General features: G+C 38.6%; 1 protein-coding gene across 3 annotated transcripts; it reads right to left on the bottom strand.

The window, feature by feature from the left end:
• Positions 1-10,403: 10,403 nt before the first annotated feature.
• Slc25a12 (solute carrier family 25 member 12) lies at positions 10,404-107,945 on the bottom strand. 3 transcript variants are annotated; one of them, XM_090342637.1, is made up of 19 exons: positions 107,847-107,863; positions 106,892-106,945; positions 100,563-100,636; positions 81,156-81,298; positions 73,933-74,048; positions 61,337-61,476; positions 55,703-55,849; positions 53,086-53,224; positions 52,330-52,423; positions 50,390-50,474; positions 38,708-38,789; positions 37,109-37,267; positions 33,651-33,703; positions 32,767-32,847; positions 19,211-19,351; positions 16,338-16,476; positions 13,054-13,212; positions 12,841-12,931; positions 10,404-11,176 (listed from the first exon to the last, which is right to left on the bottom strand). In XM_090342637.1, exons 4-19 carry the CDS (start codon positions 81,263-81,265, stop codon positions 10,975-10,977), a joined length of 1,938 nt encoding a protein of 645 aa, XP_090198763.1. In that variant the 5' UTR covers positions 81,266-81,298; positions 100,563-100,636; positions 106,892-106,945; positions 107,847-107,863; the 3' UTR covers positions 10,404-10,974. The 3 variants fall into 3 exon arrangements, with proteins under 3 accessions (XP_090198763.1, XP_090198762.1, XP_090198764.1); XM_090342636.1 differs by lacking the exon at positions 100,563-100,636 and having other exon boundaries at positions 107,847-107,945; XM_090342638.1 differs by lacking the exons at positions 81,156-81,298; positions 100,563-100,636; positions 106,892-106,945; positions 107,847-107,863 and adding an exon at positions 67,502-67,605 and having other exon boundaries at positions 73,933-74,009.
• Between the last annotated feature and the right edge of the window lie 13,492 nt (positions 107,946-121,437).

Here is a 121,437-nt window from a genome sequence, read left to right as displayed (position 1 = left end):
CATACCCTGTGTCCAAGCCCCAAGACTGTTGCAAAAAAAAAAAAAAGGTACATATAGTCTTGTTACAATAATAATATTCTCCCTGACTATAGTATATAAGCACACTGTAGTTAGTCACAGCATGCATACACTTAACTTCCAGTCCAATGTCCTTTTTCTGCTTTATAGTTCCTGTGATACTACCTATAAATAAAGACAAAGATGTTAACTTTTCAAATTTCATTTTTACTCCTTGCAATTTGAATTTTCTGTCTCTTATTTAAAAATTCCTCCTTTTTTTGTCTTCATGCCTTTTCTTATGTGTATGTGTGCATGTGTGCCTATACTGGGACTTGAACTCAGGGCCTGAGCACTGTCCCTGAGCTTCTTATGCTCAAGGCTAGCATTCTACCACTTGAGCCACAGCACTACTTCTGGTTTTTTCTGGTACTAAGGAATCGAACCCAGGCTTCATGCATGCTAGGTCAGCACTCTACCACTAAGACAATTTCCCAGTGCCATATCTTTCTTTTTTTTTTCCGCCAGTCCTGGGCTTGAGCTCAGGGCCTGAGCACTGTCATTGGACGTTCTCAAGGCTAGAGCTCTACCACTTGAGCCTTAGCACCACTTCCGACTTTTTTTCTATGTATATGGTACTGAGGAATCAAACCCAGGCCTGCATGCATGCTAGGCAAGCACTCTACCACTAGGCCAAACTCCCAGCCCTCCCATACCTTTCTTTAAGATCCTATTTTGAGCAGCCTCAGAACCCTAAAGCTTTGTGCCTTAAATATACCCTACAGAATATTCTGTAGTTCTCCTTAGGCATTATGAACTGGAGTTTGGATCATCCATCCGTGAAAATTTACCATAAGTTAATTTTTACTTCACTAAATTGTTTTCTTATATGCTGTTATAATTTTTTAATGATTAAGTCTACCATACATGGAAGCTCTTTGTCAATTAAACCACCTCTGAAATTTAGTTTGTGGTTATAATAGCTATGAAGGAAAAGTGTTCACATGACCCAAACTTAGACATTGAATTAATTCCCGCACTTTGAGAACAAGTTTCTACAAGTCTTAAAAGGTAGGTGACAAATACCTAAGACTTAGAGTTGAAATCAGCCTAATTCAGGATTCAAAGAAAAGAATTATGACCAGATCTTGATTTTTATCCATTTTAAGTTATCCATTTCCATAAACCTCTTTTTGTCCATCTAAAATTCAAAAAACTTGAACTAGACAGAGTACAAAACAGAATTTGAACATACTTGTTCTTTTTTTAATACGTTCTAATATTTATTGGGAGATAATTCTAAATAAAACACAGCTTTTAGCTGTAAGTATTCCGTAGTAATAATTGGCCATAAATATTAGACTGAGTTTAGTTCTTACACCTACAAGAAGAGTGACTCTAGCAAAGTCTTCCTTCTTTTATCTAGAAAATAGATTTGGATTAGACTATCTCTCCATTTCCTTTCGGCTCTAAAATTATTACTTATAATTATATGAGACTTCTCAAGTTTGGTATTTCAGTTGGTATAAATTGGTCACTCATATTATATACCAAAGATAACAGCTCAAGCTACCTCACAGTCTATGGGCCAGAAATTCTATTTTCAGCGATTATACTTCCTTCATATAGAAAAATGCATGTACTCACTGTAATAGTTGCTCTATTTTTGCCCTGTTTGTAAAATTAACTAGAAAAAAAAGGGAACATATTCATGTTAAAGCACAATGGAATATCAAGGGGTATGGCTCATTGGACTCAAATTATTATGTTCTATTTTTAAAAAATAAAATTGGTATTTGTAAAATACTTGTCAACAAAGAGCTTTTAGGAACAATTCTTCATCTCCTAGTATCCTTACCCCCAAAAAAATTAGTGTAGCCCTGTATCTATTCAACTTTAGTATGTATTTTTTAGGAACACAAAACTTTACTCAAAGTTACTATATAATAACAGAGAATACTGAGTCAATGGTAATTGACATAGAATCTTCTGACACTATTAAGTAGTATAGGAGTATATCACAGCTCTATAGTTAGAAATGAAAGAATTTTTAAAGATCATTTACAAAGATTATATTTCATTACCAGTTTTAATTTTTTTTTTGATTGATTATTGGACTTGACTTAGGATGCTGTTTCTGAGCTTTTTTCCTTTTTCTTTCCCCCTTAAGGAGAGCACTCTACCACTTGAGTCACAACTCCACATTTGGAGTTAAGTTCTCAGGGGCTTTCCTGCCAGGCTGTCTTTAAATCAAAATAGCCAGATCTTAGTCTCCTGAGTAGCTAGACAAGCCATCAGCACCCTGAAGTTTTTACTATTTTTCTGAGTAGAAAACAAAATATAGCTAATTTCTTATTTGATTTTCCTCTTGAAGTGAGAATTTAGAGATTAATACACTTGCTTGTGTTGAGGAAACATCCTTAGTTTTGTATAATAATAACTGCGATAAAATTTGAAGTAATTATTATTTACACCATGTAAGTTATTGATAAGACACTATTGTCCTTTAAAGGTAATGTTCCCTACAAAGTTTAGGAAACTCTTTGTATAGAGTAAGTTTGCAATAAGGCTGAAGTATTGTAAAGGATTGCATGATTTAAAGATTAGGAGGAGAACCTGTTTTCTGCATGTCAGATATTGTAGCCTCCACCATGAACCATGATGTAGAAAGGAAGGACCTGAATGAATATCTGTGGTGATGGTATCAATTTTCATTTTTCTTGAGCAACTTTAATCTTTTCCATAGCCCCAATTTTTCAGTGTTGTCATTTTAATGTTTCCTAAATAGAAAAGGCTGCATAATTAGTGAAAATGGAGCTCCAGTTACTGCCCTACTACAAGTGGGCATTCAAGATTACATGCCTGGGCTTAGAGTTTGGCCTAGTGGTAGAGTGCTTGCCTAGCATGCACGAGGACCCGGGTTCAATTCCTCAGTACCACATACATAGAAAAAAAAAGCCAGAAGTAATGCTGAGGCTCAAGTGGTAGAGCTCTAGCCTTGAGAAAGTCCAAGGACAGTGCTCAGGCTGTGAGTTCATGGCCCAGGACTGGCAAAAAAAAAAAAAAAATATATATATATATATATATATATATATATTGCATGCCTGACTCTTGGGCATAAATCCAGATTAGAAAGCCAACAGATTTGCTTCTTTTGATGAACTTCATGAGGTTTTGATTATTTTACTTTGTTTTGTTATTTTAGTCCAAGGTAGTAATAGCAAAAATAATTCTTGTTTTTACTGCTGTCATCTTGCTTTCCAGCTAGGGACTTTCACAGGTTTGACTTGCTATATAGTGTAAATAGCTGCGAAATTATTTACTTAGAAATGTGGCTTTCTAGGTCTTGGGGAATTACACTTTTTTTTTTGTCAGTCCTGGGCTTGAACTCAGGGCATCAGCACTGTCCTTGGACTTTCTCAAGGCTAGAGCTCTACCACTTGAGCCTCAGCACCACTTCCAACTTTTTTCTATGTATGTGGTACCGAGGAATCAAACCTGGGTCTTTGTGCTTGCTAAGCAAGCACTCTACCACTAGGCTAAATTCCTGGCCCTGAGAATTATACTTTTACCAAAGAATTACAAAGTAAGTTGTCTCAAAGGTAATAGTAAAAAAAAAAAAAATCCATGTTCAATATTTTCAAGTGGAGAGTTGTAATTAGGAGCATTTTTAAACACAATCTTTAGTCTTATTGCCCCAAAATGTTAATATTTTCTTACTGTTATAATTTTTAAAAATCCTTTTCATATATATATAGAAACATTATAGAGTCAATTTTAGAAAAAGATCCCAGTCCTAACAAAAAATCATCCACAAGACTGAATAGTCACTGAATTGTAGTGCTTTTCACAGTAAGCCAGCGTTCTCATATCTTTTGTCGGATGTAGGTATTTAAATTCTTATTCTGCCTGCCATGTTCACAATTCCTCAACTTCTTAAAGTTTGAATGGATATCAGGTATTTAAGTTTTCAGTACATAGCTTCTAGCCACAGATAGTTTCAACATAGCCAATCAACGATCTTTTACAAACTTTTATAAAATTACAGTATTTTGTGTTGTTAGTTTCATAGCAGGAATCTCAGTTTGGGCTTCTTAATATTCCATTACCAGTTCCCAGTCTGAGGATGGAACAGCTTGCACTCAGGTAAGCTTTCTGAAAGGTCTATTTCACTTTGTGAGGTCACTTATTCAGATCTTTGATAATGTATTATCCTACCTCTCTCCTAATGTACTTGATTTGTCCAGAAAGCTGTGGGGCAGTGATTGTGTGGGGTGTAGAACACATCTGCATTGCACTGAACATGCAGAGACCTAACCTTGTGACTGGAAATCAGGAATACCACTGGTAAGTCTCTGATAGCAAGTAATTTTTCTTTTGTGAATTTTTGTACTAAATTTTTCAGTACATTTTTTCCTGAATAATGTAATGGAAATGCTTTGAAACAAAATTTCCTTTTTTGTAAGGGTGGCTTGGTATATGCAAGAAAGAACATTGGACTCAAAGACCCAAGTTCCGGGCCAGACATGGTAGTACATGTGCATAATCCCAGGATTTGGAAAGCTGAGGCAGGAGGATCATGAATTCATAGAGTTAAAGTGTGTTGCAATTCAGGCTAACATGACATGCCTTAGGGAAAATGTTTTGCCCTCCTAAACCTGTTTCCTCACCTACCACTTCTCAGGGCAGTTATGAGGACTAAACCCAAACATATATAAAAATGTAGAGTGCCATACAAATATAAGGTTATTGTTGTGGCAGCTGATGAATTAATAACCTTCAGGTGTTCACACAGACGCATCTAGAAGTTATTGTCTCTTCATTCTTGGCTACTAAGAGTTCAAAAGCAAGCTCTTAGAAATTTGGAGATCTCTACTGCAAGGTTTCCTTTGTAATCTTTATCATAGCCTTTGTATTCTGCTTCCTCTACTCCAAGAGACCACAAAGTAAGTAGAATATAAGCTTCTTCCATATAGGGTTGGAAAAAATAGAAGTTTTTACTCAAAGGTTTTACACCAACAAATTTCTACCCAATGGAACTATGACTTATTTTCCAAAGTTATTTGTTCTGTTCTGTAAAGAAGTGGTCTCTATACATGCTGATCATGTAACAATCATTGCTAGTAGTTATTGAGCACTGCTAAGTGATTTGTACATATATGTAGTCTCCTTTATTCTAACTCCTTTAGATTTGGGAACTATTACAACTACTAGTTTACAAAAGAAATTTATTTGAACCAATTTCTTTGAGCCTGATTTTTATCTAGTTTCCATGGAATAAATTCTCTTATGTCCATTGTAAACTGGGTATGATGTCCTTGAACAAGGAACTAGGAAGATATACATGTAATGGGCTTTCAAACAGGGTACAAGCCAGGTCTGACTTATCACTGGGCACAGGAACCTTAAGTGAGTGACTTATCATGAAGGACTAACCCAGGCAGTCTTGATTTTAGAGCCATGTGCTTCATTACTTTACACTGTCTTTATGATCTTAGTTAAGCAAAAATTCCACTTTATTGGTTTTATTCATTTGCTGTTTGTTCTTTGTGAAATGGGGATCTCACAGCTTAGGCTGGCCTCAGACTCACAGTCTTCCTGTCCCAGCATCCTGGATATCCAGGATTACAGAGACACATCATCAGGCCTGGTGAATTGTATGTTTTTTTACTACATAAGCCTGTCTACATCAACACATGCTTAAAAGATGAGCATCTCTATAAGATCTAGAAGACAAGAATTACTGTTAGTCTTGTGGCTTACAGAAATGTTACTCTGGAACTCTTTACTGCTCTTCTGGTCAGCTCAAACTACTGAAAGAATTAGGTTAGATAAAGGAATACAAGTTTTCACTGGTTGAAGATGGCAGATTAGTGACTTACCTGCAAACAAGCAGGACTCCCTTCTGGACTCTGTCTTAGCAAATACATTGCCTTAAGCCAATAGGAAATGACTTTCTCCTGTCTGGACTCTTGAGACAGTAAGCATTTCAGTGTTTTAAATGGTTGGGGCCAGAGAGACATGGAAGATGCCACAGGTTAAGTTGAGTGTCTTGTATTTGGGAGATTAGGAGCCTGTGCCAGGAATCAGCATAGAAATTTACAATTAGAACTTTTAAGTCTACTGCTAGTCTTCGAACTTCAACTCAGAATTCTGAGCAGTCATTGCTGTAATGAACTAAATCTCCAAATCAGACAACCCATGCTGGCCTAACCAGATCACAAGTTTAACCAAAAAAAAAAAAAAAAAAGAGGGCCGGGAGTGCAACCTAGTGGTAGAGTGCTTGCCTAACATGCATGAAGCCCTTGGTACCACATACACAGAAAAAGCAGGAAGTGGTGCTATGGCTCAAGTGTCAGAGCTCTAGCCTTGAGAATGCCCAAGGATAGTGGTCAGGCCAATACAAAAAAAAAGATCTGTTTTAGAGAACAAAGGAAATGTTGACTGCTTTTGTCTTTTTATTTTTTGAATATTTTTCTTTCATGTTTTAATGTTCTATTTCTCCTCATTTTTTTTGTAGCCATTATTTGTGAGCTACAAAATCCAGCTTTTTAATAACAGTCAGGCAGTGAGTACATTTCTTTCTGTCACCATGTCACCCTTGCTCTCTCCCAATTTTTCCCTCCTGTCCCAACCCACAAGTTACACAGTTCCTTTTCCACATAGTGTCTAGTATCACTGCTGTATTTGTTCACCTATTGTCCCACCTTTTCTGTGTCTCCTCCCACTCCTGTTGCCCTCCCAAAGACAACAAAAAATAGTAACAACCACCACAAAGAATCTGTTTCCATTTCTTGGAGTTCATTTTGAAAAATAATGCTTTACATGATCATATGCGCCTATTGAGCCTTTGTGATCTACTCCTATAAATATCTTCCTTTGGTCTAGAGATTTGTATAGTTTATTATGTTCCAGTGTATATGTATTTTTTTCTATCCAGTATGTTTTCCTGTAGGTTTATAAGGACATTCTAGTTACCACAAATGAGGGAAACCATGCAATCTATGTTTCTTTGGCCCTGGCTTACTTTGCTTAATGTAATTTTTTCCAAGTCTGTTTCCTTATGTTCAAGCCCCATGACTGGCAAAAAAAAAAAAAAAAAAAAAAAAAAAAGATTAAAAACAATGCATGAGCCAGATGCTGGTGGCTCACGTCTGAAATCCTAGCTACTCAGGAGACTGAGATCTGAGGTTCACAGTTCCAAGCTAGCCCAGGCATGAAAGACTGTGAGACTTTAATTTCCAATTAACCACTAGAAAACCAGAAGTGGCGCTATGGCTTAAAAGGGTAGAACACTAGCCTTGAGCTGGAATGCTCAAGAACAGCACCCAGGCCCAGAGTTCAAGCTTCATGACCGACCAAAAATATATAAGAAGTGAACCTAGGTTAAATGTGTTAGTCCAGTTTAACTTTTTCAAATTTCTCTATTGGCTTGAAATGTTAAATAATAAAAAGTAAGGCAAAACTATATTCCTAGAAACATTTCTTAAATATTATCATTTAGAGTATCAGATATGTTAGCACATATCAATAAGCCCAGCACTCTGGAGATAGTGGAGAATTGAAAGTTTGAAAGCCAGCCTAGGTGACATAGAAAGATCTTAGCTTAAAAAAAAAGAAAAGAACTGGAAATTTAGACTAGTGGTAGTAAATTTGCCTAGTAACAAGGCCCTGGACTCAGTTCCTAGTACTGTAAAAAGGAGGAAGAGGAGGAGGAGGAGGAGAAGAAGGAGGAGGAGGAGGAGGAAGAGGAGGAGAAATAATGGCATTCAAATATATACTATAGCTAGGACTGTACATAACAAAAGGTGTGTAAGACCATGTTGATGTAAATTTTATTAAACCTTTACAAGAAATAATATGCTTATGCTTATGGATTGAAGACCCAAATTTCTCTAAACTAGCTAATTAGATTCATTACAGTGAAATATCAAAATTTCAAATTTTTTGTGTGCCAGTCCTAGGTCTTGAACTCAGGGCCTGGGCACTGTCCTTGAACACTTTTTGCTCAAGACTAGCGCTCTGCCACTTGAGCCACAGCACCACTTTTGGCTTTTTTTTTTTTTTTTTGCCAGTCCTGGACTTGAGCTCAGGGCCTGAGCACTGTCCTTGGACTTTCTCAAGGCTAGAGCTCTACCACTTGAGCCTCAGCACCACTTCTGGCTTTTTTCTATGATTGTGGTACTGAGGAATCGAACCTGGGTCTTTGTGCATGCTAAGCAAGCACTCTACCACTAGGCCAAACTCCTGGCCCCACTTTTGGCTTTTTCTGTGTATATGGTACTGAAGAGTCAAACCTAGGGCTTTGTGCATGCTAGGTGAGCACTCTACAATTAGGCTATGTTCTCAGCCCTCAATGTTTGTTTTTTTTTTAAATAGGAATTGACAATGCTTCTAAAATGTATACAAAACAGAATTAAGGAAATGGCACTGTGGCTGAACATAGTAGAACACTAGCCTTGAGCTGAAGAGCTCAGAGACAGTGCCCAGGCTCAGAGTTCAAGTTCCATGACCGAAAAAAAAAAATAATATAAATAAAACGTGTTTCTGTGTATATGAATGAATACATGCATGAATGTTTTACGTATCTGCTGTAGAGTTGACAAAATACTCAAATGACCAGTAAATATAAAAAGGCATTCAGTTCCACCAGTAATTAGAAAAATGAACATTAAAGCAACAGTGATCACTTGTCATAACTTCAGAAGAAATAGTTGTTCTCATATGTTGCCTGTAGGAACATAAAATAGTAAGATCCTTTTGGAGACCAATGTGACAATATGAAAAACATAAAACATTTATTTTGTAAATATTCTATTCTAGTCCTACAATTGTATCCTTATGAGATACTAGGACAGGTACTTAATGTACATGCAAAGATGTTTTTCTCTATTCACTACAAAACTGTAGTAGTGAAAAGAGTAAATGAACATCACTAAGGGAATAGTCAAAAAGGATTCATAATTCATGCATGCATGCATGAAGCCCTGGGTTTGATTCCTTGGTACCACATACACAAAAAAAGCCAGAAGTGGCATTATGACTCAAGTGGTAGTGCTAGCCTTGAGGAAAGCCCCAGGATAGTGCTCAGGCCCTGAGTTCATGCTCCTGGACTGGCAAAAAAAAAAAAAAAGCTGTAAGTGGTGTTTTGGCTCAAGTGGTAGAGGCGCTAGCCTTGAACAAAAGCAGCTCAGGGACAGAACCCAGGCCCTGAGTTCAAGCCCCCGATCCCACAAAAAGAGAAAGAAATACAATGCAGGTATTAAAAAATAAGAGACATTTATATGAACTGACATAGAAAACTCAGAGGCATACTAAGTAAATGCAAGTAAACAGAACCATACAGATTCATACATACAGCATAATCCTGCCTTTTAAAATGCAAACAATAACATACGTGTTTATAGAGATGTATGAAAAACAGATCATACCTTTATACTCTAACGATTAACATGAAATCACTTCATTAAGCTGACGGTGGGAGGAGGGAGGAACAGGAAGACAGCACTTTCCATCTTCCTCCAATATGTAATTGCATATCCATGAGCTAGTTGTATGGATTTAACAAATATACTACAAAATAAATGTTATTTGTGTCATTCTAAGAAGATAGATCCGTTTTGGAAGTAACTTGCTCCTGCAGGGCCTTAATAGTGCTTCCAGTTGTGAATCATGGGCTGTCAGCCATCAGCTGTGGAGAGCTGGGTAGAGTGCTAAGGGACTTGGGCTGTCTCCAAGTGCAGCCCTTGGAAACATCTGTGTACATTCTAGACCCCAGTTCACTGGCAAGAGCAGTATCTTCTCAGCATACTTCAGTAAAGTAAGTAAATTCTGATGCTACACATTGAAAAATGCCTATAGCAAAAGTGTAGCCGTGACTGTCAAGATGCATGGTTAGGATTGAAATTAGTAATCATATCCTTGAATGACTTTCGGAAGAGTTTCCATTTGGATTCCTGAGTAAAGCTGACCCTACTAAATCACTAATTAAAAGCTTTGTTCCCTTTTTTTCACTCCACCTAAGGCCCTTCCAAACCAAACTATAAAGGTGGGAGGGAACACCTCACCCTAAGTGACTTGAATCAGCATTTGTGAAGAAAAATCCAACTAAAGGCATACATTTTAGTGTGCTTTTATTTTCTTAATGGACTCATACCGTATGAGATGTAATTGCCAACATACCCTTTACTCTTTCAAAAGTCTGGCCTTTGCCTTGGTGTGTCAGAGAAGAGCAAGCCTAAGCAAACAATGCTAGAGCACCCGGTGTCCATGGCACACTGACAGGAGAGGAGCTGTCTCCAAAATTCTATGAATGGAAAGGGAAACACACCAGCACATGCAAGTCCTTAGCCTGATGCTCTAGCATCCACTGGCATGCACCTTTACCAAGGATCACAGGTCCAATGGTCTTCAACATGAGGTCTTCTTATACCTGTTACCAGCAAGTATCTTCTTATTCAAAAACAAACCAAATTTAGAAATTAAATACATCCAATATCAATGCTGTATTTCCACAAGTCACCAATGAGAGAATGAATTTAATTTTAATACATTTATTCTCATGATTCTTAAACACTTTCAAAACATTCTGTACATTTCAAGCCACTCAGAACTGCATTACATTTCTATAAATGTGGTTTGTTGGGATGAGGTGCCAAGATGTCTCTGTACAAAGATGTACAATATGTACAGTCACTGTAAGTACAAGCTGTGCAAAGCAGAGTCTAGAACACTACTTCATGCCAGGCTTAGAAAACATTTCAACACGTAAGACTAAAGCTTGAAACTGCGTTGTGATTTTTCCCCCCCTGGGCAAATGATTACTTTATAAACAAACGTTATATATATGTCATGTAGAAAGTTAGACTCCCCAGCTCAGTCAGCAGCATGCAGCTGACTAGATACATTACAGGCTGCTCTGCTCTCCTCCACCTCTTTCTTCAGGGTGCCATTTTGCTACTCTCAACAGTTGTCTCATCACTGAGCTGCTGCCGCTCCTGCCTTTGGCTGAACCACAGCAACACTAGGTGTCTTAAATTTGGGAAGATAAAGGCCAAACTTGTTTTCAATGCCAGCAAAAGTGGCAGTGGCAAGTCTGTATCCTCCAATGTGATCAGGGTTGACAGGAGGAAGGTCTGCAATGCGGGATTTAGGTGTCGGTTCTGAGCCCGAGGGTTTGCTGTTGACAGGAAAAAACAATGGTTAGTGTGCTCAAGACCAACAAGCACAACTTACAACTGAACATTTTCACTCTGACCCATGTGCCACAAAGAAGACTGTCTCAACCATTTCCATATCCTCAATGCTGTACTAGATGTGGCATACAGCTACTTTATAGCACCACCTTTAAATATTTGATTTAAACGAACATTAATTTCAGTGTGTATACACATAAATAGGTACATGGAAAAAATACACCCAGAAATGTTCTTTGGAAAATGTGGTCATGGATTTTGTTTTTCTTTTTTACTTTTATATTTTCCAAATGTTCTGCAGTAAGCATAGATAGAATTAGCCATAGTGGGGCTGGGAGTTTGGCCTAGTGGTAGAGTGCTTACCTAGCATGCACAAAGACCCAGGTTCAATTCCTCGGTACCACATACATAGAAAAAAGCCAGAAGTAGTGCTGAGGCTCAAGTAGTAGGGCTCTAGCCTTGAGAAAGTTCAAGGACAGTGCTCAGGCCCTGAGTTTAAGCCAGGACTGGCAAAAAAAAAAAAAAAAAAGAATTAGCCATAGTGTATGTGGGGGTGTTGAGGGGAGATATGTGTACACATGCATGCTCATGTTGGTCCTAGGGCTTGAACTTGGGGCCTAGGTGTTGTCCTTGAGCCTTTTTTTGTTCAAAGCCAAGTGTTCTATCACTTGAGCCACAATTCCATTTCTGGTTTTTTAGTAGTTAACTGGAGGGAAGTGTCTCAGGGACTTTCCTCCCCAGGTTGGCTTCAAATGATGATCTTCAGATCTCAGCTTCCTGAGTAACTAGGATTACAGGCATGAGCCATGGTGCCTAGCAAAAATACATTAGACTTATAAAAGTTATCACTAAAATTAAAGAGAAATACTTTTCAATCTTACTATTATAGGATATGAAAACAAAATGCTGAATCTTAGTAGTTATACAATAGAATAATAAGAATGCTGCTCTTATTTGGGGGTGAGTTGGGAAGTGGTAATACCAGGAATTGAATTCAGGGCTTTGCACTTGCTAGACCAGTACACTGCCACTTTAGCCAGCCTCTAAAATCACTTTGCTTTATTTTTCAGATAGGTTTTTGCATTTTTGCCCAGGATGGCCTCTGACCAGAATCTTAATTCCTTCCACTTATTGACTCAATAACTATTTTTCATGTTAGCCTTTCAGTAGGTGAGCAGTTCACAAGTGTATGATATGAAGATTCAGAAAAGGCATTTGGTCCTCTGTAAAACTTTGGGTACAACTTCCTCACCAAGCAAATTCGACAAGTAATTCCTCTTCTCCTGGCCTGGACCATTGTACAGAAATTTGCAAAAATGTTACTAGTGCATATTCAGATTATTTCTGGTAAAAAGATTATATAACAAAGCCCACCTAAGAACAGCCTAATTTCATAAAGTTCAGTAAATACTTACCTTAACAAAGACCATTATTCACATAGCATGTTAACTTGCTATCCCTTAAAGCATCCTCAAATGGCCATTTATTCCTGTGCATTGTATCATGCTGCCTTAACAGTGAAGTTTTAGGCCCACTATTTTAAATGCAGTAGTCTTAAGGAATTGTCTCTTCATGCCAAAAATATCTTTGGAAACAGAACTTAAGTTTTAGCCACTTCCTTGTAAAGTTGTTGAGCAGCTCTACTTACAGGCCTCCGAAATCAATGTAAAACCACCGCTGCAGCAGCTCATAGGTAACCAGAGTGACACCAAACTGGGGAGAAGACCGGAACACTCGGGCTGGAACAGAGGGGTGGGAATTAGGTCGACTCAAAATGGGACGACTGGCAAACACAACCACTGAGCACCAGCAAGCAGGCCATTCAAGCCAGATGGCCATTTTGCATGTCTCTGCCCCCTACCTGCAGTCCCCTTCCAAAATGCGGACGGCCCTTCTTCCCTGAGTATCTTTCTGAAACAGTCAATCACACCACTGTATGTTGTCTGGCCAGCTCGGGCAGCCACTTGCAGTCTTGTCTTGATGACATCAGCAGGGGTTACCAGAGAAGCCGCAGGCACACCTACCAGGAGAAAGCCACATTTGATTCATCCATAGCACTTTATACAGCTAGAAGTACAGCCATCGTCCAGCAACACAACATGCAGCTTTAACCACTTGAGAGCAACGTCCAACTCCTTGCATAGATTTCTAGGTTCTAAAGAGGATAAGGGCATTTAGGAGCCTATTACCCGCTTCAGTATGAACAAGGCAAAATTATTTTGTTTTCCTATCTGATTTTTAAAAAATTACACAGTACCAAAAGAGCTGAGAAAGGGGGAACAAAAAGTACAGGAGTGTTAATAGGACAATTCCCAAATGTTCCTGGTCAGCTTCAATAATTGTCACTTTTTTTCTTCTTAAACAGAAGAATTTCCATGTGTACTTAAATAGAAGAATTTTCTTAAATAGAATTTTTCATAATGGCATTACCAAATTATGTGGTCCCATACTGAAGTGTTTATGCAGATTCTTGCCAAGCATTCCATCCCATGCAAAGTGAGTCATACCACCACCAGTCACCTATCAAGGCTAACCAGAGAGCTGCCTGGAAGTCCTTTCACACATGCTTACATGTCATTACAACTGAGCGAAAGAAAGCCAGACAAGTGGTTAAGGAACAATGCGGAGTTGATCATCAAAAGGCCTTTCATCCATTCCTGTGCCTGAGCTGCCTGGGGTCAGGTTGAGATTGAGCAGCAGCAGGACACAGAGATAGATTTTTACAACCACACCTTTTACTTATAAAACAAAACGGGACACAAAGCAGCAACATAACCTTCCCCGTGGGGAAGAAATTCAATTTGACCTAAATATCACTGTATCATCACTAGACAGATGGAACTGATGGCTTTGTGGGGGGCTCAGTTAGAAAATGATGCAAATACCTCCCTTCCAACCAGTGCTGCACCCTATTCAGATGAAACCAGTAAATTGCCTGCCTTCGGAGGTAACATGCAGAATGGTCTCAGTGCCTGCCAGTAAAGTGTCAGTCACTAGCAAATGCCTGTCTCTGATTACACAGACTTCCCTGACTGCTTTTTGCTGCTGGCTAGAAGACACAAGGAAAAGCTGGCAGGGAAAACTCAGGCTCTCCCCTAAAAGAAATACTGAATCCACAACCTGTGCTGGCACTGAGCAGGCCACTATACTGGCTTTCAATGTTTGTCTAACCAAAACTGCAAATGCCACAGGACAAGGGATTTGCTAGAACCCAAATAAGGACTGAACATTTTTGCTTTAAAAAAAAAGCCTGGGCTATGTAGTGTAGGCAGAGCTCTGTCTTGTGCCTCTCTGTGCAGTCCCCTGAAAGCTGGGATCACATCTGGGCACACTACTACTGGCTGCTTTTTATTTTATTTTTTCCTGGTGTTTTGAATCAGAATCTCATTGTGTTGCCTTAAAATCAACATATATCCCAGGCTGGCCTCAAATGTATAGTTTTCCTGCTTCATTCCCTGAGTGCTGCAATTTTGAGCCTAAAGGTTTTATTGTTTGTTTTTTTCTTTTTTAGGGAGTGGGAGGGCTTGAACTCACAGCATGGGTGTTGTCCATGAGCTTTTGTGCTCCAGGTTAGCACTCTACCACCTTAAGCAACAGCTCCACTTCTGGCTTTTTTGGTAGTTAATTGGATATGAGAACTGGCTTTGAAAACTCCTGAGGGGTTTCCAATCATCCCTTACCACTGGACATAAGAATAACAACACTCATCCATCTTAACACCCTCAGAAACCCAGGGCTCGTAACATACTAAGCACACCACACTTCTAGCTATGATCAGGCTGTCCTACCTGCTTATCCAGGCTACTACAGCATATGAGAGCTAAATAGGGACCATAAGCCCAGCTGATCAGAGCCATACTGGGCTTTTTAACAGCAAATTACAGGCTGTATGGAAAGCAAACACACACTATTTGCTTCCTCTTTCTATTCCAAGCCAGCAACTTCACAAATCAAGAGTAAGTCTAAGCCGGGCACAGTGGCTCACACCTGTAATCCTGGCTACTCAGGAGGCTGAGATCTGTGGATTGCATTCAAAGCCAGTCTGGCACTACAGACCGAGAGACTCTTATCTGCAGTTAAGCATTAGAAAACAGGAAGTTGGGCTGTGGCTCCAGGCTGTGGCTCCAGCCTTGAGCTGAAGAGCTCAGAGACAGAGCCCAGGCCCAGAGTTCAAGCCCCATGATCAATCACAAAAAAGAGTAAGTCTAGCCCTAGGAGATCAGCAGTAAGTGCTTTAGTACCTTCCAGCATTTGTGAGATGCCATTTTCAGATGGAATCTTTTCTGTACCTAATTTGGTAGACTAGATGACAATTTTCATTCAGTTCATGAACGTTTGTTGAACTCTATGATTACACTGGCCACAGAGAGAAGGGAAGAGTGAGAATGGAATTCCAGCCCTCAAGTAGCTCTCAGCCTAGTGCAGAGGATAAAACTTATACAAGCAACTATTAGCAAAAGACAAATGTGTAGGATCACAAAAAGAGAGGATCATATATGATGTAAAAATCAACGTTAATAAAGAAAAAAATTTAAAAAAAGAGGATCATAAAATTCTAGTTCAGGGGGTTTGCTGAGGTGCATCACTCTGGTATGGTGAGGGTTATGGTAGGAAGGGAGACAATTTTATGAAGCTCTATTTTGAGAGAATCCATGTAGATTCCCATACACAGAGAAAAAAGGGCATGCTGGACTCACGCATCAGCATGAGGTGTAACAAAGCAACTGATTTGATGAGAACTTCTACCTTAATGCTTTGCTGGGCTGCACCCAAGGTTTCAGGGGCACAGGAGGCTAAGAAGCATGTTAATGATGAAAGCCCAATTTAGATGGGCAGATCTAATTTGGCTCCAAGTTGCTAAGCTGCATTAAGTTGTTTATCCACATTATGCAAATGTAATTAACTCTCATCAGAATTACTGCACATCCCACAAAGGAGAAAAAGCAATCATATTTAACTAAGCCAGATACAAACAATAACTCTTCCAGAAGTAAAGGAAAAAGTGCATACAGATCTTATTCTTTTTTGGGGGGGAGAGGGAGAAGGGCATGCTAGGAATTAAATCAAGGTCATCACTTGAGTTTCCTCCCCAGTTTCTAGAGAGAATGGGAAGATTCTTTGGATTAAAAAATATTCTCTAGTTACCTGCCATGGCTCCAGCTGCAAGGAGATTTACACCTCCCACATGTCCATTTTCATCAGCCAGAAGAAGTTTGCAGTGAGCATAAACAGGAAAATAGATCGCAGAGAAGGGAATGTCTCGGAGGAAACACGCTTTGGCACCCTGTCATATGGTGAGGAAATAGTGTAAAACAGTGTATAAACAAGGTGTGAATAACCGCCAAGATCCAGAGGGCGGCTAGTGACAAGCCTGAGATGTCCTTCAAACAATATTAGAATTGATGTGGACGGGAAAAGGGGGCAGGGAGGTGGGCCAGTGGGACACAAACAACATATGTGGCTCAAAGCTTGCAAAAGTAAGTGGATCTTGGAGTCCCAGACTTACTAATTGGGCAACAGCAGTATTCTCACAATCAATAATTTTCTGGCATTTCCAGTTAGATTCAGGATTTGGGGGGAGAGGGGGTGGTTGTGGAGCTTGAGCTTGGCCTGGGCGCCGTCCCTGAGCTCTTCAGCACAAGGCTACCACCCTACCCTTGAGCCAAGCCCTACTTCCTATTTTCTAGAGGTTAATTGGAGATAAGAGTCTCAGGTCCTTTTGTGCCTGGGCTGGCTTTGAACCTTGATACTTAGATCTCAGCCTCCTGAGTAGCTAGGGTTACAGGGGTGAGCCACAGTGCCCATCCAGGATTTTTTTAAATTATTCCATTTATCTTTTGTTTTGGAAAAACCTAACATGAGATCTACCCTCTTTTTATTGCTGTTAATTTTTTTGTAAAGACATAGACTTACTATATAGCTTTGAACTTGCTATGAAATCCAGGCTGGCCACAAATTTGTGATCATCCTGCCTCAGCTTCCCAAATGCTGAGATTATAAGCATGTACCACTATGCTCAGCTTCAAAATCTTAAATATGTCATATTACCTACCAGCACTGTGCTCTATAGGTCTCTTCAACTTGTTATTGTTGCAAAACAAACTTTAAATGCATTGAACTAGGTTAGTTTCTTAAGGGGAATAAAAAACCAATTCCTAGGCCAGGAGTTTAGCCTAGTGGTAGAGTGCTTTCCTAGCATGCACAAAGACCTAGGTTCGATTCCTCAGTACCACATATATAGAAAAAAGCTGGAAGTGGTGCTGAGGCTTAGGTGGTAGAGCTCTAGCCTTGAGAAAGTCCAAGGACAGTGCCAGGCCCAGAACTGGCCAAAAAAAAAAAAAAAACTGGCCAAAAAAAAAAAGTTTCCCAAACTTGAATGCTCTTGTTTGGCTTTGATATGGGAAAGAAATTTGGGGTGATAAAATACTTTTCCTAAGCAATCAGAAAAGGCAGCTAGACTGCTATGTGTGGTAGCTCATGCCTGTAATCTTAGCTACTCAGGGTGCTGAGAAATGAGGATCGAGGTTCAAAGCCAGCCCAGGTACTAAAGTCTGTGAAATTCTTATCAAAAAATCGGAAGTGGCGCTGTGATTCAAAGGGTAGGGTGGGAGCCTTGAACTAAAGAGCTCAAGGACAACACCCAGGCCAAGAGTTCAAGTCCCATGACCGACAAAAAAAAAAAGGCAGCTAGAAAAAAACTAGCAAATTAATATATTCATTCAACATGTATTTATTTAGAGCCTTAGAAGTGTCAGGTAAAAATCTAGAAGCAGTGACTGAACGACAGTAAGTATTATGGGAATGCAGAAAAAGAAATTCCAGGTCTTTCCTTTTCATCCCCCCATGTCCTAAATAGCAGAGGGCTGGGGAGAACACAAATAATTTTGCAGACGTTTTGCACAGGAGTAGTACACAACATGGGGACAGTTTGTCACAGTGCCCAAGACTGCAATGAACAAGTTCCTCAACTTTGTCAGTGGCTCATGCCAGTCCACTGCTGGGGGGATTGTACAACAGGCAGGTATGAGACCCTGACACCGGTTTTCTTATCAGCTCTGTTTTGAAGAGAGAAAGAGGGGGGGGGAGGGGGGTAGCCAAAGGCTCCAAAGAAAAGAGAAAATATAAATTTGTCTCTCAAAGGTAATTCCAAAAGGAATAGAAATTGGTGGTGGACAGGAAGGAGTAAAGTGGGCACAAAACATTGTCAAGATAGGCACCGCTGCTTGCTGTATTGACCAGGAGCCCTGTGGCTGGGTGAGTCTAATCTAGAGAATTTCTAAATTCTAATTTGCAGCTACAGAAGCAAATTGACACGTTTCTGCAGCAGTGGATCTATAAATAAATGAGATGCTGTGAAACACAGTTGCCTATTAAGACTAAATTTAAGTATTCCCCCTTACACCAGGCAAAGAAATACTCTTCCTTGTTTAAGAAAAGTAATAGCTTCTGCTCCATTACACCTGATGTGTAATGATGGGAACAGTATACCTGCAGGGAAAGAGTCTGTTGACTGGCATCTTGTTAAAGTACAGTACACTTTGGTTTTGGTTTGTTTTTTTTTAAAGGAATTCATTATTGACAAATCCTACCACTTAACTTCTCAAAAGAACTGAATCTTACCAAACTCTACTACTGTTTTACTGTGGTCAAATGTTAAGACAAAGAGAAAAAGAAAAGCTCCTCCTGAGGAGATATAAATAAAGATAACTTGACTGAAAATAAACAGGACTATTTTGAAATGTTAAACACAATCAAAAGGAACATTAAAGAAACCTTTCCCAGACCCTTCCCTCCCCTTCCACCTAAGGAAAGGGTGTGATGTGAGGCCAGCAGTTGAGGAGGCCGGCCTCCCTGGGGCAGCTTCTCAAAAGCTGGTGATAACAGGCCTCTGAGCTCCGGTATCCCACTGCATTGCTGAGCGCAATTGCTTCTCAAAGTGTGTGTGTGGTGGGGGTGGTGGAGCTTGGTTTCTATACCCTTTCAAAAACGTTTATAGTGAGGACATTACAATCTCTCACCTTATATAGACCAAAAAGTCCCAAGTCCCGGAGCACATTCAGGGCACTGACTCTGGGTCCAGTAGTGATCTCTCCCGCTACCTGCAGGCGAATCTTCACAATCTCCAGTGGGTTAGTAAAGATGACCTGAGAGCCTCCAGCCTACAGACAAGGGAGAAGAGACCCGTTTCTCCATCAGAGCTAGACTGCCAGAGAAAACGCAGGGAAAACCAACAACAACAACAACGAAAACATAGGAGCAAGCTCCAATTGCAATTTTGACAATCTTTGTATTTTCCTTTCTGATGAAGGAAGAAAAGCTCCATAGGATCATGCCTGATGTTCAGGGAGGTTAACAGAGATGGTCCCAAAGTCTGCTTTGGGTCAGTCTATGATTGGGTTTGTTTCTACTTGAAATATCAAGATTATGTCTCAGAAGAGACTTTCAATGATCACCCCAAGTACATTCAAAGTAGAATAACCCCAATGGAAAAGTGAATCCAGATGTAGCTGTGGGGCCCTCAGTGAGAGGGAAAGCCACGTTAGAAGACCTTTTACATGCTTGAGCTAAAATACCAATCTAGAGTTGTCCCTTTGCTCTTCTTAGAAAAGCACTTTTTAGCCTAGTCACTTGCTCAGTTAACACAACTGAACAACCTTCAGTCAGAGAGAGATAAGTCTCCTTTGGCTCAAACTCTCAAAAGGGAAAAATTTAGAAGACAAATTTCAGCATCATTATAAGACAAAAACCAGAAAACTCTTCATGGCAGAGCTAGGAAATGGGACATTAAGTTTCCCTGAGCACAACACCCTCAGATGAAAGCCACATCCCACAATGTAATGGTGAGTGACAGATCTGAATCTTGGTAATAAATTTATTTGCTTCTGAAATCTGATAACTAGTAAAAGGAAGAATACTTAACTTCACCGCTACTTTTTGGTAGTAGTTTTTTTTAATTGTTTCTATAACAAATGAGATGTGTGCACGTGTGTGTGTGTGAGAGAGAGAGAGAGAGAGACAGAGAGAGAGAGAGAGAGAGAGAGAGAGAGCACGGGAGGGAAGGAGGGAGGGAGGGAGGGAAAGGAGGGAGGGAGAACAAGGATATATAAAAAAAATTTTAACCTATGACTCTATAGACATGTTTTATTTCGTAAGTATGTATCTATGATATACAAACCCTTAGCCTAATTTTGATTATGTTCTAAAAAACTAAGTGCCAGTGATTGTATATAGAGATTCCCTACTTGAATATTCGTTTGTTAAACATGTCATTTGAAATATGATGTAAAAATCAATGTTAATAAATTCTTTAATAAAAAAATTTTTTTTAAAGAGTCTAAAAAGGGACTGGTAGGGCCAGGAGTTTGGCCTAATGGTAGAGTGCTTGCCTAGCAAGTGCAAAGACCCAGATTTGATTCCTCAGTACCACATACATAGAAAGAGCTGGAAATGGTGCTGTGTCTCAAGTGGTAGAGCTCTAGCCTTAAGACAGTCCAAGGACAGTGCTTAGGCCCTCCATTCAAGGGCCAGAACTGCCAAAAAAAAAAAAAAAAAGGGCAGGGAAGGGGTTGGAGTTTGGCCTAGAGGTAGAGTGCTTCCCTAGCATGCATGAAGACTGCGGTTCGATTCCTCAGTACCACATACTTAGAAAAAGCCAGAAATGGTGCTGTGGCTGAAGTGGCAGAGCCCTAGCCTTGAGAAGCTCAAGGACAGTGCCCAGGCCCTGAGTTCAAGCCCCAGGAATGGCAAAAAACAAAATCTTAATATATATATATCAACATCTTTTTTTTTTTCCCCTGGTCCTGGAGGTTGGACTCAGTGGCCTAGACACTGTTTCTAGGTTTGTGTCCATTTTTTGTTGTTGTTGCTTTTGTTTTGCTCTAGGCTATTGCTCTACCAGAGTAACTCCACTTCTGGCTTTTTGGTGGTTAATTGGAGATAATCTCAGGCCTTTCCTGCCCAGGCTAGCATTGAAGTACAATCCTCAGATCTCAGTTACTTAGTAGTTGGGATTACAAGAGCCACTGTTGCCCAATAACACCTTTTTTTTTTTTTTTTGGCCAGTCCTAGGGCTTGAATTCAGGGCCTGAACACTGTCCTTTGGCTTTTTCAAGGCTAGAACTCTACCACTTGAGCCACAGCACCACTTCCAGCTTTCTATGTATGTGGTCCTGAGGAATCAACCCGGGTCTTCGTGCATGCTAGGCTAGCACTCTACCAGTAGGCCAAACTCCCAGCCCTAATATCATCTTTTTTTTGAAATGAAGAAATCACACCTGTACATCTTCATTTTAAAATGTGGCTGTTGATTATGATAGTATATAATCATAACTATTATTTATACAATATTCATAATCACATTAATATAGTCTCAATTATATTGTATAATCATAACTCAATTGTAATGCACAGCCCATAGAAAATAAGAAATAGATACCTCACTGGGGCATTAGAATTCCAAAGGCATCAAAACGCTATCGCATGTAAAATACACATACAACCTTCAATGGCACTTCAGCACTCCACCTTCACCTACATCCTAGTTCAGGTATCTAAATCCTACAACTCTGACCAGACTCTCTTGCAAAGGACAGCCTATTTTCCTGACCACTTTGGAACTTAAACACCCCTCAAATACTTGAATTTTAGTCTTGACCTTATTTCTTTCAACATCCACAATTGCCCACACTGACACTAGATGCCTGTCCTCAGAGAGCAGCTTGTTTATCCACCAAACATGGAGGGAGGCACAGCAGTTTGCTCTGTTTCTGCCTCCAGTAACTCCCCAATTTGACACTCTAAACCACTGACACACAGGCCCCCAACAATACAGTGATGCAATTTTACACAGTGATTTCTCTGTGAAATCATGAGACTTCTCTCCAATAAACCACTCAAAAAAGCTGAAAGTGGCACCTTGGTTCAGGTGGTATCATGCTAGCCTTGACCACAAAAGCTCAAGGGATAGAGTACAGGCCCTGAGTTCAAGCCCTAGGATCAGCACAAGAAAACCAATAAGCATTTATATTAATTGTTGTACTCTTTGAAAGTTAGTTACCTAGTACGCAATAAATTCCAACAATGAGTGGACATACCACAAACATAATCTGGGAAGGGACCATGTAAATAAGGACATAATGAAACAGCACGCAGAACATGTCAATGAGTATGTTTCACATTTTATGTACTCTACTGTACGTTAAGGAGTAAAATTTCTTGCAATTTAGAGTTTATATATGCTTTTAAAATTACAAAAATGTTTTCAATTTTATGAAAGGTCTAGAAACATGCAGGCAAAGGCTATTCATAAATACTAAATGATTGTTAAAAGGGTAAAGATTGTTATCTAATTTGCCTAAAATTTTGGATGTCCACAGATCTTAGAAACATATATGGTAAATACATACTGTCCTTTTAAAAATTTCTGGTTGGCCACTATATCATATGTATGGAAGGAGAGGGAGGCAAGTCAGAAAGTAGTTAAGTTTCACTGGTAAGAAATACACCCCTGGGCTGGAGTGTAGCTCAGTGGCAAAGTGCTTGCCTAGCAAGTACAATGTCCTGGGTTCAATCCCCAAAAATGACAAAGAAAGAAACAAAGAGAAAAGAAATACAGCACCATGCAATGATTATGATATTCCCTTTTGAGAAACAAATGGTTTCTTTGTTCTAAGATTTTGATTTCAATGAAAAAATTATGCATATCAGCATAAATATGCTATTTGCAAAAATAATATTGGAGGGGGGAGTCTTGAGGCTTGAACCTGAGTTCAGCACCTGGGTGCTGTCCCGCCTTTGTACTCAGAGCTAGCACTCCATGACTTGAGCCATGTCTCCACTTCTAGATTTTCGATGGTTAATTGACAATGAGAGTCTCACGACTTTCCTGCCTGGCTGGTCATGCTCAGATCTCAGCCACGGGAGTAGCTAGGGTTATAGGTGTGGGCCACCAGTGCCCAGCTGTTTACAGATTTTAACAACAAAAAACATTAAGCAAATAATTCAAATACTCCAAATTCAAATGTTTAAGGTTCTACTTCAGTACTTTGTTAATTTTTAAGTACCAAAATAAAAACACATGGTTTAACAAATGAATACAATTTAATGGAATCATGCCACATTACATCTAACATAAAATATCAGCTTCAAGCTGGGTATGGTGACTCATGCCTAGCTACTCAAGAGCCTGAGATCTGAGGATCGTGGTTCAAAGCCAGCCCAAGCACTAAAAAGTCCATGAGACTCTTAGCTCCAATTAATCACCAGAAAACTGGAAGTGGTGCTGTGGCTCAAGACAGGTAAGGCCTTGAGCTGAAGATCTCAGGGACAACACCCAAACATGTAAAAAATTATCTACACTGACCAAAGCCAAAATAGCTTAAAGATGAAAACTTTATCTCCATCCTAGAAAGAGAAACTAAGAAGCTGGAACAATTTTTATAGCATACCCTAGTGTACATTTTAAATTTCTATTCATGGGAATGTAATAAAGCTACTCCAAATAAGAAACATGGATTTAAATGGACTGGACATTGCAAAATTTGACAGCTTGTTACTTTGGGTAATGATGCAACTTTACCATTCCATACAATATATAGTTGGTAATTTTCTTAACTCAACAAATCACCAAAATTAGCTTCTAATCCCTCAAATAGCTAAATTTCCCTCATCAAATATGCTGCTTATTTTTCTTAATGAAATGCATCCATTTACATTAAAACAGGTTCAGATTCTTTAATTTTTCAATGATTAGTTGTTTTTGTTATTGTCATAGAATTGAACTTAAAACATATAAAAGAGAATTAATCCTCTTAGAATGAGGGTTCTCTATGTAACAGAAATGAAAGAATGCAAAAACCGTATATTTTTTTTTATTAAGAAAATAAGCCAACTTAAGCTGGAAGCAAAAAATGATGGGAAAGGGATGTTAGCACAGAGAAATCACAGGTCCTTCAATGTGCCTGAGGCAGAGGAGATGCATACAGGATTAGGCCTGTCCAACCTCTGCCCTCACAATCCTACCCCAGGGACAAGCGCTAGGGAAGGTTGGGAACTAGGGCCATGTGTGTCAATGACATATTTTTTTTCCTTCCTTCTTTCCTTCCTTCCTTCCTTCCTTATTTCTCTTTTTCTTTCTTTTCTGAACTGCTGTCTTCTATTGTTTGGAATTATTTCTCTTCAATCACAAAATGCCCAATCAGAATAACTCATTATAAAGTCTTCCCTTACTGATGAAAACCCAACTTCAATTCCTTTATAACCATACCAGTAACTTAAGCAATATATAAAACACATGCATTTAAAATACCCGTATAGGGTTGGGAATATGACTTAGTAGTAGAGTGCTTGCATAGCATAGTGTGCTTGCATAGCTCTAGGTACAATTCCTCAGTGTCACATAAACAGAAAAAGCAGAAAATGGCGCTGTGGCTCAAGGCAGAGTACTAGCCTTGAGCAAAATAAGCTCAAGGACAGTGCCCAGGACCTGAGTTCAAGCCTCAGGACCGGCAAAAAATAAAAATAAAATAAATTTTAAAAAACACCCATACAAACCAATATAAATCACAGAATTAGCTGTCACTAGAACTGGCTCAACAGGAATTGGGACAGTGTATTAAAGACCATCAACCAAACATCTTAGGATACTTTTGTGTTAGTACCTCCAATGTACTAGTTCCTGCTAAAAAGAGAAGCAGATATTAAAATAAACTAAAATATGTGTATTGCAGAATGCTAAATGCAGGATATAAACAAGAAAACTACAGCTATAACAAGGGTAAGGGAAGTACTATAATGTCGATGTTGGTGTCTTCCCAAATTTGTTCAATTCTACTGACCAATACGACAGTTTTAAGAAGGTGTAGCCTGTGGAGATTACGTCAGAAATGTCTACCTTTGTGTCACATCTAGAAAAGCTTGAAAGGAGATGTTTTGACACTTTCTCCCTGTGAGGATGTAGTGACAAAGTGCCATCTTGGAATCAGAGAGCAGCTTTTAGTATTCTGCATCTGTATCAGATATATAAATAATAATTTAGTGTGTGTGTGTCTATGTGTGTGTGTGAGAGAGAGGGGGGGGGGCTGACTGTCCTGGGACTTGAACTTGGGGCCTGGGTGCTGTTTCTGAGCTTTTGTGCTCCAAGCTAGTGCGCTCTACTACTTGAGCCATGACTTCACTTTGGCTTTTTTGGTACTTTATTAGAGCTAAGAGTCGCACGGACTTATCCTGCCCTGCTGGCTATGAATATTGCTCCTCAGGTTTCAGCCTGAATAGCAAAGATTACAGGCATGAGCCACAGATGCCCAGCTCTGTTGTTTATTAACTACCCAACCTAAGGTATTTTGTTAGAGCAGAGAGAATAGGCTAAGATAGGAAGACTGAGTTTTTAAGCATGAACGTGAGAACACAGTCTGAATATGCAGTCTAAATATAAGACACAAAGGAAAGAAAATGTTTTCAGAAAGTCTGTTCACTTGGAGGAAAATCACCTACAATTGAGAGGATTACATTAACTACTACTGAAAAACTGCAATTCTAAATTCATAAAACAAGCAAGCACACTCAAAGAGACGACAAGGGTCATCAGGTAAGTGGCAAATGGCCTGTGCTTGAAGTTTAATAGAAATAATATACTCATGCTGGGCACAGTGGCTCACACCTGGAATCCTAGCTACTCAGGAGGCTGAGATCTGAGGATGAAGGTTCAAAGCCAGCAAGGACACAAAAGGACCTGAGACTTTATCTACAAAAGGGAAGTGGGGCTTGGCTCAAGGATAGGGTTGAGCTCAGGGACAGCACCCTGCCCAAGTTCAAGCCCCTTCACACTCGCACTCACACTCACACTCACACACACACACACACACACACACACACACAAAATAATAATATACTCACTAGAGAAACTTTTAAAAATACATACAGGTTAATCCAATCTGGTTTTTAAACATTCTGCTTTGTGAATTTAAAAAGATACTTAGGTTTCTGTTTTTGTGTTTTATGGTTTCTTGGGTTTTGGTTGTTGCTGTTGTTGTTGTTGTTTTTTGCCAGTCCTGGGCTTGAGCTCAGGGCCTGAGCACTGTCCTTGGACTTTCTCAAGGTTAGAGCTCTACCACTTGAGCCTCAGCACCATTTCTGGCTTTTTTCTATGTATGTGGTACCGAGGAATCGAACCCGGGTCTTCATGCATGCTAGGCAAGCACTTTAACCACTAGGCCAAACTCCCGGCCCTGTTGTAGTTTTTTTTTTTGCACTTATTAGGAAGGTACTTTACCACTTGAGCCATGCCTTCAGCTCTTTGTATTTTTTCAGATAGGGTCTCTCCAGTATGAAGAAAATGAATAGGTAATTCATCAACTGAGAAAAATATTAACATATATCTCATAAAGGACCATAAGCATGTTGTATAAAGAATTTCAAATTGATACTAAATAGCAATGACCTAGTAAATTAGGTTAAAAAGAAAGAACAGATAATTCATTAACAGTCAGTCAATATATGAACTGTCAATAAACACATAAAAAGATATTCAATATTATAGACAACAGGGAATTGAAAAGTAAAATCACTATACACATGGGCACAGTGGCAGCTTAAGGCAGGATGACTGTGAGTTTTCAGGCCAGTCTGTGCTACACAATGAGTCCCAGGCTAGCCTAGGTTGCAATGGTAAGACCCTTTCTCAAAAAATAAATAAAAATAAATCTGATGCTCACACAGGAAGGACAAATCTGAAAATATTACATCAAGCAAAAAAAGCTGGTCATGAACGAATGTAATTTTGCATATTTTACTCATATGAAATCCACAAACAAAATGTATGGTAGACATAATGAAGCTCATTTGGTACAATAACTAATAACACAATAACACTAATAAACACTGAAGCCAAGTGCAGTGACTCATGCCTGTAAGAGATCTGAGGATCTCCATTCAAAGCCAGCCCCAGCGCTACAAAGCCTACAAAGCCCAGAGACTCTTATCTTGAATTAATCACAGAAAATGGGAAGTGGAGCTGTGTCTACAGGGGTAGGGCCGTAGCCTTGAGCTCAAGAGCTCAGGGACAGCACCCAGTTCAAGTCCCTTGACCCACCCCTTTCCCCCCCCCCAAAAAAAAACTGAAGTCAAGAAAACAGGGGAAAGGAAAGGAGAGAAGAGGAGAGGGAGGCAGGAGAGGGGGGAAGAGGATAGAAAAGAGAAAAAAACTGGGGGGGGGGAGGAAAAGAAAAGAAATAAAAAAGCAGGGGAAGTCCCTCCCAGACTGGCTAGGAGAAGGCATGAATGAATTTTCTAAGTGAAATGTTGCCTTATGGTGAGTAAAAGAACAGCTTCTTTGTCTAAGCGCAAAGGTTACATCCTCTCTCTGAGGTAAGGGGTTTCACTGTGACTCTATGCTTCCCTCTGTACCACCAGCTTGCACTTCCAATCAGGAAGTCAAAATCAATAAAACCTTCATCTCACTTAAAAAAGAAACAGTAAGTTCATGTTCACACATGTGTGATGCATAAAAGCATATGTTCATGTATAATACATGGCATTACATGGAAATTTACCCGAGTGCTAGCTATGAATAAAAAAACTCTCTTTCCATAATATCTTTGTTCATGGCAAAGTATCTTAGAAAATTACATTTTAAATTGGGTGTGGAGGTCCGGGAATGTGGTAGTGTGCTTGTCTAGCATGTACGAAGCCCTGGGTTTGACTCCTCAGTACCACATATATTAAAAAAAAAAAAAAAGCTGGAGGTGGTGCTGTGGCTCAAATGGTAGGATGCTGGCCTTGAGCAAAAGAAGCTCATGGAGGGGCAAGGGGTTTGGCCTAGTGGTAGTGCTTGCCTAGCATGCACGAAGACCAGGGTTCAATTCTTCAGTAAAACCCAGAAGTGGTATTATGGCTCAAGTGGCAGAGCTCTAGCCTTGGGAAAGCCCAAGGACAGTACCCAGGCCCTGAGTTCAAGTGCCAGGACTGGCAAAAAAAAAATGCCATAGGATCTACCAACAATTCTACTAATAGGTATACACTCAGGAGAAATGAAAACCTATGTCCTTGCAAAAATCTAATATAGCAATGTTCACAGCAGCATTATAAGTAGTAGACAAAAGGTAGAAACAATTCAATTTCTATCAACTGATGAATAAATAAATAATATGTGGATATCTATATACTGTCTAATAAAAAGGAATAAAGTAAGACTAAATATGGAAACATATGCCTTTAATCTTAGCTTTTAAAAAAGCTTTTAAAAGGCCAAGAAAATCATTTGTTCAAGGTTGGCCTGGCTTTATAGCAAGAACTTGTCAAAAAATAGATAGAAGAACAGAGGGAGAAAGAGAGGGAAAGAAGGAAGAAAGGAAGGGTAGGCCACAACATAGATGAACCTTAAAGATATAGTAAACAAAAGATACTAGGAAGCCAGGAACAAAAGCTACCTCTCACATAATTCCATTTATACAAGATGCTCAAAATATTCAAATCCACAGAAAAAGAATATATGTTAATAGTTTTTTAGGCCTTGTGGGTACAATGGAAAGACAGGAGTTTGACAGCAAACAGGTACTGGGTTTCTGTTTTATTGATAAAATTGTTCTACAATTGATGGGAGTAACGGTTGTACAACTCTGTGAATATACTAAATCCATTGGAGAACTACATATGAACTATAACTAAACTATAAATAAACAATAAAGCTGTTAGTTTTTAATCTTCAGTGGTAGAAGTCTGTTTAGCATGTACAAAGCCTGCTTTCGACTGCCAGCACCAACCACAATGAGAAAGAAACATTTTTTAAAAAAATTTTCCAGAAAGACATAGCAGGTACTCGAAGAAAGAATGGAAAAAGCAAGAAAGAATGGACACATATACTAAATGTGACCAAACAAAGTGGCTTGAATTTCAACTCTGCCATTTACTAACCAGGAAAAGTCTATTACATTAAAAACAAAATTCATGTTAATTCATGAATCTCTCTCCTAAAGAGAGTAAGAAGAGAAATGAAAAAGGGGAGAAAGGGAGAAGGGGGAGATGGGAGAGAGGAGAGAGATGGGAGAAGGGGAGAAGGAGGAGGAGGAGAAGGAGAGGGAGAAGGAGAGAGAGGGGGAGAGAGGGGGGAGAGAGGGGGAGAGAGGGGCGGGGAGGGGGAGGGAGGGGGAGGGAGAGAGGAAGGGAGAAGAGGAGAGGGGGAGATTAGTACTGTTTGGGTAGGGAAGAAAATGGCGCCAGTGGGGAAAAGAGGATGAAAAGGATAGAAGTAAATTACATGCATTATGAAAATAGAATGAAGCCCATTAGAAATTATAAAACAAAATAGGGGGAAGTGTAGGAATAAAAGAATAACACAATAATGATCAAAACACATAGAATGTATGCACAGAAATACTACAATGAAATCCCTTTAAAAATTAATATATGCCAAAAATCACTGTCAATGATAGTACTAATATTTTAGTTAAGTTGGATACATGCATGCTCATTTTATTATTACTCTTTGTATCTTTTGTAGGTATCAAAACTATCAAAATTAATAATAGGTGTAGGGATGCAGCTCAGTAGTAGAATGCATGCTTATCATGTGTCAGGTCCTAGGCTTGATCCCTTACCACACACACACACACACACACACACACACTCATCATGAAATAAACATAATTCTGAAAGACCAGAGTTTTTACCTCTCATAATAATCTAGGAAATGCATATTATTTTCCAAAAGGGCAATTTAGTCATTTCATGACAACAGAATTGCTTGCTTTCTATCTACAAGAAGCTAGACTCAGGTTCTAATTATGCTGGGCAAAGACTAACACTCATTTATTTCTTTTCTTTTCCCTTCCTTTCCTTCTCCTTCCTGCCTCCGTTTCTTTCTTATATATAAAATTGTTTTGTTTCTTTGCCAGTCCTGGGGCTTGAATTCAGAATCTGGGCACTGTCCTTAGGCTTTCTCAAGGCTAGCGCTCTACCACTTGAGCCAGCACCACTTCTGTTTTTTTCTATGTATGTGGTACCAAGGAATTGAACCAGGGCTTCATGCATGTTAGGCAAGCACTCTTTTATTTCTATTATTAGATCCTGTACAGAGGGGTTGCCATTTCATTAGTTATGTAATAGGTACATTTCTTTTTGAACAATGTCGCTCTTTCCTTTACTTTTCCCCATTTCCCTCTTCCCTCCCTGCCTAGAAGTTCCACAGTTTATTTTACACATAGTGTATACTAAGTACAATGATTGCATTTGTTTACCCTTCTTCCCTCCCTTTCTGTGCTCCCCCTAAAAAGACTAAAAAACAAACAACAACAACAACAAAAAACACCATGTTTCCATTTCCCAGACTTCATTTCAGTAAATAGTATTTTAAGTGTCCAGATCTAATTCAGCTTTTTGATGGTTAACTGGAGATGAAATCTTCATCTGCTGGGACTGGTAGAAAAAAACGACTCAGACTCTAGATCTCAGCCTCCTAAGTAGCTAGAGGGCTATTTCTTTCATCTGAGTTAGGTGCAGCTTTAAAATTGGGTATGTTTTGGAAGAGCAGCAGCATACTTCTCACTGAGGGCACTGACAGCACTGAGCTGAATGCCCTACTGCACATTTACCATCACCATTACCTCCCTTGCTGGGGAGCTACTTTTCCCAGTGTTTATCCATTCTCATTCAGGGAGGAGAATATCCTGCATCGCACAGTGCCTACTATTCTATAAAAGACTATCTGCTCTGTTGAAATTTATATAATTTGGGGAGAATTAGAGAACTATGCTTTTATACTGTGGGATGACAAATTCATTGGTAGAAGTTCAAGAAGGACATGGTGTGCACACACTTACAATACTTGGGAGACCAAGGCAAGAGGCATGTTTATGTTTGAAACCAGCCTGGGCTACTTAGTGAGTTCCAGGCCAGCCTGTCTACAAACCCTGTCAAAATTTAAAAATAAAATAAAACAGCAGCAGCAACAACAACAAATAAACAATTACACATTCTCTTCTCTCTTTGCCTAGAGTCTAGCCCCGTTTTCATGTTGTCAATTTCTAGTTATTTAACCCATCAAAAACCCATCATGATTAAGGAAGAAATTTAGGGAATTGGCACAATTCTCCAGGATCCTTAACTTCAACAGAAATTCCTGAAGTTCAAGTCTATAAGCAGAGTGTACACTTGAAAAGAAAAAAAGAACCATATTGCTGATTATAATTTAATGACTTAGGTCACATGTGAGACCTGGGACAGAATCTGTTTTACAGCCAAAATCTTCTGGATATCACAAATGGCAGCAAATAACTAGTTATATGCAAGATGAAAAGCATGACTTGCAAGTTTCTGACAAAATTATACATGTGCTGTGGTAAAAATGTGTTGGGAAGCTTGTCCACCAGATAGAAACTAAAACCACTGAGAAAAATGTTTATGATTCACAATTGTTCTGTCATTAGATGAGAAATAATTACAGTATTCATCATTGGAATAAAGAAATGAAAATATACTTTTGGTGAGCTACTTAGATGAGGGTCTTATTCTTATAATTGTTTATCCTTCATGAAGAAAAGAAATTCCACCAAAGAAATGTACTCCTTGAGAATGCATTCTAATTTATGCATGCAGAGCAACATGCAAATGTGATTGCTCACTGCTCCCAACCCACCCCCAGCAACCAATCCACCTCCTCCATAAGAACTTTGATCTCAGAAAGGTGAGGACTTGTGTCTGTGCCAAGCTGACAAATCTCATCAAGGAGGACCTGGGAGCAACTTCTCTCTGACCCCAGGGACATGGTCTCTGAATTAAAAGTTTGAAGGTCACTGACCTCACCACCTCAGGCTCCAAAAGCAACTGGGAAAGAAAGCTTTAGCACAACCACCAGTCAGTCCAACCATGAGGTATTTACATTTTCAAAAACAACGTGGATGAAATAAGTCTCAAGCAAATCACATGTTATCAAATGTAAAACAAATACCATAAATAGGACAATTGGGCTATAAACTTAAATGTATGAATTGGTCTAAAATCTAGTGTAAATTCTTATACTTTAAATACACATGAGTTTTGCTTTGAGTAAATGAATCTCTGGTTTCAGAAATTTTCAATATAGTTGCAGTTGTTTAATCATACCATCCAGTCCCGAAAGAGATAATATTAGAAAACTAAACCTCCATGGTTTACTCCGTTTTTACTTGTAATTTAACTCACAAATGAATTATAATTTAGGCACTTACATTACCTAAAATATAAAAACCCAATTAATAGTCATTTCACACTTAAAGTTCTAGTTACCCAAAACACATGATTACTCTACTTATATTTTCTGTGATGGTTAAAAATAAGAATTAGGACTTTTTTATAGTCTGTAAATTAATACTTTAGGAGCTTCTAAAACAGAGCTAATGAAAACAAAGCTAATGATAACAGTATCTTTTTTTTCTGTCCTAATCACCAGTAATATTATATAATAAAATTTAAAGTCTTTCTATATGAGAATATTTGCTTAGAACTCATTTGAGTTTAAGTAAAATATCATTTGACTATTTTATCTAATGTGCAAAAAGTTTAAAGAACCTATTTGTTACGAGAAGCAACCAGGATTAATACTTACACAACCTCCAGCAAGGATTTCTGCTGGAAGTGGAATGGAGCCATCTCTTCTGGTAAATTTATCTCGGACAAAATCATTAACCTAATTAGGAGGACAACATCAGTTAACCAGAATTCCCAACTAGTTCTTCTATAGGCACATTGCTGCCTTTCAAGTAAATATCTGTCTCAGAATAAAATTAAAAATCATTAAATGTGTACAAATAAATGTAAAGTTTCACAAGCACTTTAATAGTATGCCAGCATCAGCATGCTGGTAATCCTAGCTACTTGGGAAGTAGAGAATGAGAAAATCATGGCTCAAGGCCAGTCTAGAGAAAAGTTTGTGAGACTCACCTCTCAAAATAACTGGGCATAGTGTCATGCAACTAGCATCTGACTCCATGTGAAGTATAAATAGATAGATCATGTTCTAGACAGCCCAGGCATACCACTGAGACCCTACTTAAGAAATAACCAAGTCAAAAAGAACTGGAGGTGTGACTTAAGTCATAGAGCACCTAATTAGCGAGTTTAAGAAAAAGTACCCCCAAAGCCAGGCACAGTGGCTCACGACTGTAATCCTAGCTACTCAGGAGGCTGAGATCTGAAGATCAAGGTTCAAATCCAGCCTGGGCACTAAAGACCAAGAGACTCTTATCTCCAATTAACCATAAGAAAACCAGAAGTGGGACTGTGGCTTTAGGGGTAGGGGTAGCCTTGAGCCAAGAGCTCAGATACAGCACCCAGACACAGAAAGAGTTCAAGCCCCACAACTGACAAAAAAAGTACCCCCCCAAAATGTGCCAATCTTAGCATGATTTTTGATTTTATTAATCTCGATTTAAATTTTATGCATATAGTAATTTAAACAAATGACATCAATTCAGTAAGAAAAAAACTTACAGTCAGCTTAATAGCCTTTTCTGGGGCAACTCCTATTAGCTGTGGTATCAGACCTAGATAAATAGAAACATTAGTAAATTAGATTTGAAAGAGAAAAATATACAAATAAAATAAAGAAGTATTTCCTTCATATTATTCATGCATCAACTATTTCTGTACTTCCATTAAAATGGGAAACATGGTTACCGTAAAAACTGTATATGTATGTAATAATTATTTACAAGTATAATGTCACGTGTCTTGAGGCTATAAATCCTTTCCTTACTCATGAATTAAAAAAAAAAACTTTCAAACTAGGCTTTTTATCCAAAAAGCACTGAGGAAAAAAATAGAGCCTATGGGTTTTCTAGATTCTGGAAACATTACTAACAACAGTGTAACCAAATTTCCTCTCTTATTTGACCAACAACATTCAAACATACACAGAACTTGAGAGAAGCGAATACCTTATACTTGGAAAAACTCTACTAGGTTTGTGACAAATAATGCTGTTTACATAACAGCACACTGTAGCTCAGTTATAACAGAATACTAACTCCCACAATTTTCTCCTCAGAGAAGCCTAGCATTCAATATTCATTTATTTAAGGGAAAACCACAACTACAGAGAAAAGTGCAGTTTTTAGTATCAGCTAATAAATATCTGCAATAAGCAAAAAACACATGTCAACTGTATTTTTATTTACTAGTATATACCAATCTTAAGACATTTTAAAAGAATCCCCTCAAAACAAAACATTATTTTAAGAGAAGTTAAAATTTTCCAGTCTGGCAAACTACAAGGAGAAAAATATACAAATAATTCAACATCTGTAGATATTCATAGAGCTCACTTTTTTAAGACACACAGCTTATCCAAACTGTTAGCTTGTATAATTTTGCATACATTTAGAAAAGATGCTAACGATAAACATTTTATATCCTTTAAATCATCTTGCCAAGGAGGAGTGCATGCATGTCTGCTCACTGCTGGTCTGAAGCCTACTTTGAGGATGCTGCTGAGTGATTTTCCATGAGTTGAGAGCCAACAAGTAATCATGCACAGAGGCTACTGCCAGTCAAACTGAATTATCAGCGACAAACACAAATCTACACACACCTTCCCTGGTTAGCAGGCTGACTTAAAAGAATAAATCAGCAGATGGCAGTCTTAACTTTCTAACCCTCGTGATTATCAGGCATGATTACTTTTCATCTTACTCATACAACTATGTCAGAATGTGTATTTGTTTTACAACTTGCCTTAGTAAAGCTCGTGGAATTTTAATAAAGTACTGATTTATGTCATTTTACCATTGTTGCCTACAAAGAAACTTAGCTAATCTGTCAACAATTTTGTCAATCATCTGACAGAATAATGGACCAGTTCTAAGCACTATATGACAATCTCAATAATCACAGTACTCACATACAGGACTCCTACAATCTTCTCCGTAGTACAAATCTCCCATTTAAAGGATTGATTTTACCATCTCACACCCTGCATAAAGCCAGTGTTTCCTTTGCACCTACTTATTATACTGCACACAATTAATATAACACCTAACCCAAATGAAATCTCTAAACATCTGTTCACTGAGAAGGCTAAACTGTATATTGTATAATATCCAAGCTTTGTCATTTTTTTTCTTTCCGCTTTTTATTTTTTGCTTTTTAAAAAAATATTAATTTTCCTTTATTCAAATATCAATTAATAGGAAAAAGCATAGCTTTTGATAAATATTTTAGTCCCTTCACAGTGATGTATATTTTCACAAACTCAACATATGAGTAACTTACTGCAAAATAAATGTAAATATACTAAACCCTGTAAAAATCCAGACACTACTTTTTTTTTAATTGTGTTTTTTTTTTTTTTTGGTCAGTCCTGGGCTTGAGCTCAGGGCCTGAGCACTGTCCTTGGACTTTCTCAAGGCTAGAGCTCTATCACTTGAATCTCAGTACCACTTCTGGTTTTTTTCTATGTATGTGGTACTGAGAAATTGAACCGGGTCTTCATGTATGCTAGGTAAGCACTCTACCACTAGGCCAAACTCCCGGGCCCTGTGTTAAATTTTTGTAAAGATGATGTACAGAGGTGTTATAGTTACATAAGCTAGGTTTCTTCTTACAATATAAACTCTACCAAGGAAAAAAGTCATTATTTGATCAAAAAGATTGGAGATATCAAAGAAATAAACAATTTAGTGCCACTGAACACTGATTCCATTAAGTATGAAGGCCTTAAGTCCGCTTTAAACAAGCCTTCACTAGTGAGTCAACTCTATGCTGACAACAATGCACCCCTCTTCACATGGTGTGCAAGCCGCACAGCTGCAAGTTAGATTTGTGAACATTTGAGCATTACTTACACTTATTCTCAGGAGTATTTGAGACTAGCTTGAATTCAAAATTATTCTCTTATTCTACACATAATGCCAAACTATGACCATCCTCATGACCCTCTCTTTCAACTATCAATAACTCACAATGACATTTTTCACTTGACTTTTTGAATATTATGCCAGGTGGAGGTGTTGATTTTCTCTTGCTCATGAACATAAAGCTTTGTTCAGGCCCAGTGTTTCTAAGGAAGAGGTTCTAAGCCAAACAGTTGAATACAACTCAGAATGAGCTAGGGATTAATGATCCAAGGTGTGTAAACAAACAAGTACAGTAAATTACATAAATGCCCTGGACTTGAGCATGTTGGGAACATTTTCAAAGAATTCCAAGTGGCGCCCAAAGGGATTAAAAAATTAATCTCCACCCTCCAAAGAAATGCTAAATTCTAACATAGATGAAAGCCATTCTCTTTCCAAGAAGAGCAAGTTCCTACAAAGCCAAAGGGTGGGGGAAGCTGGGGAGGAACTGGGTTGAGAAAATGGGGGGGGGGGTTCTGTAGGGAGCTGCAGTCTCTGATGCTGACAGCAGTCTCTGCACCCAGTTTGTTTAGAGTTGGTAGAGACATTCCCTTCGCTTTGACTGTCTCTGAGTTAAGTGAAGAAAGGGCAAGAACAAGACTTGGAGCCACAGTTGTCTTTTCTTTCCTTTTTCTAATTCAAATGGTTCACTGGGAAAGACTTACATCTGGCCTCCCCAGAAGTGACAAAAAATGTTATTTCTTTCAGTTGAACCAAGTATATAAATTCACTTTCAAGTAGCAGCCTGACTGCTATGGCTCCTCTCTAACATTTTGGGAAAAGAAACTTTTGGCTGCAAGACATGTGTCTTAGCTTGTAAGAGTATGGTAGCACAGACTCATATGGGGAAAAACACAGAATTTGGAATCCTAGCAGGAAGAAGAAATACTTGGCAGACTAATACTACTAATCACCAAGAAGAATATAATAAAGGAAAATAAGCAGAGAAAATAGAAAGCTCCTGAATCTGAGTAGGTTTCCATAATCCATGAGTTAAAAGCAGCTGGTAGTTGAGATAAAAATCACTAAAGTTAGCTGTGAAACTAGCTTACTTACCCCGGTAGAGTCCAAAGAAGCCCTCATAACGTAAGACCTTCTTAAAACAGTCAAAACTGTTTTTGTACATCAGCTCCCCAACAACAGAGCCAGTGCCACGCTGGTTTTGCATCCGAGTCTTCACTAGATCTATGGGATACACGGCAGTGGCTCCCACAGCTACAAACAGAACAATTTTCAAACTTAAAAAGAACAAAATTAAACGAGAGTTCATAAAGAAAACATATCTTCACCTCAAGGGCAAAAATATGAAACACAATATTTATTGTCATAAAAGACAAATAGATTACATTTCCTTCTTTTATACACAAAGGATGTGAGACCAACAACCTATAAATACAATTGCTTCATGAAATAACAGTCAGGCTGGAGATCTAGCTGGGGATAAAGTACTTGCCTAGCACAAGAAAGGCCCTGGATTTGATCCCCAGCACCACAAAAAACAAAAACAAAAAACCTGCCATAAGTGCTGTTTGATATCTTAGATTTGTGATTTACAAAGTGGATTATCCAGTCATCACCAACATTAAAGAATCAACGCTCATTTACCCATAATCTCAATTTTAAACTATTACATTTTTATAACATTCTTTTACATTTTTGCATTAAATGCCTAAATACTATACCAGTTACCTCTGAATAACTATGAAATGACTATATATATGTGTGTGTATATAAACACACACACACACACATATATAAGTGGTTGTAATTTTATAATTTAGTCCACTAAAGAAGTTTGGTAAATTAATCACTGTTATAACTATAATATTGGAAACACATTTCAATATGATCCCTATTCCTATATATAGAATTTGCTTAAGGAAGAAAACTATGCTTTAGAATTTTTCAGGGACTGAAATAATTATTACCTGAGCTACAGTATTCTATTTTTTGAATGTTGAAAACCAAAACAAGCTTTGTAATTTCTAAAACTGAGATTGGAAAAAAAAATACTAGTCTCATCAGTTCAGGCTTGTTTTGAAAAAATGTGTAGCATTTTAATCACACCTCCTAGGTTCTTCTCAACAAAACAACTTCAGATTGTACTACATACTTTCCTTGTAGAGTACTTAAATAAAAACAGCCCCTCAAATTTCTGCTGTGAGCAGGGAGCAGAAGGGAAGTTCATATATTCTTAAGCCAGGGAAAGAGAAGAAAAAAAAAATAAACCAAAACAAAAGTGAATCTCTTTGACAGGTTGTTTTATTTGATCAGATTCTAGGATTTGTAATATAAATCTAGAAAACCAAAGTCTTCATTTTCTACCTGCTCCTATGCCTGACCCCATAAACTTAGTCTTATTTTCCATGTTTTCATAATGGTGTTAACCAATGTAATTAAGGTAAGTGTAGCACTGTGTCTCAGACTTTTCACATCATTACAGAGGTTTTATCCTGGAGACAGACTGGAGCCAGAGGGGCCACAGCCATGCTATGACATGTCCTCAGATCACAGGTAAAAATAAAGAATACTTCAGAAAGCTCTGCAGTCGTGACCCCCAAAACAATGAACTGCAACTCTGCTGATCTATCCAGGTCTAGTGAGATAATATTACATTAACACCCACCTCAAACAGCACACAGACATGTCACTCACCTCCAGCAACTGAGCCCAGAGTGAATCTGTAAGCAGACTCGGCAATCTGGAGCCAGACAGGCCTGCCTAACCCAGGAGATTGCTGTGGGAAAGAAGAAACATGGAAATGCATATAGCAAATGAAAATGAAAAAATAGCTACAATATAGCTATCCCAAAATAAGAAAAAAAAACAAAACCTAAAAGTAACATTGTTCATGATATAACCTCTTCTCTGAAAGAATAAAGATATTCAATTAGTTAAAATTAAAAGCGCTTAGAGGGGCTGGGAGTTTGGCCTAGTGGTAGAGTGCTTGCCTAGCATGCACAAAGACCCGGGTTCGATCCTTGGTACCCCACATACATAGCAAAAAGCCGGAAGTGGTGCTGAGGCTCAAGTGGTAGAGTGCTAGCCTTGAGAAAGTCCAAGGACAGTACTCAAGCCCTGAGCTCAAGCCCAGGACTGGCAAAAAAAAAAAAAAAAGCACTTAAAATCAGGGCTTTTTGTTTTTATTTGTCCTGAGAGTACCTTTATTATTAGAATATATGCCTCTATTATTAGAATATACAGTAATTCTTTTGGGTTTGTCTTATTTTTTTTCCCAGTCCTGGAGTTTGAACTCAGGACCTGAGCACTGTCCTTGGGCTTTTTCCTCAAAGCTAGCACTCTGCCACTTGAATCACAGCATCATTTCTGGCTTTTTCTATGTATGTGGTACTGATTGAACCCAGGTCTTCGTGCATGCCAGGCAGGCACTCTACCAGTAGGCCAAACTCCTGGCCCCAGGAGTTCTTTTAACAAGCCTATTAATGCATCCATTATTGGCTACTATTTTGGAACAAACCAGTATTTTCCAGAAGTATAGCTTTCAGGTAAACAAGTATTTCAGATATAAAACATTTTTCCCTTTTTAACTTAAAACCTTTGTAAATATTATTTAAAATATCTTGATACTAAATTGGACAATACTGATGATAACCTAGTATCTCTACTGACCACTGATGTTGTCCTCTACATTAACAATTCTAGCAAAATTTGTGTAAGAAAAAATTAAACAAAGAATAAAATTCTAGTATGATTCAGAACATACTCCACAGGCATTCTATTAACCACCAGAAATATTTTGTATAGGTCAATGTATCAGTCTTGCTCTTAAGTATTTTCATGATCACAATAGCTGCTTTATTATGTAAGCAAGTTGAAACAAAAAAAATATTAGATTGAAATGTATTTAAAGAAAATAAAAGAACCCTAGAGTGTGGCTCAAGCAGTACAGCATATACAACACAAGTGTAAAGTCCTGACTTCTAATACTAGCAATAACAAAAGAGAGAGAAAAAAAACAATGAAAAGAAAAATGAGGAAGGAAGGAAGGAAGGAAGGAAGGAAGGAAGGAAGGAAGGAAGGAAGGGAGGGAGGGAGGGAGGGAGGGAGGGAGGGAGGGAGGGAGGGAGGGAGGGAACAAAACATCAGTAGACAGTCAGGCCTGATATTTCAGCACTGGCAAGGAGATCCTAAGTTCAAGACTAGGCTGGATTGCACAAGATAGTGCCTCAAGGGGAAAAAAAGGTAAACTAAAATAATAAGAGGCCGGAGATGTATATATATATAGCTCAAACCTAGCACACTTGACTAGCATGTTTAAGTACTTAGGGATAATTTCTAATACCAGCAACACAATAAAAAAAAAAGAAAGCACATTAAAAGGTTCAGATAGCTGATACTGGTGGCTCATGCCTATCATTCTAGCTACTCAGGAGACTGAGATCTTGGGATCATGGTTCAAAGCCAGTCAAGGCAGGAAAGTCTGTAACACTTTTAATTTCAGTTAACCACCACAAAGTTGGTGCTGTGGCTCAAAATGGTAGATTGCTAGCCTTGAGCAAAAAGAGCTCTGGTACAGAACTCAAACTCCATGTTCAAGCCCCACGATCAGTAGAACAACAACAAAAAGAGTATGTTGGCTGGGTACCAGTGGCTCGTACCTATAATCTTAGCTACTCAGGAGGCTGAGATTGGAGGATCGTGGTCTGAAGCTGCCTGGACAAAAAAAGTCCATGAAACTCTTTTAGAAAAAGACAAAAGTAGCACTGCAGCTCAAGTGGTAGAATGTTATCCTTGAGCAAAAGAAGCTCAGGGAAAGGACCAAGATCCTGTGTTCAAGCCCCAGGATGGGAGAGGGCAGAGAGGGAAGAATTAAAATGTATAGTCAAGTCAGGTGTGAGAGAGTACTCATTTGTAATCAAGTTACTCAGGAAACTGAAGCAAGAGTTTGAGAACACAGGTTGGACACTCTGGAAAACACTCATAATCCTAGCTAGGAGATAGAAATTAGGGGATCCTAATCTAGGCAAAAAGGTTAGGAGTGGTAGAGAGCTTGCCTAGCAAGCACAAGGCCTGAGTTTAAACACCAATACTGCTACACAAACACACAAAGTTCAAAGCCAGCCTGTGCTACATTGCTCTATTTTGCTCTTTGTTTCCTCTCTCCCCCTCTCTCCCTCTCTCCCTCTCTCTCTCTCTCTCTCTCTCTCTCTCTCTCTCTCTCTCTCTCTCTCTCTCTCTCTCTCTCTCTCACACACACACACACACACACACACACACACACACAGGTTTTTTCATAATATGGAAAAATTATGATCCCAAGTAAATTTCACATAGTACATCTTACCTTATTCATCTAAAAGGTTTCTTCTGTGCCTAACCACATATATTTTTCTTTCTACTCCTTTCCTTCAAATGGCTATAAGCCGTACAAATTCCTATGAAAACTAAGGATTATAGGATGCTTTAATTCTAAGCTAAAACATCTTAAAAGTATAAATACTCAAATAACTTTTGACAGAAATGTCACCTCCATTCCTATTAAGTAGCATTCGTAAGAAAACATACAATATATGGTTACCAAGACCTTCCCCCCTAAGGCTTAGTTATCGCTGTAACTTATTGTTCATTTCTTGTAGGTATGTAAATTAACTTAATTAATGCTATATATTTCATATTATGAATATTCATAAATGGATTGCTACTGTAACTATCATCTCTATTAATGACTGTGTATTGAATTTTTAACATTTAGACTGAAAGAAAACACTCAGTACTAAGCAGATCCCCTACCGCGAACAAATAGGCCAAAGGAAAAGACACTCTTTTGCTTAAGGTTATGATTGTGATCATGAAGCTTGATATTTAACAAGGTTAATTAAGTGTTTTTCAAAGCAAAACAAGAGGTAAGACTATTAAGTGATTTTTTTACTGGCTTCTGAAGCATTATGTATATGACAAGAAGTGAGTTGAGACCTCATTTGAAGATTTCCTTTTTAAAAGTTAAGGGGTGGGGCCGGGAGTTTGGCCTAGTGGTAGAGTGCTTTCCTAGCATACACAAAGACCCAGGTTCAATTCCTCGGTACCACATACATAGAAAAAAGCCAGAAGTGGTGCTGAGGCTCAAGTGGTAGAGCTCTAGCCTTGAGAAAGTCCAAGGACAGTGCTCAGGCCCTGAACCCAAGCCCAGGACTGGCAAAAAAAATAAAAATTAAATTAAAATTAAAGTTTATGATTGGGAATGTGGCTCAGTGATAGGGTATTTGTCTAGGATTCATAAAGCTCTGGGTTCAATTCCTCAGTACCACATACACAAAAAAAGCTCAAAGTGGCGCTGTGGCTGAAGTGGTAGAGTACTAGCCTTGAGCAAAAGAAGCTCAAGGACAGTGCCAAGGCTCTGAGTTCAAGCCCCAAAACAGAAAAAAAAAAGTTAAATGTCCCTCATCTTATGAGATTTATGAGATTTAAACAGCAGATCATGTCAGTGAACAAGTCAAGCAACCTGCCTAGATCAAGTTGTTTCATATAGCATGTTGAACCAATAAAAGGAATGCTTTTTCCAAATGACAGACTACTAGTAGGTATAAGCCAAGGAAAGACAAAATTAAATTTTATATTGAGCACTAACGGCTGGATTCAAAATTAAATATATGGCTAGAATGGCCACAGCAAAACAAAATTCTATCTGCAAAGCACATCTAGGATTTCAATACTCCTCCAATAGTCTCTGGGACTTACAAAGTAAGATTAATACCTAAAAGCGTATCAGTATAGGAGAGGATCATCATCCTTCGTCAAGGAAAAATTAAGCATGGATATCTATATATGATACAGAAAAATGCAGATATGGACATTTTCCTGAAAGCTAAATCACATATATACTTTATTCTAAGAAGGAGTTAATGCGTTTCAAAGACATACCTAATAAACTAGGTAAATGACTAATAAGTAAATAATCCCCCCCACCTTGAGAACAGATTTCCATTTATAGTAACAAGTACTACAGTTAATGAGTAGAAAGATCTGGGACAGATCTTCTTCTGGAGAAGAATGTGTCAGTGGACTATAAAGTTTTCCTCTGTGTACTTATGAATCTAAAATTCAATGAATATAAAGCCCACTAGAAAGCACACTACCCAAAGAACCAAAGTCCAATAATTAAGGAACATAATATACAAAGGTAAAAATCATTTTTAGTAATAATTTGGAAAAATACAGCCCAGCTCACTTGAATAGCCTATAGTTTTATTACCAGAGAAACAAAACTTTAAAAAACAATAAAAAAAGTTCATCATAGATCATTTACTTGCTCCTACAGTTGAAAAGTAATTGTGTAAGACAAAAAAGTAAAAGACAAAGTTCATTTACCCAATCTCATATAGGATCAAATCAAGTCTTTAACTTTGCTCTTAACTTCCAAGCCATTAGAAGCTCCAAAAATGTTCATATCCTTTTCTCTGCACCCTACAACCCCCTCCCAACCTGCTTTTTAAACTCACTTCCCTTCAATTAAAATTTCTGCTTTTTGGTGCTGTTGGCTCATGCCTGTAATCATAGCCAGACCAGGAAGAAAATGTCCATGAGATCCTTATTTCCAATTAACCACCAAGAAGTCAAAAGTGGGTGTGTGTGACTCAAATGTGAGAGCACCAAACTTAAGTGGAAAGGCCAAGTGAAAGCAATAGGCTTTGATTTCAAGTCCCAGTACTGGTAACAACAAAAAAATATGTTTTCTCACCACAAGTCATTTCTTATTCTACACATAATTATCCAGGAGTTTCTAATTTTTGGTTACTGAAAATACTGCTATTACAAACAATTCTGAATATATATATATATATTTTTTTTTTTTTTTTGCCACATCTAGAGCTTTAACTCTGGGCCTAGATGCTATCTGTAAGCCTTTTTGTGCATAAGACTAACACTCTATCACTTAAAGCCATCGCACCACTTCTGGGTTTTTCTGAGTAGTTTATTGAAGATGAGCACCTCAGGAACTTTTCTTCCCTGGCTGACATTGAATGGTCATCCTCAGATCTCAGCTTCCTGAGTATCAGTCACAAATGCCCAGTATACTTTTCTCACTTTAAGGTCTTTTACCCACTGTCAACTGGATTATCCCTTTTTGTTTATGAATTTGTAGGATTTCATTTCATTGTCTTGAGTGTGTAGCTAAGACTAGCCTAGAATTCATGATCCTCCAACCTCCGCATTAAGCCTGGGACTTCTGAGTATTAGGATGACAGACAAATTACAGCCCTGAGCTAGTACTGCCTGCTCATTATATATTCTGGATACAAATCCTCTAACACTTAAATGCTAAATGTATTTCAAATATCTCCCGACTGTGTAGCATGTCCTTTAGCTGTCTTAGTGGTATATTTTGATGAATAAAACTTCTTAAATTTAATGAAGTTCAATATATTAATCTTTTCATTGGATGGCTGGTGTTTTGTAGTCAGTTTATAAAATCCCTGCTTATCCATAGATCAGGAATGTAATCTTCTATGTTATCATCTATTATCTTTAACATTCAAAATAGCCCAACCGAGATGTACAGAGTGAGGATTTAATATCCATCATTAATTAAATTTAAAAAAATAACTGAATCTTAGCCAGCACAAAAAATTAAAAAACAAAATGTGGGGCTGGGAGTTTGGCCTAGTAGTAGAGTGCTTGCCTAGCATGCATGAAGACCCGGGTTCGATTCCTCAGTACCATATACATAGAAAAAAGCTAGAAGTGGTTCTGTGGCTCAAGTGGTAGAGCTCTAGCCTTGAGAAAGTCCAAGGACAGTGCTCAGACCTTGAGCTGAAGCCCAGGACTGGCAAAAAAAAAAAAGCAAAACGTGGGGGCCGGGAGTTTGGCCTAGTGGTAGAGTGCTTGCCTAGCATGCACGAAGACCCGGGTTCGATTCCTCGGTACCACATACATAGAAAAAAGCCGGAAGTGGTGCTGAGGCTCAAGTGGTAGAGCTCTAGCCTTGAGAAAGTCCAAGGACAGTGCTCAGACCCTGAGCTCAAGTCCAGGACTGGCAAAAAAAAAAAAAAAAAAGCAAAACGTTTCAGGCAATAAAAAGGAAAATGCAAAATCACTCTCCTTAATAAAAGAATTGAGGGCTGGGAGTTTGGCCTAGTGGTTAAAGTGCTTGCCTAGCATGCACGAAGACCCAAGTTCGATTCCTTGGTACCACATATATAGAAAAAGCCGAAAGTGGTGCTGAGGCTCAAGTGGTAGAGTTCTAGCCTTGAGAAAGTCCAAGGACAGTGCTCACGCTCTGAGCTCAAGCCCAGGACTGGCATCAAAAAATAAATAAATAAATAAAAGAGTCACATACTTATTTCAGTTAATCTTGAAATTGGCTAACGTCACCTAAATTCAATAGTAAAAACAAAACAAAAAAAAGCAGCTATCATTTGTTGTGTGAGTAGTAGGCGACAAGTATAAGTACATTGTCTCACATAATTTTCACAGTAATCCTGTCAAATGGATAAAACTGCATCAACTTAGTGAGGAAACAGAAGGATGTTACATAATCAGTTACAACACTTCATCATTGCCTCCTTCCTAACTTTTATTTCAGAACTCCCAGAAACCTCTCAGTCCAGAAGTGTTTTCTTAATAACTTTCATAGGCTGAGATAACAATAATACATATTTCTTTCTTCCTTTAATATTTAAAATATTCAGTCAGCTCCTATAGGGAAATACTACATACTAATTATAAATAACCATGTATAATTGGTCTTCTGTATCTATGAGTTTTTCCATGGAGTCAACAGCCATGAATCATATATGTGGGGAATACACTGCATAGTACAGCCAGGTGTGGTGACTTATGCCTGTAATCCCACCATTTTAGAGGCTGAGGTAAGGGAATTATGAGTTCAAGGGAAACCTGGGCTACAGAAGGAGTTTGAGGACAGCCTGGGTTACATAGTAAGTCTGTCTCAAAATTTCTTTAAAAAATTTTTATTTAGGGGCTGGGAGTTTGGCCTAGTGGTAGAGTGCTGACCTAGCATGCATGAAGACCTGGGTTCAATTCCTTAGTACCACATACATAGAAAAAGCCGGAAGTGTGCTGAGGCTCAAGTGGTAGAGCTCTAGCCTTGAGAAAGTCCAAGGACAGTGCTCAGGCCCTGAGCTCAAGCCCCGGACTGGCAAAAAAAATAAAAATAAATAAATAAAATAAAATAAAATAATTTATTTAGCTATCTCTGTACTGAACATTCATATGCTTTTTGTGTATGAATAAAAACTACTGACCCAGCATTTACACTGTCATTAGATATTATGAATAACCTAGGAATGATCTGAAATACATAGGAGGATGCATGTGCTATGTTAGATAAGGGACATTGAGTATCCACAGACTTTATTATCTATTAAGGTCTGGGAACCAATCTCTGAATACCAAGGAATAGCCAGCCATACTCCTAGTTTGACAATACAGGAAAAATTAAAGTGGCACAGGAATAGCTGTAGTTAGCATAACTATATAAATTCATGAACTAAAGAATTCAAAAAATAGAAGTAGTATATTATCTTCAAATTGTTGGATACTGTGGACTATGTGACTTTCTCATAAATCTGAAATAGGTTAAATGAAGAAAATGTTTTCAAGAACTGAAGAACATTTATTCTACTACTTTGTTTGCTTTAAGAGCTAGGCATATTGCCTAGCGTGGTGGCTCATGCCTGTAATCCTAGCTACTCAGGAGGCTGAGATCTAAGGATAAAGGTTTGAAGCCAGCCTGGGCTTTCAAAAGGACCTGAGACTCTTATCTCCAATAAACCTCTAGAAAATGGGAAGTGGGGCTTGGCTCAAGGGTAGGGCAGTAGCCTTGAGCTGAAGAGCTCAGGGACAACGCCCAGACCCAGGGGTAGGGTGGTAGCCTTCAGCTGAAGAGCTTAGGGACAGAGCCTAGGCCTAGTTCAAGTCCCATGACCCCCCCCCCCACACACACACACTCACAAAAAGACAAAGAAGGAAATTAGCTGGAAGTGGTGCTGTGGCTCAAGTGGTAGAGTGCTGGCCTTGAGCAAAAAGAAGCTCAGAGACAGTGCTTAAGTCCAGAGTTCAAGCCTTAGGATCACACACACACACACACACACACACACACACACACACACACACACACACAAAAGGAAGGAAATTAGGTTAAATTCTTTACATTTTTACTAAGCTAAATAATAAACTATTGTCCAATTACAAATATATATATTTTGGGGGAGGGTCAGTTGTAGAGCTTGAACTCTGGTCCTGGGCATTGTCTCTGAGTTCTTCAGCTCAAGCATACTGACCTACCTCTTGAGCCACTTTGATTCTCTTGTGGTTAATCGGAGGTAAGACTCTCACTGCCTTTACTTAAGTGCCTGGTCCGGCTTTGAACCATGATCTTCAGATCTCAGCCTCCTGAGTAGCTAGTATTATAGGCTTGAGCCATCCCACACCTGGCCAATTACAAATATTTTATTCCAGATTTTTTTTTACTTTTTGCTTTCTTTTTGTACTAAGGTTTGAACTCTGGGCCTGGGTACTGTCCCTGAACTACTTTTGCTCAAGGCTAGCATTCTACAACTTGAGCTACAATTCCACTTCCAGCTTTTCCTGTGATTTAATTGGAGATGAGAATCTCCCATTTCCCTTCCTGGACTAGCTTTGAACTGTGATTCTCAGCTCTCTGTCACTTGAGTAGCTAGGATTACAGGATTGAATAACCAGCATCCGTCTAGTTCCAGTTTTTTTTTTTATTTAATTTTATAGTGCTGGGGATTGAACCTAGGGTTCCATAAATGCTAATCAAGAACTCTACCAGAGCTATACCCCAATCCCTGAATTATAAATATAATTAACTTCAAGAATATCAATTATATATATAATTAACTTCAAGAACTGGGCATCATGGCTCAATCCTAGCTACTCAGGAGGCTGAGATCTGAGGATCAAAGTTCAAAGCCATCCCAGTCACAAAAAAAACTGAGACTCTTATCTCCAATTAATCTCCAGAAAACAGGAAGTGGGGCTTGGCTCAAGGGTAGGGCAGTAGGCTTGAGCTGAAGAGCTCAGGGACAACACCTAGGCCCAGGGGTAGGGTGGTAGCCTTGAGCTGAAGAGCTGAGGAACAGGGCCCAGATCGAGTTCAAGCGCCATGACCCACCAAAAAAAAAAAAAGAATAGTAATAATGATAGAACTATTAACCATGTAAAGTGACTCTTTTGAAATGAAAAAATTCAAAATGCAATAACAAATTATACTAAAAATATAAAGATAAAGCCAGGTGCCTAGTGGTTCAAACCCTACAATCCAAGTTACTAAGGAAGCTGAGATCCAGAGGACAGAGGTTTAAAGCTATCCCTGGTAGAAAATTGTACAAGATTCCATCTCCAAAATAACAAGGAAAAAAGCAGGGCTGGAGGTATGATTCAAGTGCTAGAGTACCAACTAACCAAGTACAGGGCCCTGAGTTCAACCCTCAAAATTCTCCCCCCCCAAAAAAAACTTATAACTACAGCTATACAAGCATATGTAAATATTTCTGTTCAATAAAAAGTCTTTAAATATTTGAGTATCTCCAGATTTTTTTTGGAATTTCACAAATTTTTACTTTAAAAAAAATCACGGGACTGGGAGTTTGGCCTAGTGGTAGATTGCTTGCCTAGCATGCACGAAGACCCAGGTTCAATTCCTCAGTACCACATACATAGAAAAAAGCCGGAAGTGGTATTGAGGCTCAAGTGGTAGAGCTCTAGCCTTGAGAAAGTCCAAGGACAGTGCTCAGGCCCTGAGCTCAAGCCCAGGACTGGCAAAAAAAAAAAAAAAAATCACTAAATTTGAATTTAGTTTTAAAAGATCTGAAAACTTACAATGGAAATAAACTTTGATAGTATCACATAGTTTTTTGGGCACAAAAGAAGCTACATTGCAGTAAGTTACAGGCTCATTTAATCGGCAGGAAGCTCTATTACACACTAAGCAAACAATTAAAGTATTACTATAAATGCAGACATAAAAGCTCTCTTTTCCATTTTTGGCTTGCTTCAACTGTGCACAAAAGTTCTTATTCATTATGCAAAATGAGCCTGGGAATTTCAATTAATTTCAGAAGCAGAATGGAGCTCAAATAAAAAAGAATTTCTTATCAAACTTTCCCAAAGTGAATCACATTCAAGTGCCTTGTGATTTCTCACCAACCCATCTGGTAAAGGAAAATAATACAAGCTCATAGGCCCTTCCAGAGGTAGAGCAGGGAACATGAAGGGGACATAGACCAGGCCCTCTTCACCTCACCCACACACTAAGTTGTGTGACCGTCTGCTACAATTGAAGCGCCCTAAAAACTGCTAAGGCTCAAACTATAAGTTCTATAAGAAACCAAGTTTCTATCTAAAGCAAGACTCGTTAAAATCATTGTATTCCACTCAATAAGGTAATTCTATGGGATTTGCTTTTGTCCACAATATATACAATCAGAAACAGAACAGTTATTACACATCTAAAGATGATTATCCTTAGAGGAAGGTCTAACTTCTGTGAACATTTCAAGTATTATTTATTAGTTATTCAAAACAGAGCAGCCCTCTTCTATTTTCAAGGATATCCTGGACACAACAATATCCAGTTTTGTTTTTCCCTACTGTTAATGGAGATTTTTTTAAATGCTGCTTTAAAAATAAATAATTGGGCTAGGAGTTTGGACTAGTGATAGAGTGCTTGCCTAGCATGCACAAAGACCTGGGTTTGATTCCTTGGTACCACATACATAGAAAAGCCAGAAGTGGTGCTGTGGCTCAAGTGGTAGAGGTCTAGTCTTGAAAAAGTCCAAGGACAGTGCTCAAGCCCTGAGATCAAGCCCAGGACTGCCAGAAATTTTTTTTAAATGTACTCACTACCTGACTTATGTACTTGTAACACCTCTGAAAAAAATGCAAACAAAAATGTAGTAAGTCAAAGTTTTCTAAGTAAACACGCTTCCTTTTCTCTTGTTTTAATCTATAAGGCACCATCTCAGTGAAATGTACTGTTAAGACATTATAAACCTTAGCTTCATGATACAAGGAATTTAATATTAACCTTTAAAAATGAATGGAAAAATACATTATTTCCAGTGGAAAGGTATTCAAGGCCATGCATATTTCAACTCCTATTTCCTTACCTTAATTAGTTAAAAGAACACTAACATAAATCTAGGAATCCCATAAAAATATTCTTAAGGATGAGGATGACTCATATAGGTAAACTTGGAATTTAAGTCTTTCTCAGAAAAGTTTCTTTTTTTCATAGCCATCAGAAGCTTTAGGCTTGTATATATTTTATATATATATATATATATAATTTCAGCATTTTTAAGGTGATTATTTTTATAAGACTGTTTTTACCTGTCTCTGAAGTTCTGCTAGGTTGTAAGGTAAGGCCCCCTCAGCCAATGGAGCGATTCTCTCAATATCTGCCAATGTCAAGCGCCTTAAGGGAATAATATAGAAAAAAGTAACTGTTACACACTGATCAGTTCCTCACATAAAGAACATCTTTCCTTTAAAAAAAGTTAACTATAATTTAAAATGTGTCATTTCTTTAGCCACACAAATCATTTTAGTGAGAAAAATAATCATCAGGCCTATTTACAACAACACTCTAGAGAAATAATGTTAGAATGCACAGAATTAATAAGACTAGTGATAGATATTAAAAGCAAAAGAATAATCCTTTCCAGAAGCAAAGTACAGATATGGACAGTCCACATATGCTCAATGTATCTCCCACCGAATATGTATTTGCAGAATATCTAATGCATAAGGTAGAAGGTATCCTAGAAAAGAGGAAGACACAAGAATGACAGGATTTTTTTTTTTTTACCAGTCCTGTGGCTTGAACTCAGGGCCTGAGCATTGTCCTTGAGCTTTCTCAAGGCTAGTGTTCTACTACTTGAGCTACAACAACCCTTTCAGGTTTTTTCTGTGTATGTGGTACTGAGGAATTGAGCCCAGGGCTTCCCGCATGTTAGGCAAGCACTCTACCACTATGCCACACTCTTGGCTCCAAGTGTTGAATTTTTTTTTCTTTTCTTTTAGTTTATAAGATAAAGTCATTTAAAAATAATCTGAAGGCATTTGATCCTCACAACAATCCTACAAGAAAGGTATTATGTATATCATTACTGTAGACTGAAGAATGTAGAATGGAAATTTGTATGTTGATGCTCTAACCCCCAAGTGGTAGTGGTTTGTGATGGAGCCTTTGAGAAGGGTTAGGTTTACATGCAGTGATGATGATGGGCTAATCACTGCGGTATTGGGACTGTTACAAAGAGAATTCAGACAACTCTCTCCCCTCCTGACCCCCAAGAGAGACTTAAAGAAGACAAAGGAGAAGATGGCTGCCTAAAACTGAGGACGACAGTCCCACACTGGGGAATCTGCCAAAGCCTTGAATTTGGACTCCTAGCATCCAGAACTGTTAGACATAATTGTTCCTTATACTACATTATCTATGTCATAATCTGTTGTAATAACATGAGTGATTACTATAATCACTATCATCCAGAGGAAGAAACTGAGAACTAAAGAAGTTAAATAACTTACTTGATAAGAAAGATAATAATAATAATCTGAAGGGCTGGGAATGTGGCCAAGTGGTAGAGTACCTCCCTAGCATGCACAAAGCTCTGGATTCGATTCCAGAGCTTTTTCTGTGTACCATATACACAGAAAACACCAGAAGTAGGGCTATGGCTCAAGTGATAGACACTAGCCTTGAAAAAGCCCAAGGACAGCATTTAGGTCTTGAGTTCAAGCCCCAGGACCGGCACACATATATACACATACACACACAAATCTGAGCTTGTCTGTGATAATCCCTATGAGGATGTCAGAAGCACAGTTCAAGAAAATAATACCAGAAATCCATAACACCTCTAGAGAGCCCAGATTAAAGCAACCTTTTCCTTTTCTTCTCAGTTTCCCCTTTTCTTCTGTTTCCCCTTCCTTTTCTTATCTCCCACTATGCCCTAACCATTATTACTCCTTTCTCTTACCCATCCAGTTCTAATTCCTTCCTTCTCTTTTCATCCCCCCTTCTCTTTCTTCTCCTCCCTTGTCCTCTCCCTTCCCCTCTTTTCACCTTCACCCACCCTTTGCCTTCTTTTTCCCCTCTTGTACTTCTCTTATTTGCCCATTTCTTTCTTAGAATTCACATGCTAACTGAAATACTACTAAAATTAACTGATGGCACACTAATGTTTCACATTTTAAAAGAACTGCCTATATTAAGCATCATAAAAAACACTGAGGGAATTAAATATGATTATTGTAAAAGTTACCCTGAAGCATTATATAAGTCTGCAAGCTGGTATAGGATATCAATTTCTAGTGGAGTGACTTGTCCATAGCGTATGGCGTTCTGGGCAAATTCCTCTGGAATATAAAGGAAAAAAATGTCAAAACCTTGAAAGATTCTTAGTAAACAGTATACTTCTACCTAAACCAACTAAAACATGATATGAAATCTAAAGGCATTTTAGTTGTGTTTTAGAACCTAGAATTGGATTTAAGTATTTAAGTTCAACAATATAAGAATAACTGCAGTTCTCAAAGCTAATAAAAAATACAATACTAAGATGAAAAAGAAAAAATCAGGTAAATTAACTTCAGCTACACTATAATTATCTCTGTAGACCCCTCCCTCTCTCTTAGCTTGCTTGTTCATGTTATTTTCCAGAGTCACAAAGGAAAAGTAGTGGCTGTTACCTATACCAATAGGTATAGTTACCTATATCTCCTGTTACAACTCAGTAAATGTAGTAGTAGGCATAATCATCCTTCTGTGGCAATTCCTTCCTAGCACAAACAAGTTGCTAACACACTACCAATGACCTATTTGACAGACTGGGCCAAGGTTCTTTTCAAATTGTCAAAGCTCTTTTTCCATTCCTGGCCTCAGCATCCCATGAAATCCATGTGGATTTCTGGAGCACATATGCACATGATGCATACTTCAGTGGTGAACTTAGATCAACCTCAGGCTTAGTTGATGAAAAGTGAAAATGTGGATATTTGAACAGATTTTTAAACCTTACCCTTTGTGACTTCGATATCTTTCCTTGTACCAGCTAAAGTGCTATATATTTTACGAACAAGCTCCATGTTGTTCAATAAGGAGTTAAATGCATTGAAGTAGGAGAAACTAACTTGATGTGAGATACTTCCTCCAGCAGCCTAAGAAAAAACAACACAATGCAATTAAAGTCTTTTTTTAAAGAAATACACTTTGGACACCATATTCCACTCAAAAAGAACCTAAAGGAGTTTTCATCATTAAAATGATTAACAGCCAGTGCATAAATACAAGGAAGGTATCCTACTAAAACACTCAGTGCATTACATGCCCTCAGAGAACTTTATGTAATTTAGGTTTGAAGAAAGAAAGCAACATCTGGAAGTTGGACTTCATGGATCATCTACCTATAAGGTCAGAAACAACAAATATAATTATTATAGATCAAAAACTGGTATTTAAACAAGATTTTCAAGTCCCTCAACTATGGAACTCCTGCCAGTTCGAGATAAATGAAACACCAATGCACAAGATAAGGAACATTCTTTCTTGCCCACACACATATACAAAACTAAGTTGCAATTTTATTTTTTGTGCTAGAAATGAAACTCAGGGATTCTTGTATACTAAGCTTACATTCTGCAACTGAGCTGCATACCCCTGATCGAGAAGCTTTAAATTTTAAGACTATTTTATTATATCAACTTTTTTTTTTTTTTGCCAGTTCTGAAGCTTGAACTCAGGGCCTGGGCATTGTTCCTGGACACTTTTTGCTCCAGGCTAGTGCTCTGTCACTTGAGTTACAGTACCACTTCTGGCTTTTTGGTGTTTAATTGGAGGTAAGAGTATCACTTTTCTGCCTGGGCTGGCTTCGAACTGAGTTCCTCAGCTCTCAGCCTGCTGAGTAGCTAGGATTACAAGCATGAGCAACCAGCTACTTGTCTAAATTTTTAGCTATTTCAATCATTAATACATTTAGTCTTAGAGTTTGCATTATAAGAGATACAACTACCAAACTCCAAAAATATATATGGACATGGTGATGAGGATTTCTTTGCTATGATGTCTTCAGTAAAACAGCACAAACAAAGCAATCATACTGGAATGGTAAGCAACATGACCCTCACTCATCCTGTCTACAGGGTAAGAAAGTTCTTCTTGCTACCACTTGGTCATAAACACAAAAAAGAACAGATTTGTTTCCAAAAGCCTAATTTCTAAGTCAGAAGTCAGAGGAATCCACATGATTGAAAACTGCTATTGAAATTTCAAAAAGATGCTTGTAGAAATGTGATACAACCTCAGTTATAAAAGTCTATTGTAAATAATATAGATAATGATAGGCAAATGTGTGCACCATTCACCTTTATATATATATCTTAACCCAAATATAGATTACATATTTTAAAATTTAATTTTAATTAGTTTTTGTTTATATGGTACTGAGGAATTGAACCCATGGCCTCATGCATCCTAGGCAAGCACTCTACCACTAAGTCACATTCCCAGCCTCAGATTACATTTTTATTAGCGTGAATGTAGGTACCATACACAAAAGTAGAATTCAAATTACTTAAGATATTCTTCTGAAGACTAAAAACATCATTTGGTAAACTAAGGCTGTCATAGATCTGTCTAAGCTACTTAGAAAAATTAAATAGGTTTCATCAACCTAATTTACATTAAGAAAACCCTTTCTTTACTTTTTCTCTGTCCTTCCTAGCTTCCTTCTCTCTTTTCTTCTCTCATTTTTTAGTCTGGATATGAGGTGAGGGTAGGAAAGTGGAGGGTGGTGTCAGGGAGGTGAAATGTGTAGGAGAAAGTGACATGCTCCATGTTCAAATTCACTGAAGAAAAAGAACAGAAGTTGATCTTCTACCCCAGTCTAAATCAGGGATAATGATCTTCAGCTGAAACAACAAAGGCACTCATTGGCTTTCTTCCATTCAAAACAAGCAGTAATCAAAAACGTACACATAAGTACAGTGAATGAACAAGAAATTGAGTGAGAAAAATTTCACCACTCCATGTGAGGAAGTGGATGACATGAACTTGCTATGGGATGCAGTTTGACATATCAACAGCAAACAAACAAACAAAACCTTTTGTCTGATACATAGAGACTGAATGCACAGATAGAGGAGCAGAAGAGTGAACCACAAAGGCTAATGGCCACATATTTCCTCCATACCTCCTGCCATGAGCATGAATATTAAAATTGTGCAGAAACCAGTGACAATTCTTTCAGCAGACAAAGAAAGAGTCATCCACATAACAAGATCAAAGAGGTAATGTCTAGGAAAAGGTTCTGCCTACTGAAAAAAGTAATTGCTTACTCTTGGCTGTAAGCCCTCTTTTCCCTTAAACTGGACTCTGTAAATGGAAACAACTATCTTAGAAATGTGAGAGAGCATGAAGATGACTCTATAAAAAGCTATACAATCTGAGGAACCATTATCTCTACCTCCTTTATACAAACACACACACACACACACACACACACACACACGTGTACTAACTTCTAAACAAGCACACAGTTTGAATAGCTGAGGGTTTTATGGGCCCAAGGAAGCCACTTTGGTCCCAAATAATTCAAAATGTCTCTGGAAAGAGAAACAAAGCACTTGCTTTTTACTTACTGAAACCAAGTTCTCCTCCACAAAAGGAGTGAGCATGTGTGACCGAATGGTAACCATGATATCACTGAAGTCCAGACCAGAAATCATGCCACTTTTGCTTTTGTCTTTTAGTGCAAAGGCTTGCCTTGCATGTTCCAATTGCAGTTCCTGGGAGGAAAATGAAAAGTGAAGTATTAAACTGGTTAAAGCACATCCAAAGTACATGTTTTGGATATGAAGTAAATATATCTTTCCCTCATATGGACTTTTTTTTTTTGCCATCCCTGGGCTTGAGCTCAAGGCCTGAGCACTATCCTTGGGCTTTCTCAAGATTCCAACTCTACCACTTAAGCCACAGCACCACTTTTGGCTTTTTTTCCCCTTATGTATGTAGTACAGAGGAATTGAACCTGGGTCTTCATGCATGCTAGGCAAGCACTCTACCACTAGGCCAAACTCCCAGGCCCCTCATGTGTATATTTTACAGAAAGAAATAATGTACAGCTCCAAAATCACAACAAAGCTTTTAATTTAGAAGGCATATGCTTTCCTGGAAATGTACTATACACAACACTCGTTAAAAAAAATAATTACAGGGCCGGGAGCTTGGCCTAGTGGTAGAGAGCTTGCCTACCATGCACAAAGACCTTGGTTCAATTCCTCAGTACCACATACATATAAAAAAGCCAGAAGTGGTGCTGAGGCTCAAGTGGTAGAGCTCTAGCCTTGAGAAAGTCCAAGGACAGTGCTAAGGCCCTGAGCTCAAGCCCAGGACTGGCAAAAAAAAATAATTACAACACTCCTTAAAAAAATAATTAATCAGGCCAGAAATTTGGCCTAGTGATAGAGTGCTTGCTTAGCATGCATAAAAACGCAGGTTCAATTACTCAATACCACATACATAAAAAAGTCAGAAATGGTGCTGTAGCTCAAGTGATAGAGCACTAGCCTTGAGTAAAGTCTAAGGACAGCACTCTGAGCTCAAGCCCAGGAGTGGTAAAAAAAAAAAAAAAAAAGTGTTTCAACTTTAAATTATATAATCAAAATTGGACTTTCTCTTATCTTTGAATTAAACATCAGTTTTTCAAATTATTTTTTAAATGAACTCAATGTTCAACTCTACCAACTATGTGACATTTCATAATGCTAAAGGAAAAATGGTAAATTAAAAAAACTGCATAAGCCAAGTTTGGTTAACACTGTAGGTCTTTGGGCACAGTTACTCTGAAACCATAGAAAAAAAACTAAGAAAAACTGGACAGACAAAGCTTGTAACAAGTGATAGGTGTCAACAAAAATAACAAATTATACCAGTAACCCCAAGGGACTATACAAAAGCCAAAATCAGATAATTTCTTCCCTGGGGACCTATGACATGATCCAAATAGATCCATTAGCACAACATAATAAAGGTGTAATCAGATGCCATCTTCATCTCTGGAAATTATATTCAAATATAGAAATATTATTCACATATTAAATATTTTAACTTTTTTGCCAGTCCTGGGCCTTGAACTCAGGGCCTTGGCACTGTCCTTGTGCTTTCTCAAGGCTAGAGGTTTACCACTTGAGCCACAGCACATTTCTAACTTTTTTTATATGTATGTGGTACCGAGGAATTGAACTCGAGTTTTTGTGCATGCTAGGTAGGCACTCTACCACTAGGCTAAACTCCCAGCCCATAAATTATGTAACTTTTATTGTCATTCATTTATCAAAACCTTCAAAGCAATGTTGTTTTCCCTTTTAAACAATTTTCCTGGGACTGTCTCTCAGTGGTAGAATGCTTATACAACATGTGCAAGGCCCTGGAATATATTCCTATTATTACAGGTAGGTAGGTAGGTAGGTAGGTAGGTAGACAGACAGACAGACAGACAGACAGACTGATATTGGTTGATTTTGGTAGGAATCTCACCCCTTTTAACTACATTCTATACTCACAAGAGGGATTTATGACCTCTCAATGATAATTCAAAGTCATTAAAAGTTACTTCAGCAGATGTTTATAATTCTTAAGTTATACATTTGTGTATGTAATTTTCAGAATTTTTTTGAATCTTAGGGTAATGAGCTATAAACAAACATACTGAATCTACTAAACCATTTAATCCTTTTTTGGAGGGAGGTCTGTTGTGAGCTCTTTTGCTCAAGGCTAGCACTCTATCACTTTGAGCTATAGTTCCACTTACGGTTTTCTGGGGATTCATTGGAGGTAAGAGTCACAGACTGTCCTGCCTGGGCTGGCTTTGAACTGCAATCCTCAGATCTCACCCTTCTGAGTCGATAGGATTACAGGTGTGAACCACCAGCACCCAGCTCAATAGTTTTAAGTTTAAAACACTAAATGGAGACACTGAGTGTGTGTGTGTATGATGTGTATGTGTGTATTTGTATTGGTTTGAAAAGAGCAATCTATATGGAGAAATAAATTTAACCAGTAGCCGGGCCTGGTGGCTCATGCCTATAATCCTAGCTACACAGGAGGCTGAGATCTGAGGATCCTGGTTCAAAACCAGTGGGGGCACTAAAGAATATGAGACTCTAATCTCCATTTAATCACTAGAAAACCAGAAGTGGGGCTGTGGCTCAGAGGTAAGGCAGTTGCCTTGAACTGAAGAGCTCAAAGAGAGCACCCAGGCCCAGAGTTCAAGTCCCATGACCCACCAAAAAAAAAAAATTAACTGGTAAATGTGTGTGGTAAAGAGGAGTCATTCATCTCAACTTCAACCTGCATCCTTCAACTGAAGGAAGGATATTTTTTGCATTATCAAATTGGATGAAGTGGTTTTGCAACAAGAATAACCGTAAGACAAGCAGCCTCAGAAGCAGAAAAAGGTCTACTCTATCTTACTGCATTTTTCCCTTCTTCACTCCTTCCCTTCTTTTTCAAGCCTGGTATTATGTCTTTGTCTTCTCTATGCATGTGTCTTATTCTTCCAGAAACAGTCAGTGGCAGCCACAAATAAATTTAGCCCCAATGATATCAAAGACAATGTGGACTTTTAACAAAGAAGCAGAATGTGCATTGAAAAACGTTATTAGATAGGCCAGGAGTTTGGCCTAGTGGTAGAGTGCTTGCCTAGCATGCACAAAGACGTGGGTTTGATTCCTTAGTACCACACACATACAAAAAAAAAAAAAAACAGAAATGGTGCTGTGGCTAAAATGGTAGAGCTCTAGCCTTGAGAAAACCCAAGGACAGTGCTCAGGCCCTGAGCCTAAGCCCAGGACTGGCCAAAATCCAAAGAGAACGAAAGAAAAGAAAGAAAGAAAGAAAGAAAGAGAGAGAGAGAGAGAGAGAGAGAGAGAGAGAGAGAGAGAGAGAGAGAAAGAGAGAAAGAAAGAGAGAAAGAGAGAAAGAGAAAGAGAGAGAGAGAGAAAGAGAGAGAAAGAGAGAAAGAGAGAAAGAGAAAGAGAGAAAGAGAGAAAGAGAGAAAGAAGAAAGAGAGAAAGAGAGAAAGAGAAAGAAAGAAAGAAAGAAAGAAAGAAAGAAAGAAAGAAAGAAAGAAAGAAAGAAAGGAAGGAAGGAAGGAAGGAAGGAAGGAAGGAAGGAAGGAAAGAAAGATGTTAGAAGAAATTTTATACTTTCTATACGATCAACCATTAAAGGAATCTTACCTGTTTTTTAAAGATACATATTTTAAGTACTATAAATAAAACCAGTATGGGGGAATTGACATATGAGAAAAGCCATGAAGAACAGAGATCCAAACAGACACACAAGAGGGTCAGTGCTCAGGCCCTGAGTTCAAGCCCCATGACTGAAAAAAGCAAGCAAGCAAGCAAGCATAAACTTGTGAGTGATAAAGAGTTAGGGGGGAGGAAGGGGGAGGGGGAGAGAGGGAGGGGGGAGAGGGGGACAGAGAGAGAGAGGGAGAAAGGGAGAGGGAGAGAGAGGGAGAGAGAAGGGGAGAGAGAGAGAGAGAGAACAAAAACAAGAATTTTTTAAATTGAAAACAAAAACAGAAGAGATAAGAAGCCAGAGATAGGCTGAAGTGTTGTCTTCCGGTGGCATATCTATACCACATGCTTTTCTTCTCTACCATACTTCTTTTCAATTAAATTTTCCTATCACTTAAAAATGAAAGGTCTTTAATACCCTTGGACAGGTGATAGAAGGCAGAACACCTATGAAATAAGAACACTGCTATTTTTTTAAAGGATTTGCAGAGAATCAAAAGATCTCCTGAAAACTCAAAATATAACAAAAAATTTTAATAACAGAAGCCACAGAAGAAAATAGGAAAGCAACTAAAATATTTATATTTAGTACATCTAAAAAAGCATAAAGCTGAAGAAATATAAAAAGAAAACTTTGCAATTTTAAGTTCAAGGACAGCATCTAGACCCCTAGACCCTTAGTTCAAACCGCATGACCCAACCCCGCTACAAAAAAAAGTGACAATGGAGCCTGGTAGTAACTCTGGATGCTGAGATCAATATGGATCCTGTTTCAAAGCCAGCCTGAACAGAAAAATCCAAAAGATTCCATCTCCAAAATAACCAGCAAAAAAAACGGGGCTGGAAATGTGGCTTAAGTGGTAGAGTGCTCCCTGAACAAACAAATAAAGCGGGCTCAAGGCCTTAAATTCAAACTAGATTTCTTGGTAATTACACCACCAATTAGAGAAATGAAAAAGGTTTTCAAAATAATGAAAAACTAAATTCCTACTACAATTTAATGCCCAGTCATATTATTTAATGATAAAGAGGTTTACAGATATGAAAAAAGCCTCAGTATTTTTTTATTTTTTTTATTGTCGGGATAATGTAAAGAGGGGTCACAGTTACATTCCTCCGTTAGCAGGTGCATTACTTCTCCCACAATGATATCCCTTCTCATGTTTTTGTCTCGTTTCCCTCTCCCTAAGCCTTAGTATTTTTAAAATGTACTTTCCTTAGAAAGTCAATAACAGGAAATAGCCCACCAAAATAAAAACCATGATAAAGGGAAAGATAAAATCCACCAAATAGGAAATTCAATAAGGCAAAGGAAAAGAGATTCTCCAGGATGAAGGTAAAAGGAGATCATAAAACAGCTGTGCAGCAGGCTTATAAAGTTCACTTTCTGAACTGGGCGCCTGTGGCTCACGCCTGTAAACCTAGCTACTCAGGAGGCTGAGATGAGGATTGCAGTTCTAAGCAAATCCACAAAAAAGGCCAAATGTAGAGCTGTGGCTCAAGTGGCTCAAGCCTTGAACAAAGAAGTTTAGCATCCAGGCCCTGAATTTAAGCCCTAAGACAACACACAATTGGGGAGGGGTGAGGGAGGGAAAAGGGAACAAAAACATGAGAAGGCTATCAAAGTTCGAGAAGTAATGCACCCATTACCTGATGAATGTAACTGTAACCCCTCTATTCATTACCCCAACAATAAAATACAATAAAAAAGTAAAAACAATTTTTAAAATATCCTAGGTGAAATACTAAGAGCCCAAAATGACTTTGCAAAGTAAACGAAGACAAATACTGAAAGAAATAGCTACCAGCAATTAAACATTAAGCATTTAAATTAGCTTCTAGTAAGTGGAAAATTTTTAAATGGGGGCAAAATAAAGACTCTATTTCTGTATTAAACTTAACAAAAATTAAAGGGAAGGAGATAGAGGAAGAATAGCATATAGTTATGCCACTCATTAAAACTAAGCTTACCTGGAGAAATTGTGTGAATTCTGTATAGTTAAGATGCTTCTTTCGATTATGCCCAAAATGCAGTCGGATAAATTCACAGTCCCAGTTAAAAGGGATATGATGATGAATAATAGTCTGTCCAAAAATTTCTTTGACATTTTCTTAAAAGGGAAAACAAGAATAAATCAATTATACCTATAATAAGCAATTCAACCCACTGCAACGTTCCTACAGAAAAAAAGAAAAGTTTTTAAAGTCAATATCATCTGCTTCTATTAAGATTAACTGCAAAAAAATTTTTGTGCTCAGAAACCCATGCACAGGAACACATTGATACAAAATATAATTTTACACTTAAGATTGTGTACTATTTCATAGAAGGCCACGGAATTCTTAATTTCTCTTGATTTAATTTTAATTAGAAAGTGATTTATGTCTTCATTGTAAATGGCTGCTACTTTACATTCCAGTGTAAAATCAATAGTGTTTTCCTGGTTCCTCAAGGAGTCGAATTAAACCCTTTATCAGAATCATGAATACCTAAATTACAGTATAATGCAATATTTGTCATAGTAAGTATGTTTGATTGAGGCTTGATTATTACATTCACTTTTCCTTGAATATGTCTATTGAAGATAGGTATAAAAAATACTACCAAAAGCATATCATTAGCTCAGCAGCAAGCACCTTATTAAAAGCTTCTGATATTGTCAAAAATATGGTCTTGACACAAAGCTTCAAAATCCCTATAAAATCCATGATTAGTAGCAGAACTATTATAACATTTTAAGTGAAATTAGTGAATCATTTTTACGTAAAGAACCAAACATGGTGCACTAACTTTTAAATAGGAACCAGTCATGCTACATAATATACAACAAAAACTCTATAGCTTGTCTTCATGCACTAGCAACATCATTCGCTTTTTTAGTTTTACATTTATTAGAAAAGTCAGTTCACAAATGACTGGTACTTTAACAAGCATAGACTGACTATGCTAATTTAGAAGCTCATGCCAAAAGACAAAAAGTAACATAAGCAAGGTTAAGAAAGTAGGCCTTTTTTACTGATATCTTAAGAACAAAATTATTTTCAAATTTAAGTCAATTTTATCAGTGAAAGAATTTACTATTAACAGCTATAAATTATATATTATATTAATGTTTTAAAGTCTCTATACGTCTTTTCTATCTATACATTCTTTGCACAAGACACTGATCTCATACTGTAAATAATTTAATGGATTCCCTGTTTTATACACCTTCCTTCCTAATAAAAGCATTACTACTGGGTTGGGAGTACTCTAATTTGGGAATCCTATGTATCTAGACTCAATATGATAGCTAAGCAGTTTATAGAAATGAGCAAAGTTGAAAGAAGGCATTGGATGTCATTGGGAAGATGGGATTCTCATCTTTTCTCTCAAGTGGAACACAGGATTCATTTGTTGACTAAGTCACAGCATATTTCAGAGTTTTCAAATTAATTCAAGTATTTTCACCTTGCATAAATACAAATTAAATAGCATATGCATCTTTGTTTCTAAAAGCCAAGAACTCAATGGCAATTCAGGGGATCCTAGTTTTTTTTTCCTTTTTCACTGTAATAATTCATTAAAGGAAAGTGAGGATTCTATATTCCAGGTCTGTGCTGGTAGCTGACCAGAGTGAGAGCTCAAATAAAATGTCATTTTGTCTTTCATTAAATAATCTTTTAGTCATATGATAGTAATGTTGGTTTCTAATCAATATAAAAGGACTGGCCATAGAATAAGAGTATGGGAAAGTAACTCAGTAGTAGAATGCTTGCCTATTATGTACAAGGTTCTGGATAACAATAAAAGTTACAAAAAATACTTGCAACTAAAAATATTACAGATCAGTACAGATTTTTTAAGTATCTAATTTAATTAGTTAGATGCTTTTATTCTGAAATTAACTGAATAGTCTACTTTTAATCAAAGTAAGTGTTCAACTAATAGTAAAAAATGGGAAACAAGGGCTGGGAGTGGCCTAGTGGTAGAGCGCTTGCCTAGCATGCACCAAGACCCAGGTTCAATTCCTCACATACCACATACATTAAAAAAAAGCCGGAAGTGGTGCTGTGGCTCAAATAGTAGAAAGCTAGCCTTGAGGAAAAATCCTAACGACAGTGCTCAGGCCCTGAGTTCAAGGCCCAGGACTGGCAAAATAAATAAATAAATAGGAAACAAAATAGGATAACAAATTAGTTACGTAATTAATTTTAACACCAAACATGGCACACATATTAGAAACCACTAATACTGTGTAATATATAAGCAAAACTCTATCATATGTTAACACATTAGCAATGTCATGTACTTTCCTCCATTGTTTTATACTAGGTTTGGATCCAAACATTACATCTGAAGAGTTAGAATTAAAATGTATTACTTACATTATATAACTACATAATATTATGATTATGAGCCACCAGGTACCAGTGGCTCATGCTGGAGCTACTCTTAGAGCTACTCAGGAGGCTGAGATCTGAAGATTGTAGTTCAAAGCCAGGCCATGCAGAAAGTCTGTAAGACTCCTATTTCAATTAAGCACCAGTTAAGCTGTGTAGAGTGCTAGGCTTGTGGGGGGGAAAAAAGCTTAAATATAGGGCCCAGTCCCTTAATTCAAGCCTCAGAACTGACACCAAAAAAAATTATCATTAAAGTAAGATATTTCACAGTACTCTATTATTTTATTTGTTATTTGTGGTACTAGGGTTAAAACTCCAGGCATCAAGCTTGCTAGGCAAGTGAGCTACATATATCCACTTTACCACTTGAGCCATCACCCCGGTTCTTTTGTTTTTAGGATCTCAATTTTTTGCCAGTCCTGGGACTTGAACTCAGGGCCTGAAGACTGTACTTGGGCTTTCCTCAAGGCTAGCATTCTACCAGTTGAGCCACAGCACCACTTCTGGCTTTTTCTATATATGTGGTGCCAAGGAATCAAACCTGGGTCTTCATGCATGCTAGGCAAGCATTCCACTAGGACAAATTCCCACAGGTTTTTTTTTGTGTGTTTGTTTGGGTTTGGGGGGGGGGGTCCTGGGCCTTGAACTTGGCCTGGGCATGGACTCTGAGCTCTTCAGTTCAAGGCTACCACCCTATCCATGGGCCTGGGCATTGTCCCTGAGCTCTCTTCAGCACAAGGCGCCCTATCCTTGATCAAAGACCCACTTTCTGTTTTCTAGAGATTAACTGGAGATAAGAGTCTCGGGTTCTTTTGTTTGGTCTGGCTTTGAACCTTGATTCTCAAATCTTAGCCTCCTGAATAGCTAGGATTACAGGCATGAGCCAGGGCACCACCAGGATCTCTAATTTTATCTAGGGATTCCAACATAATCCTCCTAACTCCACTTCTAGGTAGCCAAGACCTTGGATGTACACTACATAACCAGCTGTTTCTCAGATAGGGTCTTGTGCTAATTTTTGTTTGGGCTGGCTCTGAATTCTCAACTTCTTTTTTCCGCCTCCCAAACAGCTAGCCTTATAGGCACATACCACCACACCAAGCCATGAAGCTTTATTTTAAAGACTATAACTCCTAAAACTCAACCATTTGAAGAACTATACAACCTGCTAGACAGTGAGTTTGAAGCCAGCTTGGTTAGCTTAGCAAGATCCTATCCAAAAAAAAAAAAAAGTTCAGCTAGTCCTGTGGCTCATGCCTGTAATCCTAGTTACTCAGGAGGCTGAGATCTAAGGATCAAGGTTCAAAGCCGGCCCGGGCATAAAAGGACCTACCTGAGATTCTTATCTCCAATTAACCTCTAGAAAAAGTGGGGCTTGGCTCAAGGGTAGGGTGGTAGCCTTGAGCTGAAGAGCTCAGGGATAGCACCCAGGTTGAGTTCAAGCCCTATGACACCCCCCCCTCCCGCAAAAAAAAAAAAAAAACAACAGTTAAGCTGGGTATGGTGACTCATGCCTATAATCCCAGCTACTCAGGAGGCTATGATCTAAGGATCACCATTCAGAGCTAGCCTGAGGAACTAAAGACTGTGAGACTCTTATCTCCAGTTAACCCACTAGAAAACTGAAGTGGTGTTCTGGCTCAAGAGGGTAGGGTGGTAGCCCGAGCTGAAGAATTCAGGGACAACGCCCATTCTCAGAGTTCAAGCCCCATGACCAACCAAAAAAAAATTTTTTTTTAAGAAAAAGGAAATACATATTGCTATGTAACGTGGATAAATGTGAACCCCTTTTAAGTAATCAAAAAAGATCAGAAAATTAAATGTGACTGGAGATGTGGTAGGTACAAGCCAGGGGTGAGAAAGGTGAGTGAGAATATGTGAAGCCCTTAATTCAATCCCCATCACCACAACCAAAGAAAATTTAAAAATAAAAATAATTAAATGTGAGGCCGGAGCATACTAGTGGCACAGTGTTGACTAGCATGCACAAAGTCCTAGGTTAAATTCCTTGGTACCACATACTCAGTAAAAAGGCTGGAAGTGGCACTGTGGCCAAATGGCAGAACACCAGCCTTCAGCAAAACGTGTCCAAGGATAGTGCCCAGGTCCTGAGTTCAAGCCCCAGGACTGGCAAAAAAAATTAAATGTGAAACTATTATCAAGCAAGTGAAAGGCTCAAAAGCCTTCAAAATTAAGAAATTTTAATAATATATATTTTTATGTTATCACATGTATATTCATAAGCTAAATTTACAATGTACCACACCGATACCTAGAAAAACATCTCTAATAAAGCCTTTTTTTTTTTTTCTGTAGTGAGGAGGATCAAACCCAGGTCCTCACATACGTTAGGCAAGCACTCTCCCACTAAGCCACACTCCTCTGCTAAACTCCCTGGCAATCCCTAATAAGATCTCAGAATGTCTTTGAGGTCAATAAAATAATGGCCTAAATAACTTATAGTAATCTCTCCCAGTACAGAAGTGGCATTTCCAGTGAGCATCTGTTTGGATATTTACTACTTCTCCTAAAGTGGTCTCTAGACAGCTTTGTATATGGTTTTATAATGACTATGTATTATACATTGTCATTTATTAACTACCCACCAGTTATTTTTTATTATTTTAGTAATGTCACAGGCTGTGCCTGTCATTATTAGAACTAATTCAATTTTAAACCCACTCAGGAAGCTCTTGAAATATATTCTTTTCTGGTACTATTTCTACACCAAATGCCTCAGGCTTGTTCAGGAATATCCCCAAAATAAAAGGCTAGTTATTTTGGCTAGTTCATAATCACTTTTTTAAAAAAACTACTATATATAATCTCTCTCTCTCTCTCTCTTTCTCTCTCTCTCTCTATATATATGGCTGGAGCATGGCCCAAACAGTAGAACATCCACCTAGCAAATGAAAAGCCCTGATTTTGAACCCCAGTAATGCCAGGAAAAAAAAAATCTCTAGAATTGGAGAGTTTATAATTGTATTAGGCAAAAGCTCAAATAGTTGATGTTCTGATCTTGCTTGGTTTCAACAGGTCCTGCATGACATGAAAGGGAATATCAATAATATCAACCATATCTCACAGAAACTGCATAGCATGTTTCCCACCCAGAGAGAATCCCATCTTTCCAATGGCAAACAAGGATCTTTAGCTCTAAATGGCACTCCTTAACAGTGCTATTTCAAGGGCCAGAGTTCTGGCCTGGATGAAAGGGATATGACAGTCACATCTTATTGGCAGAAAAATCATGATCTAGTATTTTATAGTAGGCTGGCATTGCTAAAAGGAACAGGAATCCATTGGTTTTCTGACATATAGAAAACAACAGACCACTTTCTCACTTCCTGCAGAGACTGAGTTTATGAAAGGGATGGTTTATAATTTCACTGGAAAGCAAATTGAGGCCAGATACAAAAGTAGCCTGTCATTATGTTCTCTTTGCTCAAGGGAGAGAAGCACAATGATTTGACAGGAAGGCAAGTAATGGTAAAACTGTGATTAAGTAATAATGCTCACACAGACATTTAACATTAGTAAGTTTAGCTGTATCAGTCACTTATAAATGATCGGACTAAATGAAATATACATCGAAACATATATATTATAGATATTGTATACGTTCTCTTAACAGAGGTTTCAATTGCCCCAACTGCCCACACTGCCTTCCCATCTCATCCACCCTCATCCCTCCCCTGGTTATTAAGGGTGCTTCCTGCTGGTCTTGTTCATCTTTCTGCAGTACAAAATTACCTCTGACCGGGGCTGGCACTCTTCTCCAAGACTGCCACCATGCCTGTTCCATGAATGAGCCTGGAAGGAGCTGCTGTACCAACGGTGTGGCCAGAGAACTCCTCCTGTAGGTATACAAGCCATCAGCCCTGAGTCACAGCCCACCTACCATCAGCCCAGCTTGACATCCTGAGCCCAAGGATTCCAGCCCAGCAGCAGCTACTGCTTCCAACTTACAGGCTTGAGAACCAAAGCTCTTATTGTCAGAGGGGATGAGGAGGGAATTCCTCAATAGCTGAGTTTGACGCACAAATTTCTTAAAGTTAGAGGGACTATCCTTGTGCATAACTGAACAGACCCAATGTGAAGATGCTTTTCAGTGAAGGAAAAATTGAGGGGAAAGAGTAGGAACAACTGGGAAATCAAAAAAGAAAAGAAAACAACAACAAAAAAAGACCAACAATGATCCAGGAGTGCTGGCTCACACCTGTGATCTTAGCTACTCAGGAGGCTTAGATCTAAAAATTGAGGTTCAAAGCCACCCCAGCACTAATGTCTGTAAGACTCTTATCTTCAATTAATTACCAGAAAACCGGAAGTGGAGCTAAGGCTCCAGGGGTTGGGTGGTAGCATAGAGCTGAAGAGCTCAGGGACAGGGCCCAGGCTCGGAGTTCAAGCCCCACAACAAAAAAATGCCCAACATCAAGTAGTTATGAAGTCTCAATCAACATAGCATGCAGACTCAGCCCCAGCTGATGGGTTTTGCTCCCAGGTAGGCCATTAGAAATCTGGGTGAACACCCTCCCTGTTTCTCCAGAAGGAAGTATTTCTGGTAGCCCTTTACCTACCTCCAGAGGGGATTATTGTATGATCAATCAATAGAATGGTCTGTGGCCAAATATATGTAAAGACTTCATTTCTCAACAAAGATGAGTTCACATTTAAGGGGCATCTACTAGTACAGAAGCTTCCAATAGTCTACCATCAAACAGCAGAGAAACTAGCATTTAAGTCCTTTTCCCCTTTAAACTCAAAGTGTAAGTTAGTCTAATAGCCTAGAGTACTTAAAAAATGGTCCTCTTTATGATGTTTGAAAGCAATATAAAGAAAAAAATTCATGATTTAATTGACTACTTCATTGAAACTTTGTGCTACATGATATTAGTTACTTATTACCAGTAAACTTTCTTGTCTATAAACCATTATAATTTCATAGTATTCCATTTTTATAGCTTTGTTTCTAGTTGAGGAAGAACACATTTTTCATATCTATACTACCATCTCCCAATCCTTCAAATAACAGTAATGCTTACACTTAAACCACTCCAATCTATTCTTCCATTTAGGGGGGAAAATGTCTTATAGGCACAAATAAAACATAGTCAACAAAATCAAAAGTTCTTTCTTCTTTTGGGATGATCTACAGTCAGGAGTAAGGATGTATGCTTGAAAAAAATGAAACAGATCCTCAGATCTCAACCTCCTTAGTAGCTAGATTACAGGCATGCTACCAGGTACCTGGTCTCATCTACTTAAAAAAAAAATCACCTTTGACAAAGCAACACACTTTTCTGTGCTTAATTTGGGATAAATAGATAGTAACTTCTGTCAGCACAATGTAGGATTACTTTACTAGGTTAACTCAGCCTAATTCTATCAAGCAGAATATTCAAGACATCATGGAAAATAGTAAGATCAAGGCAAATTTACACACCAATCATGCAATGGCCTCGACAAGGCTCATGCCAACCAGAAGTAACATACATACAAGCCATTAAATATTTATCCATAGCATGCATTAGGAATTTTATTAAAAAGAATTGAAGCTGAAACAATTAACTAATGGCTTATTTATTTTAAAAAAGAAAAATAAAAAACTCCAGAATTTGTTCCTGAACTTTTATAATGTGAAATGCTTAATGAAGGTCTCAATGAAAGTCCTGACTCTCAAAATTGAGATATCTCTAACAAGAACAAAAAAAACACAACTTTGTCCAGCAGTCAAGTAAATGTTGTTCAGTACTGCTATATATGATCATTTCAAAGATTACACAATTTGAATATATAATTTTATGTGTATATAAAGCATATCTGAAGAAAAAAGCATAGATGAGAACAATACACACAAGTATACAGATAATATTATCTTCACAGTCTACTAGAGATAATGATGGCCTACTAGTTTGCCCTATTACAGCTTGCATCCAATATGCTCTCCTAACTTTGTGTGCACAAGAGAAATGTACACCCTAAATTAATCCAAAGTAGAAAACATAGGTCATTTGATGAAAAGGATTTAATTCTAGTTATAATGAAACTCAAAATTTCCTTCTATCTAAACATGTATCTATAAATATATAAGCACAATTTATTTTATTAAATTGGTACAAACATGAAAACTGACCTTCATCATAGATCCAAAAAGCCTATTAAAAAATAAAGTCCAAGTGAATTATTTCCTCATGCAGAGATTCTGTAGTCTTGAATACAACCTGAAATAAGTGGGTCTCAGAAATTTTATTAAATGGCATTCATTGTAAGTAACTATTTTAATGCTTTTCTTGTTTTTCTCCTTTATTATGATTATTTTCAGCTTAAGTGGAACAATTTGTCTAAAAATTGGGTTGGAAATGTAGCTCAGTGGTAGAATGATTACCAAGCATGTATGAGGCCTTGGGTTCAAAAGTTTGAAAATTGATCCTCAAAACTAAGGATCCAGCCTAGACTAGACAGTAAAGCTGTCTGAACTAAATAAAAACAAAACCAGGACCGAATGGGGAAATGTTCAATGTCCTTAACAAAATTCTTAATTAAGACAACCATCCAAAGTAGGCATGCTTGAAATTTCAGCACTTTGAGAGGCTAAAGTAGAAGGATCATGAATTCAAAGCCAGCATGGGTTGCATAAAGAGAGCCAATCTTTAAAATGCAGGGTGAAGGGACTTTTCTCCCCAGGACTGGAAAATCTAATCTAATCTACTCATTCTTCTTTCATGGCTTCCCCTTCCCTTTCAACTTAAGTTACTCTATTTACTGGGAGGGGGAGGGGAGGAGGGAGAGGAGGAGGAAGGAGAGGGAGAGTTGGCTGGATAGGACCCTGGGAACTTTCCCCTATTTCATAACAATCTTGTCATTAGATTATGGAACTAGATTCTGGAAAGCAAGCTTCTGGAAAGTTCATAAACTGTTATTCAGTTTATACCAAGTGCTATAAAAACTAAAACTTGGGGCCAGGAGTTTAGTCTAGTGGTAGAGGGCTTGCCTAGCATGCAAGAAGACATGGGTTTAATTCCTCAGTACCACATACATAGAAAAAGCCAGAAGTGGTGCTATGGCTCAGGTGGTAGAGCTCTAACCTTGAGGAAACCCAAGGACAGTGCTAGGCCCTGAACTCAAGACCAGGACTGGGGAGAAAAAAAAAACAACTTATTTTTAACCTAATTATATTTCTTGAATTCCCAACTCATAAGCTGTAATGTAAGAGAGAAAAAGTAGCTATAAAATCATAAGAGAGGCTGGGAATGTGGCTTAGTGATAAAATGCTTGCTCTAGGTTTGATTCCTCAGTACCACATAAAGAGAAAAAGCTAGAAGTAGTGCTGTGACTCGAGTGGTAGCACACTAGCACTTAAAGTGAGGCTCAGAGATAGAGCCCAGGCCCTGACCTCAAGCCCCAAGACCAGTCACCCCCCCTCAAAAAAAATCATAAATGATCAATTAACTGTATACTATCATTCATATGAAGATATATATAAACCAGCTTCTTCCTTCACTCATTTCAATTGTCTTGTCAACAAGCATCTCTGTTGCTAGTCTACTGGATGAAGTGTCTTAAACAACTTGTTGGGAAAAGCAACCAAGGCTGGTATTAAAGTTTGATTTTTGAAAAATTCATATTGTACACATCATACAAGCACAAGTTTACATCCTCAACTCAGACATTTGTATCACATTATTTCCCAAGCACTTCTGTACCATATTTAGAAGACATGAGTATGTGTGATACTTACTCAAAATAAAAAGTACAGCAGTAGGGCTGGGAGTTTAGCCTAGTGGTAGAGTGTTTGTCTATCATGCGTGAAGACCCAGGTTCAATTCCTCGGTAACACATATATAGAAAAATGCCTGAAGTGGTGTTGTGGCTCAAGTGGCAGAGCTCTCCGGCCTTGAGAAAGCCCAATGACAGTGCTTAGACCCTGAGTTCAAGCCCCAGGACTGCCAAAATAAAAAAAAAAGTACAGCACTAACAACAGTATAATATTGATGTTAAATGATGAGATGATAGCCATTTTGTTCTTCAGACTATGGACTGTATGTGTTTAAGAGGAAGGTCAACATTTTTCAGGAGGCAAAATGGTCTGAGCTAGCTCCAAAGCAGAGGGATTACCAAGATATATGCAGAAATATAAAAAGTACTACATAGTATTTATTTTGGAAAGTATTTTCACACAAAGGATACTATTGGATCAGTGAGCATAAGAAGGAAATCAATGCCAAGCTAGTGAATATGCCCACCAAAGTTACAGCTAAGGCTCACTGTTACTTTTGATTCATTTGGACTACCTCACCAGTATTGTGATACTTCTTCTTTCAGGTTGAAGGACATCTTCACATCTATCTACTTTATAATACAGATATCACAACAAATTTACATTTAGTGCTATAATGCTAATGCACTTGGGAAAAGCCTTGATTCAGGGCTTCAACATGAGTCAGCAGTAGAATTTCCTGCCTAGTGAGTAAAAGACTCTTGAGTTCTAACTCAAGAACTGCCAAAAATAAAAGGGGGAGAGGGTAACAGAAAAAAGCCTGACTTTTATTTTTTAAAAACATGTATTGGGGCGGGGAGTTTGGCCTAGTGGTAAAAGTGCTTGCCTAGCTAGCATGCACGAAGACCTAGGTTCGATTCCTCGGTATCACATACATAGAAAAAGCTGGAAGTGGTGCTGTGGCTCAAGTGGCAGAGTGCTAGCCTCGAGAAAAGCTCAAGGATTGTGCTCAGGCCCTGATTTCAAGCCCCAAGACTAGTAAAAACAAACAAACAAAAAACCATACATTCATGCTTAATTCACACCATAAAAGGAGTTCAGGTTCAATTTAGTAAATTGAAAAGGTTCTGTAGATATATTTTACAACAATATAAACACACTTAACCATACTAAACTGTATACTTAATATGGCTAAGCATAATTTGATATTTTTAAGTATTAAAAGAAAAAAATAGTACAAAGGGCACTCAAAATTTTTGAAAGCACATTGTTTTCATTAGATTATTCCATTTGCAGGAATAGTCAACTCTTACTGCTAATTAACTAATTTCTGCAAATAGGTATCTTTGAAACTTAACAGAGGTGCCACTGCCTCATGTCTATAATCCTACTTATTCAAGAGGCTGAGATCTGAGGAGCACAGTTCAAAGCCAGTCCCAGTAAGAAATTCTGTGAGGTTTTTAATCTCCAGATAACCACCAAGGAGCCAGAAATGGAGCTGTGGCTTCAGTGGTGGAGTGCTAGCTTTCTGTACAAAAGCTAAGGGACAATGCTCAGGTCCTCATTTCAAACCCTAGAATCCTCCTAAAACAAATCAAAAAAACCTAATATAGACCTACAAATAAGAGTCTTAACTTGTATAGCTATGAGACATCACAATCTATTAGATGATGTGTCCACCAAAGGATTTACATCAATTTCTACATACAATTCAGATGGTTATTTTAATATTCTAGCCAAAAACCTAAAATGCAGGGAGGGAAATTCAGAGAACACTAATCAGTTTTATCTTAATTCTCCTTTAATTCCATTGTTGCCATAAAGCAATTTTCCAAAGACGCTACACAAAATATCTGAACTCCCTACCCCAAAATTCCTTGAAGAATGACAAGACTAGCCAGGCTCGGTGGCTCAGACCTGTAATCCTAGCTACTCAAAAGGCTGAGATCTGAGGATCACAGTTCAAAGCGAGCCTGAACACTAAAGACTGAGAGACTCGTATCTCCATTAAATCACTAAAAATGGAAGGTGGGGCTCTGGCTCTCAGGATAGCTTCGAGTTAAAGAGCTCAGGGATTGCACCCAGGCCTAGAGTTTAAGCCTCATGACACCCCCCCCCCCAAAAAAAGACTGCTTCATGCTGTTCACAGTCTACTTTATGAAGAATTTTGCCTTGGCTGGCCTAGATCAAGACAATTTTGAACCACATATTTTAGAAATGTCAAAGTATTAATGAGCTGAAATAACAGCATTCCTAGATTCCTTAGTCTTTTGCAAGAGCCTGACACTTTGGAGAAAATAAAACCACTTTTATCTCTGTAAATTATTTTGGGAAATAAATACTTGACCTAGTGACTAGGTCCTAAATACTCAGTTGTCTATATTCAGTTGTTAGATTTGGCAATCAAAGGCAGCACCAGCATCATTAACTTTATTTATCACTTATAACCTTTTTCCCCCCTTACCAAATGTCACTTCTCCATTTCCACTCTTGTCAAACAATTGGAAAGCCACAATGAACATAGAATCTGGAGCACACAAAACAGATTCAAATGCCAAGAACTCTTGATAGGAGATCAACCTGCAACAAAATGTAAACTATTACTAGCTAATAAATGAAGGAAAAATATTAGGGTTTTCATCTGCCACTACAGTATGAATGTAACTCAAGGTGACCAAGTAACAAAGGAAAGGTAGATATATTACAAGAAAGAAGATAGTAAAGAAATATTACTCTTTCATAAGCCCCTAAAAAAGATCCCAAAGCAATCTTCCTGCTACTTTCAAGTGACTAGTGTCCAAGTAGAATTATAAAGGTTTATTTTATATGCACAAAATATGCATAATGATAAGTCTACTTTTCTTTTTCAAACTAAGTTTCAGAAGGATAATCTATAGAATGTTCCTGTGGTAATTAACACATTTGAAAATATATGGATTAACAAAGATTAATTTTCTTATGAAAAACACAGCACTGACATTAAAAAAAAATACCTGAAAAAGAAAAGAAGCCAATTTTGAAAATAGTAAATTGGCAAATAGTAATAACATTAAAATTCATTCTAGCTACTCTGCAGGCTGAGATCTGAGAATCACAGTTCAAAGCCAGCCCAGCCAAAGTCTTTCAAAATGCAAATATGATCAAATCATTTTTCTGTCTTAACCTCTATAATTATTCAGTGGTAATACTTAAAGTAGAGAGATCAGATGTCCTATAAAACTATCAGGAGCACTCTCAAAGTGACCTGGTTTGGACAACACATATACACAGTTATAACGTAAAGGAACAGGCCCAATCTTTCATGTGGTTTGTATGCCCACACAACTGATTAATGCATATCTTCCCTTTGTTCTCTACACTGCAACCCACTCACTCATGCAACCAGAACAACCCATGCTCCTACCACTCAGGGTCATCACTCAGCGATTCATGCTCCTTTGAATAACCCCACAAACTCCAGTGTTTTGCTCATGTAATTTGCACCACTCAGTGGAGTATCATTTCCTCAAAGAAACATCCCAGATTCCCAGCAGTGCTCAAGAGACTTGTGAATGCTTGAAGGAAAAATTCCCTAACCAAAATTATTTATCCATTATGATTGGCACTGATGCACTGCCAAAAACACATAGTTATCACTCAGGACACAAATTTTAGGGAAAAGCTAGATGCTAGTAGCACATGCCAGCTACTCAAGAGGCTGAGTTCTGAGAATCACGGTTCAAAGTCAGTCCAGGCAGGACAGTCCATAGACTTTTTATCTCGAATAAACTACTCAGAAAATGTTAGAAGAGTTGCTGTGGCTCAAGTGGTAGAGCGTTAGGCTTGAGCACAGAGAGGCTCAGGGACAGAGATCAGGACCTGAGTTCAACCCCAGCAAAAGAACCAGCAAAAATAAATAAATTTAGGGAAGGAAAACCAAATAAAATTTCAACATATCAGATATTATCATTACCATCCACACATTCCTAAAAACAATGGATGGACTTGGGTATAGATCAATGGTAGGCCATACGCTAAGCATGAATGCAGTCATGGATTGCATTCCCAGTAACAAAAACAAAGAAAAGGAGAGATGAGGAGAGGGTGAGAAATGAAGGAAAATAAAGAAAGAAAAAGAGGAAGAAAGAAAAAGACAGGAAGGAAAGAAGAAGAGAAGGGGGGAAGAAAAGCAATGAGTAACATGGTTTTAGCTTTGAATTAAATCTGAACATATGGTCTTTCAGAGGTGTGAGAATATATAATACAAACAGTGCCACTTCCTACCTATTTTTTAGATGTTTGATATTTTTATAATGATGAGTTACTAGCATTATTCATTTTGATTATAAAAGGAATTGTAAAACCATTTTTTAAAAGACCTGTTCTGGGACCGGGAGTTTGGCCTAGTGGTACAGTGCTTGCCTACCATACATGAAGACACAGGTTCGATTCCTCTGTACCATATACATAGAAAAAGTGGGAAGGGGTGATCTGGCTCAAGTGGTAGAGCTAAAGCCTTGAGAAAGCCCAAGGACAGTGTCCAGGCCCTGAGTTCAAGCCCCAGGACTGGCACAAAAAAATAAAGTAAATGGGAAAAGATATTCACCAACAACACATCTGACATGCTTAATATCCAGTAGCTACAAGGAACTCAAGAAACTAGTCCCCCCAAAACCCAATAAACCATTCCCTAAAAGGGCAAGGGAACTAAAGAGAGATTTATCAGAAGAAGAGATTAAAATGACAGAAAATCATATGAGAAAATGTTCATCATCTATGGTCGTAAAGGAAATGCAAATAAAAACAACTCTACGATACCACCTTTCCCCAACAAGAATGGCCAAGATTTTGAACTCAGACAATGACAGTTGCTGGCAGATTGTGGAGAAAAAGGAACCCTACTACATTGCTGGTGGGAATGCAGACTAGTTCAGCCACTCTGGAAAGCAGTGTGGAGGTTTCTTAAAGAACTGAAAATAGACCTTCCCTACGATCCCGCCATACCACTTCTGGGCATCTATCCTGAACATCATGACCCAAGATATTATAAGGACACCTGCTCAGCTATGTTCATGTCTGCACTATTCACAATAGCCAGGCGATGGAAAAATCCAGATGGCCTACTGCAGATGAATGGATACAGAAAATGTGGTATATATACACAATGGAATTCTACATAGCCAACAGACAAGATAAAATAATGGCATTCAGGGCCGGGAGTTTGGCCTGGTGGTAGAGTGCTTGCCTAGCATGCACAAAGACCCGGGTTCAATTCCTCGGTACCACATACATAGAAAAAATGCCAGAAGTGGTGCTGAGGCTCAGGTGATAGAGCTCTCACCTTGAGAAAGTCCAAGGACAATGCTCAGGCCCTGAGCTCAAGCCTAGGACTGGCACAAAAAAAATAAAAATAAAATACTGGCATTCACAGGGAAGTGGATGAATCTAGAGCAAATCATGTTGAGTGAGACAAGTCAAGACCTAAGGATCAAAAAGCGCATGGTATCCTTAATATGTGGCTATTAAATCCAAAGAGTACAAGAGCAAGGACTCAATAACTACATACCCAAAGCTATGGACATGGTAATGGAAATATAAACATAACTATATAGACATAAAAACCTATGACTCTATAGACATAGTGTTTTATTTCATAAATTGATATGTTTCTATGACATACAAACCCTTAGCCTAATTGTGATTAAGTTCTAAATACTAAGTCCCAGTGATTGTAAATAGAGATTCCCTCCTTGAACACTTGTATGTTAAACTTGTCATTTAAAATATGATGTAAAAATCGTTAATAAATTCTTTTAAAAAATAAATAAAAAATAAAGTAAAATTTAGGGAGAGTTTGGCCTAGTGGTAGGGTGCTTGCCTAGCACGCATGAAGACTCAGGTTCGATTCCTTGGTACCACATACATAGAAAAAAGCTGGAAGTGGTGCTTGGCTCAAGTGGTAGAGCTCTAGCCTTGAGAAAGTCCAAGGCCAGTGCTCAGGCCCTGAGCTCAAGCCCAGGACTGGCAAATAAATAAATAAATAAATAAATAAATAAATAAAATTTAAAAATAAAATAAAATACCTGTGGTGACTATAGGTAGAAAACAAACCTATAACATTTGTGTTTTTTCCAAAACACTCCCCAAAATTAGATATTATAACTAAAGCTACTCTAAAATGCCAATATATAGCCTTAAAACATGTTTCCTACTCAAGTAATAAAACCTGCATTTATAAGAAAAGGCTGGTTCCTTAATGAGCAGAGATCATAAACTGTTGACAGACTGAAGTTGGCTCACTATGTTCTGGTATGTGTTGGTGTGTTGGGGTGTGTGTATGTGTGTGTCTTTTCAGTGCTGAGGTTTGAACTCAGACCCTCAAATTTCCTTTACAGGTGCTTTTATCATTAAGCCAGGCCTCCAGCCCTGATTTTTTGTTTGTTTGTGTTTTGTTGGTATGGGAATTTAAAGTCAAGGCTTTATACTAGCTTGCAAGTTTGCTATCCAGCCTTCGTTTTTGGTGATAGGGCCTCACTTCCGTATATGCCTGGGTGCAGTTCACCTATATTAGGTGTTAGGGTAGCTAAGACAACAGGCACATACCACTGCATAGAAACCATTTCACAGACTTTTGTCTGCCTTGGGTAGGCTAAACAACAATACCAGTGATCTTAGCCTGCCAAGTAGCGAGGCTTACAGGTAGGAAGCCACCAACATCTGGCTGAAAACAGGTTCTTTTGTTGTTTTTTTCATTTTCATTAATTGCCAACACCAGGAAATCCTAAGATTTCACATATAAATTTCCAGGTTTGGGGGTATCTCTTAATAAATGGCAAGTTTGAGTAACCAGAGGTCTCTGGTTCCAGGTAGCACTAGCAGCCCCTGGAGCTAAGCAGAAAGTACCTCACCAATTATTTACCACCATTTAGTCCTGAGATTTGAGGTTTGCATAGGTTGCAAAATCTATAGAGTTTACTATGTACATACTCAACTGGGAAATAAGATATTCTGTGAATGTGGTGGTCATTAAAAAACAAATTTCTTGGCCAGGAGTTTGGCCTAGTGGTAAGAGAGCTTGCCCAGCAGGCATAAAGACCCAGGCTCGATTCCTCGGTACCATATACATAGCAAAAAGCCAGAAGTGGTACTGTGGCTCAAGTGGTAGAATTCTAGCCTTGAGAAAGCCCAAGGACAGTGGTCAGGCCTGAGTACTGTCCCCACAACTGACCAAAAAAAATCCTACTAAGCCCCTTAACAGAATGCAAACTAATAAAATACCAAAACACTAATAGATTAACTTTGTATTTTTAAATCAGTCAATATTTCTGCATTAAAAAATCCTTCTCTATGCACATGGTATATCAAAGGAAACACTTCTTTTTAAATATAAGAAGAGGGGCCAGGAGTTTTTCCTAGTGGTAGAGTGCTTGCCTAGCATGCATGAAGAAGTAGTGCTGTGGCTCAAGTGGTAGAGCTCTAGCCTTAAGAAAAGTCCAAGGACAGTGCTCAGGCCCTGATTTCAAGCCCCATGACTGGCAAAACATAATAATAATAGTAATAATAATAAAAGTACAAGAAAAAAACTAATATTTCACATTACAGAAGAGTAAGAGCCTCCAGATGAAATTCTGGCTAAGATTAAATATAGAAACTACTATTCTAGAAGCAACTGTCCAAATATTTCACATCAGATCACAGACTCAGTCTTTGAGGTCTGCATTTAATACATAAAAGCATTATACAACCAGAATTTTCAAAGTTTAAACCACAATTCCAACAATAATACTTGACTAATGGCTTTTACTTTTTGACAATCTACCAGGCTATTTATATCATGCAAGGGTACTTTCACATGGCTCTCCATAGCAAGCACTGGTACCAAGGCAGTCCTGATTTCACCATCTACTGAGAGTTAGGAAACAGGGAGGAAGAAGCAAAACAGTTTGTATGCCGAGAAGTTTAATATGTACAATAAATCTATGTCCAGAAGAACAGAATACTGACCACTACTAAACCTAGTTTTCCCCATGATCTTAACCAAATAACTCTCTCACTTTGATTTGGTTATGGGTCATTCATTATTAGCTATGCTATCTGTTGTCATTTCAAATTACACATCTATAGGACTTGCCATCAAAAACTAAGAACTAAGAAATGTATCTTGGGGGTAGAATAAAACTTCCAACTTTATTTTAACCTTTTATCACTGTCCACACATAGAAAGATAGAAAAAAAAGAGAATGTATGCTTTTTCTAATAATTGTGAAAGCTAATATCACTATATTCCCTTTGAGCTAGGGAGTTAAATCAAATGGTAACGCACTTGCTGAGAAAATACAAGGTCTCAGGTTCTATTTTACTAACAAAAATGATCTAAAAATTAAGAAAATTTATTTGATGTTACTCTGGGCCTTATTTTCCCATTAAATAAAGAAAATTTGACTTCTTTAACTAAGTCCACAATATCAGAGCCTTTGAGTCTGTTGCATTAAAAAATCTTAGCTGGGCAAGGCACAATGGCTCATGCCTGTCATCCTACTACTCAGGAGGATGAGATCTAAGGATCAAGGGTCAAAGCCAGTCCAGGCACAAAAGGACCTGAGACTCTTATATAAGGTCATATAAGATTCCCCAACTTCACTCCTATTGTATTTCCCAAGGCAACAAAGCTATTTCACAGCCATACCACAGTGCTTACTACACAATTTCCCCACTGCTGCTCTTAAACACACATACGTGCCTGTGCACACCCTCCTGTTTTCTTCTCTGGAATCATCCATACTTATCTAATTACCAGTAAGCATATATTCTTTTTGAGAGATTTCACTCACATCACTTCTTCTGTGCCATCATAGCTAATGAAGGTTTCTTGGATGCCTTCTGCAGTTCCTACACACCGCTCAAGATGTATTATCTTCTTGTTTGTTTTCATTTACTTATCTTTGTCAATTAGCTATGAGTTTCTTAAGGCCAGAAACTTCATTTTATTTATATTTGTATTTATAAGGCTCAATAATGCCTGATAAATGGTAGTTTTTAATATGTGTATCAAATAAATAAGTGAACATATAAATGAATACCACATCCTAAACTCTTCATATCACAACCTCCTAATATGCTATATACTTTTCTATTTTTTTACTGCCGTAGTTTAATCACTGTTATAGTTTAGCATTAAGAACAGTGAATGAAACATAGTATTTAATATTTATCAAATAAATGAATGTTAAGAAATATACTTAGTGGTCTGGAATCTATCCCTGCTTAAATTAATTACTCATACAAAACATGATTTTTCTCGTTTTTTTTTTTCCTTCAAAAAGTGGGTCAGAGCCAGGCACTGTGGCTTACATCTGTCATCCTAGCTACTCAGGAGGTTGAGATCTGAGGATCAAAGTTCAAAGCTAGCCCGGGCACAAAAGGACCTGAGACTCTTATCTCCAAGTGGGGCTTGGCTCAAGGGTAGGGTGGTAGCCTTGAGCTGAAGAACTTAGGGACAGCGCCCAGGCAGAGTTCAAGCCCCACGAGGCACCAAAAAAAAAAAAAGAGGTCAGTATTCTTGAAAATGAGGGTAATACAATTTTTATAAACTTTAAAGATATTATTTGACAATATTCAAAAGCTAGATACAGATAAAGCTTATAGGTTTTAATTCTTAATAAACTATTTTAGATCATTAGTTTCCAGAAATTGTATAAAGGTTCTTACCCATCCTTGGTTTGATCAGCTACTCCTGCCAAAAGCTGTACAATCTTTGGATTGCTATTTGGATCATTATACAGACCAAGATAGCGCTGGACAAAGTCTTCCGGCGTCATGTAATGTTCTCCATCGACCTCAGCACTGGCATACTAAAACGTAAGTAAATAATGTACATTGAAAATTTTGAATTACTCAATGTTTTTTATAGGCAACAACTTTTATGCAAAAAAGTAAATTAAGGGCCAGGAGTGTGGCTTAGTGATAGAGCACTTGCCTAGCATGCAGGAAGACCGGGGTTAATTCCTCAGTACCACATACACAGAAAAAGCCATAAATGGCCCTGTGGTTCAAATGGTAGAGCACTAGCCTTTGAGAAAACCCAAAGACAGTGCCCAGGCCCTGAGTTCAAGCCCCAAGAGTAGCCAAAACAAAAAAAAAGTAAATTAAAAACCAGCATTAAAATCAATGTACAAATAATGAGTGCAGTTTTTCCCTAGTGAAAAATCAAACATCCAGAGACCAATTTAAAAATACTGTAAATACTGATGCATATTACATTAACCAACTATGAAAACATGCTAAATAAAATGAGCCAGATACAAAAAGTATAGATTGTTAACAGCTTCAGCTCAATGAGTATAGATGGCTTCTCTTTGGGGATAATGACAATGTTCTTGACTTAGATAATGGTGATGGTCAAAAAGCATTCTAAATGTACAAACAAAATGACAAAAATACTCATTAGGAATTTTGTTGTGTGTGTGTTTTATCTCAATAAATATTAAATATTGATCAGGAACATGGCTTAGTGGTAGAGTGCTTGCCTAGCATGCACAAAGCCCTGTGTTCAATTCTTCAGTACCACATACACAGAAAAAGCCTGTAGTTGTGCTTTGGCAAAAGTGGTAGAGGGCTAGCCTTGAGAATGCCCAAGAACAATGCTCAGGCCCTGAGTTCAAGCCCCAGGACTGGCAAAAATAAATAAATATAATACACAAATAAATACTTAACATACAATAGTCCAAATATAAAAGACATCAGTGAAAGACCAGAAAAAGTAAAAGGGACTCCAGGACCTGATAGTTGAGAGAAGAGCCTCTGTAGATTCCCAGAGGCTCTCTGTCTATTAGACTGAGAACAGAGGAACAGTGGATATGACCTGCCAATCTTAGAAGCAAAACAAATAAAAATGAGAAAAGTAGTATTTAAAAAAAAATCAAAACCTTCCATATGTTCCCAGTTCCAGTGGCAGGGCAAAACAAATTTAAATATACTCCTTTGTCAAAATATTTTCATATTTTTACAAAGTAATACCATTTGCCTATTAGAGAAGTGTCTCATTATTTTAAAGGTTCAATGAATTATTGTGTGACCAAATATCAACACTTCAAAACCTTCTCTGGAGGTTAATCTAATTACCTTCGTCAGTCAATAAAAGTAACATCAGTAGTGGGGTGCCTGTGGCTCACACCTGTAATCCTAGCTACCCAGGAAGCTGAGATCTGAGGATTGTGGTTCAAATCTAGGCAGGAGAGAAAATTCCCTGTGAGACTCTATCTCCAATTAACCATGCAAAAAACAGAAGTGGTGCAGTGGCTCAAGTGGTAGAGTGCTAACGTTGAGCACAGAGAGGCTCAGTGATAGTGCCCAGACCTGAATACAAGCCCCACAACCAACAATAACAACAACAAAAAAATCAGAAAATTTCCCCAAAATTGTAGAATGGAAAAGCTCACTAAGTATCTAATACAAAATACTAAAGCCAACGAAGATCCACACCAAGGCCTAGCTCAAAACTGCAGAACATCAGAAGGTGTTCAAAGAGAAAAATCCAAAGTTTTTAGAAGCAGCAGGTCACAATAATAACTAAAAAAAAAGAACAAAAAAACCTTCAAGATTCAAGGGTATTGTGTTCCTCAACAGCAACCACTAGTCATTTGAAGCCAATGGAGTAGGACCTGGAAAATTCTGAGAGAAATTTATTTCTCACTACAACTCTCAACTTTCATTCAAATGTAAGGTTATGTTAATGGTACTCTGAGTTATCCATGTGCTCAATATTTTTTCTGCCTTCATGTACCATTTCTCAGGAAGTTATAGGAGAATTTGAACAGAGAGAGGGTGTCAAAGAGAGATATCAAACATTCTATGAAACTATTTTGTTGTATGAAAATATTAAAAGGTATGAACTGGTATTGATAGCAAACTAATGTAAACATTTACATTAATGTTTACTCATAATAAATACATTTAAAGGTCACTGTAAATGTTACTTTACAGTATTAATAAAATTAATTTATAAATTTAGTTAATATCAATATATTGAAAGGAATAGAAGGAGAAAATGGGGAAGAAAGTATCATAAAAAAGCTAAATTTGGGCCAGGAGTTTGGCCTAGTGGTAGAGTGCTTGTCTAGCATGCAGGAAGCCCTGGGTTCAATTCCTCGGTAGCACATACTCAGAAAAAGCCAGAAGTGATCTCTGTGGCTCAAGTGGCAGGGCATTAGCCTTGTGCAAAGTGTCCAAGGACAGTGCCCAGTCCCTGAGTTCAAACCGCAGGACTGGTTAAAAAAATAAAAAATAGGGCCGGGAGTTTGGCCCAGTGGTAGAGTGCTTGCCTAGCATGCACGAAGACCTGGGTTCGAGTCCTTGGTACCACATACTTAGAAAAAAAGCCGGAAGTGGTGCTGAGGCTCAAGTAGTAGAGCTCTAGCCTTGAGAAAAATCCAAGGACAGTGCTCAAGCCCTGAGTTTAAGCCCAGGACTGGCAATAAATAAATAAATAAATAAATAAATAAATAAATAAATAAATAAATAAATACAAAGTAAAAGACCAACAAAAAATAATATAGAATATAGAAATATTCAAAAAAAAAAAAAGAGGGGGGTGTTTACAAACAGTTACTTCCAGAAAGGGAGATGGGAAAAAAGGGTCAGAACAAATGTTGGCTTACTTTTTGGTTAGTATTTCAAATGTCAGTGAATCTAACTAAACCAAGCTACCTGCTCTTTCAGCTGGAATTAAACCAGAAATGTTTCCTTTGTCTTATTCTGTAAAGTATAAACGCTACCATGGCAAGTTTTATGCCTACCTGAACAAAAAGGAGTCCAAGTTGGACTTTTTTTTACTTGCTAATGATATGAAAAGCACCCAAGAAAGAACAAAACCAAGTGAATCATGTACTCGACCAAAGCTGTTCCAGAAGCAGTCTTAGGTTTCAATCTAGATCTAGCATTAAAACACTATTAGTTTTCAAACAATTCTACCATCTTCCCAGGTCTCTAAATACTTTATACATCTGTATTATGAAGATAAAATAATCCTTTATGTTGCAGAAGAAAAGGCAAGGAACACAGAACAAAGAAAAGGCAAATGAAATTGCAAGATACTAATAAGTAGAATCTACACAATTTCTGTCAATGGCTTCTTTTCTTCCTCTTTCAATGAATGAAATAGTTAATCACGTTCTACCACAAAAATGCCAGGTTTTAACTATGTTTTGGCTGTGATCTATCATGTAAGATCAGAGGTAGAATTTTCCACTTCCAGCATCATGTCAGCACTCAAAATCTTGGATTATGGTGTATTTCAGCTTTGAATTTTTGAATTAGGAATGTCCACCTATATAAAAAGGCAATGTGAAATCAAATAGTGGAGAATTTGAATGGTAAAGTAAATAAATTTATTCTGCAAGCCAGAATCTATTATGGATAGGCAAGAATGGAGATAGGCATCGTAATCAGGGAGATCACCAGAACTGGATAGGACAATCAATACAAATAAATCTAAAAATAGAAGAGAGGGAGCTAAGGAATCAACCACTAACTAGAACATGAGTGCCCAAAACGAAACAATGTTAAGAGAGTATACTCTGGGAACCACAAAGTACTGATTCATTCTAAGGACATATGGAATAGGGCTGGAGAAGCAGGAAAAAGGAAAAACGCCCTTTTTCAACTACAAAAGGAGAGAGATTATTTTAATCTAAAATAAAATGTGAACACATGTAGAAATAGCCTACTGTGGCTCAGACTCATAATTCTGGCTTCTCAGGAAGCTAAGATATAAGGATTGCAGTTCAAAGCCAGCCCAGACAGGAAATTGCACGCGATTTTAATCTCCAATAAACTACTAAAAAAAAAAGCCATATAAATGCTGTAGCTCAAATGATAGAGTGCTCACCTTGAGCAAAAGAAGCTCAGGGACAGTGACTAGGCCCAGAATTCAAGCTCCAAGACTGGCAAAATAAATAATATTTTTTGTTTCTTTTTTTCTTGGTAACTTTAGTAGGAGAAATTGCAGTGTTTTATGCATAAATTAGTATTTTTATACAAATATATACAACCAAATGTGTGTATGAAATTCTTATCCATCCTTTTTCCATTATTAGCAATTATACTACTATGAACATCTCATTTTTTTCAAATTTGGCTCTCTAAAAAAATAATTTGAGGGGCTGGGAGTTTGGCCTAGTGGTTAAAGTGCTTGCCTAGCATGCATGAAGACCCGGGTTCGATTCCTTGGTACCACATACATAGAAAAAAAGCCAGAAGTGGTGCTGAGGCTCAAGCCGTAGAGCTCTAGCCTTGAGAAAGTCCAAGGACATTGCTCAAGCCCAGGACTGGCAAAAAAATAATAATAATAATAATAATAATTTGAAAAGGTAATACTGATCAAGAAGAGCCAGGCACAGTGGCTCATGCCTGTAATCCTAGCTACTCAAGAGACTGAGATCTGAGGATCAAGGTTCAAAGTAGTGGAGGCACATAAGGACCTGAAACTCTTATCTCCAATTAACCGCTAGAAAACAGGAAGTGGGGCTTGGCTCAAGGGTAGGGTGGTAGCCTTGAGCTGAAGAGCTCAGTGACAGTACCCAGGCCCAGAGTTCAAGTTCAAGCCCATGACCCACAGGAAAAAAAAAAAAAGCATGGTACTCATAACCTGACTTACGAAATTGTAAATTCGTATAACAACTTAATAATTAAAACAATCTGGCAATAAGTTTACACACACATGCATATTACATCATAGTGAACTATATGATTCTCCAAACTATCAGAATAAACTATCCGAATTTGAATGAACTAACAGATTCTTTGACAAGGAATCCTGCCCCTGACTCCTAAAAAATAAATAAATAAAATTAAACAAAAGCAAAATACAACACATAAATATGAGGTGGGGGTTATGGTGACATTGGCTTTTTTTCCTTCAAAACTGTGATGCTTTCTTTAATTAGCAAATGATGAAGAAAGAATTATGAAAACATTACAGAATTTTTATTCATAAAACTTAGCAATCAACTGTTTACTACTTTTGCCAAAGAGGTGCTTATTCTCTACTATCTGAATTTGATCACCAGGGCAACTACACAATGAAAGTATTTCACATTTTTAATTTTTAAACTATCAGGAAATAGAGTAGCCTTTGCATACCTACCAAGGCCAGAGCAGCTAACAGGAAAACAAATGCTTTTATTGACATGAACTGAAAACAGGCTTTGCCAGTGTTTAAGGTTATAAATGAAGCCAGAGAACCACTTGCCCTGAGGTATTTTGCCAGTGTTTTCCCAATTCTCCCAGTCTATTTTAACTTGATTTTAACTGAAAGATGGAGTGCCTGGCTCAGGGGGCAAAAATTCTAAATCTTATCTATAGAGTTAGTACTTGACTTCTACAAGAGACGGTAACTAATTAATTCATTAAATTGAAGACAATTACTTAGCAAAGGCAGTAAGCCTTTTCCTAAATGGACAGAAACAAAGAGTGAGGACTGAACTAAAACTAGAGTCAACCAGTAGTCAGATAAAAAGTAAAATGTTTTGCCTGGCGCAGTGGCTCACACCTGTAATCCTAACTACTCAGGAGGCTAAGATTGGAGGATCAAGGTTCAAAGCCAGTCCTGGACAAAAGGACCAGAGACTCTTATCTCCAATTAACCTCTAGAAAACAGAAGTAGGGTTTGGCTCAAGAGTAGGGCAGTAGCCTTGAGCTGAAGAGCTCAGGGACAGCGCCCAGGCCTAGTTCAAACCCCATGACCCACGGAAAAAAAAAAAAAAAAAAGGTAAAATGTTTTAAAAATTCTTCTAACAGAAAAACTGGTACATTAAAAACTGGTAATGAAGGCTGTAGATATAGCTCAGTAGTAGCTTGCCTGTGTTCAGTTCCTGGTTCAATCCCTGTACAATAACAAATCTTTATTGTCTGAGGTTATAGCTCAGTGACTGAACATATGCTAAACATATGTGAGGCTCAGAGCTCAGTCTGTAGCATCAAATAAACAGATGTGATATGTTTAAACCCAACATATTTTAAATAGTTTTTACAATAAGAATGAACCACTGTGGGGCCAGGAGTTTGGCCTACTGGTAGAGTGCTTGCCTAGCATGCACGAAGACCCAGGTTCGATTCCTCGGTACCACCTATACATAGAAAAAGCCAGAAATGGTGCTGTGGCTCAAGTAGTAGAGCTCTAGCCTTGAGAAAGCCCAAGGATAGTGCTCAGGCCCTCAGCTCAAGGCTCAGGATTGGCAAAAAAAAAAAAAAAAAAATGAACCACTGCCAGGCACCATTGTTGAGTGCCAGACACTCTAAGTCAGCTGGAGCTGCAAAGTCCATGAGACTTTTGTTTACTTCTAGTTGGTCCTGGGGCTTGAACTCAGGGCTTGGGGCATTGTCCCTGAGCTCTTCTACTTAAGGCTAGTGCTCTACTACTTTGAGCCACAGCACCACTTCTGGTTTTCTGGTGGTTAACTGGAGATAAGACTTTTTTGCCTGGGCTGGCTGCAAACCATGATCCTCAAATCTCAGCCTCCTGAGTAGCTAGGCTTACAGGCACTGGGCCAATGGCATCTAGCAAGAGTAATTTTTTTTCTGATTTTTTTTTTTTTTGTGGGTCATGGGGTTTGAACTCTGGGCCTGGGTGTTGTTCCTGAGCTCTTCAGCTCAAGACTACCACCCTACCCTTGAGCCAAGCTCCACTTCTCCCAGCAAGAGTATTTTTAAACAGACTTCCTAAATTTAAAATAGCTGGAGCCAAGTATAGAAGTGCATGCCTCTAGTCCCAGAATGTGGCAGGTAAAGACAGGAGGATCAGTCATTTGAGATATGGGCTACACAGAACTTTCAGGCTACCCAGGACTACATAGAAAACAAGTATTAGAGACAAAGAGACAGATCTCAAGGTAACTCAGTTTTCAGCCTCCCACATCAACATTATGCAAAGATTTATCAAATAATTTAGAAGTTGTGTAATATCATCCCTATTTTGTTCTTATTCTTCCAAAGCTCAACTAAAATGACTTTAAGAAAATTATCAAGTATGACTTCCTTCTTCCAAATAACTTTAGAGTTAATCATTTGCCATTTCAAAAATGTCTTGAAGGTAGCTGTAAAGCCCTGTTGGGCAAGAAGTCAAGGACACATGAAAGACATTGACAAAAAGTAGCTGACGGTATCTGAACAAAAATAGGTTCTATTTCCTACATTAAACTTTTTTCAAACCCAACTCAAAAGTGAACAGAGCTTTGACATTTCCAGAAACAATGACACTTACATATAATACAGTGAATTATATGTAGTTTATATATAGTACAGTTCACATGTGTTTAGCATTCTGAAACTGGGGAAATAAAATAAAAGAAATTGGAATTCCCATACATTTAATCACAATTATTACCTCTAAAAGATGACAAGGTTTCACAAAAAGATTGTGTTGTAATTACAGTGAACTCTGTGTACCTCCAAATGAGAAGACTGTGCCAACTAAAAATGCTTTACTTATGAAGCCAACAGATCAACATAGCCAGGCTTCACCAGACTGTAATAAACTAGGTAGTAGTAACTCCTTTGCATTTATAGAAGTTAACCTTAAGTGACCTTTAGAATATATGAAACTACATTCCAGGATAAGTATATCATTCTATCTTATAAAGAACTTACATACAACTCTAACTTTTCAACAATAAAGACAAGAAAATGCAATAACCTGAAAAAACAAAGACTTCTTTTGAAAAATGTCTAAATGAGGGGCCGGGAGTTTGGCCTAGTGGTTAAAGTGCTTGCCTAGCATGCACGAAGACCCGGGTTCAATTCCTTGCTACCACATACATAGAAAAAAGCCGGAAGTGGTGCTGAGGCTCAAGTGGTAGAGCTCTAGCCTTGAGAGAGTCCAAGGACAGTGCTCAGGCCCTGAGCTCAAGCCCAGGACTGGCAAAAAAAAAAAAAGAAAGAAAAGAAAAATGTCTAAATGATACAAATTGAACCTGTTTATACTGCTTTAGGTCAAGGTCCTTCAGTGTTCCTGATTTATGAAAGATATTCTAAATATTAAAGAAAACGTATTGTGCAATGAATTAAAAAAAACTGGTTACTGTGTGTGTGAATGTTTGTATATATGTTTATGCACACCTTCTAGAGCTTGAACTCAGGGCTTGTACTTTCACTTGGCTTTTTCACTCAGGACTGGTACTCTACAACTTGAGTCATACCTCTACCTCCATCTTTTACTGGTTAATTGGAGATAAGAGTTCCACAAACTTTTTTGCCTGAGCTGGCTTCAAACCACTATTTTCAGAGGTAAACCTCCTAAATAGCTAAGATTTTATAGATGTGAGTCAACAACACCTGCCAAATAGTTATTATACATATACACACACACTCATACACACACACACTGTGACAAAAGCAAAAGTTTTTTTTCAAGTATGCATATCAAAACTGAGGTAATATTTCTAGAAACAGACTTTAACAAGCCAAAATCTGCTGAAATCTAATCTCGCATGCTATTATTTATTCATCATAAATCTATGTACTGTATGCTATGGATAGCACTGGGGATGACTGAAAAGATAGATCAATACACACAGATCATGTCAAGTAACTTAGAAATAATGCCATGATAGACACTAAAATTGAGAGTCAGCAACATGGTCTATAAATCTCTGTGCCATTATCTCATTAGGAATTCGGGGGCAAGAAAAATGCAGCTTGGCTCTAGTTCTGATTGCCCAGGATTCTGAGATAGGAAACTAGCTGGAACTCATGATCCACATTGGCAACAAAGCAAGAAACTGATGTCAAAGGAAAACATAAGGTGAATGAGGCTTCTCTAGATTACAATCAAAATAGTTGTTCTGTTGTGAGACAGAAAAAAATGAGATCTTGGTTATCCAAGTATTTTAAACTGGTAAAAACACTGAAAGAAGCATAATCAAAGAGTCACTGTGAAATGCTTAGAAACAGAAAAATAATAGCTTTCCAGATTGCCTCCTTGCTTGTTGAATTTTCCCGGTTTTCCCAAACATAAAACTGCTAACATTCTCTTTTTTTCTCTTAAAACCAGTTTCTTAGGGTTGGCTTTTAATATCCCTGTGCTTACCAGGAGATCAGTTATGGCTAATCTAAACAGCTATTTCAGCTTAGCCAACGTGAGGCTGTAACTGGAGTCAAATGAACTATTCCTCCATGACCTTGTTCCAACTCTGAGAGTACCTAACATTTTCAAATCCTAAAAAATCTTTTCAATTTCAGTAACTCAAATGACAATGTCACAAAATTAGGCAAATGCAGATATCATATGGAATTATTTTTCATTCAGAAAAATGAATTATGGGAATAGAGGAGGACGATATGTACCAAGCTGAATGTGCAAAGCTAATCCCTTTGCTGTGCACCATTCCTGCTCATGCTTCCTACAGAAGCCAAATTTAGTCAGGAATGCATGCCCTTTCACTATACAAGCATGCTGCAAAGACCACAGCAGATCTGATACACAAACAACAGCACAACGTGGAATTCACTTCATTTTAGTATATTGACTCTATCAGAAAGAGACATTCTACCATAAATATTTTAATGAGGAAGTCATTTTAAACACATTCAGCCACAGGGACTTCTTTTAATTTTAATAACTTTATTAAACTGTAATGTTTGAAATAGCAATTTTAATTAGTAATGTAAAAATTTTCCACTAATTACATGTAAAGAAGAGAGAAGCAATTTTATGTCTTTTTTTTTTTTAATGTGCTGGTCCTGTGGCTTGAACTCAGGGCCTTGACACTATTCCTGAGCTTTTGTGCTCAAGGCTAGCACTCTACCACCTGAGCCCGCTTTTTTGGCAGCTAATTGGAGATAAGAATCACACAGACTTTTCCTGCCCAGGCTGGCTTTGAACATATCCTTATATCTCAGCCTCCTGTGTAGCAGTATTACAAGCATGAGGCACCAGTACTAGCTTTAAAAGCCCATTTTAAAATGGCACTTTTAGTTGTATATTTCACATGCACCGCAAACAAAATCTTCTGTTTGCAAAATCTTTCTTTTGGAAAGAAAACTGCCTTTCTTAGAAGGCTTCCTATAAAACTCTATATGCTTAACTTTTCTTTTCACTAAGTATTTTTAATAGAAAAATATCTTTAAATTAAAATAAGAATATGTATGTATTTTTACTGCTTGCTACCTGACTAAAACATTACTCACAGAGTGAGAAGGAACAGAGCCTTACTAAGCACGGAAATCACTTCAGTTACCATAATGAATTAGGGCTACCAGAATAATTTTCCTTTCAAAGTGATTGTAAGATTAGAAATAAAATAATGACTCCAGAGAATGCAATAACTGGGACCAGAATGTTTCACAGGGGAGATTAAGTTGAATAATTAATTTGCATTGTTCTTTAAATAAATACTTCAGTCTCTTGTCCTAAGTAACCATGGGAACATAAAAGAAGCATATATATTTATAAGTCTGGGAAAATTTTGTCTTTTTGCAATCAAGGAGCTGCTCCTAGGGGAATAGAATGCCATAACATTGGTAAGCCTTGATTAAAACATCAACATTTTTGTCATTTTATAAGAAGGACCTTTAGCCTGGTAGGGAGCAGGAAGTGTTAAACAATGGGGGAGACCAACCAAATGCAAATGTATTAACCTAGTCTGGATCCAGTTTTTAATAAAGTTGGTTTGGTTGGTTGGTTAGTACTGGGGTTTGAATTTGTGACTTTATATTAGCCAGGTAGGTGCTCTTCTTCTTGAGTCCAGTACTTTTTTGCACTGCTTTTGTTGTTGTTGTTTTTCCAGTTGTGGGGCTTGAACTGTGGGTCTGGGTGTTGCCCCTGAACACTTCAACTCAAGGCTACTGCCCTACCCTTGAGCCACAGTTCCACTTCTGGTTTTCTGGTGATTAATTGGAGGTAAGAGAATCACTGGGCTGTGAGCATAGCCTAGTGTTAGAGTGCTCACCAACCATCCACAAAGCCCTAGGTTTTGATTCCCTAGTACCACATACTCAGAAAAAGCCAGAAGTGGTCTCTGTGGCCCAAGTGGCAGGGCATGAGCCTTGAGCAAAAGTTTCCAAGGACAATGCCCAGGCCCTGAGTTCAAGCCCCAGGAATGGCAAAAAAAAAAAAAAAAAAAAAAAAAAAGTATCACAAGCTTGTATTGCCTGGGCTGGCTTTGAATGGAGATCCTCAGATCTTAGCCTCCCTGAGTAGCTAGTTAGAGGCATGAGCCACCTCATGCAGGCCACACTGGTTATTTTTGAGATAGGACCTTATTTGCTGCTTAGACACACGCCTAGACCATAATCCTCCTAATTTTGTTTCCTTCCATGGCTGGGATGCCAGGCACATGCCACTATACCCGGTTTCTTCTATTCTAGGAATCTCAAGGACTTGTCTGCTTGGGCTGGACTGGAACAGGCCAATCTCTCATGTAGCTAAGATGGCAGGTGCAAATGGGTGTGACAAGCTACTAATAGATAAGGGGGCCTCATGTATGCTTAGGACGGCCTCAAACTACAAACCTCTCAATCTGAGTCTGCCAGTCTGTGTAAAGGATTTTTTGTTTTTAACTGTTCATTTATATATACAGTACATATTGATCAGCTACTGTCTCCCTCATTCTCCCTCCTATTAAAACAAAATTTAAAGGCTACAGAAAATAACAAGTAATTCTATATGTATTAACATACTTATATTTCCAAACAGTATAAAGCAAAAAGCAAGCTACATTAATGTATGTATATATGTAAATATGTATGTCCATTTACTGTACAACTCTGAGTAAGAATTTTAAAATGAGAACATTAGAGCTAATGGGGGAAGGCATACAGCAAGTACTTACCATATATGAGGACCCAGATTCAATCCCTAGCACCAAAAATAAATATAAATCAGCAAATATAAAGAAAGAAAGAAATTAAATGGTAAGTTGGGGTTATAACTCACTAATGTAATGCTTGTCTAGTATACGTGAGACCTTAAGTTTATCACCAGCACTATAAAAATAAGTAACCAAGGGGCCTGGAGTTTGGCCTAGTGGTTAAAGTGCTTGCCTAGCATGCACGAAGACCCAGGTTCGATTCCACGGTACCACATACATAGAAAAAAGCCGGAAGTGGTGCTGAGGCTCAAGTGGCAGAGCTCTAGCCTTGAGAGAGTCCAAGGACAGTGCTCAGGCCCTGAGCTCAAGCCCAGGACTGGCAAAAAAATAATAATAATAATAAGTAACCAAATGTTCAAGGCTCAAATTGTAATCCTAGCTGAATGGGAGGGTGAGAATGGGAGGGTGGTGACTCAAAACCAACCAAGATATAAATTTAAGACTCACATCTCAACCAATAGCTAGATCTAGTAGCATGTATTGGTCATCTTAGCTACATGGTAGGCCAATACCAGGAGCACCATGGTTCCAAGACACATCGGGCAAGAAAGTTGCCAAGACTTATCTCACAAAAAGAAGCTGATGGGGCCGGGAGTTTGGCCTAGTGGTAGAGTGCTTGGCTAGCATGCACGAAGACCTGGGTTCGATTCCTTGGTACCACGTACACATAGAAAGAGCCACAAGTGGTGCTGAGGCTCAAGTGGTAGAGCTCTAGCCTTGAGAAAGCCCAAAGACAGTGCTCAGACCTTGAGTTCAAGCCCCAGCACTGGCAAAAAAAAGTATAGGAGATGGCTAAGTGCACAGTCTTGAGTCCAAACCCAAGTACTGCTAATTATTATAATAACAAATAATAATAATAGTACCTATATTATCGAGTTGCCTTATGACAGTGCATGATACATAAATAACAGTGACCTACTGATGGGCTGTTATTATTTATATATTTAAAATTATAATTCCTATATAAAACCCTATAGTGGGGGTGAGAAGGGGGTATTCAAATGGTAGCACATCTGCCTAGCAAGTTCAAGGACTTAAGTTCAAACCCTGATACCATCAAAATAACAGAACAGGAGCGGGGATTTGGTCTAGTGGTAGAATGCTTGCCTAGAATGCATGAAGACCCAGGTTTGATTCCTTGGTACCACATACATACAAATGCTGAAGTGATACTGTGGCTCAAGTGGCAGAGCACTAGCCTTAAGGAAAACTCCCAAGGACAGTGCTCAGGCCCTGAGTTCAGGACTAGCAAAACATAAATAAAAGAACAAATTCATGAATGTCATTTTAAAACATCACACACACCATGGAAATCACACACACACACACACACACACCCCTTACATTTCCTAGGTAAATGTGTAGGGAAAATAAAAGAGTAATGCATCTAAGAACTATGTAACTATATTTTCAGTGATGGGAAATCCTAGGATTAAGGAAAGGTAGAATCCAGAAAAGCCTTAAACCATCATCTTTCTATAAAACTTTTTGTTTTCTTTTTCTTCTTTGCAGAAATAACCAGGGTTTGAAATCAGGGTCTCATGTTTGCCAGATATATGCTCTACTATCAGAACAAAGTGTGTTCATAGCTGGTACTGGTAGTTCATGCTCATAATCCTATCTAACCAGGAGCCTAGGATCTGAAGACCACAGTTTGAAGCCAGCTCAGGCAGACAAATCTGTAAGACTCATCTTCAATTAACTTGTAAAAAAGCCAGAAGTAGCCAGGGAGCGGTGGCTCACACCTGTAATCTAGCTACTTGGGAAGCTGAGATCTGAGGATATCAATTCAAAGGCAGCTTGGGCACTAAAGACCGTGACACTCTTATCCCCAATTAACCACTAGAAAACTGAAAGTGGCACTGTTGCTCAAGGGGTAGGGTGGTAGCCTTGAGCTGAAAAGCTCAGGGATAGCACCCAGGCTGAGTCCAAACCCCACAACTGGAAAATAAATAAATAAATAAATAACGAGAAGTAGAGTTGTAGCAGAACACCAGCCTTGAGCAAAGCAGCCAAGCAAGAATATGAGGTTCTGCATTCAAGCCCTAATACCAGTACAAATAAAGAAAAAAAAAGAAGAAACTATAATTGTTAGCTGAGCACACTGCTGTGAACCCATATTCTATGCTAATTGGAAGGTTGAGACAGAAGCATCAATCACATAAGCCCAGGAGTTCAAAATCAGTCTGGGAAACAAATTAAAAATATGTATCCATGTATGAATGTGTGATTTAAGTAGCTACACTATGAACCTTAGAACTGTACCTGGTTACCAGTGGGACAATCAATAGCAATCTCTGTTCAACAAAGCTGCTCAAAGTAATTAGCAACGTCACATGAAGTAGAAGGAAATAGGAAGTTGGAAAGAAGAACACAATTAGAAAAGAAGGTAGGGCTACAGTTCTGCTCCAGGGGTCCTAATTTTAGTTTGTTATTCATACTTCTTTCACTTGGTGTGTGTGTGTGTGTGTGTGTGTGTGTGTGTGTGTGTGTGTGTGTGTGTGTGTGTGTGTCCTGAAGGTTTGTCTGCTGTCCCCAAACTTTTTTGCTCAAAACTACCTCTTGAGCCACAGCTCCACTTCCAGCTTTTTGATGTTTATTGAAGACAAGAGTCTTACAAACTATCCTGTTTGGGTTGGCTTTGAACCATAGTCCTTAGATCTCAGACTCCTAAATATCTAGGATTACAGGCATGAGCCACTGGCACCCAGCTCACTTAGGTATTTTTTTTTTTTTTGCCAGTTCTGGGTTTGGGCTTAGGTCTTGAGCACTGTCCTTGGCTCAAGGCTAGAGCTCTATCACCTGAGCCTCAGCACCACTTCCAGCTTTTTTCTATGTATGTGATACCAAAGAATTGAACCAGGGTCTTCGTGCATGCAAGGCAAGCACCCTACCACTAGGCCGAACTCCTGGCCCCTCACTTAGGTATTTTTAAAGGTTGTATAAAAGCAATAGTAGAGGCCAAGAGTTTGGCCTACTGGTAGTGTGCTTGCCTAGCATGCATGAAGACCCGGGTTCGATTCCTTGGTAGCACATACATAGAAAAAAAGCTGGAAGTGGTGGTGAGGCTCAAGTGCTAGAGCGCTAGCCTTGAGAAAGTCCAAGGACGGTGCTCAGGCCCTGAGCTCAAGTCCAGGACTGGCAAAAAAAAAAAAAAAAATACTAGCCTTAAGCAAAAGAAGTTCAAGGACAGTGCCCAGGCCCTGAGTTCAAGTTCCAGGACTGGTAAAAAATAAAAATAATAAAAAAAATAAATAGTAGAAAGTTATGGAATGTTACAAAATTACTATTGTGAAGCCCTCTGGAGACAGATCTCTTGTTACCTCTGTCTCTCATATTTTTTACTTTTAACTTGACCAGTTTTCTTTGGCCCTTCATCTAGTAAAGGTATGTTAATTTTCCTTTAAGATCTGCCTCTGTCAAGTACTTTCAATGTACAAAAATGAGTCAAGTAGTGCTAGCTTAGTGGTGGACTTGTAATCAAGAAGCAACCAATGAAAGAATTGCATTCCTTTGGTACAAAGTTGAGGGTTAGGCACCATAATTCCTAAACAACCTAGAAATCTATCAAAAGGGCATCTTTCTGTGAAACATACTGAACTGGTAGGATTCTAATCTGGTGCTGCCCTGTAAAGCAAAACCTATCTAAAAATAAAATCAGCACACATACACACAAAACACACACCCACATATATGTGCTCATTACTATTTATGAAAGCTAAGATACAGAAATAGCCCATATGCCCTACAATGGATATGTGCATCAATGGAATTTTATACACAATGAAATTGTACTCATCTATTAGAAGGGAGTTACATAAACCTCAGAAAAGATGTTTTAAGCAAAGTCAGTCAGGCTCAAGGAGACAAGACAAATATTTTTTCTCTTATGTAAAACTTAGTTCTAAAATACAAACATATGATAAAATACAAAGTTTATATACACATACACACAAATTGTCTAAGGGACTTAGGGGAGGAGCCAATGATGTAACATCTTTCAACAACTAATGGACCTTTTGATAAAATGAACAATAGAAAACTAAAATATATTTTCTTGGGGGTGGGCAACAAGAGGGGGTACACCAATGGAGGAAGAAAAGATGAGCAAATACAGTCAATACACTTAATGTACACTATAAAAAACTGAACTATGTAATTTCAGGGTATGATTGTAATAGGGAAAAATAAGGGGAAAAGGTGGAAGGAGTGACATTGATCAAGATGCATTGTACTAATAATCTGACTGCTGGAATTGAAATCCCTTTGTACAACTACTTAATAAAAATAAATTTTAAAAAACTAAGCAATGAGTTGTCACACAGGTGATATTAGTAAGGGCTATCTAGGAAGGGCTAGAACCAGTACATTCTGACCTAAGCAAGTTTAACTGAGTTTCTGTTACTTAAGGCTGAAATTGTTTTGACTAACACATCATCAAAATATGTATAACTTTAAGTTCTAGAAGTCTGATACTAGCCATGGCAAGGATTTCAGTAGAGAAACGTTTTTAGAAATTTCCACAATCTCAATAGAAAGCTGAACAGAACAGAGGTATGTGTGTATACATATACAAATACATATATACTTAACCAAATATCTTAACTAAAGGTTAAGATGAAAACCTTAATCAGAATGGCCAATAAAACAACAGATCCTCAATAAGCACTGAAAGCCAATGCCTGAGATATGGACAATCATGGCTTAAGGCCAATCTTAGCAGAATCTATAAGACACTATCTCCAAAATAGCAAAATTCTGGATTGGCAGTATGGCTCAAATGGTAGAGTACTATCTGTGCAAGCTCAAGGCCCTAAATTCAATCTTTGATACTAGTTTAAAAAAATGTCGTTCAGGGGCCGGGAGTTTGGCCTAGTGGTTAAAGTGCTTGCCTAGCATGCATGAAGACCCGGGTTCGATTCCTCGGTACCACATACATAGAAAAAAGCCGGAAGTGGTGCTGAGGCTCAAGTGGTAGAGCTCTAGCCTTGAGAAAGTCCAAGGACAGTGCTCAGGCCCTGAGCTCAAGCCCAGGACTGGCAAAAAAAAAAAAAAAAATGTCGTTCAGGGCCGGGAGTTTTGCCTACTGGTAAAGTGCTTGCCTAGCATGCACAAAGACCTGGGTTCGATTCTTGGGTACCACATACATAGAAAAAAAAACCAGAAGTGGTTCTGTGGCTCAAGTGGTCGAGCTCTAGCTTTGAGAAAGCCCAAGGACAGTGCTCAGGCCCTGAGCTCAAGGCCCAGGACTGGGGAGGAGGGGGGGAAGGGGGCAGTCGTTCAGGTGACTGTGGCTCATGCCTCTAATCCTAGCTACTCAAGAGGTTGAGATCTGAGGACTGCAGTTGAAAGCCAGCCATGGCAGAAAACTCCATGAGACACTTATCTCCAATCAACAACCAGAAACTGCAAGTGGTACTATGGCTCAAAGCAGTAGAACAGTAGCCTTGAGCAAAAACACTCAGGAAGAGCACTCAGGCCCCAAGGTCAAGCCCCATGACCAACAACAACAATAAAAAAATGTCCTCTAGAGCTAGGAATTTGGCCTAGTGCTTGCCTAGCATGCAAAAGAACCAGGTTCAATTTCTCAGTACCACAAACAGCAAAAAGCTGGAAATAGTGCTGTGGCTCAAGCATTAGAGCTCTAGCCTTAAGAAAGCCCAAGGATAGTGCTCAAGCCATGAGTTCAAACCCTGGGACTGGCAAAAAAAAAAAAAAAAAAAAAAGTCTTCTATATCACTCCTGGATTTATTCAATCCCATTTGGCTAAAACTCTTTTCACTTTAGGATTGGAATTAAGTTCTTAAAATGTTTATTTGCTCAACGTTCAATATGCACACATTGAGAGTGCTTTTATTTTCCTCTCTACACACGTGTAAAATATATTAAAATTTTTAACAATAAGAAATCATATTCACCAGGCATGGTGGCTCACACCTATAATCCTAGCTACTCATAATGCTGAGATCTGAGAATCAAGGTTCAAAGTCAGCCCGGGCTCAAAAGGAAGGACCTGGGCCCAGACTCAGGGGTAAGGCAGTAGCCTTGAGCTGAAGAGCTCAGGGACAGTGCCCAGGCCCAGAGTTCAAGCTCCATGACCCCACACACACACAAAAAAAGTCCTAAGAGTTTGTTTTAAACCACCCACCATGCCACAGATAAGATTAAACATTGATTTTAAATTTGTCAGGCTTATAACAAATAGCCTATTTCAAGCCAGTTGTTCACACTTTCTGCTTTCTCCATTGTTTCTATTGTATCCTTTTGCTACTATATGCTTAGGATGAAGCAAAATTGGGTCAATGACAGTGTGAGGGTACTAGATAAAAGAAGAGATAAATCAAGAAATTGCACTTATAAAGTAGTAAATCTTATCTTGACAACTGGTTGTAAAATTAACACCACAGATGAACAAATTGAGAGTTAATTTGCCAGGCTCTAGTGGCTCACATATGCTATCCTAGCTACTCAGGAGGCTGAGATCTGAATTTGAAGCCAGCCAAGGCAGGAAGGTCCATGAGACTCTTATCTCCAATTAACCACCAAAAAAAAAAAAAAAAGTCAGAAATGGAGCTGTAGCTCAAATGGTAGAATGCTAACCTGGATCACAAAACTCAAGGACAGTGCCCAAGCCCTGAGTACAAATGAATTCCAAAAGAATTCTTTTGCCACGCACTGGTAACTCACATCTGTAATCTTACTCAAAAGGCTAAGATGTTGGGGCCAGGAGTTTGGCCTATTGGTAGAGTGCTTGCCTAGGAAGACCTGGGTTCAATTCCTCAGTACCACAAACATAGAAAAAAGCCAGAAGGGGTGCTGAGGCTCAAGTGGTAGAGCTCTAGGCTTGAGAAAGTCCAAGGACAATGCTCAGGCCCTGAGCTCAAGCCCAAGACTGACACAAAAAAAAAAAAAAAAAAAAAAAAAAAAAAGGCTGAGATGTGCGGATTCAGTTCAAAGTCAGCCCAACTAAGAAAATCAATTAACAAAAGATTATCAAGGACAGTGCCCAGTCCCTGAGTTCAAGCCCCAGGACTGTCAAAACATGATAATAAAGAATTCATTTGTTGTGCTCTTATTTCATTGACTTAGGCAGGAAGTAGGAAAATGCAGGATACTAATAAACATCTTTCTTACATTCTTTTCTGTTCTGTTCTCCATTTTTTAATTAGCCTCAATTGCCATACAAGTATATTTTGGATATTTTGTTGTGGCATGTCCATATATACATATAGTAAACCTAGATTAAACTCACCCCTTCTGTCACTTTCACTTCTCTCCTCTGCTTCCCAAACAAGTCTCAACATCTTCACTGTTCCATTTTCATACCTGCATATAAAGTAGTTGACCATATTCATTCTACTCTCTATTCACCCTGCCTCTTTGCACAAGTGTTCATACTCAAGATAGACTCTGCTTTACATTCTTGTCACTCATTTTTTTAAAGTAATGTTAATTTTTCATTTGGAATTTCATCATAATCTTCAAAAATACTAGAAGAAAATACAGTTCATCATTTTTTGCTGTTGTTGCTGGTCATGGGACTTGAACTCTGGGCCTGGGTGTTGTCCCTGAGCTCTTCAGCTCAAGGCTGTCACCCTACCCCTTGAGTCATACTGCCACTTCCGGATTTCTGGTAATTAATTGGAGATAAGAGTCTCACGAACTTTAGTGCCCAGATTGGCTTTGAAACATGATCCTCAAATCTCAGCCTCCTGAGTAGCTAAGGTTACAGGTATGAGCTGCCACCATGCCTGGCCTAATTCATCAAATTTTGAGCATCAATAAAGTACACACTAAAAATGAGCTATTTCCCTATATTCAAAATAACATTCCACTCTTATTTTTTTCTTGCTAGTCCTGAGGCTTGAGCTCAGAGCCTGGGCACTGTCCTTGGGTTTTGTTCAAGGCCAATGCTCTACCTCTAGAGTCTCAGCTCCACTTCTGGACTTTTAGATGGTTAATTGGAGAAAAGAGTATCAAGGACCCTTCTGCTTGAACTAACTTCCAACTATGACCTTCAGATTTCAGCCTCCTGAGTAACTAGGATTACAGATATGAGCTACTGGCACCCAGCTTAAAATGTTTCACTCTTACAAAGCCTTTATTGAAAACTTACGTATATAATTTCATTAAACACGGGCACACCTGTACTCTGTACCTTCAAAAATGAGTACCAAGACTTGAACACAGGGGCTCCCGATTTCACTTTAACTTCTTGCTCTTGGCTGAAGCTCTACCACTCAGCCACAACCCTAGTCCTAACTCACTGTTTTAGCTAACCAACAGCTCTTTTGGTTTAATTCGTTTCTTGAAATAGAACCACGACTATATAGTGCACCAAGGCCAGCCTTGAACTCTGAACCCTCCTGCTTCCACCTCCTGAGTTCTGGGATTACATGAATTACATGTGTCCATCAGCATGTCATACTACAATTGCCTTTTGAGTCATTCTGTTTATGAAGAAAGACAATGCCATAGACCTACACTTTACAGAGAACTTTTAACTATATTCTTCTGTTTCTTAAAGACAAGGTCTCTTATGTAGTCCTTCAACTTATTCTGTAGCTATAGCTTCAAACTACAAATCTTTCTGCCTCAGGCTCCTAAATACCAAGATTCTAAGTGTGTACCACCAAGCTCAGCTTTAAATTGTACTCTAAAATTTAAAAATAGTCAGGCATGTTGGTACATTTGGGAACCCAGCCTGGGTTACATAAGACCATTTCAAAATTAATTTAATTTAAATACAGCCCTTCTTTATAGTGAAGCTCAAATGATGCTGAACTCAAATGACTCCAAAATTCTATCAAAACCAAATTATATCAAATATAGAACACACTATAATGTAACCTTGATTTGCCCTTTTTGTTAACTCATACTTTAACCCCAGTAGGACTATTCTCCTTAATTTTATTCATTTTCTTGACCAGTTCAATTATGAATATTACCTACAAATCAGTCCTGATACTCTGTCCTATTTATTTTATATTTAATTTTCCTGAGCATAAAAATTCATCTACCACTCATAAAGAACTGTAACTTTGCAACTTGATGTTAATTTAGTGGGTGACATTTGTTTAGCAATCAAATGATCTCACCCTCCCCGCAAAAAAAAAATCCTAAAATAGATGCCTTCTCACCCCTTGCAAAAAAAAAAAAAATCCTAAAATAGATGCCTATTAACATCTGTCCTAAAAATGCTAGATTTACTACTCTTCTATTATATCCATATTCAACAGATTCTTCCTTTACAAAGTCCCTAGTATTGTCCTTCCTTTCCATTCTCCCAGGCATCATCCACTCCAGGCAGGTCATTATCTCCCACCTGTATTATTTCAATAGCCTAATAGCTGACAGCCTCACTTCCAGTCTCTCCAGACTTTACCCAACTCACACAAAAAGCTGCCAGAATGCACCACTTCAATGTGGGCACTCAGAAACCCACAGAGCCTCTCAACTGTTTCAAATCCAAAGTTGCTGGCCAATGTTCTAGGTACTTACGCAAAAAGGCACTTTTTTTTCATCACATAAGTAGCTATATTATTTCTTTAAATTCTTAACACAGCATGGCTGCCATTAGCCCCTGACATAATTTTGTCTTTCAAAATCAACTTGTTGGGCAGGGAATGGTGGCTTAGTAGTGCTTACCTAGCATCCATGAGGCCCTGGGTTCAATTCCTTGGTAACACATACACAGAAAATTAATATAAAAGAAAAAATAACCTTAAAAAAAAATCACCTTGTACTAGGAAATGAAACCCTGGGCTTCATGAATGCTAGAGAAGCACTCTACCACTGAGTCACATTCCCAGCCCATCCATTGCTGATTTTAATCGTCAACCTTTTTGCTGCAATAAACTATAACTTAAAAAAAAAAAATCACCTTGAGGCCTAGTGGTAGAGTGCTTGCCTACCATGCATGAAGACCCAGGTTCGATTCCTCCGTACCACATACATAGAAAAAAGCTGGAAGTGGTGCTGAGGCTCAAGTGGTAGAGCTCTATCCTTGAGAAAGTCCAAGGATAGTGCTCAGGCCCTGAGCTCAAGTCCAGGACTGGCAAAAAAAAAAAAAAAATCACCTTGTGGGGGCCAGGAGTTTGGCCTAGTGGTAAAAGTGCTTGCCTAGCAAGCACGAAGATCCGGGTTCAGTTTCTCGGAACCACATATATAGAAAAAGCCAGAAGTGGTGCTGAGGCTCAAGTGGTAGAGCTCTAGCCTTGAGAAAATCCAAGGACAGGGCTCAAGCCCAGGACTGGCAAAAAGAAAAAGAAAAAAAAAATCACCTTGTTTCAAAAATCCTACTATACATAAAGTTTTAAAAGATAGGTTCTAGGGTTTGATCTTACTGACTCTGGTCTCTATCATTTCTGAGCTAAGTAACAGTAACCAAGTCATTTGATAACATCCATACAATATAGATATCAAAATGAACTAAGATTTGTATGACAGTAACATTCTTAGAGCACTGGGCCAATATACAACACACTCTAAACAATTAGTAAATGTTAGTACCATTGTTAATACCTGACCACTCTCTTCCAATCCAATTGCTCTACTATAGACTATGCATTTATCTCCAATATTCTTGACCCCCTTCGTCACTGATCTTTAAAGATGGACTGGTCCTCAGGGAAGAACTAGTTCAATCACAAGTCTATCATCAAGTCTTGGCTTACTTTTCTGCTTTAATTAGTCATTTGGTTTTGTTACTAAACTAATACAAGTGTATGGTATGCAAAAAGTAGTTTTTACTAAATACTTGAGTAAATAATTGCTACAGAAATGTATAATTAGCTGATATGTGTCTATTACATCTAAATGCATCCATTAAAAAATCCAATTCCAATTTTTATCTATCCTAAAACTTTTTTGTAAAAGTATCCAATAACTTTATGTATCCTTTGAAGCAGTCAAGCTAAGAATAAAAATTTACTATGTCGCTAGGTGCCAGTAGTTTATGCCTGTAATCCTAGCTACTCAGGACCCTGAGATCTGAGGATCAGGGTTCGAAGCCAACCCAGGGACAAAAATTGGTGACTCTTATCTCCAGTTAACCACCATAAAACCAGAAGTGGTACTGTGGCTCAAGAGGCAGACTGGTAGGCTTGAGCTGAAGAGCTCATGGACAGTGCCCAGGCCCAAAGTACAAGTCCCACCACTGACAAAAAAAAAATTACTACATTACTTGGTAATTGTAGTACAATTGCTCCAACTAGCTATAATGTATCTAAGAACTTTTTGCTTTCCTAAAGTATGTATGTTGTATTTCTTCCTTTTTTTTTTTTTGCCAGTCTTGGGCTTGAGCTTAGGGCATGAACCCTGACCTTGGACTTTCTCAAGGCTAGAGCTCTACCACTTGAGCCTCAGCACCACTTCCGTCATTTTTCTATGTATGTGGTACCAAGGAATTGAACCCAGGTCTTCGTGCATGCTAGGCAAACACTCTACCACTAGGCCAAACTCCCGGCCCCTCTCTTCCTTTCTTATATTCTCTCTATTAATAATGTTTGAGTCAATATTTTATTTTAATATTGAACATTCTATAAGATTGTCATAAAAACAAGTCAGTAGTAGAATACTAGCTCAGTAGTAGAATACTTGCCTAACAGAATGAGGCTCTAGATTCAATAAACAGCACCATAATAATGTCAATGATGTTGTAAAAATAGAGTAATATGCAAAACATTACGTGAAAAGCTAAGATTTAAAAATTGTCAAATAGTCTTAGTCTCTTAAAAGTTGTTAGTGTTAGTCTCTTTCCTTATTCCACCAAGCCACATTACCACCACCATTTCCCATCCACCTATCCCAAAAACCAGCCTCCAAAACAAAACAAAAACACAAAATAACAAATCCATATAGTTAGACTTATTATTTTTTTTTTGCCTATTCCTGGGCCTTGAGCTCAGGGCCTGAGTACTGTCCTTGGACTTTCTCAAGGCTAGCACTCTACCACTTGAGCCTCATCATCACTTCCGGCTTTTTTCTATGTATGTGGTACTGAGGAATCGAACCCAGGCCTTCGTGCATGCTAGATAAGCACTCTACCAGTAGGTCAAACTCTGAGCCCCACAGTGAGACTTTTTCCATAGAATTTTTTTGGGGGTGAGGGGCCAGTCCCGGGGCTTGAACTTAGGGCTGGGCACTATCCTTGGACACTTTTTGCTCAAGGACAGTGCTCTGCCACTTGAGCCACAACACCGTTTCTGGCTTTTTCTGTATATGTGGTACCGACTAATCAAACCTGGGGCTTCATGCATGCTAGGCAAGCACTCTACCACAAGGCCATCCTCCTAGGCTCCATAGAATTTTTGAAGCTGGATTTTCATTCTCTTATGTCTCACTGAGTCTCACATGAGAAGATGAAATCCTCAAAGTCTAGCCAGATAAATGCTGGCCTGGAAATTTAACAGAGGATGATCCTGTTTCTTGGACCAATGCTCATTTTACTATATCAAGTAGCATCAACTGATTTTTTTTCCATGCCCATTTAATGAAGAAAACACTTTATCATATGAACACCTACAATTAAGATAATCTTATGACACAGTTAACATGATATATTTTGGGACGAACACAAGCCACAATTTGAACAGTTCTGTTATAATTACTTCTCTTCTTGAAAAGATACTTGCTCTAATTAATTTTATAAGCCCAGCACTTGGGAGGCTAATTCAGGTAAATGAACTACACCTGTGTATGGTCTAGTAGTCTCTCCAACAGTAAATTAAAATTCTGTTTCAGATAAAAATGGAATCAATTCAAGGCTCCTCAGCATATGTTAGAGTATTTTCCTAATATAGAACCATAGACTTTCGGATTTAGAAGTAACCTTAGAGGTCACCTTTCATTTTAAGGAGGGAAATAATACCCAGCAGGAATCTGCCCAAGGTTAAAATGTCTATGTAAGAACTCAAATCCAGAATAAGAATTTTTCAATAGAACATTTCTGGGAAACACCACAATATTTAGTAAAATGTCTTAAAAAATGAAGCAAAAATTAAGCAAACCTCTTTTTTTTTTTTTGTCTATGACCTAGTCACTGATCCTAAATGCTTAGTGTAAATTTAGGTAGATTCTAGGCAAGAGTTTTTTAGAGAATAACATTTTATATCAAAACTTGTATGGTTTTAAGTATGAATAAGTCAAGGAAAAGCAAATTAAAAATAGCTTTAATATTATCTTCATAACAAATTATATGAAGGAATATTCTTAAACTGAAAAATTGTAAAAACATACTATTTTCAAGGAACTAAGACTATTGTCATCATACTTACCAATTTTACAAGTATGCCAATGAATTTTGAAACTTTATCTCAGTCTTAAGGGAAGCTAGGCATTGTTTTAAGTCTATTTTTACATAGTGTAAAGTCAAAGAGAAAATAATTTGAGGAAAACCTTTGATCAATCCTAAGTATAAAGAAAATCCTTCAATCTCGTATCAGTAAGAGAATTGCAAACTATATTGTCTAGTCATCTTTGTAAGCATACATGAAATTACAACATCGCTCAAAGATAAGACATGAAAAAGATTAGAGCACACCTTTTTTTGTTTTCTCAGTGAAAAGCATGTTAATTTACCTGTAGGAATATGTTCCTCAGCTCATGAGGATCACCCCGCTTGGTTGTGTGTACCTGTAGGGGGAAAAAGCCAGTTAACGCTTCACTGAAGATCACAGGAGCTCTTTAGATTACAGTTCCCATCTGCTAACAATCAATGGTCTCATCCTCTATGGTGGCATTTAGTTGTAAGCAACCCAAAAGCCCTAATTGCTAATCACGACTGCCAAACTGGAGGTCATAGACGGAGAAGGTGGGAAAACCGGTGCGAATGGTTGTGACGGTGCTACCTGAACCGGAAAGAAGAGGCAATGAGTATCAGCCTTTTACTGTACTCCACGTCCTAGAACAGCAAGCACCAGGCTTCAGATCGAGACGCACAAGAGGAGGGCAGCCGGAGTATTAAAATGCACAAATTAACCGCGTGGCCTACCAGCCTTTCTTCCCAATGGAAAGCAATAATTACGTATAATTATCGCGGCAGTCCTCTTTCCCTCCGCCAAACCTAAAACGTGAGAGCTTCCACAGAAAGACAGAGGCACTTTCACCATCCTGCGACCTGCGATGCAAATGACAACTGCAGCCCCGACGGAGGCTCCGAATGGCTCGGACCCACCCCCTCCCCCACGCATCCGCGGACGTCCGAGGCTGCCCCGGCTCCCCGGGCCACTTCATCCCCTTTCCCATGCTCCGCGACGCAGTGCTCACAATCCCTCGCACCTAAGGGCAGGACGCTACTCGTCCCCCAGTGCCCAGCGATCTTCACAGCCCTCTTCCTTCCCCTCCCCCAGCCGGGCATCCTCCTCCCCTCCTGTCGAAGCCCCGCGCCGCTCTCCCAGCCGCAACCTGGAGCCCCCGCACCCGCTATCTAAGAACGGGGCACAAAAAGACATGGAAAGAGGCTGAGGGGGGCTGCCGGCGGGGCCCTGGGAATGGCTCGTATGCAATAAAGGCAGCAGTAGAGAGCTGGAGTCACCTTGACCGCCATGCTGTGCTCGGAAGCCGGGGACGAGCGAGCGAGTGAACGAGCAGGGCCCAGCTGTCACGGCGCGCGCGCGCCGCCTCGCTCGCCGCGCCCGCCCGCCCTCCCGCTCGCGAGTGCCGCGCGCGTCCCTATGCAAATGAGCTCGGGCGCGGCCCGCCCGGAGCAGGCCCGGCGCCCGGGGTCGGCCGCCGGCGGGGCTCTGGGCCGGCCGCCTGCCCGCGGAGAGGAGAAGGGCGCCCGCGTCTCCCTCCCGGAAGACTGGAACGTGAACCCGGGGATTCCGACGCGCCCGCGGATGCCACGGCGGTGTGGTGGAAGCACCGGCCTCCAGTTGCCTCCGGCCGCCTGGTGGGTGTGGCTTTGGGGACTGACTTCAGCGGGAGGCGGGTTCCCGGGGGCTGTTAAAGGAACCCTTGGGGCCCACAGTGAGCAAGGTTTGCAGATCCGGAGTGGGGAGCGCGCCCCGTGGATCATCACGAATTAATGGCAAAGGCTGGCGGATTAGAAAGCTCGCACGCGGGTGAAAATGTCTGAAACCCGAGTTAGGGACCCGACCAGAAACATGCTTCTCAGTTGTTACGATGTGTCGGCTTCATGTGCCATTGGAAAGGTTTGGTGCTCCACTTTCCTCATCGCCCTCAGTCTTCGTGCAGGTGAGATGGCGGGCCAATGCGGATGGAAAAACCTCCACTCATTTTCACGGTTGGCCCCGAATCCTGGCCCGTATTTCGACATGAACAGACCACCTGGTGGGATCTCAGTCCTTCCTAAGAGATGGTAGCTCTCTTGAACAAAAATAATATCTGTAAAACCGAGTCTTGCCATGATGAGCACATCAGCCTACATACTGATGCACTCAGAAGTTGCCGGGCATCTTCTCTGTGCCAGACATAGATAGCCCTGCTTCTAAAGAATACAAAGACAAGATGTAGTCCCTACCCTCTGGGCAACTTACTGACAGATCATAAAGTTTCTCCAAAACCTCAGCCACATCTGAGGATGTTTTTATGCTTTCAAACAAGGTACCCTACTGTTTATTTATTTCCACTTTTACTATCACCAGTTGGTTGGGGATTTCATTTGACATGTCCATACAGGAATACAACCTATCCTGATCAGAGTCACACTTTCACTCTTATTCTCTTTTCCCTCTTTACAAATCAATCTCAATAAGCTTCATGGTTCCGGCGCCACACATGTGCATAAAGTGTTTTTGTCCATACTCACTCTCCTAGTGTATATGTGTCTTTTAAAAGATTTTTTTTTTAAAGTCTAAGAACTCCAAGATCTACCTCAGTTTCACTTGGTTTATAGTTTTGATAACTAACAGACATAAAGAGTAGTAGCAAATGAGAATTGTTGCTAAGCTATTACCTACAATGCTGGTACTCCCAAAATGAGCTTTTCTGTTGCAGTTGCTTTGTCTTTCACTATTATATCCTTCCTCCATCTGTTCAGTGTGTTTTATTTTTCTGATTGCTTCTTTTTGGTCAATGTGTTTTGGAACAATGTAACAGTTTTCCTTTTAGTGTCTCTTGTCCATTATTTTCTGTTTCTTATTTTCTAAAGTTTCTGTAAGTGGTAATGTAAGGTTTATTTTATGTTATTTTAGAAAGGAAAGATGTCTAGTTGGCAGCCCAAGGTCCCTTCATTTGGATCAAAATCTTTTTTTCTTTTTTTTTTTTTTTTTTTTTTTTTGCCAGTCCTGGGCTTTAGCTCAGGGCCTGAGCACTATCCTTGGACTCTGTCAAGGTTAGAGCTCTACCACTTGAGCCTCAACACCACTTCCAGCTTTTTTCTATGCATGTGGTACCAAGGAATTGAACCCGGGTCTTCGTGCATGCTAGGCAAGCACTTTACCACTAGGCCAAACTCCCGGCCCCAAAATCTTGAGGGGGGGAAAAAAAAAAAAAGAGTCTCACAGTTTCATGCCCAGGCTGGCTTTGAACCTCAATCCTCAGATTTCAGCCTTCTAAAATAGCTAGAATTACAGATATGAGAGCCACTGGCACATGGCTCAATTTTAAAAAAGTAAAACCTGGAAGTATAAAACTCCTAGAAGGGGGTTGGGAATGTGGCTTAGTGCCTAGCATGCATGAAGCCCTGGGTTTTATTTCTCAATAACACATAAATAGAAAAGGTTGCACATGGTACTGTGGCTCAAGTGGTAGAGTGCTAGCCTCAAGCAAAAGAAGCTTAGGGACAGTGCCCAGGGCCTGAGTTCAAGTCTCAGTGCTGGGGAAAAACAATTCCTAGAAGAAAGTTACAGAGAAAGCTTCTGGACTCTGCCCTGGGCAATAATTTCTTAAGCATCAAACCCAAAGTTCTAACTATAGAAGCAAAAATGTTCTGTACAGTAAAAGAAATAACCAACAAAATGAAAGGCAGCCTTCAGAATGAGGGAAAAAATTGAAATCATGTATCAGACTAGGGCATATACCCTTATTAGTTATATACAGATATACAATATATAACCTTGCATATATAGAGACAGAGACAAACATATACAAAGAGAGAGGAAGAATGGAAGAAACTGTGATTGTATCACAGTTGGGATGTAGGAAGAATGTGAAGAGGGAAAATGTGGATTAAAGGATGAAAAGTAGCTAATACAAATTCAAAGAGCTAATATAAAGACTGTAATTGACAGTAGAATCAAGACTTGTTAAATGAGTAGCTGTTTTGCTGCAAGATATAGGGATCTGGGCAACTATTCAAAATGATGACTATATTAATTAGTTCCACAATAGTAATCACTTTGCTGTGTATGCCTTTTTGTGTATGTGTGCCAGTCCTGGGGTTTGAACTCAGGGCCTAGGCTCCGTCCCTGAGCTTTTGTGATCAAGGCTGGCACTCTACTTGATCTACTGCTCCACTTCTGGCTTTTTGGTGGTTAATTGAAAATAAGATTTTCCTAAGCTATCCCGCCCAGACTGACTTTGAACTGTAATCCTCAGATATCAGCCTCTTGAATACCTAGGGTTAGGAGGAGTGATCCACATATGCCCCTTATACTATCATGCTGTATATCTTAAATGTACACTATAAAATTTCTTTTAAAAAAAAACTCGTGTTCCTGGGACCGGGAGTTTGGCCTAGTGGTAGAGTGCTTACCTAGCATGCATGAAGACCTGGGTTTGATTCCTCGGTACCACATACATAGAAAAAAGCTGGAAGTGGTGCTGAGGCTCAAATGGTCACCTTGAGAAAGTCCAAGGACAGTGCTCAGGCCCTGAGGACTGGCAAAAAATATACATATATCTATCTATCTAGATAGATAGATAGATAGATAGATAGATAGATAGATAGATAGATATAGAGAGATATTAGTGTTCTTGCTATGAAAAAGCTTTCAAGCTATCATTCCTCTGTACTAACTAGCTAATATATTAATAGAAATTTTACCAAATAAAATCTTGATTTCAGTTTTATTGTAGGTGATTGTAATTGGGAAAGCTTATTAGTTAATGAAATACCAAAAGATAGACCCATCAAGATGCACAATATATATGGGGAAAGATGGTAAAAATAATTTCAAACCCTCTTTCTTAATTACCCATAAACATAGTAATTTAGAAGTGTTTCTTTAAGTCACAAGTGGTATTTGTTAGCAAGAAATCAGTTCAAAACTATGGAACAACTTTTAAGCTGAAAACTGGATAATTAAGACAGTCTAAATGATATCTCAGAAATTAAATGGGAAGTTAATAGAAGAGGCTATTTTTATTGATTTTTCATTGCTGATCATAAAAAGTAGATGTTATTAAAAACATTCCCTTTCTTGAGTTGGTTTCATGAAAGATTCAGTATGTACACTGACAAGGCTGAGAATTTAAATCTGCTGGTTAAGTTGTTGTTTGTGAAAATAATACAGTTCCCCACAGAAATAAAAGTGTAATGAACTTGCTAAACAAACCCATACAAACATTTATCCAACTCCCATGCAGTTACATTAAAATAGTTTAAAAGTCATGTGTTTTCTAAGTGAAAGAATGCCTAGAACCTTAATAAACCATAATGTAATTATTCGAATAATATTCCAATGATATTGTTCTGCTAACACTCACAATCCTCCTCCGTTTTAACAATATACCATTTCTGTTTTATCATCTGACTTCTTCTGATTATTTTTTGACACAAATACAGTGTTTGATGCTGGTTCCACTATGGGTGCTATATACTCTAGTCACCGTCTTGCAAGAAGTAAAATCAAGATAGGATAAACATTTAGTTGAGTATTAAAATATTACTAAGTAGGGCCGGGAGTTTGGCCTAGTGCTTAAAGTGCTTGCCTAGCATGCATGAAGACCCGGGTTCGATTCCTTGGTACCACATACATAGAAAAAAGCCGGAAGTGGTGCTGAGGCTCAAGTGGTAGAGCTCTAGCCTTGAGAAAATCCAAGGACAGTGCTCAAGCCCTGAACTCAAGCCCAGGACTGGCTAAATAAATAAATAAATAAATAAATAAAATATTACTAAGTAAACCAGGATTGTGTGTCTTTCTAACTTAAAAGTGCATACATCATCTCTGTGATGAGGAATAAACTGATTTCTCAAGATAACTTGCTTTAAAACCTTAAAATAAATAGCATGACCTGCAATTTGACTAAAATATGTTGTATACAAGAGTGAGATTCCATACTGTACCAATTAACAATTACCAGACAGTTCAATAAAGTGAATATCAGGAAGCAGAAATATACCTTTACTGGGGGAAAGAGTGGGGAGGGTAAAAGATGAGGGTGGATGAATGACAGAGGACTTGTAGACAAATACAGTCAAATGCTTAATACTTTAAAAAATAGAAATAGTGAACTTGATGAGATGGCAGGCATGAGATAAGTGGGGATGAAGAATGATGTAAGGAGTGACGGTGATCAAGATATATTAGATACAGGGCTGGGAGCATAGCCTAGTGGTAGTGGCCTTGAGCAAAAGAAGCTCAGGGACAATGCCTAGACTCTTAGTTAAAGTCCTAGCAATCTCCCTCCCCCCTCCCCAAAAAAAAATCAGATGAGGCTGGGTGTTGTGGTGCACTCCTCTAAGCCCCTGTCAAACCAGCTATTTGAAAAGCATATATGGAAGTATTACATGCCAGCTTGGGCAAAAACACAAGATCCTACTTCTAAAATAATGAGATCAAAAAGAGCTGAAAGCATAGCTTAAATGGTAGGGTGCCTGGGAAAAAGAATCATATCAAATAGATGCACTCCTGCAATTACATCTTTTTCTAAACTATTCTTCCTTCCAGTCTTGCTCTAAGTTGTGTAAATTATGCAATGGAGATTATTTTGATCAAATGTTTGGACCACAGCCTTCCATATTCCCTCAGGGAGGCAATAGCAGCCAATTTTCTTTTCAATGAATTTTGAAATCCATGGAATAAGTTACTCTAAATGTTTAAGAATGTGAGAGCCTGTCACTATACTAATAGTAACCAAACAAGATGATACTTAGTAGAAGATGGCATGATCAGATAGAGGACTGAACCAGGTAAGTTTTAGTGAATGAAGTAAAAATAATTATACCAGCCAAGCGGGGTGGCTCACACCTGTAATCCTTGTTATTCAGGAGGCTGAGATCTGACGATCTCGGTTCAAAGCCAGCCAGGGCACTAAAGACTGTGACACTCTTATCTCCAATTAACCACTACAAAACTGGAAGTAGTGCTGTGGCTTAAGTGCTGAGCTGAAGAGCTCAGGGACAACACCCAGGCCCAGAGTTCAAATCCCATGACTGAAGGAAAAATTATACTAAAACTTTTTATTGGGTGCTTAATGTAAAGACAGCTTTTGGTAATCAAGGGGTAGTAGGTCTAGGAATAGAATTCAATAATAGAGTACTTCTCTAGAATGTAGAATGCCCTAGGTTCAACACCCAACAATACAAAACATAGTAATAAGTAAAGAAATTGCAGTTTATTGCATACTCTCAGTTCAATAAAAAGAATATATAACTAGAAAGCCAGGCGCAGTGGCTCATGCCTGTAATCCTAGCTACTCAGGAGGCTGAGATCTGAGGATCAAGGTTCAACGCCAGGCTGGTCACAAAAGGACCTGAGACTCTTATCTCCAATTAACCTCTAGAACACGGGAAGTGGGGCTTGGCTCAAGGGTAAGGCGGTAGCCTTGAGCTGAAGAGCTCAGGGACAGCACCTAGGCCTAGTGCAAGCACCATGATCCTAAATAAATACACACACACACACACAATTAGAGCTGAGTGCCAATGGCTCAAACTTATAATCCTGGCAACTCAGAAGGCTGAAGTCTGAGGATCATGGTATACACATGCATACATACATACATATACAAACATAACACATATGTACTAGATAAAGAGACAGGAAAAAGAAAATATACAAATGGTCAATAAGCACACAAAAAAGTGCATATCATTATTCATCAGGACAATCCAAAATACTCACGGTGAGAAAAGAGTACTATACCCCCACTAAAATAGTTAAAATTAAAACAACATATTTGAAACAAGTAGAGTCTTTATATACTCTGACAAACATATAAAATAACTACTTTAGGAAAAGCTCTAAACAGTTTTTTATAAAAATAAATATAAATCTAGCACCAGTGGCTTATGCCAATAATCCTAGCTATGTGTCTGAGATCAGAGGACTGTGGTTTGAAGGTAGCCAGGACAAGAAAGTCTGTGACACTCTTATCTCCAATTAACCACTAAAAAATCTGAAGTAGAGCTGTGGCTCCATCTGTAAAGCACTAGAACTGTAAAGAGCCAAGAGAGAATCAAGGCCCTGATGCACACATACACACACACACACACACACACACACACACACACACACTACATTAGAATCTGGGTGCTACTGGTTAACTGTAATCCTAACTACTGTAATAACAGGACTGCAGTTTGAGGCCAGCCATGACAGAAAGATTCACAAGACTCCTTCTCAACTGATAGTTGGGCACTAGTAGCATATCTGTGATTCCAGATATGATAAGAAATTTAAAAAATAGGTAGATTTCAGTACAGTCCAGGCATACACTGGACATAAATTGAGACGTTATTTCAACTAACATTAAAAAGGACTACAGCTGAAATCCAGAGGATATTCAGTAGCTAGAAATTTTGAGGCCAGCCAGAGTAGAAGTATTATCAAGACTCCAGCTCCAAAATAACAGCAAAAAGCAGGGATAGAGGCATAGCTCAAGAAGTACACATTGAACTAGCTAAAGATGAGCAATTGAAAGCCCCTGTAATCAAATCTTGGTAGAATCCCTGCCCCCCCAATTCTTTACTGATCAATTGCTTTCACTGAGGATCTTTTTTTTTTTTTTTTTCTTTTTTGGAAACAACACTTTTGTTGCAGTGGTTTTGATCTGTTTGAGGATTGAACATGGGCCACACACTTGAGTGCTCTATCACATGAACCATGCCCAGCCTTTCTGTTTTTGAGATATGATCTCAGTAACTTTGTCAAGGCTGACCTCAAACTGACATTGATAAAGATGTATTGTATTCAAAAACTGCTTTGTTTTTATAAAACTAAATATAAATCTAGCACCAGTGCCTTATGCCAATAATCCTAGCTATGTGTCTGAGATCAGAGGACTGTGGTTTGAAGGTAGAGAGAAAGAGAAAGAAAGAGAGAGAGAGAGAGAGAGAGAGAGAGAGAGAGAGAGAGAGAGAGAGAGAGAGAAAGGAAAGAAGGCTATCTTCATACCTCTGCCTTTTTTTATGCCAGTCCTGGGGCTTGAACTCAGGGCCTGAGCAATGTCCTTGGGCTTTCTCAAGGCTAGAGCTCTACCACTTGAGCCACAGCACCACTTTGGCTTTTCAATGTATGTGGTTCCGAGGAATTGAACACAGGTCTTCCTGCACGTTAGGCAAGCATACTACCACTAGACCAAACTCCTAGCTCCATGCCTCTGCCTTTGAGTAACTGAGATTGCAATCTCACTGTTGTCTGCCTAAAGCAACCAAGTTGTTTTTGGGGTTTTTGTTTTTCTGTTTTTTTGGGGGGATGGTCTTTGTTTTGTGCTAGTACTAGGGCCTAAGTCACTGTCCTTTAGGTTTTTGTTGTTGCTGTTTTGCTAGTTATGGGGCTTGAACTCAGGGTCTGAGCACTTTCCTTGGGCTTTCTCAAAGCTAGAACCCTACCACTTGAGGCACAACACCACTTCCAGCTTTTTCTATGCACTCTACCACTATGCCAAACCCCCAGCCCCTTCCCTTAGATTCTTTTTTGCTCAATATTCTTCCTCCTCATCCTCCTCCTACTTTTTCTCCATCTCTTTCTTCTTCTTCTTCTCCTCCTCTCCTTCTCCATTGTGACTCTACTTTCAGCTTTTTGCTGGTTGATGGGAGCTAATATAATTCTCAGTATTGAAGGAAAAAAGCAGTTTGTAATATAATACTAAGTAAATGAATCAGAAATTGAAATTATATGTATGTGGGCAAGTAGAATTGTATAAGAATGTGAATACGTTAAATAAATCCTGGAGCAAAATAACTGAATTTTCTCTAAGTCATAATTTTACATGTGGTCAGTAATGATCATATATCTAATGATCATATACCACATATCACACGTCTTTTCAATTGTTTAATATATATGTGCATACTTGCTACTTAGCTAACCTCTGCGGCTCTAAAAGTAGTATATGCTTTTTCTGTGAGTTTTTTTATATGTGTGTGGTTGTTTTTCAAAGATTAACACTACAGTATGTCAAAGAAGCACACTAGAGCATGATCCCTCAGTTCCTCCCTTTTCCATTAAAAACTGAGTATTATGATTATCTTTTCCCATTATCTACAATCATTTCAGTTTCCAGGGAGCCCATACATATAATTGTTAATATTGCAGATATTTCAGAGAACATGTCTTTGAGCAATCCAGTGAAGATTCCTTGGGCCCACCTGATGTGAAATCATCTACCCTAACCTATTCTATTTCTAACTCCAATTTCTATAGTGTCATTTGTAATAATTGTATGAGGACTCTAATTTGTGAAATCTTCCTTGAACAGTAGAGTGTTGAGGATACTAGAACGAGTTAAGAATTTCTTGGAAATATTTGTGATATATGACTTCATACCTAGGAATATCCTAATTTCTCTTAACCTAAGACAGTAGACGATAAAAAGAAACAAAAACTTCATGGTGACCATGTTTTTAAAAATTGCAACCTTATAGAATCCCATTGGAAAATATGTATGGAGGGGCCGGGAGTTTGGCCTAGAGGTAGAGTGCTTGCTTAGCATGCACGAAGACCCGAATTTGATTCTTCGGTACCACATACATAGAAAAAAAGCCAGAAGTGGTGCTGTGGCTCAGGTGGTAGAGCTCTAGCCTTGAGAAAGTCCAAGGACAGTGCTCAGGCCCTGAGCTCAAGGCCATGACTAGCAAAAAAAAAAAAAAAAAAAAGAAAGAAAGAAAATATATATGGACAAAATTGCATGTTTATTATTATTATTATTATTGTTGCCAGTTCTGGTGCTTGAATCCAGCGTCTGTGCACTGTCCTTGGGCTTTCCTCAAGGCTAGAGCTCTGTCACTTGAGCCACAGTACCAATACTGGCTTTTTCTATGTATGTGGTAAGGAGATATTGAACCCCGGTTATTTTGCATGCTAGGCAAGCACTCTACCACTAGGCCAAACTCCCAGTCCCAATAGGTTTATTCTTTTCATCAAAGAATGAACTTTCAAATGCACCTTTTGTTCTTATCTATAATGATTTCAATAAGTATCTACTTTTAGTAAGTAGATAATATAAAACATAAAATAAGGCAAATTTCACTTGTGGTTAGGCATGAACTTGTATTCAATTATATATAATAGAAGTAGAAAAATTGTAATTTTGTATTTAAATGACATAAATATGACAGAAAACAAAGCCAAACCTATGATAATTAAATCATATTGATAATATTTGAATGAAGAAACTAGACATTTAAAGCCAGGCACGGTGGCTCAAGCCTGTAATCTTAGCTACTGAGAAGGCTGAGATCTGAGGATCAAGCTTCAAAGCCAGCCCAGGCACAAAAGAACCTGAGACTCTTGCTTCCAATTAACCTCTAGAAAAAGGGAAGTGGGGGCCGGGGGAGTTTGGCCTAGTGGTAAAGTGCTTGCCCAGCATGTATGAATACCTGGGTTCAATTCCTCAGTACCACATATATAGAAAAGGCTGAAAGTGGTGCTGTGGGTCAAGTGATAGAGCTCTAACCTTGAGAAAACTCAAGGAGAATGCTCAGGCCCTGAGTTCAAGCCCCAGGACTGGCAAAAAAAGAAAGAAAAAAAGAAAGGGAAATGGGGCTGAGACTCAAAGGTAGGGCAGTAGCCTTGAGCTGAAGAGCTCAGAGAGTGCCCAGGCTGAGTTCAAGCCCTATGACCTCCCCTCCCCCACACGAATTAGACATTTATCAATTTATCATCTCTCTGCTATGGTCCTGTGTATTTTACTCAGAAGAACTAGTACATTTTAAAGTAGGAATATGAAAGAACTTGAAAATCTACTGGCAAAGTAAAAAATGTTTATCTATTAAAGCATACATTTTAGCTCAGCTAAATTTCTATGTATACAATGAAAATGTGGATACGCATTTCTTAAAAATGACAATATTCTAATCTTTCTGTGATTATATTTTTAAAAATATTACATAAAACAAAATATTATACATAGTTCAACAGCGTTTAGGAGTCTTTTGAGATTACTCAGGCCCCTCCTGCCCCCAACCAGCCAGTCCTGTCACCTAAACTCAGGGCCTGGGCACTGACCTTGAGCTTCTTTTCCTCAAGGCTAGCACTAAACCACTTGACCCACAGTTTCACTTCTGGGTTTTTTGTTTTGTTTTTGGTAATTTATTGGAGATTAAGAGTCACACCAACTTTTCTGCCCAGGCTTGCTTCATACTGCCATCCTCAGATCTCAGTCCCCTGACTAGCTAGGATTACAGGCATGAGCTACCCTCGCATGGCTTACTTAACCCCCGTCTAGCATGCATTGTTTATGACAAGATCTTGCTATACAGCTCAGACTAGCTTCAAACTCAAAACTCTCCTGCCTCTGCTTCCTGAGTGCTGGTAAGCAGGCATGGGTTACCATATCTCACTGAGAATAAGACAGTTGCATTAAATAATTTGTATTTAGGACTGGGAGTTTGGTCTAGTGGTAGAGAGCTTGCCTAGCATGCATGAAGACCCAGGTTCGATTCCTTGGTGCCACATACATAGAAAGCCTGAAGTGGTGCTATGGCTCAAGTGGCAGACTGCTGGCACTTGAGGAAAAAACCCAAGGACAGTGCTCAGGCCCTGAGTTCATGCCCCAGGACTGGCAAAAAAATTAAAAAATCATATTTATACTTCAAATTAGATAAATGGGAATAAACGCAGTTTCATAGTAAATCGTTTCATTTATTTAGGGAATGTCCTTAAGAATCAAACAAAAAGGAAAGGGGATAAACCTAAAAGATGCCGGACTCACTATGCCACCCCCAGCTAATTGTAAAGTTCCTTTCCAACATCCTGTCTTGTACGGTTGTTGCATTGGTTCACCCTTTACCGGTGATTTTTTTGTTCTAATTCCTCTGCTTTATCTTCAACTCCTGATGACCTGTGTTTTGCAGTAGGGAGATGGAGACGTTCATGTGCTTTCTTTGTTGATGTCTGAGTGTTAATTTATCCTTCACTTCCTTCATTGAGTGTATAATGTTTCTATCTTATCAATGTCTTGCCTTTTCTTGGTCATTTCCTCCTTAAATTCTTTGTTTTTGGAGCCGCTCTTTTATTTAATTGGCCAATTATCTTTTTTTTTTCTTTTTGGCAGTGCTGGGCCTTGAACTCAGGGCCTGGGCACTGTGCTTTCTCAAGGCTACAGCTCTACCATTTGAGCCACAGCACCACTTCTGGCTTTTTTTTTTTTTTTTTTTTGGTAGGTCATGGGGCTTGAAGTCTGAGTAGTTAGGATTACAGGCTTGCACCACCACGCCCAGCTTCTGGCATTTTCTGTGTATCTGGTACTGAGGAATTGAACTCAGGTCTTCATGTATACCAGGCAAGCACTCTGACACTAGATCAAACTCTTGGCCCCAATTGGCTGATTATCTTATCATTACTTTAATGGCTGTCTTTCTTGGGTCTCACCAAGATACTTCCCTGAGTAGTTGCTAGTTTTTGTGAGTGACAGGTTGCCTTGACTGCTCATGAATTTTGTGACTTTTTACTGTGATTTGTTAATTTGGATTCAGGTTTTGTAGAGGCATTAATATTAGGTATTAGGTTTGGTGGCAATGGGCTAAGATTTTTCTGGCTTGTGGGCGTTGTTCAGTTGGTATTCCCTAGAGAGGTACACACACACACACGCTTTGGGATCCATTTGAGTGTTGTCTTCACCCCTGAGTGTCTGAGGGTGTTGTACACAGGGACATACCAAAGCCTTTTGTGGGAATTTGGAGTGAACCCTGACACTGTGGACAATTGTTGGCATCCACACTAGGATATTTAGGCAGGCTTCTGGGGCCAGATGGGCATAGACTCCCAACATTTTTGGAGGTCAGTGCTGTCTTGCTCAAGGATGTAAGGTCAGGTTTGGGTGAATGTTGCCTCCTGGTCTGTGGGTGGCTGTCAGTGTCCTTCTCATGGGTGCCTGGGTAAACAAGGCTGTGCATAGGACCCCCGCCCAGAATGATGCTGGCAGCACATGTGGGCTTTTTGAGGTCTCACTGAGGCCTTTCCCAGGGTTAGAGACAATGCAGAGCATTAAAGAACCACTGTGGCTCTCCAGTCATTAAGGCACCTCCATGACCTTTCCTGGGGTTAGGACCCCCACTGGCTCAGAGTCCTGCCTAACACTCAGTCCTTGGGGTGAGTTTCCTGTTGGAACTCTGTGACTGGGTTGTCCTGCCAGGTCACAGGTTCCAGGTAGCACTGGCTGGAGAATACATTTTATTTTACTTTATGATTCTTTTATGAAACAGAATATGCTTACATCTTTTGTAAAATATTGATCTCATGTTGTATGTCAGAATCTTCTGTTATGAAAATGTGAAATGAGGCCGGGAGTTTGGCTTAGTGGTAAGAGTGCTTGCCTAGCATGCATGAAGACCTGGGTTCGATTCCTCGGTACTACATATACAGAAAAAGCTGGAAGTGGTGCTGTGGCTCAAGTGGTAGAGCTCTAGCCTTGAGAAAGCCCAAAGACAGTGTCCTGAGTTCAAGCCACAGTACTGGCAAAATGAGACCAAGTTACAAGTCACAAGAAATAAGCAAGGCTTGGGCTGGGATTGTGGTTTAGCAGTAGAGTGCTTGCCTAGCACGCATGAAGTCCTGGGTTCAAACCTCAGTACCATATAAACAGAAAAAAGCCAGAAGTGGTGCTGTAGCTCAAGTAGTAGAGTGCTAGCCTTGAGCAAAAGGTCAGGAGCAGCACTCAAAACCTGAGTTAAAGCCCCAGAACTAGCAAAAAAAAAAAAAAAAAAAAAAGCAAGGTTTGTCCCCCTTCCCCCATTAAGTCCTGAGACTTTTACCTGAGTAAAACCTGAGCACTGTACTTGAGCTTTGTGGCTCAGGGCTGGGGTTCTATCACTTTAGCCACAGTTCCACTGATACAAG

The sequence above is a fragment of the Megascapheus bottae genome, chromosome 12, assembly GCF_031878675.1.
Source record: "Megascapheus bottae isolate mThoBot1 chromosome 12, mThoBot2.hap1, whole genome shotgun sequence".
Lineage (NCBI taxonomy): Eukaryota > Metazoa > Chordata > Mammalia > Rodentia > Geomyidae > Megascapheus > Megascapheus bottae.
Note: the sequence above shows the minus strand (reverse complement) of the source record. Positions and strands in the feature narration are given on the sequence as shown.

What these genes read in the sequence shown, in the direction of transcription:
- Slc25a12 (XM_090342636.1), bottom strand. An exon ending in GCTGATCAAACCAAGGATGG is followed by an intron (nt 74,049 to 81,155) that starts GTAAGAACCTTT and finishes ATTTTGTTGCAG; the next exon opens with GTTGATCTCCTATCAAGAGT. An exon ending in TGCAGCTGGAGCCATGGCAG is followed by an intron (nt 13,213 to 16,337) that starts GTAACTAGAGAA and finishes TTCTCCTGGTAG; the next exon opens with GTGTGCCTGCGGCTTCTCTG.